The following is a 144179-nucleotide window of genomic DNA, read 5'->3' on the forward strand; positions in this document are numbered from 1 at the left end:
GTTCCCTCACTTCCAGACAGTCCTCTGAGCCCAGCAGGTTAAAACAATGCAATTTCTGGTTTCCCTGAAACTAGAAGTGATTTTTCATCTCTTGTAAGGCATTAGGAGGCCTGGGGAAGCTCTCCAGGGCTTATAATAATAAGGCACTAAAACAGTCACTTCCGGTTTCATGGAGAAACTGGAAGTTGCTTTTTTTTTAACTGCTGGGCTCAGAGGACCCTCCGGAGAAGGGGAGAGGAGCAGGTTACACCAAAGCAGCTAAAAGATTCCTGTTTGATCCTTTCCCCTGAGCGATTATTGGATGTGCAGAGATGGAGACCAGTCTCCTTGTTCACTTGAAACATGTCCCTGTCCTAAACCAGATAAACTGAGGATATTCCTGTCTTCAGAGATACTCTGGAAAAAAGAAGCTGGGATCTGGGAGAAGTATTCCCCTACTTCCAAAAGCAGATGCTTCTGTTGTCTTCCTTGTTCTGGCCCTACCTTGCACCTGTTTCAAAACACAGAGAGAGTGAGGAGAGAGGAGGTAAGCAGGGTCAAATGGGAAAGAAGTAAGGTGGCTGTGAGGATGACCAATGTCTGCCAACCAAGTCATCTCACCTCCCATCACCTCATGGATGGACAATGCAACTCCAAGGTAAGGGAATAAACATTCCCTTACAGGAAGCCCCTGTGACTGCCCTCAACTGCACAATGCAGCACGTGCCCCACTGGCGGAACTATGCCTGTGCTGGAAAGTTGTTTAGGATGGTGTTCTACATTGATTAACTGCAATATCCTAACTCCTGCCAAGTTACAGCATGCAGCCACACCAATGGAGACTGTGCTGCATGCTATGCTGGGGGAGGGATCAGACAGCCTGCGAAAGGTAAGTAAAAATATTAACGTACCCCTCAGTAGGTTTCCCGGTTTCCTATGGGTCTCCTTGGACATACAGCAACCATTTTGTTAGCATATGTCCAAGGAGAGCCTGGGATTGGAGCAGAAATGGGGGATAAGATCCAATACGCATATAGCCACCAGATCCACCCCTTCCTCCCTGACAAATCCCTGGTTCTTCTCCCAAAACAACCTGTTGCTCCTTTTACACTATTGTAAAAGGACCTTGTGCTGCCACAATGCTAGTTCTGGCAGCGCAAGTCTCCAAGAGGACTGAGGCTCAAGTTACAGTTGTTCTGACTGCAAAGCTGAGGTTGAGGAGCGTATTGGAACCAACATGTAAGAATGGCTAACAGTGTGTTGCTTGGACAGGATCTCCATGTTGACGTGTGGGTTTGGCCTTCTATTCAATGCTGATTCTACTGTACATTAATTCTCTGAGCATGTTAGTAGAGACCCCACTGTTACTGGACCTGATGAGTTATTACGCTTTATTACCCTGGCCTAATCACTTTGAATGGTAGATGTGTTTCAATGTAAGAGGGAGATGCTCTTTACACTCTCACATAACACCAGAACCAGGGGACATCCACTAAAACTGAGTGTTGGAGGGTTAGGACAGACAAAAGAAAATATTTCTTTACTCAGTGTGTGGTTGGTCTGTGGAACTCCTTGCTGCAGGATGCGGTGACGGCATCTGGCCTGGATGCCTTTAAAAGGGAATTGGACAAGTTTCTGGAGGAAAAATTCATTACGGGTTACAAGCCATGATGTGCATGTGCAACCTCCTGATTTTAGAAATGGGCTATGTCAGATGCAAGGGAGGGTACCAGGATGCAGGTCTCTTGTTATCAGGTGTGCTCCCTGGGGGAAATAGAAGTTTAATCCTGTAGTGGCACAAAAACATTTCGCAGCGAACAAACTGTACTATGAAAAGTTTGTTTGTTTAATTTTATAGGCCTTCCCTTTCCAATATAGAAAGCATCAGAGATCCACAGTTTAATAAGTGCTGTGCAGCAAACCTCCCAACACAATGAACGCTGCAGTTTCTTAATCTGTCAGTTTTGTGATTGATTTTTAAAGACTGATTAGTTACAGACCACAAGCACCTAGCTATATAACATTTAATACTCTCATAAAAATCCTATATGCTGCAAGTTTATTTAATCTAGTTAATCAACAGGGGACCGTGAGCCAATCTTGAAAATGGCCAAGGAGACAATGGCTTTATATCCTAAAATGACGTATAGAAAATCCTAACTGGGAATTAGAGTTCAAGTTACAAGCCCTTTTAAGTACTGTGGTGAACTAGATTTGAGAATGAAGGCTTACTCTGCAGTTCTATCTGGGGCGCACTGCACTGCAATATTTTTTCATTGTACATTAAAGAAACGTAACACTCTGTTCTGATCTACGAGGAGCAATGAACCAATTATGGGGGAGCAGCATACATGTTGACAGATCTCACTGCAAGTTGACTTGCCACTATTATGGCTGAACTTTTATGGCTGTATATCTTCTTGGACATAAGTAGCACCAGAAAGTAAGCATTGATCGTAGTGGCCTTATGATGTGTAAGATTTCATTCCTCTTCTCCTCAAAAGAACAGTTGAGAATGCTGAATTTGGAGGCTTTTGCACCAAGAGGGGCTTCACAAGTGCCCAAACCTGTGCCCAGTGAACCCCATGAGGCAAGAAGGGTGTGCAGGAGGTCTGGTCTAGAGGGTTGAGCCTCCAACTGCCTGAAGATAACATCTGAAGGTTGCCAGTTCGAGGCCACCGGCACCGTGAACGGCGAGACCTTGAAGCAGCTGACAAGCTGAGCCGAGTTATTCCACCTGCTCTTCGGAAGGAGCTGCTTGTCAGCCTGTGTGGGAGGAGGCCAGAAAGTGATAACAGACCGCAAAAGTTCCATCTGGAATGTTGTGTGGTTCTTGAAAGATAGAACCTTTCTTTAATTGTAAAAATCCCTACGGGGATTTAAACAGCCTGCCTATGTAAACTGCCTTGCATTAAAGTCTGAGGAGAAATCTGACGACCAAGAAAGGCGGTATATAAATACCTGTATTATTATTATTATTATTATTATTATTATTATTATTATTATTATTAAACTGTCACCCAGTATGCCAGGGCCCTTGAAGATACAGGTATTCCCCTCATATCTGCGGAGGATCATAACATCAAACTTAGGTGTATGTAGCCATGGCGGGGTGCAGGGAAGTTGTAGTAGAGCTTATCAGGAGACAGCCATATGAGTTTGCATCAGTGAGGTATCTTCTGTGATGCCCCCCCCCCCAAAAAAAAAAAAACTCTTCAGAAGCATCGCTGGCAATTTTACAATGACACCAGGAATGAAAAATATATAAATCTAATCCTTTGTGTCCAATTTTAAAAAATGAGATTACCCAGCAAAATGAAGCAAATCACGAGGGCTAATTCTTTCTATCTGATCTGTCATGTGCATCTCAGATAAGAAGCTTAAATATAGGATTATCCTTGTTGTATCTTTGAAATGGAGATTGTGACAAACCTTCCCATCCACTATGCACCACATTGAACTGGACCAAAGAGTAACCTCGACAAGTTTTGTGAGATAGATTTGCATCCTGATTCCTCTGCCGGGGTACTCAGAAGTACATACAGTATCATTGAGTTCAGTGTTGTTTACTCCCAAGGCGCTATGCATGGCTCACAACCTGCTCTGAAGTTGAAAAATGTTCTCATTTGAATACTAGGACAACATTCATCATTATAACCAGGGGCAAGAATGTGGAAATGGAGACCTTGGAAACGGAAACGATCACTGGTGGTGACGAAGGAGGTGTGGGTGTTTGTGAGAGTGTGTGCAGTGCACCTCCATGAGCCCTTTTTTGTTAAAAAGACACAAAATGTAGAACAAACATTTTCAATGTAATATAATGCAAAATTATACTACTACTGAAAAACAGAAATACACAAATGCAATGGATTAGATTCAGTGAAGATTGACCAGAAACTTTCTTACCTCTCTCCTTTCCACTGCAGCGTCCTGAAAACCCACTCTTGAGTGTTTCAGTTTCCAGAGGTAGAATCAGTGGAGTGGGAAGGACCTCATGTAAGCTGTAGTGCTATTCCACTCACACAAGACACTTTTGAATTGAAGCAGTTATACCAACACCATGAAGCCAAAGTCATTCAGAGTAAATTGGCAGCCCAGTCTTAACCAATGCTGGAAAAGGCTGGCCTGCGCTGTGTCCAGTGCAGGGTTGGAGATGGCTGTGGTGCAACTCGGGGCAAGGGGATATTTTCCCCCTTATGCTGAGAACTGCCCCAGCCACCACAATGGAGTTACTTGGATCTGTGCCAGCTAAATAGCTGGTGCAGATCCAATAGCCCGATGTTAGGCTGGGTTGCTTGGGAGGGGGGTTAGGATTTGGCCTAAGTGTCTGAGGTTGGTCTCACCCCCTTACAGGGCTTGCCCCACCTTGACCTCAAAGAGAGGCCCAACCAGAGGTCATACAGGTCATATAGGACAAAGCAAATGATTTCTGTTTATGATATTACATTTTCATACATTCAGCAACAACAAAACTGTAAGATTGAGGAACTGTTCTGCTCTGGGTCAAAACAGGACTCTGATCCTGTAAGCCAGGCACCCATTGGATATAAGACTTTGCACCTTGGCCTCAATTTCAGGACAAAAGAGAAATGAGGGAAAGCTGGGACAACACACAGAATCCAGGACTATCCCAGCCAAACTGGGATGTCACCCTATCTATTAGCCATGCCACCACTGATGTTGGTGAAGAGTGGAGGGCAGTGAAGAATAGGGCCTTCTCGGTGGTGACATCCTAAGGAATTCCCTTGCTTTGAAGAACTGCTCCCTCTTTGGAGACATCCTGGTGGGGCCTCAAGACATTTTTGTTTAGAATGGCCTTTAATGGAGAATGCTGTCGATGACCGACTCTCAGACACAATTTGAGTAGCACTTAACTGTTTTAACTGACCCATTTAGTGGTAATGGTGGTTTTATTGTTTAGTGCAGTGTTTCTCAAACTGTGGGTCGGGACCCACTAGGTGGGTTTCAAGCCAATTTCAGGTGGGTCCCCATTCATTTCAATATTTTATTTTTCATATATTAGACTTGATGCTACCATGGTATGTGACTGTGTTGGCATCCTTCAGTCTCGGAAGACCATGGTGTCAAGCTCTGAATGGTGGTTCTGGAACAGAGTGTCCTCTCCAGTGCGCAAAGCCTGGGTAAAGTAGGTATGGAGGATAGACTGTTACCCTTGCAGCAAATCCCCCCTCTCCACGTCGCTGAAATGGTCCAATGGAAAGGCAGAGGCCAATACAGTTGGTTCCAGCGGCGTTGCAGGAGTTGCCAGAACGTGACTGTGTTCAGCCATGAACTGCCTCAGGGACTCCGGCTCCGGATTTTGCCTCGAGGTTGACTCCTGAAGCCTTTTCCATAACTGGATGTAGCCACAAGGCAGTGGAGGTTTGGGATGAGAGTTTTCCTTCTCTCAGATGAGCTGCCTTCCCAAGCTGACGAGCCCCATCTACCCGGTGGCTGTTTAGTCGCCTCTTACGACAAGTACAGCCAAACTGAGGGCCTATTCTTATCCCCAGCCCCCAGGGGAAAGGTATGTGACTACATTTGGGGAAATGTTGGGTATGTGACATTTGGGTATGTGACATTTGGGTCACATGTGGGTCACATTTGGGTATGTGACATTTGGGTATGTGACTACATTTGGGGAAATGTTACAGACGTGTACTTTTAACAAGCTACTATGTATATTCTTTTAGCAATGACAGTTAATGGGACTTGCTCCTGGGTAAGCGTGGGTAGAATTGCAGCCTAGGATTGTTAAACATTTTCCTATTTGATGATGTCACTTCCGGTCATGACATCACTTGCTGTGGGTCCTGACAGATTCTCATTCTAAAAAGTGGGTCCTGCTGCTAAATGTGTGAGAACCACTGGTTTAGTGTTTTTAGATTATTGTAAGTTGCCTTCACACCGAGTGCCAGTAAATACATACATACATAAATGATTGTTTTTCCCAGAAAAATTTTATATTTTTCTATCTCTCTCACTCTCTCTCTCTCCCCCCCCCCCCGCATGATGGTAGGACCATATGGGGAGCCTTGTGAACATCCCAAAGTGGTCACAAACTACACTTCCGGTTTTCCAAGTGCAGTTTAAGAAAGTGGGGAAGCCTCACAATGCTTCTCCAGTCAGTCCTCTGGTCGCCAAGGCTCTGTTGCACTTAAAAGGTAGGAGGGCTGCTTTGCATGTGGGGGAGGGCATGCTTTGCATGTGGGGGAGGGCTGCTTTGCATGTGGGGGCTTTGCATGTGGGGGAGGGCAGCATCTCATGATGATGATCTCATCGCAGACCCTTGCCCCAGGAGCTAGGAGGGGTAAGTCCGCCACTGCTCCATGTACTGTGACACACCTGCTGCTCTCTCTTTTACATTGCTTGACTTTAGGGCCTTGCTATAAAAATGCCCCAAACAATCTCTCTGCACTTGGGCTGCATTTATACTTACTTTCTCAGACTGTAGCTGGTTCAAACGCTTTAAGTAAGAGCTTGAGCTTTCAGAAACAAGAATTGCATAACAGCCTTCACTGCACTGCAACATTATTAATCATTGATTTGTTTTGCTAGTGGGCAAAGATAATCCATAAATCACAGAGATCTTGGGCAGCAACGTTTGAGAGAGCAGGCTCCCTGTCATCGTCCCCCCTAAAGATATCCCAATTGTAGCTCATTTAGCATCTTTCATAGAAATCACTGGGAGTCACTAAGAACTGAGCCATTCCCTGTCTGCAAGTCATACTCCATAGCAACTGTTACCCTGCACATGCCCAATCTCATCTGATCTTGGAAGCTAAGCAGGGCCAGGCCTGGTTAGTACTTGGATGGGAGACCGCCTGGGAATACCGGGTACTGTAGGCTTATACCATGGTCTTTCGAGACTGAAGGTTGCCAACCATTTTTTTTTTTCAAGTCACACTCAGATGTGCCACTTTGTCTTTTTGGTAGTTTTTTTAAAAACTTCTCAGAATAGTGAAAATCAGATAAATCTCATAGTAATTTAACACAAAGTTACACTTGTCTGAATCATTGCTCAGAGCACATGCTTTGTATAAAAAGTCCCAGGGTTAATCCTGTTTCCCTCCATTGCTAACTCAGGTAGCAGAGTAGTTACCCAAGAGCTGCTGCCCACCAGGGTGGAGAGAACTTAGCTAGATAGGACAATGATCTGACATATGGAGTAGCAGATTGGCTAAGAGACTGCAAATCAAAACTTCCCTGTTTCAGTCTCGGCTCTGCCATGAACAGTCTCGGCTCTGCCATAAAAGGTGCAAAAGAAAGCAACCAAAATGATTACTGGGCTGGGGCACCTTCCCTATAAGGAAAGGCTACAATATTTGGGCCTCTTCAGTCTAGAATGTCTGCGTGACTTCCTCTTTGCCGACGATGCAGCTGTCACTACCCACTCTGCCAAAGATCTCCAGCAGCTCATGGATCGTTTTAGCAAGGCCTGCCAAGATTTTGGACTGACAATCAGCCTGAAGAAAACACAGGTCATGGTTCAGGATGTGGACTCACCTCCCTGCATTACAATCTCTGAGCATGAACTGGAGGTTGTCCATGACTTTGTGTACCTTGGCTCAACGATCTCCGACACTCATTCTCTCGATATCGAGCTAAACAAGCGCATCGGTAAAGCAGCTACCACGTTTTCCAGACTCACAAAGAGAGTCTGGTCCAACAAGAAGCTGACGGAACATACCAAGATCCAGGTCTACAGAGCTTGCGTCCTGAGTACACTTCTGTACTGCAGCGAGTCATGGACTCTTCACTCACAACAGGAGAGGAAACTGAGCGCTTTCCACATGCGCTGCCTCCGACGCATCCTCGGCATCACCTGGCAGGACAAAGTTCCAAACAACACAGTCCTGGAACGTGCTGGAATCCCTAGCATGTATTCACTGCTGAAACAGAGACGCCTGCGTTGGCTTGGTCATGTCGTGAGAATGGATGATGGCCGGATCCCAAAGGATCTCCTCTATGGAGAACTCGTGCAAGGAAAGCGCCCTACAGGCAGACCACAGCTGCGATACAAGGACATCTGCAAGAGGGATCTGAAGGCCTTAGGGATGGACCTCAACAAGTGGGAAACCCTGGCCTCTGAGCGGCCCGCTTGGAGGCAGGCTGTGCAGCATGGCCTTTCCCAGTTTGAAGAGACACTTTGCCAACAGTCTGAGGCTAAGAGGCAAAGAAGGAAGGCCCATAGTCAGGGAGACAGACCAGGGACAGACTGCACTTGCTCCCGGTGTGGAAGGGATTGTCACTCCCGGATTGGCCTTTTCAGCCACACTAGACGCTGTGCCAGAACCACCATTCAGAGCGCGATACCATAGTCTTTCGAGACTGAAGGTTGCCAATACATCAGTCTAGAAAAGAGGCGCCTGAGGGGGGACATGATTGCAACATACAAAATCATGCAGGGGATGGACAGAGTGGATAGAGAGAGACACTCTTTTCCCTCTCAGATAACATCAGAACCAGGGGACATCCACAAAAGTTGAGTGTTGGGAGAGTTAGGACAGACAGAAGAAAATATTTCTTTACGCAGCGTGTAATTAGTTTGTGGAACTCCTTGCCACAGGATGTAGTGATGGCATCTTTCCTGGATGCCTTTAAGAGAGGATTGGACAAATTTCTGGAGGAAAAGTTCATTACTGGTTAAAAGTCACGGTAGGTAAGTGTAAGCTCATGGTTTTAGAGGCAAGCTGCCTCTGATTGCCAGGTGCAGGGGAGGGGACCAGGACACAGGTTGTGTCTGTTGTCTTATGTGCTCCCCGGGACATTTGGTGGGCCACTGTGAGATACAGGAAGCTGGACTAGATGGGCCCTTGGCCTGATCCAGCAGGGCTCTTCTTTATGTTGTTATGTTCTTAACTCACTTGGTGGCCTTAGGCAAGCCAGTCCTTGCCTAAGGAATAATAATACATTGGGCCCCGCTTATTCGCAAGGTCAGCACCTGTGAATTTCAGTATCCGTGGATGCTGACCTGCTACTGAGGGGTCTCAGAGGACCTCCTGATCACAACCAGAAGTAACTTCCAGTTTGCACTGGTGACTTCCCGTCACGTCTAGAGGTGTTCTGAGGTGCAGGGAGGTCACGTGTGGTCTTCCTTTGCCTCAGAATATTTTCTGGGTGCAACCAGAAGGTCCTCTGATGTCCTTCAGCTGCAGATTTAATAATCAGCAGAATTCGGTATCTGCGAGGCATATAAATACTGTTGTTGTTAATAATAATAATAATAATAATAATAATAATAATAATAATAATAATAATAATAATAATATCCTAACCCCCTTCCTGGACTGGGAAACCCAACATGGGTCTCCTCAATTTGGCACGTGCTCAATAGTGGGCGCAGATCTGAGGAGACCCATTGGGGCTGCCTGGCTGCTACATGGCATAAGGAACATAAGTCTAAGGAGACTTCTTCCCTGCCCCACTGAATGCAGTGGTCGCCATTTTGGCACTGCTGCAGCCCTGAATGCTAGGAAAGCTTAGGACTGAGCTGTCAGTCGAGTTCTCTCGACTGGGCTAAGCCCTGATAAAGGTTTACTCCCTAAGTGGGAACTAGGCGTAAGATCCCAATGATGGATACCACATGGTTAAAAATGCAACAATTGATCATGACTTTAAAAGCAGCATAAGATCTTATGTCCACTGAGCTCAGGTAAATATCATCATAGAAGTCTCTGTTAGACTAATTTACACCATGGAAAGTGTTCTGAATGCTGCAATTTTACATAGAAATATGTTTCAATTTCGTGGGCTGTCTAATTGTAATTCTCCACCGGAGTTTGGTATGCAAGTGTAAGAAGTAAACAGAGAAATATTTAGATGAAAACTTACGGGTCCACCTACTCTTTACCATGCTTTGCAGAGAGGACTTTTGAAAAAAAATAAATAAATCTGAGAGGCTTAGCCAATTATATTTTTCACCACCCTTCACAATGGTGTGCATGTATATTGCACTGCCCTCTACTGCATGAAATGGTCATGATTTTTACTTTAATCAGTCAGCACTGTCTGGAAACAGACATTGGAGCATCACATAAGCCAATCTACTACTAACTTTCTGTGACCTTAAGACAGAGATGTTTGGAAGAGATCCCGAGTTTTGATAGCATCATTAATCCAAATGAAAGAACAATTGAATATTTTATGCATTCAACAGCAGCACCCAGCCTAGACACTTCATCATATGCATGTGCTATATTCCTCAAATCTAATATTTTATTTTATTTTAAAATTATAATGTATTTAAGGGGCAAGGGGGGAGAGGAGAGAGAGATTTGGTACTTTCAACAGCAACTTGCATTACAGTTAAATTTTATGAAACTATATTTTAGTGATTTAACAAGCCTCTGTAATTCTGCATTAGCAATACAATATTCAACTGTTAAGAGCTTCTGTGAATCTCAGACGCTACAATTTTTAGCTTTTTAAATAACTATGGGGGCCTCAGGAAAAGGGGACCTCAGTGCTTGTTGGTATTTCATAAGGGTGTTATAAAAACTCATATTGCTCATATTGATCGCTTTAGGGCTCATATTTTTAACTGTAATGATTCTACTTAAGTCTTAAGATGTTTAATGCATCTTTCCTAAATGGTATAACAAATTTCTTTAAAAGATGAGAATGGAGATTTTCAGTATATTTCCAGGGTTTCAGGTGAGTTATTTATATTCCTAGTATAAACTAGATATGATGGCACGTTTTGCATCATAATATACAAGGGCCAGGTTGTTTAAGGTTAAAAGGGGCTCAAGATAGTCATAATATTGGGAGTACTCTCAGAACTCACAGCAGTACCAGATTGTACTGAATGGAGTGCAAGGTATAATTAAAGGAATATAATATCGACTCCTTTCAACTTTTTATTAGTTTCCTCATTAATACATCACCCACAGTCACTATGTCACTGTGTCATAATTAGTCATTTCAAATTCGGAAGGCACCCAAGTCCCCCACGCTGTCCCCTGGTTCCTAAACTGGGCAAAGTCAAAAGAATCATCCTAACTTTATATGTGTTATAATGAATGTTGGGTCCAATCCTATCCCAGCTGCTGGTGTCATGGGACAACAACTCCGGAATGGCCACCGCTGCATCCTGTGGGGCCAGGGAGGCAGCTGGAGGTCTCCTTGGGGAAAGTAAGCATCGGCCACCCTACCCCACTCGGTTTTGCCCTTTCCCCACCTCCCCTTGCCCTCCCCCTGCCCTGGAATGCCTCCCTGTCACTTGGCAGCCTACTTACTGCTGCATTCTCCCACTGGTTGCCCTGCCAGTGTGGAGGCCCAGAGCCCACTGGTGTTTGCCTCTCCACTGGCGCCGTTCATTTCCTGGCCACTGCAAAGTGCCTTATGGTACTTTTGTGACTGCCATTGCCTGGGCAGCGTGCATAAGAGCAGTGTTGCCTAGGCATTGGATTGGGCCCTGAAATATATTGATTTATTTCCATTTGCTTGAAACCAACACAAATGGAATAGCTGCCTCATAACTTACTCATTTCATGCAGTGCGCCGAATAGCATTCATTATGGCTGCTGATGGCTGGAAGTGATGTCATTAAACAGGAAGGGATGTCATTAAGCAAGTCATGACGAGAAATAAGCACTTTTTTCTCATTTAGGAACATAGCTGCTATTTAAATACAAGAAAACACATCTATCTTGAGCATATTTTCAAGATATGGGAGAGCCCAATTATCATGCAGGCCACCCTTTCAGCAGTGACACCAGAGAGCAGCTGATGATGGTGCTGGGAGAAACTGAGGGCCAAATAAAGAGCTTCCAGGGGCTGCATTCAGCCCGCGGACCTTATGTTTGACACCCCTGACTTGGGGCCCAATCCTATCCAATTTTCCACTGCCAGTGCAGCTGTGTCAATGTGGCAAGCACTGCATCCTGTGTTGGGGATGCAGTCACAGAGGCAGTCTCAAGGTATGGGAACATTTGTTTCCTTACCTCGGGGTGCTTTGCTGGTGCTGGTTCTGGAAAGTTGGATAGGATTGGGCCCTTACTCAACTAGCTGCTTCAGCTGCACGTTTAGTGAGTATGGAAATAAGTCAATAAATTCCAGACGTTCGTTGTAACGTATATGAAGTTGCTTCCCCCCAGTAAGGAATGCTTAAGAAATACAGTAGGAGTAGAAACTGAATGGCAGAGCTAGTAGAGATCCCTAAAATTTGTGGTGATAGGAGGGCAGTTACTTAACTGAACTCTATGGCTAATCTATTCCTGGGAAAAAGAGTGGATGGAATCATAAATATAGATTAGGTCTGGATTTGCAAAGGCTGTGTAGGGAAACTTCTGAGGCCTCCTGTGTGCAGTCCCCCCCTCCCCTAGGGGGAGGAATGGGGTCGGAGAAACTGCAGTTGGAGAGAAAAGAAAGAGGTTGATGCTTCGGAACCCTTTAGCTCTTCAATACTGAGTACAATCTCCAGTTTTCTAAAGTAGTTGGCAACTTTCAGTCTCGAAAGACTATGGTATCGCATTCTGAATGGTGGTTCTGGAACAGCGTCTAGTGTAGCTGAAAAGGCCGATTCAGGAGAGACAATCCCTTCCACACTGGGAGCAAGTGCAGTCTGTCCCTGGTCTGTCTCCCTGGCTATTGGCCTTCCTTCTTTGCCTCAGTCTGTTGGCCAAGTGTCTCTTCAAACCGGGAGAAGCCAGGCTGCACAGCCTGCCTCCAAGCGGGATGCTCAGAGGCCAGGGTTTCCCACATGTTGAGGTCCACTCCTAAGGCCTTCAGATCCCTCTTGCAGAGGTCCTTGTATCACAGCTGTGGTCTACCTGTAGGGCGCTTTCCCTGCACAAGTTCTCCATAGAGGAGATCCTTTGGGATCCGGTCATCATCCATTCTCACGACATGACCGAGCCAATGCAGGCGTCTGTTTCAGCAGTGCATACATGCTGGGGATTCCAGCACGTTCCAGGACTGTGTTGTTTGGAACACAGTCCTGCCAGGTTATGCCAAGGATGCATTGGAGGCAGCACAAGCGGAAAGTGTTCAGTTTCCTCTCCTGTTTTGAGCGAAGAGTCCATGACTCACTGCAGTACAGAAGTGTATTCAGGACGCAAGCTGTGTAGACCTGGATCTTGGTATGTTTAGCTCAGTATCAAGAGAAAGTGTTGGAGATCATTGAGCCAAGGTACACAAAGTCATGGACAACCTCCAGTTCATGCGCAGAGATTGTAATGCAGGGAGGTGAGTCCACATCCTGAACCATGACCTGTGTTTTCTAAAACAAACTCCCATTCAAGTACATAAAATTGGATTGCACCAAAATGCCTCTAATCCTCAAAGTATTTACTTGGAAGTAAATATTTAGATTTCTATGGGGTTTACTTTCAGGTACAGTGTTTATTGCTGGGGTGCAAACCATTACAAATTGTTGCTCGTTGGTATTAGAAACTGGCCATAGCAGGCGTGAAAAATGTTAAGTGGGGATTATGTTTCAATTTCTGTCCTTAAAATTTTGTAAAAGAAAAGGCCCCCTTTTTTGTTGTTCTTTTAAGGCATCCGTAATGCCAGCTTAATTGTCATGTGTATATATAGCGGTTTAGTCAAGCTATTTGCCTGCATAGCCATTTCAATGCGCTTAGGCAAACAGTATTTGCACAATTCATTTAAATAGCGTAAGTACAACATGAAAGCAAAGTGTGCCATTTTGTTTCAAAATCTCCCCCCCCTCCCGAATCTCAGAGCAGGTCCCAGATCTGCATAGCATAGCATGGAACACTTGCTCATTCACTACATGAAAACAAAAGGTAATTGCCACTTTCTAATGATACTACAGCTAAAGGCTTTCTATTCATACATTTTTTATTCCACCTGATTTTTTTCGATCTCAGCTTGTTTTCCTAATATCAAAGTCACAGCAGTCGTCCTCCAGGAACTGTACATCATGTTCAACCATTCAGTTGTTTTCCCCCACCTTTCAGAAGCCCTTTTGGGCACATCTGTGACTACCCAGCACAGCCCCAAGGTGGATAGATGAAGGAACACACCCCATATGGGATGAAGGGAAGCCCTCAGGAGGGAGGTAAGTATGAAGCATTCCTTTAGGGCCAAATCCTATCCAACTTTCCTGCCCTTGTGTAGCTGTGCCAATGGGTTGCGCACTGCATCCTGTAGAGCAGGGGTGCCCAAACCCCGGCCCGGGGGCCACTTGCAGCCCTCGAGGCCTCTCAATGCGGCCCTCAGGGAGCCCCCAGTCTCCAATGAGCCTCTGGCCCTCCGGAAATTTGTTGAAGCCCGCACTGGCCCAACGCAAATTCTCTCAGCGTGAGGGCGACTGTTTGACCTCTTGTGTGAGCTGTGGGATAACAGCCCTTGAGCTGTTGCAAGACCTTCATTCATTCATATAAGTTCATCTTTAATATATTCATTATGTAAACTTATGTAAATTTATACAAATTTTAAATGTAAATTATTTCTTTCCCCCCCCCTGGCCCCCGACACAGTGTCAGAGAGCTGATGTGGCCCTCCTGCCAAAAACTTTGGACACCCCTGCTGTAGAGGGTAGTTATGGAGACCTCCACAAGGTAAGGGAGCATTTGTTCCCTTGCCTTGGGGCTGCATTGCAACTGCACAGGTACTGGAAAATTGGATAGGATTGGGCCCTTAATCTCCAGAGCTGACATTTGTCAGTCCTCCTGTGATAGTAGAGAATGTTCCCCTCACCTTCAGCCAATTTCCTAACTGAACTTCTGTCCCTCCATCACTTCAGTTCACCATTGCCCCCTCCTGCTTAATCCTTTGGTTCCAATTCCCAGGGGCACCTTTTTCTATCAGTTTTCTCTAAGTTCCAGCACTAGACCGTAAGGCAGTGATTTTCAACCCATGTGTTGTGGCACATTTGTGTGCTGCGAATGGTCTGCAGCTGTGCTGTGGGAGTTTGAGGGAGGGTTATTTATTTGCAGGGCCATAGGGGGATATGAGCCTCCTATTGGCAGCGCAGTGTGCATTGTCAATACCCAAAAAACTAATGACGATTGGTTTGCCTTGACCATTTTAGCACCTTGTCAGTGTGCTGTGAGATGAAAAAGGTTGAAAATCACCCCGCCACAAGGAATGCTTTAATTTAAACATCTCCTTCTCCCTTTCTCTTATAACTCTAGAAATTATCTTCCTCTTTCAGGGCCACAAAATGAAGCTAAATAGTTATTTGTTGAGGACAGTCAGAAGTACGTCATACACAGTTTAACAGCGCAATCCAACCTGGCCTTAAGCTGGCACAGTGGTCCTTGGGCCTACTGAGGGTGTTGCAAGCCTGCCACAAAGCACATAGAGAGTAAGCAGTGCCAGCAGGGAGCTTCTGCTACAGCTGCATCCTGAGAATCATTCACTGGTGGAGGTAAGAGTTATGCTGGGTGGTGGAGAGGCAGTGGGAGGGCGACACAGAGATGGAACATTTCTAGGTGGGGGAGAGCATAAAGGGGACTGATTAGGATCATGAGGGGGGCAGGACTGGCAGAGCATGCCTCTGCTGTAGCCTATCCTCCCTTCCAGACCTGAACATCCTGCAAGGGCTGCTTGGGCTTGAGCCAGCTAAATAGCTGGTGCAGGTCCAAGTAGTCCCATTCTGCAGGCTAGGGCATTACCCCGAGAAGACCTCTGGCCTGCTCCTAAGCTGCGCCAGATACAGCAAAAGTCATGTGGCCCCACTGCACCAGTGTAACTTAGAATTGGGCTATAACTTATGGAATTCAGGAGCGTAACATGTAGAGGTGATCAGTGGCTTTTTGAAAGGACATTACAATGTAACTTCATGGAGGATAGAGCTATTAGCCACTAATTAGCCACTAAACTACTATGTCCAGAGGTACCTCTGAGTAGCAAATGCTGGTGACCAACATGGGAGGATGGCCATCATGTTCATGCCCAGCTTGAGAGCATCTAGAGGCATGTGGCTGGCTTATGTTTGAGTTAACATGTTTAGTTGCCTGTATTCCAATTAGACTGTGCCAACAGGCATGTGGGGGAAGGAATATTAATGATCCTGGAGCAAAATGAAAGAGTGGGAACAGGCCAATTTTCAAATATGCATAAAGCAGACTCTCCCCCACTTCTGTCCCCCATCAGCCACGCGATGCATCAGTGCTAACAGAGCACACACTGCATTCTATGCTGGGGGAAGGGCAACCAGACAGCCTGAGAGATAAGTAAAAATATTTTACTTAATATTAATATTACTTAAAATATTTTTTATTTACCTCCCTTTAAGATACCTGGCTGCCAATGGGTCTCCTCGAACCTACGTCAGCTATTTAGCTGGCTTAAATCTGAGGAGTTTCAGTAGGTGTGTTGGGCCTGTAAAAAGGGGGATAGGGCATGTTTGTTTCCGAGTTCTAGCCCTTTCCACTCTCAAACCACCCCCTGCCCACCCCAACCCTTCCCCAAATTGCCTTCGCTAACACCTTGCCTGCTCTGGTATTTATGACCTTTCTCAGAAAGTACTTGGAAAGAAGAATCTGTCATCTGTTAGCAAGATTTGCTGCACACCTACATCTTATAACCCCCCCTCCCCAAATTGTAGATCTCAGGTTCAGCCATGTCTGAGAGTCAAGGGAAAATTCAACCATCCCTATCCTGCCCCCCCCCCCAAAAAAAAACCTGCCTCCCAACAGTACCTGGAACCACAGAGGGTTTTAGATCTGGATGGGGTCAGCAAACTTGTAAGAAGCAGTTGAGAGAAGTGACTTGAGAGAGAGAGAGAGAGAGAGAGAGAGAGAGAGAGAGAGAGAGAGAGGCTGGGCAGGAGGTCTGGTCTAGAGGGTAGAGCCTCCATCTGCCTGAAGATAACATCCACAAGGTCGTCAGTTCGAGGCCACCGGCACCGTGCGACCTTGGAGCAGCTGACAAGCTGAAGCCGAGCAATTCCATCTGCTCTGAGCGTGGGAGGATGGAGGCCAGAATGTGAAGCCAGATCGGAATGAAACACCTTGAATGTAGTTGTTCTTGAAAGAAAGAACTTTCTTTGAAATTGTAAAAATCCCTGTTTAATAGGGATTTAATAAAGCCTGCCTATGTAAACCGCCTTGAATAAAGTGTTGAATAAAGACCAAGAAAGGCGGTATATAAATACCTGTTGTTATTATTATTATTATTATTATTATTATTATTATTATTATACTAAACAAAAGACTGCTTGCTTAGGTGAGCTAGTTGCATGGTTCACAGCAATCAACAAGAGTATAACTGACAGTAAGGAGTTAGCATTCAACAACATCTGCACACCTTCCTATGGAGCAGCACAAGCTATCTCTAAACACTGACCACAGATGTGCAGAATCTCATTTTACATCCCAGTCCAGAGAAAAGGTTCTAAGGAAAATGACACTTGATTCATAGTATAGTCCAGTGTTAAGGGATGGACAGATTTTTATTCCAACCAGGGAATTATGCATTTCAGTAATATTTTGTATGTTCTTCCATGGGGCTGGGGGAATTAATCCATTTATTCCTAACTTTTGTTCCTTCATTAGACCCATCCTATTAAACAGCTTATTCAGGAATCTTTTGAGAATGACATCCTCAAAAGATTTTTGGAAACCCAGGGCCCAATCCTAACCAACTTTCCAGCCCCGGTGCAGCTGCAGTGCAACCCCTAGGCAAGGGAACAAATGTTCCCTTACCTTGTGGAGGCCTTCATAACTACCCTCCCACCACAGGATGCAGCAGAAACCCCATTGGGATGGCTACACCAGGGCTGGAAAGTTGGATAGGATTGGGCTCCCAGAATTACTGGATTCCCTCTAGCCACACATCTTTCAAGACTTGTAAAGGAATCCTGAAGCACTGCCTCCCTTTGAGGAACCCATGCTGATGCTTCTTCAGCAAGGCTTTTTCTTCTGGATGTTTTAACAATTGCAGCTATTATAAAACTTCTTTTAAAAACCAGTTTATCTGACACAGAGCTGGACTCATACCTTATGGCTCCTGCTGGATTTCTAGAGGAGAAGCCTGCACCCTTGCCACTTCCACCTACTCCTGCTTTTCAAGCTGAACTCCTCTTTCACACTGGTCTTCGAAAGAAGATACCAACAGGCACAACCCTCCCCTACAACACCTTTTCTATTGTAATAATTTTCTGTAAGCCACCCTGGGAACTTTGTTGGCTGTAGAGTGGGTTTACAAATGCTTTGAATAACAAACCAAACCATTTCACATTTGAGTTGTTGTAGGATGATTGGATGTGTGCTGTCAGGACCCAGTGATTTTGACATTATCTCAGCTCCTGAGTCACTGCTGTAACAGCATTCCAGACACCATGCAGAGGAAGGAGAGAAAGTTACACAGAGATACCAACCTCCTTCCCTGCTGCTGCTAGATCAGCTGCCACTCCCAATACAGCAGCAGCCAATTAACAAGATAGGTGGAAAAGTGGGAGTTTTTAGATGGCTCTGATAAAAATTCAAGCTGGAGAAGAACTCAGGGAATTGTGATACTCACCCTGTTCATAAGGTGAGCGCTATGACTTGCTAAGACTGCAATCCTTGGAGTAAGCCCTATTGAACAGAATAGGGCTTACTTCTGGTAAACATGCACTTTAAGGCTTATCCAAGCCATGGAATTATGAAACTTTCAACCCAATGCTAACTAAATTCTTCTCTACCGATACAGCTGTACCAATGGAGCATGTGCTATATTCTTGGGGGGGGGGGCAGTCTGGGAAACCACCTTGGAAGTAATGTTCATTCCCTGACCTCTGCTTCCCCCCACTCCAAGTGGACCCAGGGAGATGGATGAGATGGATCGAGGCCGGGAAGAGAGATAGGATATTGGTGAAGCTGATGCCACTGATAACCTTCTGGCCCTCAACACATTCCCTCTCTGCCCCAGACCCTGCCCCATTCTCCACCCTCCTTGCTGTGTTCTGCCCACTGCCTGCCTCCACCCACTCTGCACCAACTTACCAGCGCCAGGGCACCTTCGAAGGCTGCTGTTGTGCAGTTGCCACCACTGTCACTCACCATTTCCTGTGACAGCTTGGCTACATGCAGAGATGTCTCATTCCAAGTGTAGGTATCTATCCAACTGACTGCAGTGAAGAGTAATGACACTGATTTTCAGTTTTTCTTGCAGGCTTCTGATTCTTCTTTGGTAATCCTTTCACAGCTAATGGTCCAATATTGCCTCTCCGGTTGATTTCCTGCTTATGGTGAAAGTACCTGGAAAGTACTTGAATTCTGTGCATACATGTTTTTGACACTATGTTTCTCCAATTCTTGGTTTGTCATTTTTTGCATACCTTATTGTCAACCGACATTGGTTTTGCCTGAATTTATGCCACTTCTTATTGTCTTCATCTGGGCCTTTTATATAGCTTATTGTACTCTGTGTATTAGCCATGCTGGCATCCTCTTAGCTAACAGTGGATTTAAATAGCCCCCAATTGTCAAAGACATTTGGCCTCCTTGACTTTTCCCAATTTCTTTTTAACAAATCCTCTCCTTTTAAAGACTGCCCTCTTTGCAAACTCAATGTGACTGCATCAGAGTTATTGGGCAGTTATCGACTTATATGTAATGGTGAATCTGATGTGCCCATGGTCACTCTTTCCATGCTGTTCAACAACACATACATCTCTCACCACATCCTGGGCAACACTGAGGATCAAGCCTTCTGTCAAATCTTGCCTTCTGTCAAGTCAGCTGCATGAATGTTCTAAGGCAAGTCTGATGAATTTTGTTTCCTTGTCATGATCTGACCATACTGTACTTTATTGTACTTTATATACAAACAATATACTGTTTGTGCAGTTGAAGTTACCAACTATTCCTTCGGCTGTCTCCTTATTTCTTTCTCTTTCTCAAGGTCAGTGGTTTAAAAATCTGGCCAGAGATTCCACAGTGAAGGCTCCAGGCTATACAAAACATATTTTATTGAATGCAAGATTTTAGGATAACCCAACAGACTTTGTCAGTTGCATAGCTAGAGGGGGTGCAAAGTAGGGCCCTGTGCAAGCACTGTGCAAGCAGACCCTCCCCTTCCGAGCCATTCCCTGTTGTGGGTGCAAAACAGAGGCATATGTTCAGGGCCCTGCAAAACTTAGTGCTTTGCACCCCCTCTAGCTAAGCCATTGGTCATTGTGTACATCTGGGCTTTGTCTTTTCTCCAGCCCACTTCATTACATCCTACCATTGAAATGCATGATTCACCAAAGTTGTTGCTGTGATTACTTTTACCGGTTTGCATTTCACCTTTCCCAAATGCCACTCTTAGGGGCCTGACAGCCCAGTCCTCTGTCATGTCTACTCAGAAGGAGGTCCCATTGAGTTTAATGGGGCTTCTTCCCAGGAAAGGGTGCATAGGATTGCAGCCTTACAAAGTACACGTAATATACAAGAAAAATCAACATTAAAACAGCTGTATTCTTAGTTTGGCAGCCCCCCTGCTCCAGTTTTTAGTGCACATTGTTCCTGATGATTACACTTCTGTCTTTGTGCATTATGTACATGCAAAAGCACACCCACAGCATTGCCTCAAGGGGGTCCCAGTCGTCCCCCCCTTGCCTTTCATCACCTGGAATAAACACAAAGGAGAGAGATCAAAGGAAGGCAAGGCAGGAGAACAGGGTGGCAGAGAGAGAGAGAGAGAGGCTGGAAACAGCCTCTTCCGTGCACATGGATCTGACAAGTGAGCTAAATTAAGCAACAGCCCCAGCCTCCTCCTCCTCCTCCTCCCCCAGCCCATTTATTCTTTAGCATCTCGAGCTGCTGCTGCTGGGCTGGTGGTGCAGCAGGCAGGGAAAGTGGCGTTCGGGCAGCTCCTCCCTCCCTTGCTCCCCCCCCCCATCTCGTGCCAATGCAAACTTCTCTCGGAGCACGTTTCTTTGCTGTGTGTGTATGTGAGAGCGGGTGGCTGGCATTGCAGCAACCTGTCTGGATAGATCAGAGCCGGGGAAGGCTGGCACGGGGAGGCAGCCTTCGTCAAAGCAGCTGCAGCAGCCCAGGGGGAGAGAGAGAGAGGCAGCCAGCCAGCCAGCCACACAAACGCTCCCCAGTGCCACCAGTGTGGAGGTCAACCTGCTGCTTCTTGCACTCCGGGGGTGGTGGTGATCGGGATGCCAGCCTGCCAGTTCCAGCCTGCCTGCCTTCCCAAGGGAAAAAGGACGCGCCCTGAACCAAGGCGGCAGCCCTGGCCCATGTGGAAAGGACTGGATGGAGATCTGACTGGGGCACTGCCCTTTCTAAGGGGCCAGGGCTCAGCCACATGCCCCGTGTGGGATCTCATGCCCAGCCCCTTGCCTGGCAAGCAGCCACCCGCTCCAGTGGTGCCCGGTTGCTAGGCGAGGCAGAGAATGCCCCGCGCTAGGACCCGGCAGATCAGATGCTACCCACCCCATCCCCATCCCCACCACCACCGCTACTGCCAGCCCAGGGGCTGCGAGAGCCACGGGCCAGCCAGGCTGGACCAGGGATGGGCTGGTCCCCCGCCAGGCTCTGGGCGGCTCCGCCCCCGTGGCTCCTGCCCCCTCCCCGCCTCCTTCCAGGAGCCCCCGGGGCGTGTGCCAGCTGCAGCTGCTGCCTGTGCGCGCGCCGCCGCGCGCCCCTCTCCATCCTCCCGCTCGCGCTCTCTCTCCTCACACAGTCACACACAGACAGGCACACAAGGCCCCCCCCCGCGAAGAACTGCCGTCCTCCTCCCCCCGCCTCGCTCTGCTACTGCTCTCCGGCTTGCGCGCGCACACACAGCCCACTCTGGACCAGCTTCTCTGCACAGGGCTGCTGCTGCTGCTGTAGTCTCCCCCCCTCCAAGTTTCTGCTGCCCCCCCTCTCCACAGCTGCGCGAGGGAGGACTGTCTCCTCAGCCTCACCAAGTCTGGGCTTGTTTTTTCCTCCCCCCCCCCCGGGTGCTCCTTTGAGCGCCTTCTGGTGCTCCCAAGGTAGGCTCTCTCCAGTTATCCCCCCCCTCTTCCTCGCCCCCCCTCCTTGGAAAGTGTGAGTGGCTTTGAGGGGGGTGGGTGCTGGTGGCCAGGCATAGGGATTCAAATGAGGCGTGGGGGGGGGGAGATGCAATCCTGTGCACACTTTCCTGGGAGTATGCCCCATTGTACTCAGTGGGACTTGATTCTGAGTAGACATGCATTGGATTGGGATGTGTGTGTGGCTGAAATCCTATGGACACTTCCCTGGGAGAATGGCCCATTGTGCTCAGTAGGACTTGATTCTGAGTAGACATGTATAGAATTGGACTGTGTGTGTGTGTGTTGTGGGGGTTTGCCTGGCACATCTCCCTCTCAGCCAAGATGTGCTTTGAGTGAAGCCTCCCCCCCCCTCCCCAGAACACAAAATTGGGCAACTTTGCCCTGCACTGTGACTGTCTTGGTGGTGGTGAATAGATGCTTAGATCTGAAATTTGTCCTGGACTGTGGCAGTCCTTTTTTGAAAGAACTGTCAAACATGTTCAGTATTTAGAAGGAACCAAACCGCTGTGGTTCCCAGCAGTGTCACTGAAGCCTCTTGCAAATGTTCTCTCCTTCCCTTGTCTTCCTTAAATTGCATTTTCTTTTTAGATGGAGGAATAACTGATGAATTGACTGTATTTTTTTTTTAAAGGAGGAAAAGTCTTGGATCTTTTTATATTATATGATGGGGGAAGCAACATTTGATGCATCTGCTCGTATGTCATTTCTGATTATGCACTGCATGTAGAACAACGCAAGATCTGGGAGGATGACGGAGATCTAATAAGTTGCTAGTTGGGGAGAAAGTACTTCAGAAACCCCTGAATCTAAAGCCTCCATTAAAGTGACATTTATTTATTGGTTGGTTGGTTTACATTGAAATCATTGCCTGGTTGGAAACTGACTTGAGCCATGTGGGGTTTCCCCCCCTTTTGCATCTTTAGGTTTTTCAAGGAAGCAGCTATGAAGAAGAAATTGATGTCCTATATGATGCAGTTGGTTCTTCTTATTTTCTTGGTGTGTTCGTCTGCAAGGTGAGAGGAGGTGGTGCTTCTTGATAAATAGCAACAGAGATTGTGTTTTGCTTTTTGGTAGTCAGTTCTTGTAATGAGCTTCTATGTATATTGGTATAGGGACCCAAAATGTATTCTTTATATAAGATCTGTCAGTACCCCTGAGCAAGTAAAGCAAAGGAAGATATTCTGAGGTTGGTGAATGTTAGTAACTTGTCCTAAACAAGTCATTCTAAAAATTAGTAGGAAATTTCAGGTTTACCTCTGAAAGAAAAGGAAAAATAAACTATTGTATGATTTTCTGTGCAACCTTTAATGCTGTACAATGTTTTCTGGAGTCACTATGTCACTGTCTAGTTGATTTTATCCTTATCCTTAAAATAATATGGAATCGATTGTCCAGTAACAACCCCAAACATTGAAGATAATGGGGTGCTTTGCATATAGATGTGTGTTGGGATGGGGGATATTTTTGGTCAGCATAACAGAACCTTGAGACATTTAATCTTTAAACCTCTAGGTGGAGATAGTATACAATTCCACAATCCCATAAAATAAAACAATAACCTGCTTTATTAATCAACTTTTTATGTTGCTTAAAGAACTATATGTCAAAAATGTCATACTATAGTTTGTCAACTATATGTCAAACTATATGTCATCATAGAAGACCACTTAAAAATCTGTGTTTTGGTTAGGGATTAACCTGGCCTATGCATCCCACTAAAGGTGATTAGTAACTTCATTTTGTTGGTAGATTCACAATGTGAACTGCAATAGAGTATTCTGTTACTGTGTTTAATTTTATTCAAAATCGTATGAACCTCAAGACTTAGAGTAAAATGCAGCATAGCAAATCTTTGCTACCTTAACTGGTTACATTTCTCATTGGCCTGAATTAAATACTACTTTCCTTAAATGTATTTTTGGTTTTATCTAACCCTCCAAAGGAAGCTGCAGTACTACTTTAGCTACAGCGGGCCCTGTCCTGTCGATCTTACTCAAGTGAGTAAGTCGTTAGTGATGTCAATAAGACAATCCATGTTACTGAAGACTACACTTACTAGTATGATTTTCAGGATTAGTCTCAGATTGACTACTAATGGAAGCTGGCTAATATCTTGACTTGAAGTACAAGACTTTCTTTAATAGTTGTATAAATATCTGCCTTTATATATCCTGCAAGTATTAAAAACTGTATTTAAAAACTGAAAATGCTGAGAAAATGACAGGTTGCCTATAAAATACTGTTTAGGATACAAATCAAGTGATTATGGATTTTGTGAGAGAAGTGTCCTGGATAAACTACAGATTTCAAGAATTTACATCAACATGCTTTGTTCGTGCTGTTGAATAGGTAGACTAAAGTAACATTCTGGCTTTGTTAATTTGTCAAAAAAATTTCCTTTTGTCTATTTAAAAATAGTATTCTCTTAATTGATTATTTTGCTTTAGTTCATACTGTGCTCACATTACAGTAATTAATCTTGCAGAAGAATAGCTTTAATTGTTCACCTGGAGTTGGAGCTGTAGCATCTGCTTTTATGTTGTTTTTAAATGTGCATGGAAGGGATTCATGTAGTATCTTAAGTATCACGTCATTGTTATTGTTGTTATTATTATTTATTAGGCTATCTGTGCAAAACAAGATGGGAAAAGATATGTGCAGAAGAATTAATTCCCAAATACATTCTACAAGGCCTTGATTTGGATTTCACCAACTAAAGTGTATTAGCTTTTCAACACCAGTTAAAGCTGTACAGCAGACTAACATCATTGCAATAGTTGCAACATTTTGTATGTTTGTCATGAGTAATGAAGAACATAAACATTTTATAATATTTTGCAGAATTTCCATGTGCTATGCGCACCTCCCCCACAGAAAAGATCCAACTACCAGTTATTTAAACATCTTGATCAGCAAAATACCCCAATAGAATTGAATTTCCATGTTGTATCTTAACGTTTCTTAAATATGCATATTTAAAAGAGAGAGCTCACTTTTTTCAGGACTGTTATTTTTTGACTGCCAGGTCATTTCAAAATGTGAGACTGAAATTCATAAAATGGATGATGGTCAAGTTCCCTAGGCCAAGTATTTAACTCCTTTTTCTCTCCAAATATGTTGAAAAAAGTGTTTTCTTATAACTGAAAATTCCCTGAGAAATGTCAGAATATGGTCACATCCGAGAGAGCTCCATACTCTTCTTGCTAGCTGGTCCCCTACATCACAAACTTACAGCCCAATCTTATTCTTCCTTCCCTGCTGGTGCATTTGCACCAGAAGTAGGCGTGCTGTATCCATTGTGCGGGGGGGGGGGGTGGATTGGGAGGCTTCAGAGGTGAAAGGCGATTTAGGGACCAATCCTATGGCCTCTAGTGCTGGTGATGAGCTCCAGCAAAAGTCTCTTTCCCCTGAGGAGACCTTCGGCAGCCCCGGTGGCGCTGATGAATGCAGTGGTAGCCATTTTTGCACTGCTGCACCTGGCAGCAGTGCTGGGGATAGGATTTGGCTGTTAAATCCCCTTATACCTCTGTAAGCCTCCCAGCCCACAATGAGTGTCCTTGGACCTGCGCTAGCAATTTCAGTAGCACAACTCCAGGAAGAGAAAGGGGCAGGAAGGATGCAGAAAGCAGGATAGGATCCAGCGTTTGGCCGTTGCTGCTGGATCCACCACTCCTGCAGCCTCCCCCTCACCACCTGGTTTCATCCTCACTCCATTCCACCCTTACCCTGCCCCATCCGTCTCTCCCTCTGACGTACCTGCTTTGGCAGGTAGTGGGAGAGTCAACAACATGGACAGGAGGGCTCTGGCCTTCTCACCAACATCCTCAGCGGTGAGCTACTTTGCACACTGCCAGAGTATGGAAGAGGCAGTAGAATGTCAGTTGGCCTGGATAGGACTGGATTGTTGCTTTTGGAAAGGGGAGGCCTAACTGGCAATAGCAGAGAGTATGTAGGCTTCTTCTTTAGGAATGCATGCTAAGGAGCATCCTTTGCCACAGGGATGCATAGGAATTGTTGTTTCTAAGTTGTCCTAGCCCAACAGATGTATCTCAGCCTTATGGATGAAGTTTATAAGGCATCTAACAATGAGTTCTCTCTGCTGTTTACCTGGGAGGGTTTACCTGCTGTTTACCTCTGAAGTGTACCTTGGACATGATGGGAAGATGCTCTGCCTGGCAGTAATCCCTTTATTAGCTGGGCCTGAAATTCAGTGAGGTTGTGGGTGTAGTGGGCAAGGAGTTCACTGTTACAAGCCATGTGGTTCATCCTTAAGTAAAACTAAATATTGCTATTGATTACAACATTGATTTTCAAGTGTTGAATTGTAGTTCACATGTGGATTGCAAGTAACCTGGCCAAGTGCTACCATTTCCTTCCTTCCTTCCTTCCTTCCTTCCTTCCTTCCTTCCATGTTTAAGAACAGAAGTACTTAACTGGATCAGACCAGGATCCCTCAAGTCTAGTATTTTGTTGCCAACAGTGACTAGCTTCTTTCTTTTTTTCTGATTGTCTGAAAAGAATTGGGACTAAACAAAGAGGCACAATTGGACTGGAGGATAAAATTCAGCTGCTGCTGGGCAGTTACCTATCAGCAGGCAGTGGGAAAGCTTTGACTAGGCTCAGTTGAGGAGGGAAGCAGTAAGAAATCAAAAAATGAGAAGGGGAAAGAATAAAAGGAGAATGATAAACTTGAGAATTGAGTTATAAGTTGCAGGGCGGAATCAAAGAGTGAATTGACAAACTAAAGATGATAATTCAGTAAGAAACATGTGACATAGTTGAATAACATGTATTAAAGCTAAGCAACAGTATTAAACTGCATATTGAATGTACATAGATCATGCTTATCAGATTTTTAAAATATGTTTATTTAGATCAACATTGGCTGACTCCAATGAAGATGAAGCAACAAAAAACATCACAATCTTTACAAGAATTCTAGACAGACTTCTGGATGGTTATGATAATCGTCTGAGACCCGGATTAGGAGGTAATGAATAAAACTGGATTAAAATAAAAATTCAACCTTTAGTTGATTATAATCCCTTATAATTTTGACCCTTAGTTCAATCCCAGTGGCATTGCTTTGTGGAATGTGGTGGGGGATGCAGGCCACACCGGGTGACGCACATAGTTGGGTGATGTCGCTACTGGCTAAAAATTTTTAAATTTTGATATTTTTGAATTATACCATCATGTTATATAATTCAATGCGTAATTTCATGAAGAATGCAAAGAAACAGACCTCATTGAACTATCTCTGTTCTATCAAACTTTATAGCCAAAAAAACCAGTGGGGGAGGGGCAAAAGTGTATTGCCCGGCCACCACCTGGGGCACTGCCTTGCCCACTGCATGGGCAGAGGTCCATCATGGGGGTGACATGCTGGCTTCTTGCACAGGGTGATGCAAACCCTAGTGACGCCACTGTCAATCCATTCAGTAGTAATGCCTAAGATTTTGACAATAGGTCCAAGAAATTAGATGCTGGTTTCTAGAAATTTGAAATATATTTCTAGTCCTGTGAATGGGGAGAGGGGAGAGAAAGATATTTGTTATTTTATTCTTAGTCTACATTATTTTATTTTAATTGGGTAATTTGGAATTGGATTAATATTGTGTGCAAGACTCTCAGCTGAGTAATCCTATGCAAATATATAGTGCTATTGTAGGCATACTTTAGCTAATGCTGCTTTCTTCAGCATTGATTTGTTATAGTGCCTTCTTCCCAGCATGATTGACAGCCATTCTAACCAGTGAGAGCAGTGCATTGTGGGCCAGAGATCAGTGATGTCTCCAATAGTGCTATTTCATGCAGTATTTGACTTTCAGGGAAAGTATCATCAGCATACTCTAAAGTATTGCTGTATTTCAAGGGACCTGCTGTAGGACCTATTTATCCTAATGGGGTCAAGGTTCTGACCATTGAGCTACCATTGAAGCTAGTGGACTGATTCTCAATAGTAATCAGTGCAAACAGAAAGCATTCCTTTCTTTATAACTAGCATTTGTCAATAAGGTGTGTGTCACGTAACAACACACACAATAAGGTGTGTTCAATTTAATGACGGACCACATATATGACAGTAGTCAAAGCACAACAAAGAGGCTCTTAAAGAAGCAGGGCCCAGTCCTATCCAACTTTCCAGTGCTGGTGCAGCCACAATGCAGCCCCAAGGAAAGGAACAAACATTCCCTTACCTGGAGGAGGGATGCACTAGCACTGGAAAATTAGATAGGATATGGCCTGCAATGAGGTCTCCCATAGCCTACAGCAAAGTGTCTGTTTACACAACTGATAGGCTCTTAATGCAAAGAAGAGGCAATCAGTCTCCAGTAGCCTGTGCAGCCTGTGAATGTCTGTCAGGGAATGTCTGTTTCACAACAAAGGCACTAGATTGGGCTGAATGTTCGCTTAGACCTAATCGCATAACAACGGGGATCGGAGAATCCTGTCCCTGTATCCCTGTCGTTAAGTGATGCACACCTCTATCTATCACCTCTGTTGTGGATGGTCTTTGCTGGAGTTCAGAAAGAAAGGAGCTGGAAATGTCTCACGCATACTGCTGAAATGTCTGTCTTTCACCTAGGCTTTCCTAAATGGAAAATGCCCTCATTCCTTGAATTTAAGATTGCTAAACTGTCTCTAGTTTAATGATATTCTGCCCCCAAGCAAAGAAGTAGAGTGGCATAGCCTTGCCATCAGTAGGAAAAGCACTGTTGCTACATTAGGAAAAGAAATAATAAATGATCTACTGTAGTTGGCTTTGCTCTGTAATGTGAGATTCTTTAGCAAGGAAACACATTTTTACAAAGCGAAGAGAAACAAGGTCCAGAATGTGACTCTGCATTGTGACTGGTTGGTTGGTAACTTTCAGTCTCGAAAGACTATGGTTCTGTTACCCTGCACATGCCCAATCTTGTTTGATCTTGGAAGCTAAGCAGGGTCAGACCTGGTTAGTACTTGGATGGGAGACCGCCTGGAAATACCAGGTGCTGTAGGCTTATACCATAGTCTTTCGAGACTGAAGGTTGACAACCATTGTGACTGGGATGGGGTAACCTTGTTACTGGTTTTTACTATCTGGTTTGTTGTTTTAAGCTCTGCATGAACACTCCCTTGGTTTTAAGTGCTTTGGCAGGGCAGTGCTCAGCCTCTGAAAAAGTTTAAGCCATTAAAAAAAACCAACTAAGGGTACAATCCTAACAAACCTTCCAGCACCAAGGTAAGAGCAATGCAGCTCCAAGGTAAGGGAACAAACATTCCCTTACCTTGACAAGGCCTCCGTGACTGCCACCCAACTTTAGGATGCAGCACATACCTCATTGGCACAGCTATGTCAGTGCTGGAAAGTTGGTTAGGATATGTGCCTAAGAAAAATTCAGGTGATTGTGAGAACTTGTGGTTTGTAATGTCACATGTATTATCCAGCATGGTCCATAAAATTCATGCAACTGCATAATTCACCTTAGCACAACAGAAACATTAACTTGGGAGACAGAGAGGAACTTCACTTTTGCAGTGCTAATTTAGGGATGGATTGAGGAAGGAACTGCTTTTTATCAGTAACTGTCTCTATTATTTTATTACAATATTTGTAATCCACTTTCCCATTGAAATTATCCAAGATAGTTGTTGCATTTGAGCTTGGGAAGATGACTAACCATTTGGATACTCACAAATAAATAAGTTATGTGTTTATTTTGAAATACAGTCAAATGGTGGTCCAGAAAGGCCCTAACTGCTTCTTCTCTCTTCTTTGATTTAGGGCGCAATCCTAGAAATGATTTGGCTTGTGTCGGCCCAGCCAGGCCACAAACGTGCTGTAAGGCGTGTTTGTGCCTCCTCGAGAGGAAGCCAGGCCGGCGTACTGAGAAGCGCCGGCCTGTGGAGGCTGAGGCAAGCCTCTGCGCTGGCTTCCTCTCTGAGGCTTGTGGTGGCCTTGCTGGGCCGACGCAAGCCGCAAAGGTAGGCGGGGGGAGGCAAGGAGGAGGCAGGAGGAAGGCTTTTCTGAGCGGGGGAGGGTGGCAGTGGGCGGCCCCGGGGGCAGGTGGGTGGGAAGTGGGAGGCGGGGCTGGGATCTGGCAGTTATGCCGGATCCCAGCCGCCATTCTCAGGGAGAGGTGAGGTGGCACAAGTCCAAGGAGACCCACAGGAGCCAGCAGCCCTTACCAAGTTTTCCCTTGCCTCTGGCTAAGCTGCTTCTGGACACTATCCTACGCTGGATAGAGTGCTGTCCTGGTTACAAGATAAAGACAAAGAATTGGATTGAGACATATGGAGCCTTGACTTCCACCTCCTGCTCCGGAGGCTTCATGGTCGTGTTTTATTGACTTCAGCTATTACTACTCTGCTTTCTGGCTTTTGAAATGCATACTGTATGTCTCTCTTTGGAGCTCCTAAATGAGTTTGGCACTTGGTTTATCTGAAGATGTGGCATTTGTATTTTATCCCCCCCCCCCCAATAATTTGGTCACTTGTGGTGTAAACCACTGCACATGAATGATTATAAAAGTTTCTTTATTAGATTATGTTTAGGCTGCAATTGTATAGGCATTTACCTGGCAGCAAGTTTCATTGAAATAAATGGGCTGATCAGACATGCATGAGATTGTGCTTTTAGATTTTTACTAACTTGATGAGTTGAAGAAATAATGTTCCAGTGAGATTAATTTTTAAATGAATTTTATTTTTCCCACCTTTACTGCAAAATAATATGGGGAAAAAAGACATGCAATTCATGGTCTGCAATCTATTGTTCCATGGGTTGGTTGCCATGTTTCTCTGTAACAGAGAAAGTAGGAGACTTGCATGTCTGTTTTTCCTACTTATCTGAAATGGATGTACTGGCTGTATATCTGGCTGACAGTAATGTTTTTGATCTTTTTTAAACCTCTGTTTGATTTCTAAGATTTAGAATTATATCTGGTTTAGCAAGTTTCAGGGAGTAATGTATTTCTGTATTTAGAACTCAATCCTATTAACCTTCATGCCATAACGCATGTCCATGGCACCCGGAGAGGAGGTGCCACCAGCACTGGGCCATTGCGAGTTGGCACTGATTCTCAGTGTTGTGTGGAGGGCCGGCCGGCGCTCCTTGAACGCCAACCGGCAGTGAGTATTTTTGGGGTGGGAGAGGTGGGGAGTGGGTGGAACAGGGGGGAAGGGGAGGGCAGGGTGGACAAAGGAACTGGCCGGAAGTTGGGTGGGACTGTGGAGCTCTGCTCTAGCATTTCCTATCCTCCATGTCGGGTTGCGAAACCCGACATGGAGACCTGCAAGTCTGCACTGGCAAAATAGCTAGTGCAGATTTGAGAACCCCAATTTCGGGGTCTGGGGCCACCCCCGAGGAGACCTCTGGCAGTCCTGGCAGTGTCGCTGGACACAACAGTAGCCATTTTGGTACTGCTGCGCCTGGTGGAGCCACAAGGGATAGGCTTAGGCTGCCTGTTAATATAGGGAGAGACCTTGAAAATAAGGGGATTAAGAACTTTTTAATATTCTCAGATTATGGAATCATCTAATGCAAAATATGGTTGAAAATATGGTGAAAATATGTCATGTGTTTAATCAAATAATGTTTCATAACACCCATCAACCTGCATGAATCCTACACTAAAGGAATAACTTTTCTGTTAATACTATATTTTGATAACAACTTTTTAGTTTCTATTTATGCTTATATATGAACATATTCCATAGTGGCTTTGTTGGGTTCCCCCCTCCCAGGCGTCAGTTAAAATAATACATACATATATTCCCTACTAAAATCCTAATTTAAAGTATTTGCCATAAATACTGATAGTTCCTATATGGAAAGTTTGGGCATTTGCAAAAGGCATAAGCACTAAAAATTTTAGTTTCCATGGGCACTGCAAAAGATCAGGGGCAATATGAATGAGTTTTTGCTAAATGCATCCCATATCTTCTGAATTAAGAGGCTCCAGTGTGAGTGCCTGATCTCCTTGATTTAATTACTTCTCAGTCCTGGAGCCAACACTGAGATAGGTCCTCCTGAATCTTGGAGCCAACAAACACATCCTGTTCTAAACACAGGAGTAGAAGTAGGTTCACTCAGTGCCAATTATTCCTTCTTCTGAGTAATGTGCTTAGAAATATTGTCCATATGTGTCTTCAGGTCAATGGCTTGCAGAGTATAGTGCTGACAGAACTACCTTGAATTCTTCCTTGTTGGTGCATAGTCTCAGATCTCAATAATTTCTTATCACTCACCTCAGTAGTTTTCAAACAGTATCCTACAGAACCCTGAGATTGTTCAAATCAGAAATCCCTCAATGAGAAGATAATGGTGAAGGATTCCCTGAAAGACAGCTTGAGTGCTCTCAGTCTTTCCCTGGAATATGCAGTCATGGATGAATGTTGGTTATATTCTGTGGTATACTCTTACTTCTCACAAGAAAACCAAGAGGTCTGTTCGTCACTCCATTTGCACAAAGTATGAATGCTTCTCCAACACTCTTCTAAGTGCTCCACTGTAACATGCAAGGCTTCCTGCAACTCCTGGAAAGAGTTTCCTCAAAGTAGAAAGTCAGAAAATCCCTGCTCTTGCTATTGTGGCACAAGTAGAGATTTCTGCCACAAGAATTACTGTGACACCCTGTGTAAGGGAAACAAGGCAGCTTCAGATAGCTATTCCTCAATGCTTCTAAAGCAAAGGATAAGCTCTTTACTAAACCTATTAGCCAGCATGTGAAGACCCTGTGAAGCCATTCCAGGTGGTGGGAGCAAAACAGATGCATATGCAAGGGAAGGGGCCCCTTGCATTCTGTGGTGAGGCTCCCTGCAAGACTTAGTGCTTTGCACCCGCTCTAGCTACGCCACTGGCCAGGACAAGACTGACTTGGGGAGCTGTAGGTGTAGGGTTTCTTAGTGAACCTCCCTCCATCTCTCCACCCCATGCAGGAATTTCCTAATTTTTTTTTTAAACAGGAGCCTGTATAAGCATGCAGTGGCGTCACTAGGGTTCACGTCACCTGGTGCAGGATGCCAGCGCGTCACCCCCCCCCATGCAGTGGGTGGGGCAACACCCCAGGTGGTAGGTGAGGTGATGTACCATCACTCCGCTCCCACTAGTTTTTTGGCTGTACATTTTGATAGAACAAAGATAGAACACATTCTGCATGAAATTACACATTGATTGATATATAACATGATGGTATTATTCTTCCAAATTATGATTTTAGTGATTTTGATCACTAGTAGTGTCACACAAACCCCCACAGGTGTCAACTTACTAACACCTTATTGCAGCAGTTCTCAACTTTTAACATTGGGACCCACTTTTTAGAATGACAATTTGTCCAAGACCCACCAGAAATGATGTCATGGTAGAAGTGACATCATCAGGCAAATTAAAATAAATAAGTATAAATAATTAAAGTAAAACAAATAATTAAATAAGCAGAAACCAGCCCTGGTCCACCAAGTAAATTTCCTCTGTAGCAATAACACCCCCCCTCCAAAACCAGTAAGATTTTCAGCCCTATACAGTGCCCATTTCAATTTAAGAACTTCTGTTTAAACCAGATCACTGTCAGGATCCACCTGGCTTTGTAAGTCTCAAAAACGTTCACTTTATCAGCTTAAGCCTGTTTTGATCCCTTTTAGTGGGTGGGGGCTGCCTTCTGGAGCTCTTGTTTAACTGCAGGTGCATAGGATCAGGACCATTCTGGTAGCCTTGCACTCTCCTTCACCTGATCTTCTACACCAGCCAAGGCACATTTGCTTATTCGTGAGTAAACGCGACCGTGAGGCTTAGTTTCACTTTCCATAGGGTTCAATACATTCATCTGCTTGGAGGGAGGGACTTCCTTTTCAGGTGTTTTGAGGGGCTGCATTTACTGGATCAGGACCATTTTGGTGTCGTTGGATTCCTCTTAGCCTGCCCTTTCCGACGAACTAAGGCAAGTTCATCTACTCATGAGTAAATGCGCGATCCGGCTCACTTTCACTTTCCATAGGGATCCATGCATTTTTGTTCTCCAGTTTTTTGGCCATAACTTTTTCTAGAAAGGAGATATTTCACTCAGGTTTTTTGCATTACATTCCAACCAAAATTCCGCATCCAATGGTATATAAAATGATGGGGTTACTCCTAACCACCGTGATTTTAGCTTGTCACCCTCTCCAGTGCACGATACCCCCCCGTGCGTGTCACCCAGTGCGGCCCGCACCCCCCTAGCGATGCCACTGTAAGCATGGATCCAGCCTGTATAAGCAATGAAGCACTGAGAATGGTTTTCCTCATGATGCTTTCCTTTTCTTTAACCTCACAAACAGAAAAGGCAATGCGAGCAAAATGAGAGAACTTGGCATGACAATTTCATCTCTGGTGTGTTAGGAATCTGTAGTCGTTTTAGTTAGTGAGAGCAATGTTCCATTAATACGTGTTATATGACCGCTTTTCTTTTTTTAAGCTAAAAAGATAGAAGGAAGGGAAAGATGATTCTGAAATGTGGTGTCACTCTGAATGCTCTGCAGTGTGTTTATAGTTTTATTGTATCATCTCAGCAGCTTCCCACTCTTACTCGGTGGTAACATTGCTTGCCATCTTTGTTCTGCAGGAGCCTTTCTCCTCTTTATTATTCTGTTTTTGTTGCTGCTACAGCTGTATTACAGCACAGGACTAAACTGTTTTGGAAGAAATGCAAGTGCATCCTGTAAATATATTAGGTACATTTTAATGGCAGGATAACCAGGCTTTGCAATGAAATTGGAAATTTGCCTGCACAAATTGGAAATTTGCCTCCCCTGTAAGCACACGAGACAGTAACTTGAGTGAAAAATGGGCCACTTTTATTCACAGGTGGTTACATGGATGAAAAGACCTGTAGCAGGGAAAGGAAGTGTAGATGACTGACCTTGGGGGATAGCAGCTGGTTGCCATTCTCCAGGTTGGGCATTCCCACCTTGAATCCAAGCTGTGTTCCATCACAGGACTGTGCGTGCTTCTCAACATCAGCCCCTCAGGGTCTGAGGCAGCTGACACACATAAGCCTGCTCAAGCCAGGAAGCCATTGAGGTATCTGTGATTGGGGCCAGAGGGCTTCCCACCCAGTCCCTTGAGTCAGCCAACCAGCCGGCCTGTGAGGAATGGCACTGGGTTCCCTCCACCTTTGCTGACCTCTGGGTGCTCACTAAATTATCTGCTTCAGACTTCCTGGCTGACACTAATCTGCAGCACAAAGTAGCCAAGGTGAGTAAGAGGAGAAGACACTTCACCTCATGTTTGGTCTAAGGTAGGCGAAAAACTACCCACAAAGAGCCAATCAGACAAGCAGCAAAAATCCTACCTGACCCTATAAGGTGAACAATTAGTCCCAGGCTGTTATCAGTGGGAGAGTGGGCAGAGATCTGAAAGGAAAATGGACTGCTGCACAGTCCCTAGCACGCTGGCTGAAGGCCAACTAAGCCTGCCCCTTAGGTGTGAATGGCAGTGAGGGGTCAGGCTCCAAGTCTAACACAATGGCAAGGTTGAGAAAGAGAAATTGGCACCTCAGTGGCACTGCCCAGATTGGGATAATTTTCACTATTTCATAGTTGTATGAGAACAGAGATATGATTGAGAGTCTTGTGTTTCAAAAAGCAACAGTCTATTCTGGTCTTAAGAAGTATTGTAGTTCCATACCAATACTAATATTTCATAATAATTTCATTTATACAGAAGAAGGTGATTTTGTGTCATATAGGGGAAGTCTCTAATGGATCAAAGGAGGTATTACCCTCAGTTTAACCCTCCTCACTTACCTGCTGCAAGAGAGAAGGAAAAAAACAACAACACAGTAGCATAGTTTTCCAGTTATGAACACTGCATCTCTACTATGAGTTCCCATCCAGATTGGTAAATGGAAGAAACTGTGGGGTTGGACAGAAAATAATGGATCAAGCAATTAGGAGAATTCGTAGGAAACAATGAACTCTGGGGTGCCATTTAAGGAAAAGGAGTTGTTGTTGGCAACCTTCAGTCTCGAGAGACTATGGTATCGCGCTCTGAAAGGTGGTTTTGGAACATCGTCTAGTGTGGCTGAAAAGGCCAATTCGGGAGTGACAATCCCTTCCACAATGGGAGCAAGTGCAGTCTGTCCCTGGTCTGTCTCCCTGGCTATGGGCCTTCCTTCTTTGCCTCTTAACCTCAGACTGTTGGCCAGGTGTCTCTTCAAACTGGGAAAGGCCATGCTGCACAGCCTGCCTCCAAGCGGGCTGCTCAGAGGCCAGGGTTTCCCATTTGTTGAGGTCCCCTCCTAAGGCCTTCAGATCCCTCTTGCAGATGTCCTTGTATCGCAGCTGTGGTCTACCTGTAGGGCGCTTTCCTTGCACAAGTTCTCCATAGAGGAGATCCTTTGGGATCCGGCCATCATCCATTTTCACGACATGACCGAGCCAACGCAGGCGTCTCTGTTTCAGCAGTGCATACATGCTAGGGATTCCAGCACATTCCAGGACTGTGTTGTTAGGAACTTTGTCCTGCCAGGTGATGCCGAGAATGCGTCGGAGGCAGCGCATGTGGAAAGTGTTCAGTTTCCTCTCCTGTTGTGAGCGAAGAGTCCATGACTCGCTGCAGTACACTCAGCTGCAGTGTACTCAGGACGCAAGCTCTGTAGACCTGGATCTTGGTATGTTATGTCAGCTTCTTGTTGGACCAGACTCTCTTTGTGAGTCTGGAAAACGTGGTAGCTGCTTTACCGATGCGTTTGTTTAGTTCGGTATCAAGAGAAAGAGTGTCAGAGATCGTTGAGCCAGGGTACACAAAGTCATGGACAACCTCCAGTTCATGCGCAGAGATTGTAATGCAGGGAGGTGAGTCCACATCCTGAACCATGACGAGTGGGGCAGACTTATTCAAACTAATTATTTCTTAGGAGTGCCTAAATTTCTGATCTGGCTATTGGTTCTTCTCAACTTCCAGAGATTAAACAATCATCTGAATTAGAGTGTATAATGAGATTGGGCACCATTTTCACAAGCCTTAATGACACTATGGTTTTCTTCAAATCACATTACAGAGTTAATTAACTTAGCATTGCTGCCAAGTTGCTATCACAAATTGTGAACTTTCAGTATGCTTATCTTGTACACTTTTAAGCTTATCACAAGACCAGGTCACTTTCATTTCTTGCCATCTTACATTCCTGTTTTTATTTATTTATTTATTTATTTATTTATTTATTTAGCTGTATCCATGTATTTATACTTGTCTATTGAGGATTTCATTTCATGCATCTGTAAAGCACAAAAACTTATGTTATGATCAATATATTAGTCTTCAGTGTGCCATGGGCCTCTTTTTTGTTTTCTTGTTGTTTTCTACAGAGTGAGTAATTATTGTTATAAGCAAGAAAGGGCACAATCATAACCCCTTATGTCAGTGCTTTCCAGCACTGGCATAGCGGTGCCAATGGGAAATGTGCTGCATCCTGCAGTTGGGTGTCACTCACGGAGGCCTCCTCAAAGTAAGGGAATGTTTGTTCCCTTACCTCAGAGCTACATTGCCCTTATGTCAGTGCTGGAAAGCACTGACATAAGGGGTTAGGATTGTACCCCAAATCTCCACTACGTATCTTGTGTACATGCAAAAGAAGCAAACCCCTTAGGTTAGAGAGCATGTCGGTTTGTTACTAATCGTGTTGATAACATTGTTATAGTTTCTCTGAGGAATAGAAGAGTAACCATAAAACACTTTTACAACACTTTTACATTGCTTGCAATTTAATCTTGAGCAGATGTTTAAAATTTGATGAGAGGCTTACACTTTCCTCCAGATCAAAAAACTATGAGGGGTGCATCTTAAGTCCTTCCAAATACTGGGTTCACTAGCTTCCACTGACAGAAATCAGGGGTGGAAGCTTTTCTGGAAGTTCTTGATTTAGCAAAGAATGAGACTGTTAAGATAATGCTATGTAGGGAAGGCATAAATGATTATGATCATAAAATCACTTGCATGGTACTGAGTAACATTTAGATCAATTGCAGTTTATGGATTATTTCTGTTCCAATAATGGTAGACCGTGGGAATGCTGTGGATATGTACCTAGATTTCAGCAAATTATTTGACAATGAATGCCTTGTGGGAAAAAATTGTAAAATTTGGGTTGAATGGTATTACTATTAGATGGGTTCAAAGCTGGTTGAATCATCATTTCCAACAAGTGCTGTTAAATAGTTCCTCTTCAAAATGAAGGAAGACATTGAGTGAAGTGCCACAGGACTTTATCTTGTACTCTGTACTGTTCCAACACTTTTAGGAAAGCCCTGAATGAGATGATAGAGAGGATGTTTACCAAATTTGCAGGTGATATGAAACTGGAGGTGCGTTGACAGTTAACACCTTAGAAAAACTGAATAGGGATTCAAAATGATCTTAATAGGCTTGATCATTAGGCCCCTACCAACAATATGAAGTTCAACAAAGATAAATATAAAGTTCTGCACACAGGTGCCAAAAACTCAGAGGCACAGGTACAGGATTGGGGAGACCTGGCTTAGCAGCAGTACATGTGAACATGATAGGAGCCTTACAACACAATCCTAACCAACTCTCTATCACCAGTGCAGCCGCAATAAGTTCAAGGAGGCTCCGAGACTGCCTCCCACCACAGAATGCAGCAAGTACCCTGTTGCTGCAACTTCATTGGCGCTGGAAAATTGGTTAGGGTTGGGCTAATAGTGGACCACAAGTTAAACTAAGCCAACAGTGTGATGCAAATGCAAAAAAAGTTGTTGCAGTGCCATTAGTAGAGGCTTAGAGTCCAGACTGCATGAAGATCACATCTCCACCATACTACAGGTTTGAATTCACATTTTAAGGAGGACATGGGTTCGGAAGAGAGCAACAAGTAGCCCAATTCTAATGTGCTGGTGCAGCCAGGCTGCATAGCCTGCTCTGTATCGAATGCAGCTCAGGAGGCAGCTGGAAGTCTCCTCAGGGTAAGGGTATATATTTCCCCTTATCCTCAGCCATCCCTATGAGGCTTATCGAATCCACACCAGCTATATTGCTTTCCAGCTATATTGCTGGGAAACTTTGTGTAGGGCTACGAAGCCTGGGAAGGTGGTTTGGATCCTCCCCTTGTTCCATCCTGCCCCACCCAAAAATTCCCTTTCCCTGACTCCTACATGCCTCCTACCATCCTTGCCCAGCCCCTGCACCACCTAGTGCTGTAGCACCTGACCAGCACTGGGTTGGGATGTGGCATAGGCAGGCAGGTGCAGGCTGCTGGGCTGGTGCTGCCAGTTTGCAAGTAAACGCAAAGGTGCCTTATGGCACGTTTGCAACACTCTTAGCCAATGCAGGGATGACTGTTCTGGCTCAACCAAGGGGTAGGATTGTGCTGTAAGATTTCGCTGTAAGCAATTGAGAAACCAAGTCCTATGAAAAACAGTTAAAAGAGTTTGATATGTTTCATCTGGAGAAGAGAGAAGTGAGGGAAGATATTGTAGCTGTCTTCAAGTATCTGAAGGGCTGCCATGCAAAATAAGTGGTGGACTTACCTTTTGTGGGCAGGATTAGAACCAATGGATTGAAAATGCAAGGAAGCAGATTTAGACTGAACATAAGAGATACTTTCTTAACTGCAAAAACAGTCAGGCACAAAAATAGGCTGCTTTGTGCAGTTGTTGGTGTTCGCTCACAGGAGATTTTCAAGTACAGTCGAGAAGCCACCTGTCAGGGATGCTGTAGCAATTGTCTGTACTGTGCAAGGGTTGGGGTAGATAATCCCCAAGGTCCCTTCCAACTCTAAATTTGTATGATTTTGTGATAAATAGGAATGTTGGGAGAATCTGCCATCTTTATTAGAGTATGACAATCGTGCAATGTAAGCAGCGAGATCGGGGTTTTTTTTGGTCCAGCCTGGAACACGAGAGTCTCCTCCCATGTGGGAGAATTGGAGCAGGACTGGAGCTGGGCGGTCTCAGAGGGCTCTTAAGGCACCAGCACCCAGCCCTCTTCATCCTTTTGCACGTGGGCACAGTACTGATACCCACCCGCCCGCCCCAGAGCAGTCTGAGTTCTACTGGTCGCCGTTTGGGACCGGGTAGGAATTTTTTGCTGCCTGCCAGGATTGGCCAATGGCAGATAGTTTTTGAGCCTACCCCAGACTGTCAGGGGTTGGGTTTTTTTTTTTCCTCTGCTGACTGACATCAGTCACTTTATGATGGCAGGTGTTGAGGGTTGGAAGACGTGAGATGAACTTTGGCATGCACCTTCAGGCAGCATAGGCAGGGCAGAACCCACTTGCAGTCCTCAGGGGCTCAGCGGCATGAGGGCATAGACGGAGTCCTGCCCGGGACTGCGGGGTCTGCCTCAGAGGCTCAGTGGCTTGAGGTGGCACTGCCCGTGGTCCGGCTGCCTCCCCCTTATGGGATAGACCTGGATGAGCTGCGCTGCCTGAGAAAGGGGCAAGGCTTGGAGTCGAGTGCACTCCCAGCCTAGGGGACAGATGTGATTTTGGTGCCTTCCAGTGGTCCAGCCTCCGCACCACAGGTGTTTCACTGCCACAGCAATTGCAGGTCTGAGCCTCTCCTTCTGTACTGGCCCTTTCTCCCTCGCTGTCTTGAGTGTTCATTGGGGGGTGCACAAACAAAATGGACTTTTATCAGTTTTGAAATATTTCTTGGTCAAAATCTTTACAATGAAACCTAAACAGGAAAAGTTGGTCTATTTTATCCTTATGTAGATAGAGAGTTGCAGATTGTTTTGTCTGTATTGATTCCCTGATGCAGTTTGCACAGTCCCTGATGTAGTTGTTATTATTAAGCTTAACAGGGCTTAAACCATGAAGCGTTCCTCTTATGCAACTTGGAGCGGAAGCTTGTCTACATATACTGCAATAAATGCAATTAACTTCTAGCCCAGAAGAAAAAAAAGTAAACTAAACATAAAAGGAGTCAGTGTGAAAACCTGAGATTGCTTTCTGTTTTGTAAAACCTTGTGTGACTGATTTAGTGAGAATTCATGTATCTCTGGTGTGACATCATGTTGGCAACCTTCAGTCTCGAAAGACTATGGTATCGCGCTCTGAATGGTGGTTCTGGAACAGCGTCTAGTGTGGCTGAAAAGGCCGATTCGGGAGTGACAATCCCTTCCACACCAGGAGCAAGTGCAGTCTGTCCCTGGTCTGTCTCCCTGGCTATGGGCCTTCCTTCTTTGCCTCTTTGCCTCAGACTGTTGGCCAAGTGTCTCTTCAAACTGGGAAAGGCCATGCTGCACAGCCTGCCTCCAAGCGGGCCGCTCAGAGGCCAGGGTTTCCCACCTGTTGAGGTCCACCCCTAAGGCCTTCAGATCTCTCTTGCAGATGTCCTTGTATTGCAGCTGTGGTCTACCTGTAGGGTGCTTTCCTTGCACAAGTTCTCCATAGAAGAGATCCTTTGGGATCCGGCCATCATCCATTCTCACAACATGACCGAGCCAACGCAGGTGTCTCTGTTTCAGCAGTGCATACATGCTAGGGATTCCAGCACGTTCCAGGCTATGTTGTTTGGAACTTTGTCCTGCCAGGTGATGCCGAGAATGCGTCGGAGGCAGCGCATGTGGAAAGCGCTCAGTTTCCTCCCTCTCCTGTTGTGAGCAAAGAGTCCATGACTTGCTGCAGTACAGAAGTGTACTCAGGACGCAAGCTCTGTAGACCTGGATCTTGGTATGTTATGTCAGCTTCTTGTTGGACCAGACTCTCTTTGTGAGTCTGGAAAACGTAATGCACAAGGATCCCATCCCTGGGTTTTCATCCTGACCTTCCCCCTTCCTTTCCCTGGACCCAAGTCAGCTAAACAGGGAATTTTATGACATTTTGGCTGATTGGACCAAATCCCCCTTATGACATTTTGGCTGATTGGACCCCATGCTTGTGAGGGCCCTCCACTTCTGCTGCCCCCACCACCTTGCTCCAAAGCTGTTGCCCCAGCATGGAATTATCCATGCTGAGGCATGGCCCACATTTCCTAAAACTGGCCCTTTCTGGCACGGGTCTGAAGAGACCCTGGTGATGTGGTGGCCTACTGGAAGGTAAATAGAATATATTTTTACTTAACTTCTTCCCATCTATCTGATTGCCTGTCCACCATTGCATGCAGCATGGGGCTCTATCAGCATGGCTGATAGATGGTGGGGGATAGGATTGGGCCATTAGTCATGATTCATTATTGATTTCAATGGTGCTTAGTACCTTGGGATAGAAATCACTGATAGCATTGGCAGCCTCCCATCTTCGTTATTGTATGGTTCTGTCGCTTTAGGAGATACACATGTACATAATGATTACTGTAAGGCAAAAAGTAAGACAGATCTGAACCAGTGCTGGATAAATTATACCGTCACCAAGACAGGCTCCAATATGCAGACTTAATAATGTAAACTTTATGTGTGATTGTGATTAAAATGCAACAGTATTGAATATTATGAGTTAACTTTTTTGTTCATTTAAAAAGCATACGTAAAAATACGCCTGCAAAGCAGGCAATGTTCATCTTGTCTTGACTGCCATCTTGAGCCACCCCACCTTAAAAACACTTCTGAGGTCCCTGAATATGATCCTGGGTGCCTCTGTTGTAGTCAGCTAGCAATGGAACTCAAGCATTACAGCATCACTTTCATATATCAAACAAAGGACACCTGGGCAAAAAGCAACAGCATCCTATCTGGATTAGGATTGCATATAAACCGAAGAGTGCACCCTAATTTAGGTAAATGACTCCATAAAGGCAGCCACTATACTGATTATGTGTAGTCTTCCATGGTAGGTGGAAGAGGAGGAGGCCTGATGGTTCATGCTAGGGAAGCTGTTGTGGATGGAACTTCTACAAAACCATTCAATTTAAGTAGTAGCAGTGTCTGCCTTATACAGACCTTGCTGTCTGAATGATGATGCGACAGAACAGCAGTGCTTTGCTTGTGTAAGTGATACTGTAGATTTTTTTTAACAGATTGCTAATAGGGCATTAAATAAACAATTTGCATGAGATTAATTGTGTTTGTGATATTCCAAGTGCTTCACCAATGCAATAGTTATCTTTTTTGGGATAGCTGGTGTAGCATAGCACTTAAAAGATTGGCAGCACAATCCTAACAGCTCCATGAGCCATCATAGACCTCCCTGTGTTGGCTCCCCTTGCTTCTGGAGGGTGGGACGGCTTTCCTTCATATCCATAGTTTCACTTAACTGTTCCAGAAACACCCCCGTGGATACGGGGGCATGCCTGTATACACACAAACTACTATTTTTCTTGGATTTTCTTTGTAGCTGTAATCCTGCATGTAAGCTCCTCTGAACACATTGGGACTTACTTCTAAGTAAGAATACATAGGCTTTTACTGCATGGGTATTTAGAACAAGGAGACAAGTTTGATGTTCGCTACTTATTGCTCAGGCAAGGTGTGGAATGGCCACATAATGCTGGTTTAAAAATAGTTAAATGGGGGCACAGAACGCACATTGGGCAAAAACTCATTGCATAACGAATATAGGCTGGTGGGTACTGAAAATACTTGCTGTTATAGTGGAGAGGAGGCACCAGTGCTTGCCTTAAGGATTTGTGAGGCCATTTTTTCTAGTATTTCATGATCTGAAGTATAATAGGTGCTTGACAGCAGTAACATTTACCTAGTGCCACCCAAACTGGAAAGCTCATTAATGTCTCAAGTGACCTATGGTGTTTTCAGAAACAATCAGAATAAGGTCCTAAAACAGGACTGACATGTTTTAATGTCAGCGAATATAAAAAGGCACACTTTAGATCATTGTGTTTGTTGTTTTTGTGCACTTATATGCGTTTAAATACCTAGTGTGTGGCTGGCCCATCAATGAGACCAAAAGTGTGGCTTGCATTGAGTGTCAGGTGGCACTGCAAACAGACTTGGGATCCCCTTCACCATAAGTCTGTGCCATTTCCCTCCAACCTGCTGTATATGATCCAGTTCCCACAGCATTGAGCCAGTTCCTGCTTGCTTTTGAGCAGGATGTTGATCTCCACTTCTCTATTAACTCTTCTCACTCCTTCCTCAAGTGCTCCTTTTAAACATATTAAGAAGTGCACTTAAGAAGTTTAAAAGGACTTCATGAGGAAGGAAAGAGGCGAGTGGTTTGGGAAGCAGATTACTGCTGCCCGTGCCTGAAATAAACCACGCATAAGGTGGTGATCTGCTTCCCAACCCACTCACCTCACTCCATTCTTGCATGGTCTTGTTAAACAAATTGGAACATGTGCTTCTTGATTAGTATAAAGGACCATGAGAGGAGGAAGTGAGGTGAGTGGGTTGGGAAATGGATTGCTGCTAACCCTGCCTGCTAAATTGCTAAAACTGCATAGACTGTGCTGATTCACTTCCTTAACGTCTCACAACAACATGGTTACAGAATAATATAACCAAAAAGGGAAACAAAACTCTGTTTCTAAATAATTTAGAATCTAAATTTTAATGTTGGAGAAAGTGACAAAGGTAGGGTAGTAAAGGTAGTAAAGTAAATTACATTCAAATTCTGGCTCCGGCTCCATCTGTCCCTTCCATCTGACTCCCTCCTTAATGATCTGTTAAGAGACCCTTTTTTGTCTAGCTAGTTTTTAAAAATTGATTCCAAATTGAATTCTCTAGATCTTACTTTGGAATCTTTAGTGGGCCTTGATGTCAACAGTGCCTATAAGGTAATTCAAACTAGGCTCTGGAAAGCTGAATTTTCCTTTCTTTTTGCTGATCTTAACCCAGTTTGTTCCCCTCTTTCTTTTGTTTTTTGTCCTTTACCAGGTCAGCCTTCCAAATATTTCGTTACCCTAACTAACCCCTCTCTTAGAAGGGTTTTTATGCTCGTGCATTTCAATATTTTTCCCTCTTCGTATCATCTTGGCAGATTTTCCCGCATCGCTCAGAACTGCAGGTTATGCTCTTTCTGTCACCTCGAATCAGACACACTAGAGCATATCTTGATTCATTGCCCAGCGCACTGTTCACTTCGGAAGTTGTATTTGGACCCTTTTCTACAGCATCCTACTAGGCCATTTATTGATCCCCTTTTCGTTTTGTTAGGTGACAACCAGGCTAACATTACTATAGCAGTTGCTAGTTTTTTATTTCAAATTACCAAAATATCTCTTGCCTGATTGTTGTATTTTCGTTTATATGCCAATAAAGGTATTATTGAAAAAGGGTAGTAAAGGGAGAGGAAAGGACAAGGAGAACCAAATATAGGGAAGTGCAGTAGACAGTCAGCCAAACTACATGTTCTGCTAAACGTGTTATTAGAACTTTTTTGTGACAAGCATAGCTGTGTGCTTTTCCCCTGAAACAGGAGCTGTTGTGTGTGCATATGTGGGGGGAGATTGGAACCACAGTATGGAAGCTTTAGTCCTTTGCCCCCACCATTGTCCTGATTGGGATTGCCCCCTCCCCCTGTGATTGTCCCTAGAAGAAAACTCCCACTGATCTGCATTGGGACCTTGGCAGGGCCAAAGAGTTTAAAAAACCCTTTCCCATGCTATGGTGTAGATCAGGCCCCTGTAACTTTTATTTAGAACACATGCTCCCAACCATGTCAGTTTTAATGGCATGGCTAAAATAATGTGTAGTTTGACCTAAGGAGGAAGGTAGAGCATAATCTTCATGGAAAAAGCCTTTACCCAGTTTTGTGGATGGATTTGAAAAAAAGTTAGTGTTAGTACACGATTGGTGTTCTTGAATGAAGTTCCAAACTTATATAATATCTGTTTATATTAGCATGAAGTGAGTAAGAGCAGTAAGTGAATTTACTTTGATGGTCAGTCACCTTCCCTGGAATCCTTCGAAGACAATAAGGCTTGTTCTGATAGCTGTAATTGCAGCTTGTATCAGTCTATTGGTGTCATTTAAGCGTGCACATAGGCAGAATTAACAGTCGATAATTATTTTATTCTATAATTTACCTTATTTCAGCAGTTTGTGATGATTCTGATATTGGCACAAAGAGGGGCAGAGTCTGGCTGGATTTCTAAATTGTAAGCTGCATTTTTTTGACAGATATAAGTGTAAGGAATGTGACAGCATCCCTCTTTAGCTATATCACTAATTAAGTCTATGGCTTCAGTTCTTAAATCTGCCACACCGGAGGATGTTTTCATTGAAATAGACTGAACTAGCACACATGCCCAAGATGTGTTTCTTTGTATTAAAACTGCCCCTGTTTAAAGAAGAACAAATCAAGGAAATGATGAGGCTCAGTGAGCTTGAGAGAGTGATTTATCTGTATGAGAGAGCTGTGCAGTGTCAGATGACACACAACCAAGAAATGCCAAAGTACTTGCATATAAGCTAGTCTACAGTCGGTTTTCTTGGAGTGTACTTGATCTAAGTTGACCTTGCTTCTGCTTCAGCATGCAGAGAATCACAGCCTTTGGGTGCAATCCTAACTAGTAGTTAGGCCAGCCCAAGTCCCTTGGGCCAGCCTGGGAGGGTCACAAACAAGCCATATAGTACTTTTGCACCTCCTTGAGGGGAAGCTGGCCAGGCGCTCTGAGAAGCGCTGGTCTGCAGAGGCTGACATAAAACTCTGCGCCGGCTTCCCCTCAGATGCTTGCGTCGGCCCTGCTGAACCAACGCAAGCGGAAAAGGTAGGCAGGGTGTGGAAGAGGAGGACGGAGACGTTCCTGGGCAAGGGGAGGGCAGCTCCAGAGGCGGGCGGGAAGTGGGAGGCAGGGCTGGGATCTTGCATTTATATTGAATCCCAACCCCTGTTCCTGGGGAGAATGGAGCAACTCAGGCTGCTCTGCTCTCCTCGGACTTGTGCCACCTCCGGAGGTGGCGCAAGTTCGAGGAGACCCATTGGGACCAGCAGCCCTTACCCAGGGAAAAGAGGAAAAGTTTCCCCTTGCCTCTAGCTAAGCTGCTTATCGTCACTATCCTGCGCTGGATACAGTGCAAGCCTTCTGGCTTGCCTGTTGCAGCACAGGATAGGATTGTGCCCTTAATCTTATTCAGTGGGACTGAAATCCATGTTCTTCACTTTTGCTGTGTTGTAGAGTTGCCTGCAAGTTCATATTTGCATATAGGGGTAGGTTCACAGATGCCAAAGTTGGGTGACTCAGATGAACAACAAGCAGCAACAAAGACATGTAGTATTCATCTCTGAAACCTGGAAAGAGATAAACAACCCTTGTTGTTTTAGCCTTCCTTCTTCTTCCCATATTTAGCAAGTCAGTCCCCATCTACTGTCACATGTTCTACTACATGGGAATGAATGTGCAAACGTGGAAAACATAATAAACACAGGTAAATGACAGGTGGCCAACTTGGTCAACCTTGTCAGTTTAGTAAAATGTACATCTGTTCACCTGTTCGACTTCTGTATTTTTTCAAATTCTATACAGTACTTCAAATTCCAGAATATTATATGAACCAGCTGTTGTACCATTTTCAGGAAGGACTGAAAGCCTCTTTCAAAGGAAGCTGTATGCTAACCACTAAGTAAACATAATTCTTATCAACTGTTTTTTGCAGTCTGGACTGTCCCAAAGCAATGCTCCAAATTAAAACTGTTGTGAAATCTGCACGACAAGTTTCAGATAAAAGTAGTTCAAGAGGACCAATTTTGTTGAAAATGGTGTCGTCACTAATTGAAACTGCAACATTGAAACTGAAGAGAGCAGTTGAAACTGAAGAAAGTGTTCACACTTACCTGGGAGTAAGTCCCATTTAATTTAATGGGGCTTTCTTCTGAGTGCACATGTGTAGGGTTGCACTGAAAGGCATTTTACTGTAAAATTGGGTTTAAGAAAGGCAGGGTACTGCTCTCATATGGCACCACTTATAGAGCCAGCCCCTACCTGGGATGGGGCTGAGGAGGTGCAGTTACAGGAAAGATAGAAAGCTGCCTTACACTAAGCCAGACCACTGATTCTCCTAGCTCTGCATTGTCTGTACTGATTGGGAACAGTTCTCCAGAATTTCAGACTGGTCTTTCCAAACTGTTCTATAGATTAAACCTAGGATCGTCTTGCTGGCATAGCTGACCCCTCTGTCACCAGGGGGCTATAATTCCTGACGTAAGTCCCCCCCTTAGAAGTGCCTGATCCAGAAGTAATTGCAATGACATAATGACATCCCTGGCCAATCGTACAGACCTGGCCATGGTGATCCTTGCCACGGTGACATCGAGGTTAGATTATTTTAACACGCTTTATGTGGGGCTGCCCCTGAAGACGGTTCAGAAACTGCAGTTAGTGCAGAATGCGGCGGCCCGTATGGTCACTGGAGGTAGGTGGTTTGACCTTTAAAGCCTTATACTGCTCTGGGCCAGGGTATCTTAGAGATCGCCTACTTCCGTACAATCTGGCTCGTCCTCTTAGGTCATCAGAGAAGGCCTTTTTACAAGTGCCGCCGCCTAAGGAGGTACATGGGGCGGCGGCAAGAAATAGGGCCTTCTCAGTAGTGGCACCAACGTTATGGAACTCCCTTCCCTTTGACTTGAGAATGGCTCCCTCTCTTGAGACTTTTCGGCGAGGCCTGAAGACCCTTTTGTTTAAACAAGCCTTCTGAGTTCATGGTCTTTAACATCTCTTTTATATCTTTTAGTATTTTTACAGGCCTGATTCCTCTATGATTTGCTGTGTTTTGCTCTTTATATCTGACTTTTTATCTGACTACTGTTTTTATGGTATCTGTTAATGTGTTTTAATACATTTTTATTTGCTGTTAAATTATGTTTTTAATCTGTTTTTAACATGTTGTAAGCCGCCCTGGGTCCCTTTGGGGAGAAGGGTGAGATATAAATAGTTAGTTGGCAACCTTCAGTCATGAAAGACTACGGTATCACGCTCTGAAAGGTGGTTCTGGCACAGCGTCTAGTTTGACTGAAAAGGCCAATCCGGGAGTGACAATCCCTTCCATACAGGGAGCAAGTGCAGTCTGTCCCTGGTCTGTCTCCCTGGCTATGGGCCTTCCTTCTTTGCCTCTTTGCCTCAGACTGCTGGCAAAGTGTCTCTTCAAACTGGGAAAGGCCATGCTGCACAGCCTGCCTCCAAGTGGGCCGCTCAGAGGCCAGGGTTTCCCACTTGTTGAGGTCCACTCCTAAGGCCTTCAGATCGTTTATTACTCTTATTATTATTAACTACTACTACTACTACTACTACTACTACTAGCTTATGGCAATCCAAAGTGGTTGTGTGTTGTTCTGAGTGGCTGACTACTTTTTAAACTTTTTTTCTCAAAAAGGCAAAAAAAAGCAAAAAAAACGGTCAGCTGCTCAGAGTGGAGCACAGCCATTCCAAGTGCCCCTGAGCCCCCCGCTTGACCACCCCTTCAGACATGGTACCTAGATCCTTGTACCTCCCTGCCCCATCTTAGCTATGCTACTGGATCTTCATGCAAAATATGTACTCTGTTTGAACTACGTACTAAGCTATTCACTAAACTCTGCTTGAACTATGAACTAAAGTATGTATGTACTTGATCGACATCCCCTCTGAAACTGAACTCTGAACAGAAATTTTTATATACCGTATTTTTCGCTCCATAAGACGCACCTGACAATAAGACGCACCTAGTTTTTAGAGGAGGAAAACAAGGAAAAAAATATTCTGAACCAAATAGTGTAATAAAATATTTAATAAACTATAACAGAACATTTGAACCATGTAAAGTGAACATCAGTCAACAGTGGCATTAAGAACCATTATCACTGTCATTAACAAATGGAGAGACTTAAAGGTTTGAGTGCTCTAGTTTTCTGGAAACCCCAAAAACTCATCATCACTAGAGTCAGAATTTATGAAGCTCACAAAAGCAGGTGCACACAAATAGGGGATCACATTATCTTTCTGCTACAATGATGTTCTGCCAAATTCCAAACCACTGGGCCTCATGCCCGCTTAAGGCTGATCAGTCCCCCTTGTGCAACTCACCAGTGCAGCAAGCAAAAGTGAGTCCAGTTCCAGTCCACAGATGCCAAGTAAATCAGTCCCATCACTCAGAGTTACCAAATCAGAGTCCAGAGCCAATAAGCCAAATTACAGTCCAAGGTCAGGTTCCAGGTAGGTCAGTCAAATCCATCAGGGTATCCAAGTCCAGTCACAATCCACAGTCAGATTCCAAATTCAATAAACCCAGTCAGTCTCCTCTCCTACCTCCAACCTGCACTCCTTCAAAACCCACAAACCCTTTCTGCCTCTGGTACTCCTTATATCCCTGAGGGCCCTATTGCCTTCCAGTGGCTGCAGCTGTGCAGCACACTCTGCTGGATGCCCAGGCCTTACCCTTAAAGTGGCCACTGCTGACACCACATCTACCTCCTCACCAGATCTTCCTGGATTCCAATACAGGGGGGGGGGGAGCAGATCTCTATACAGACCAGTGCAGAAACAGGGGAAAGGTGTGGGGAAGGGAAGATCTCTGTATAGACATCACAGCAAGACCAGTGGAAAACCCCTTGCACACAGAACCAACAGATGGAAGTTGGGGGGGGGGCAGATCTCCATACATACCAGTGCAGAAACAGGGGAAAGGTGTGGGGGAGGGAAGATCTCTGTATAGACATCACAGCAAGACCAGTGCAAAACCCCTTGCACACAGAACCAACAGATGGAAGGGGGGGGGCGCAGATCTCCATACATACCAGTGCAAAAGCAGGGGAAAGGTGTGGGGGAGGGAAGATCTCTGTATAGACATCACAGCAAGACCAGTGCAAAACCCCTTGCACACAAACCACACAGAACCATCAAGTGCTCACTCCCTAGGCTCCCTGGACTCACTCCCTAGGCTCCCTCCCTGGGCTCACAAGCCTGCCAGGGCTCACTCCTAGGGATGCTTGGACGGAAGAGAAGCCTGCGATTGACTCATTTCGCCTGGAGATGGCCTGGTAGCTCGAGGATTGACATAATAAGCACCCCTGCTCTAGGGGCTTGCTCAGCAAGACTGCCACCCCACCCACGCTTTCCTGGGAGTGAGCCCCAGTGACGCTGAGACTTACTTCTGAGTAGACACGTGGGCTTGCTCAGCAAGACTGCCACCCCACCCACGCTTTCCTGGGAGTGAGCCCCAGTGACTCTGAGACTTACTTCTGAGTAGACAGGAGGGCTTGCTCAGCAAGACTGCCATCTCACCCACTCTTTCCTGGGAAGGCGAGCAGAGCAGAGCGGGCAGGGGGCGGGGCCGGGGGCGAAGTTTATTTATTTATTTATTTATTTATTTATTTATTTATTTATTTGCAGTATTCGCTCCATAAGACGCACACACTTTCCCCCCCCACTTTTTTGGGGGGGAAGTGCGTCTTAATGGAGCGAAAAATACGGTAAGTTTCTCTCAACCACACCCATTGATTTTATGATTCTTACTTCAAGTAGACAGCTTACTTCCACAGGGTGGATAGAAAGTATCCTTGTTACCAGTTTTAAAGAGCTGTGTACTGCAGCCAGGAATCTAGAATTACTTTCCAGCACTGACATAAGGGCAATGCAGCTCTGAGGTAAGGGAACAAACATTCTCTTACTTTGAGGAGGCCTCTGTGAGTGACCCCCAACTGCAGGATGCAGCACACAACCCATTGGCATTGCTATGCCTGTGCTGGAAAGTTCTGACATAAGGGGTTAGGATTGCGCCCATAGACACTTATCAGGTTATTGTAAGATCCACTCATGGGGGGTACATCATCAGAGGTCAGAGATTCTGTGATTTATGGTGCCTAAGAAAGCCCCCCACACATGCCATTTTGGCCAAATCATTTCATCTCAATTTTTCTTCATATTATTGTTTGACGAATCTGGAGGTCCTTCTAGAGAGCTTCACACTGACATTTACAGCATGTCTACCTAGGACTTAGTGTACAGGGATGTCCCATTGGCACTGCTATGCCAGTGCTGGAAAGCACTGACATAAGGGGTTAGGATTGTGCCCTTAGTTGCTTTTTAATGTTTCTGTCCATGTATGCCTATGATTTTGAGATGCTTTTTATGCAGCTTTGAGCCCCATCCTATCTACTTTGAAGCGCAGGTGCAGTTGTAATGCAACCCCAGGGTAAGAGAACAAACATTCTATTACCTTGAGGAGGCCTCCATGCCTCCCTTCTCCCCGCTACAGGATGCAGTGCATGCCCCATTGGCATAACTGCATCAGCACTGGAAAGTTGGATAGGGTTGGGGCCTTGCTCTCTTATGTTGTGCACCAGTGATTCTCTTGGCAGTCACCATGCATATCAATTTGTGTGCAAGATGGGTCCTAACTGATATGGAAAATGCCTGGTCTCATAATTTATGGCCTGTGGTTTAGGTTTACATACTATGCTGGGGGGAAAAATATTTCCTTTGTTAGGCAGTGGGGAAAACTTTTTAAATGGCATTGGCTGTGGTTTTTTAAATTTATTTTTCTCCCTAATCATAACTTGTCAGAAGAAAAGTCCAATATCTTCCCCAAACAACAAATCATTATCTTTTTCTCCTTATATGTACAAATTCTCTTATCCCTTTCTTTAGTTGGCTGCATCAACAAATTTGTCTTTGGCAGATGGGGGGTGATCACATTTTGAAGTGAACAGCTGAAAATGTCAGATTGGAGCAGTGTGGAGATTCTGTATCGTGTGTACTGAATATGCATTTATTTAAACATTTGCCATTAACTCTTTTTGATGAAGATTCTACAGTCTCCAAGCCTTTATGTAAGATACATTGGTTCAGTTGCTGGGCTGCTCTCCAGTATGCCATTCCTGTTCACTAATCTGTCAATTTAAACATTCTGCATTATATTTTGAAATTAAATTACTAAATGGTCTAATCATTTTTAATTATAGGAAGTTGAGAACTGCCATCTTGTCCTGTGTTGGCAATGTTCTTAATGCTTGTTTTTGTAAATCAGTTGTCAAAGTCTTATTTATTCCCAGCAATTCTTGGTTTACTTTCAAAATTTGTCAACGCCAGTTTTTTGAAATCTACGGATGGTGCTGCAAGGTCCCTCAATGATATATTTAAATGTGAGCAATATTGATTTTTTTTTTTTTAAAGGGGGTTAGACATATTCATTGAGGATCTTTGAAAGGGCATGAAAACTGAGCAACTTCCATTTTCTTCTTCTTCTTCAACATTATCATCATCAGTATTCAGACACTTCACCTCTAAAACCAGGTACTTGGAAAAGTAACAGGGAATGACAAACTTCGTCTTGGGAGCTTCCCAGGGGCATCTTGTTGGCTAGGTTGGAGACAGACTGCCTGATTCTTGGTCCAGAATGGTAATTTCATATATTCTTATGATCCCAAAATTCCAGCATAATAATAGCTGGTTGCACATATGCTACTGCATGTCAGGATTTCTCTGATCAGCACATAGTTGGTGCAGTCGACTTTGACACGCAAACACTTGTGAGAGGAACTAAGATCCAGTACTTGAGCTGGCACAGATCCAAGTAGACTCATAGCGGCTGCTGGGCTTCAACACGGTAAGGGAATGTTTCCTTACCTCAAGCTGCCTCCTTGCCCACTTGGGATTTAATGCCAGCCTTTTCTGCAACCTTGTATTGCTGCACAGGCAGGATTGGGTTGCCTAATATTTTTTGCACCATTATTAATTCCTTTGGTTAAAGCAATAACCAGATTTAAATATCCATTTTAATGTCCTGATAAACACAATATCCAATTTCTATAAGCATTTATTAAAACACTCTGGTTCAGAACTTGTCTCTGGAATAGGCTGTGCTACAATCCTGTCTAAAGATGGTATTAGTGCTGGCAAAGCTGTACATGCTGATCTAATGTTGTGCTCATGCTGACCTCTAGTGACAGGAAATCCTATACATGAATGGTTATATGATAAGGCAGACATGGGCTTGTTTCCTTGTAACCATACCAGGTTAAAATGCTGCAGCCACAGAGCAACTACATCCCCTGTTCAAACAGGCAATATTTCCTAGTCTGCTGACAATGCCCAAATTTATCAGGTGTTGTACATGCCCCAATAAATGTCCATCATTGAACCATCTAGTGTTTTAGATTGTGATCCCTTTGGGGACATGGAACCATTTATTGATTTATTTTGCTATGTAACTGCTTTGTGAACTACTTTGTTGTTGAAAAGCTTTATATAAATATTCTTACGACTATTACTACTACTACTAATAATAACTAGTTGCTGTTACTAGCCTCATGGCCTCAACTAAACTTGTTTCATCCTTGTTCCTGTCATGCATTCTCAGCCTCAAAATCCATTCTTCCCTTCATTCATTTGAAATATTGCTATCCTGCCTTTCCCCTTCCCATCAGGAAGTGGCCAAAACAGCTTACAGTATTTTTTTTAACATTCTGAGCCCAGCAGAGGTCACACACATCCGCCCATGTGATATAAAGTGCTGTTGCTCTTGGGACCACATATAGCTGCTGTGACTATATCTGAAAATTAGTAGTTGGAGCAAATATGGAGCACTACAATATTTTGAAAGTGAATGTTTGCATATTATAGCAGAATTGCTCTGTCGCCATGAGGACTTAGAGATGTGGCTCTTTTATAAACACTGTCCTGGGGGGTCAGCCTCCCCCACCAATGTCTTTTCCCACCTAACGTTATTCTTGCCCAAGCTACTATTGTCCACTTTACTGCAGTGGGACAGTCATGCACAAATAGCATCAGTGGACAACTATCAGCAGGAAAATGGCACAGGAGGAAGGGTCAGACTATTCTCCCCACACACCACAGCCCACACCTGGAACATCCCCTCCCCCAACTGAGGCTGTCTCTAAAGAAAGGACAAGAGTAGAAGAAACAGTTATGTTATTATTAGCTTCTAACTTGCTCTTGCTAGGGATCTTGCTTTCTAGTAAATATGCTTAGGGTTATAACCTTAAAACATATTTCTAAGGTATAAAATAATTTTTTAATTTATACTTATTATAAACTTTCAATTTGCTTACTTACTTATTTACTCACTTTAATTTTGTTGTATGGGGTGTTAAAAATTTTCCTGTTTGATGATATCACTTCTGGTCATGACATCACTTCCAGGTTAATGGCATCACTTCTGGTGGGTCCCAACAGATTGTCATTCCAAAAAGAGAAGCCTGGTGCTAAAACATTTGAGAACCACTGCCCTAGAAGGAGAACAATGTACCTTTTAGCATGCTCATGGTGACCACCCTGTGAACCCCCCTTTCCACTTCACGTAAAACAGATGCACTGATTTCTTTCTATTTTCAAATGTTAAGAGGTCATGTGATTCAAATTTTACTTTATTCTGGTTTTTGTTTTGATCCTTCAAATCATCTGACCTCTGCCCTGTCGTGTTCTCTAGTGGCTAATACTACACTCCCGAACTTATCAGATGAGAGGAGCACATAGTGAGCTAATGCAAGAGTAGGAACATTTTGTGGTTTGTATGGGGGTTTTTTGGGGGGGGAGGGGTGAATGGCTAAAGGCACAAACTGTTTCATCTATACCAGAGGTTCTCAAACTTTGAGGAGACTTTACTCACTCAATAAGTTCTTGCAGGGGAGGGGTTAGGGGCGAGGGGAGGCGCTTTGCACTTACTTCAAGAAGGCAGGGTTGCAGCAGGCTGCAGGAGGTGCAGGGAGCCCTGCACAGGCCTGCACAGCACTCCCTGAGGCTTGGAATGCTCGCTAAAAGCGGGTGCAAAGCACTTCCTGCGAAACGGAAGTGCTTTGCGCCCGCTTTTAGTGAACATTCCAAGCCTCGGGGAGCACTGTGCAGGCCTGCATAGGGCTCCCCGCACCTCCTGCAGTCTGCTTCAGCCCTGCCTTCTTGAAGTAAGTGTAAAGCACCCCTCCTTGCCCCCCCTTAGCGACACGATCCTGGGGATTGCGTCACTGCCTCCCTCCCCTTCCCCAGCCCCTTAAAGGGACAGGGGAGGCGTTACACTAACCGATGGGTTGTGACCCACCAGTTTGTGAACCACTGATCTATACAGTTCTGGGATTGAATTTTGAGTGACAATTTTCACTTCCTTTGGGCAAAATTGTGAAGCAGGTATCTGGAGATCACATGACAATGTCAGAACAATGTCAAAACAATTAAATAGTATTTGTTCTTTAAAAAAAAAAGACCCAAATAATTAAATTGTCAGTTTCTACAAAACCTTGGGAGTCTTTTGTTAAGGTTACCAAAGCAGTTATGACTTTTTCAATTTTTGTTCTGACAAAATTACAGTTGTGTGTCACTTAGTGACAGGGATGTGGACTGGCACCAGTTGTCAAGTCAGGCTTGACGCTATACGAAGCCTCCGAAGATGAGGGGAAGCTGCACTTCCTCACCTCCAGAGGCTTTTCTGAACCTTGCAGAGGCAGCGCGCGACTGTGCGCTGCCTCTGTAAGGCTCCGAATGCCCAAATCACGTGAGAGATGCAACTTCTGGTTTCCTAACGAAACCAGAAGTCACATGTCTCGCACAATTCGAGCATTCTGAACTTTGCAGAGGCAGTGTGCAGACATGCACTGCCTCTGTGAGGCTCAGAAAAGCCTCTGGAGGTGAGGGGAGCAGAGCTTCCCTTGGCTTCAGAGGCTTCGGGGTTTATGCACAGGGATCAGCGGTGGCGGCACATATGCAGCCCGTAGCTGGTCAGAGCATTGCAAAGTGGCACTCAGCTGTAATTCAATTATTTTGAGATTATTTTGTAGCTTTTTTTTTTTTTTTTTTAATAGCTTTACAATTGCAAATTCTGTTTTCTAGAGAAGGGGCCAAAATATCCATACTGTAATTTAGACTACCTGTTTGTACCTTGCTTTCCAAGAAAGAAGAGAGCAGAAGAGTCTTTATTTTTGCATCCATAGTTTGGAACCGTATGTCTAGGGTTACCAGGTACAAAGTGGGACAGAGTGCCTATACCTTTAACCATTGCATAGAAGAGAGGATTGTGGCAGGTGCAGCTCAACATGGAAGGATTTGAAGGAATGCACCTGCCAAAATTAGCTCTTCTATACAATGGTTAAGGGTATAGGCAATTTGTCCCACTTTGTACCTGGTAACCCTACATATGCCTTCAACTCAAGCCGATAAGTGGAATAATGAATACGTCTTTCTTCATGTGAAGCCTTGACAATAAACTTACACAAACTCACAACTAGGGCTTTCAGTTCATTACTGATTTTTCTTCCCCTGGCAACAGAGCATGAGTTACATGACACTTTTTGACATTGTCTGCTGCTGCCTCCTTCCTGCCTCCAGGCTGTCCCTACCCCTTAAGGGGGTAGAGGCCAGGGCTCACAGGACACCTCCCAGCCTTCGTGCCGACTTGGGGAGGGAGGGTTATGTTGGCTGAGCTCGAATGATGCAGGGGTCTGGGGAGGGTGGGGAGGAGGCGGGAGAGAGGTGTTCCGGGGTGGGGGAGGTCAGGTGGACCGGTGGAGGGCATTCCAGAGGGCAGGCAAGCAGGGAGCGGGAGGTGGGGCTGGGACCCTGCTGTTATGCCGGATCCCAACCCTGTTCCCCAAGCAGTGCGAAGCAGCTTGAAGCTGCTCTGTTGTCCTTGGACACGCTACCTCCTGAGGTGGAAAAGAGTAAGGGGAAGAGTTTCCCCTTGTCTCCGACTGAGCCACTTCTGGCCCCAGTCTTGCACTGGATACAGCTGAGGTCTCCTGGCTTGCCTGTTCCAGCATAAGGTAGAATTGTACTGCACTTTGCCTGGTATTTCAAAACATCAGTAACAGCTCGCAGGTTTTATCAGGTATTCAGAAATGATTTTTTTACTTTTTAAGAGACAGATTTTTGTAAGAAGAGGCAGAAAGATGAGAGGCAAAAGTGGGACAGAAAATACATCTGTGGAAAGAGGTTTTCAATACAACTGTGTCCAGATTGCATAACAGATTGTTAAAGGAATGAAAGTGGTGCAGAAAAGCTTTCAGGATTTAGGGTATAATTTGGAAAACACCTCTTCTTCAGATGTGAAAAGGCTTTCAGCCTGTATAGTTTCATTTACTAATTCAGCTTGAGGAAGACTCCCTCTAAAAGTTCATGAACTGTCTTTGTGATATGTACAAAATTATAATTTTGAGGCAAACACAAATTTTACATGTGCCACTTAAAACACTTGAGCTTGCTCAATCTTTGGAATATGAACTTGCTGTTGTGGTGTGTTTTGTGAGTGAAAGACAGATGCAATATAAAACCTGAACTTAATCAGGATATTGATATAGGAAGGTGAATATATAAACCTATTTTAACCATCTGACAGTTTCATATTTCCTATGAACAGCATTCTTTCTGGCATATGCTTTTAGTTCTTCACCCACCCTTTTTTTCTCATATACATTTGTAGCTAACTCACAGTTTAACCTTTCCTTATACAGAAGTGTCTCTATGGTCATTATCACTAAGCACAGTCTCCTTATACAATTAAGACTGTAGGCAAGTTCCCTTACTTTGACAAGGCCTCTGTGACTGCCCCCACCACAGTATGCAGTGCATACCCTATTGCAGCCATTTTCAACCAGTGTGCCGCAAGTGGTCCGCAGGTGTGCCACAGGAATTTGGGGGAAGGTCATTTACTAGTAGGGCCAATGGGGATGTGAGCCTCCCACTGGTAGCATGGTGTGCTTTGGCAATTATCAAAAACCTGATGGTGTGCCTTGACAATTTTAGTGCCTTGTCCATGTGGATCATCCCCTGAATCTCAGTATTGCTGTCATTATTTTTAACATCAGTAATGTCACAGCCCACCAGATGTTTGGATTGAGTTTTTTGGGTCCTAATTAGTTTGAACTCTACCCAAGAGTTTGAGAACTGGTGAGATATTGCTGTATAATGTTCCTAGTAGTCCAGTTCACTGCTGCTGTTCATCTGTTATCTTGGCAATGCCTATGTTGGCCAAATATTTCTTAAGGGTTTTGGGATTGCACCTAGTGCAACAATGACAAAATGATGGTGGTTGCTTTCTTTCTCCAAAGGCGCTATGTTTCAGTTTCCAGGTCTTTGTTTCTCCTCAATTCGATTATCTCTAGGAATGGCTACATCAATAAGCCTCACTACTTTCTTCTCAACCACAGTTATATCTGGCATGTTTTGTTCCATTTTTTTTAATCTGTCTGTATTTTGAAGTCCCACAGAATTATGACCAAAACATGATGATGATTCAGATGGTGATAGCAGTAGCACCTAATATATCATCAGGGATTACCATGAACTTGGCTTTTGCCTGTAAGTCTTCCTAGATCAGGGGTATCAAACTCATTTCATACAGCGGGCCAAATATCATTCATGATGCCTTCTGAGGGCTGGAAGTGATTATGTCATTTGGCAGGAAGTGATGTCATTAAACAGGTCTAAAGTAGAAATAAGCACTCTGTTCTTGTGTAGGAACTCATTAGCTTCAAATGAAAGAAGAGGAGATTCACAAATCTTGATCATATTTCAAGAAATGGGGGAGCCAATCATCATGCAGGCCACCTTTCAACAGTGAGACGTTAGCATTGCTCAGCAGCTGAGAGGCCGAGGGCCAGATGAAAAGCTTCCCTGGGCCGCATCTGGCCCCCAGGCCTTATGTTTGACACCCCTGTCCTAGATTGTTAGAAAATTTATGCCGACACTGAAAGGACTTATTTGAATCTGAGGCCAAACAAAGGGAAAGTTAGAGCTGACATTAAAATTTCAAAGTAAAATTCAGAGGAGATTCTTGGCTTCCTCCTAGGGGAAATATTGAAAATTTTTAAGGGAAGAATAGTTTCTATGAAACAATGACATTTCTATCACATTTTTCAGGCTCATTCTTTTCCTATGCAGCAGCTCTGATTCCAGTCAAGGACCACTGAAATTTCTATTAGATGCAGTTGTTGCGAGTGTAAGATTTCCCATTCATGGTTAAAAGCAGTTTTGGGGAGTAGCCAGACACAGTTGGAATTCCCAGCTTCCTACTTTCACATCACATCTACTTTGGTCTCTAGAGAGTCATGGAGTAGTAAAGGGCAGTAAGTGATACCTGGTAGCTGACTGGGAAAGAAGAAAATGCTTTCAGTGCTACTTCTTTCTGCTGTCCATGCTCTTTTTAAATTGCCCCTTTTTCCCCTTCTCCTGATTTCTGTTCTTTCTTTAACCTTTCCTTTATTTTAATCTTGATTATTTCTTCACTTTTTGCCATTCTTGTTTGCTTCCCTCTCTGTTTGCCACTGTCTGATATACACTGGGAGTGAAATGGAGGTGAGCAGTTGCAGGAGAGTCAGACTTCAAGCTGAGTTGGCAGGTTCTTACACTCATTAGGAGACAGTTGGATTGATAGGAAACTTTGCTGTTGCTCAGCGTTATTTTAACAGCATCAGTTGTCATGTTCTCAATCCCCATCTTCGTTTCTCTTATCTTCAAATTACTACAAAGTAAGTTAGCCCACAGAGAGCTGAAGAGAGGGTCAGCCTTGTCTTGTACCACTCTTCGGTGAAATAGCTCTAAATAGAATACCACTGACTAATAATATCATTTTCAGCTTTTTTTAAAGAAGAAATCTAAAGCAAAATCTGTTGCAGAACATAGAGAATGATTTAAAAAAACAATAATACAGGTATATCTTTGTAGTTATTTGTTTCTTGCTGCTTTTATTGATACACTGTGTTCCCTAGTTACATCCTGATTCTTTTCCAGAAGGTTGTCCAGAAGTTGGAATGTACAGAAGTTTGAACTGCCAGCTCTTGCCGGCTCAGCACAATTGTGCCTGCACAAAACTACCAGGACAGATGAACTGCGCCAATGTGGCCATCTGTAACTTGGACATCTGTAACTTGGGGACCCAGTGTATACAGCAGCTGTTACCCTGCACATGCCCAATCTCATCTGATCTTGGAAGCTAAGCAGGGTCAGGCCTGGTTAGTACTTGGATGGGAGACCGCCTGGGAATACCAGGTGCTGTAGGCTTATACCATAGTCTTTTGAGACTGAAGGTTGCCAACCAACCAAGTGTATAAGCTTTTCAACACTTATAGAATCAGATAGGGGTTCTCTCTCCATCAAAGAGAAGGACATAGTGCCAGTCCAACTCAAAACAAACGCTTGAGGCTTGCTGATCCTTATCTAGCTCCTTAGCATTTATATTTCTAAGGCAGTGATTTTCAACCTTTTTCATCTCATGACACACTGAAAAGGCACTAAAACTGTCAAGGCACACCATCAGTTTTTTGACAATTGACAAGGCACACTGTGCTGTCAATGGGGGGTTCACATCCCCAATGGTCCTATTGATAAATGATCCTCCCCCAAATTCCTGTTGCATACCTGCGGACCATTCACGGCACACTAGTGTATTGCGGCACAGTGGTTGAAAATGGCTGTTCTAAAGTATAATTAGTGTTTCTGCTGTTGTGGGGCAGGGAGGGGGAACAATGAAATGTGGTTGGGTGCTTTTTATAGTCTTTAAAAACACTTGCTCATAAAATACTTGTTGCCTTGTACGGTGCCCCTCAAAGTGGTGGTCCATGGAGCTGTGCCAGTCGGTGAGCAGGTCCCCAGAAAATTTCAGGAAAGCAAGAAACAATCTGTAATATGGTACAGTTAAGATACCGGTCCCTGACACATTAGAAAAAAAAATTGCCAGTCTGCCACATCAGATAGTTTCAATCAGTTGCCCTAGTGTTAATCTTCTGGGTCACGTTTGGATTTCAGTTTAGACTGAAACAAATGTTAAATTATTCCATTCCATTTTATGATATTGCCTGGGATTATTTTCTCAAGTATGGCAGAGGGCAAATAAAATCCAGCTGCTTTATAACCATTCCTTTGCATGCAATTGTTAAACCATGTTGTGAATTGTTCCTACAGAAGGGAAATTTCACAGTCCCAGGTGCTGGTTTTCTGCTCCTTTATGCCATTTGTTTATGTTCCCAGGCTCTTTGTGCAAGATGCCTGTTTTATAAAGGTTTGTTCTGTTGAGTCTTGCGTAGGTGATAGAAAGTCTGTATACTTACAGTATATATTTGTGTGGTTCCATATGATGTGCAGCAAATAATAATAAAATCTTTGCATTTTTGGAAATGGTTTTATATAGTTTGTGCAGAAAGGACTCTACTGTTGAACAGTTTGTGTTGTCCGTATCCATGTTAGGGAATTGTTCTACAATTGTTCTTTAATAAGGCAGTAGCACTTTTTTCATATTGCATAAACCCAGAGGCATCACTAGGTTTTTCGTCACCTGGTGCAATACCTCATTGTGTCATCCCCATGATGGACCACATCCCATACCAGATCATACAGAATAAATTACAATATCATATGCACAACCAAAATGCAGTAGCATCACTAGGGTTGGTGTCACCCAAATTAGCTTTGTTTGTTTGTTTGTTTGTTTGTTTGTTTGTTTGTTTGTTTGTTTGTTTGTTTGTTTATTTTAATATATAACACTACAGGTCACCCAACAACTCTGTAACCAACAAAAAAACCAGTGGCCAACTTTATGACACTCACACAACTGAATAAGAGTTCTAGCATTAGTTCTGATGCATGGAAATGAGAGCTAACTCATACTGATTGGTCCCCTGCTGTCTCATAATAATATTTCATTGGCTCTCAGAACGATCAGTCTCATTGGTCAGTTTTGAGTTAAAGAAAATCTACTTTTTGTTACATAAGGCAGTTGTGTTTTTTCTGGTTTATTGTCCATAATGTTTGATAGAATACAGATACTTCAACAAGGTTTGTTTCATTGCATTCTGCATGACATTACCTTTCCATTGATATACAACATGATGGTATGATTCATAAATACAAATTTTCCAAAATTTTGTCCACTAGTGGCATCGCCCCCTTGCACTAGTGGTGCATTGGACCCTTATGCTATCTGCCAAGATGCATTGATACAGCTCTTCAGCATGTGTGAATCTTCCACATCCAGGCTTTAGTCCCATGCTCTAACTCAGTTCAGTCCAAAGTACATCCTAAAATTTCCAGATATACCAATCCACAGCATTGGTTTAGTGCACTATTGTGAACTTTGTTAAATAAATACAGAAACAAAGTCCACGTTTTTAGAAAATGCAATCCTTTTAGTGTATCCATTTCCCTTTTTACTCCTATGCACATCCTCCCGTTCACAGCACTTTGAGGTGATTTATGTGTTACTCAGAATGAGGTGAGAGACCAGGATGGTAGAATTCTGGACTATGTCACTTCAGATTGCAATATGGGAAGGGATTTGCTGTGTTTTGTTATATGGAAAGGAAAAGTTGTTTTCCTTTTTTGGTTATTTGGCTGTATCTTTTGATAGATTACAGATATTTCACTGTGGTTTGTTTTGTTGCATTTTGCATTAAATTATACATCAAATGATATATAGTATGATGGCATTATTGAAAACTACGAAGATTTTCAAAATTTTGGTCAGTAGTGGTGTCACACACACCCTTGAGTGCTTCACCCAGTGTGGTCTGCACCCCTCATACTATCCTAGTGAAGCCACTGCATAATTCAGTGCTACCTAGGCTTAGGGTAGGACCAGAGGTCTCTTACAGCCTAATCCTGAGAAGGGTGCAGGGCTGCGGCGGCACTGAAAATGTCTGCCGCCGAATCCTTTGCACTTTGGGCAGCCGCCGGCAGCTTCTTGGGAGAAGGGGACTTTTGTCCCCTTCCCCCGGGTAAACAGAGTAGCCCTGCAATGGGGCTACTTGATTCACCGCCAATGAAAAGGTTGGTGGTAAATCAAGTGCCTCTGTGTCGGGTGGTGAGCCTGACATGGAGGCTTTGGATCCGGTGGATTGTCTTTCCACCAGTCCCGCCTGCCTGCCCCCGGGAAACCTCCCTCCGCCCTCTCCCCGCTCGCCTGGCACTCGCCTGGCAGTAGGGCCCAGCAGTCTGCAATCTCTCTGCAGTAGCGCACATGGCCTCTGGGACACCCAGTGCCTCTAGGAACAAAGTGCCAGGTAAGGCACCATGAGTTTAGCATCTGGGCGAGTTCAGCAGCAGAGCAGGGAAGCCAGGGCCCCAGCTACCGCCCTTCTCTTCCCTTGAGAAGAGGACAGCAAACCAGTGTAGGGTTTTTTAAGTACCCCTAAATAAAAACAACAAAAAAAGCTATGCAGTCAGATAGCCAGCAGCAGGGCGGGGGCTATCCAGTGTTTTGCATCGAGTGTAACATGTATGACTGTATGCCTCTGGGACATAAGTCATGGGTGTGTCCTCGGTGCAAGGAGCTCCAGGGTCTCAGGGAACGCGTCTGCTCCCTTGAAGCCTTGGTGGCCGACCTGGAGAAGCAGAGGCAGGCAGAGAAGGACTGAGGGGAGACTTCCGGGGACAATCAGGCTTCATCCCAACCTCAGGCATGCAGCTCCTCAGCTGCCCGGGTGGGAAGTCTCGGGGCTGGAGGACGTCATCCTGGAGAGGAGGGAAACAATCCCTTAGAGGGGACCCCTTCTCCAGGGGATGAGCCCCTATCCGAATGCACTCGGGATACTCCTCGGCGGGAGGGGAGTCGGGGGCTTCTTGTAGTGGGGGATTCGATTATTAGATAGAGAGGGGGGTTTGCGACGGATGTGAGGACCGCATGGAGACTTGCCTGCCTGGTGCGAAGGTTGTGGACATCACTTCTTGTCGAGACAGGCTGGTAGACATTGCTGGGGAGGAGGTAGCGGTTGTGGTGCATGTCGGCACCAACAACATGGGCAAGTTTAGCCAGGAGGTCCTGGAGGCCAAATTTAGGCTATTAAGTAGGAAGTTGAAAGCCAGGACCTCAAAGGTAGCGTTTTCTGAAGTGCTACCTGTTCCACGTGCAGGGCCAGCTAGGCAGGCAGAGATCAGGGGTCTCAATGCGTGGATGAGACGGTGGTGTAGGGAGGAGGGATTCGTTAGGCACTGGGGAACGTTTTGGGACAAGAGGGGCCTGTACAAGAGGGATGGGCATCACTTGAACCAGATTGGAACCAGACTGCTGGCGCATAACATTAAAAAGGTGGCAGAGCAACTTTTAAACTGATCCCTGGGGGAAGGTCGACATGAGCCAAGGAGCATCCGGTTTGGCATTCCTCATCCCTATGGAATGAGGATAGGGAGGTTAGAGAACAACAAGACAAAGGCAGAGTAGGAGAAGATATTGGGAATGGTAGCGTGATGGGATGTGATAGACGGTTTGGCACAATGAGAGGATGCAGAGACAAAGGAGCGAATAAGCAGCCCATCCTGGGGCATTCCATGTACAAATGCTTTTATGCAAATGCCCGAAGTCTCCGAGCAAAGATGGGAGAACTGGAAAGTTTGGTGACTAGGGAAAACATTGACATAGTGGGCATAACGGAAACCTGGTGGAATGCAGATAATCAGTGGGATACCGCAATCCCGGGCTATATACAGGAGGGACAGGGAGGGGCATGTTGGAGGTGGGGTAGCCATTTATGTTAAGGAAGGGATAGAATCCAGCAAAGTAGAGACTGAAGGTGGGTCCGACTCCACCGTAGAATCTCTATGGGTTAAATTACCAAGCCTGTGGAGCGATGTAATACTGGGGGCGTACTGTCGTCCTCCAGACCAGAAAACGGAAGGGGACCTTGAAATGAGGAGACAGATCAGGGAGGTGACAAGGAGGGACAGGGTTGTAATCATGGGGGACTTCAATTATCCTCATATTGTCTGGGTCAATTTGTGTTCTGGTCACGAAAAGGAGACCGGATTCCTTGACATGCTAAATGATTGTGCCTTAGAGCAGCTAGTCATGGAGCCCACCAGAGGACAAGTGACTCTGGATTTAATATTGTGCGGTACTCAGGACCTGGTTAGAGATGTCAGTGTTATGGAGCTGTTGGGGAACAGTGATCATGCTGTGATCCGTTTCGACATGCACGTTGGGGGAAGAATACCGGGCAGATCTCTCACAAAAACCCTTGACTTCCGGCGGGCGGACTTCCCTCAAATGAGGAGGCTGGTTAGAAGGAGGTTGAAAGGGAAGGTAAAAAGAGTCCAATCTCTCCAGATTGCATGGAGGCTGCTTAAAACAACAGCATGCACATTGGGGCAAAAAATCAAAACTTCACATATAGGCTAATGGGTTCTGAGCTGTCTGTGACAGATCAGGAGAGAGATCTTGGGGTGGTGGTGGACAGGTCGATGAAAGTGTCAACCCAATGTGCGGCGGCAGTAAAGAAGGCCAATTCTATGCTTGGGATCATTAGAAAAGATATTGAGAACAAAACGGCTAATATTATAATGCCATTGTACAAATTGATGGTAACGCCACACCTGGAGTATTGTGTCCAGTTCTGGTCACCACATCTCAAAAAGGACATAGTAGAAATGGAAAAGGTGCAAAAGAGAGCAACCAAGATGATTACTGGGCTGGGGCACCTTCCTTATGAGGAAAGGCTATGGCGTTTGGGCCTCTTCAGCCTAGAAAAGAGGCGCCTGAGGGGGGACATGATTGAGACATACAAAATTATGCATGGGAAGGATAAAGTGGATAGAGAGATGCTCTTTACACTCTCAATAACACCAGAACCAGGGGACATCCACTAAAATTGAGTGTTGGGAGGGTTAGGACAGACAAAAAAAAATATTTCTTTACTCAGCGTGTGGTCGGTCTGTGGAACTCCTTGCTGCAGGATGTGGTGACAGCATCTGGCCTGGATGCCTTTAGAAGGGGATTGGACAAATTTCTGGAGGAAAAATCCATTATGGGTTACAAGCCATGATGTGTATGTGCAACCTCCTGAGAAATGGGCTATGTCAGACTGCCAATGCAAGGGAGGGCACCAGGATGAGGTCTCTTGTTATCTGGTGTGCTCCCTGGGGCATTTGGTGGGCCGCTGTGAGATACAGGAAGCTGGACTAGATGGGCCTATGGCCTGATCCAGTGGGGCTGTTCTTATGTTCTTATTCTGAGTTGTGCGAGGTCCACTTCTGACTCTGTGCTGGATGCTGCCCAGCCAGCCTGCCTGTTTCAGCACATGTTAGGGTTGGATTGTATGAGATTTATATCCTGCCTTTCCAGAAGCTCAAGGCAGTGATCAAAATTCACAATAAAGAATGTTTATTATGTATTAATTTATTTATCATTATGTATTTTTATGCATTTATCAATAAAATCATAAGTACACAGCCATAAAATACATAACAATAAAATTCAAGTAGAAAACATTCAGCGTACAGAAAGTTTTAGTTAGAACTATGTTCAGAATGTGTTCCTATAAAGGCTATTGGTGATGAAGAAGTTGCTCACAGCTGTGAGCTCAAAGGCTGAACTGCAAGTAACAACTGCTATTGTATTTTCTGAAGAAAATGTTCTTTAGGATTCCTCTCAGCATATTTATAAGGAGCATACAAAATGGGGGGAAGCACTTCCTCACACTATTTTTCCTTTCTTATAACAGACAGTACAACTGAAGTCTTCACAAACATCTATGTGACCAGTTTTGGACCAGTTTCCGATACAGACATGGTGAGTCTCCTGAGTCAATAACTTTTTATATATGTTTAATGATATGTTGTACTATAAACTTTCACGTTTATTCGCATGTTTGTTCAGCTGGTATCTGGAATTGGAATTATATCACCATTAGCAATTGTGAGACAATTATTATTTAGTTTCTGATGGTTTTTGAGAATTCTGTGTCCCTTTCAATTTTTTAGAACAGCTGCAACTAGGAAGCCAAACTTTCTGCTTCTTTCTGTGTTTTGGAACATGACAACCTACTTTAAGATAAAAGCGTTTCTTTCTCATCAGAGATCTAGAAAATATATGCTTCCACCATTTTATTTCCTAAGGAATTCATTTTTGGATAGCAATGGAAAGAGTTGCCAGTTCATGGCCTTGGGATCTGGTCATCAGAATTCTCTGAATTTCAGGGACAGGTACCATGCCAAAAATAAAGTCAACTGGCACCTGGAGTATCCATGCTCTGCTCCTCATTGGCTGATCTAGTTTTCAGTTGTGGCCACTGAGACCTGGCAGAGCTTGGGAGCAAAGGGGTGCTTTAGGGGTGAAATTTGAAGGTATGCAGTGATGCCATTGTTGTAGACTGCCATACCCACTAGTCTTCCCTGTTTTGAGAAGCCATCTAGTTGACCCTAGGATACTAGTTTCCAAACTCCTCTGCGTGGCTGCACTGAGCTCCGAACTGCTATTGGAGCTGGTTTGTGATTGCTCAAACCAGAAGTGAGCTCCGATAGCAGACTGGAGCTCAATGCACCCATGCAGAGGGTTGCAGAGGAGGCTGCAAGCCTCCAATACTGTTCAGGAGGCTTCAGGATGCCCTTGGGTGCAGGAAAATGCCCCTGGGTCCCCACAGTGCCATGAACTATGTGGCACCACCAGAGACCCATTCCTGGACGACTTAAGGGGGCATGGCCCATTTTCAGGTTCCCTGGTGCATCACAACCCACCAGTATGGGAACCGCTGCCCTAGCATACTATGACTAGAAGTGTTTGAAAATAGCATTATTCACTTTACTCAGAAGTAAGCCTGTTGTGTTCAGTAAGATTTAGGTTGTAATCCTGCCTTATTCACAAGAAACAAACACCTCTAACTATGACATAACAATAGCATGGGTGTGGCAGAGAGGAATAAAGGGGGGGGGAGAGGGAGAGAGAGAGAAATGGCAGAGAAGATGGGGGGGAAAGAAAGGAATGAGTTAGAGACAGAGCTTGCCTCGGGAAGAGAGAGTCTGCTGCTTGGTTACCTAAACTGGTTGTGGTGGAGGTCTGGGTATGTTGGAATTTACCAGCCAGTGTGTAGATTGCAGCCTTCTAGTTCTGTGGAAATGGGACTCTTGAGCATGTAAATATTCCATTTTGAGAGGTGAGGGACTGTGGCCACCAAAATTTTGTACTAAATATCAATGCAGGTGAGCTGCTGAGGAAAGTTTTATGAGGCCTGGACCTCTGAGACTGTCCTAAATGTGAGAAGCCTAACTTCTGTATTTTGATGGCCATTCTCAAAATGCAGACAACTGTCTCTGATCCATGATACTGATTGCCAACCACAGTAGTAGCAAAGTTGGCATAACCCAGCATTAAAGATGCTTCAGAGGGATGGAACATGTGTTCTTGGTTGTGATCAATTCAGGGAGTGGGGGAAGAAGAACAAATGTACTTCCTGAAAAATTTCATGAAGTGTGAGAGTAACAGTGGCCTTCTACCTTACCAGAAAGCATACAACCTCATTGTTTCATTTCCTTACAAGTGAAACTGTAAGTAAAAATGTTTAGTGCAACAAGGGCCTGAAATCAATTCAGGACATGGTATGAGTTCATGGTACCACGGTAGCACTTATGGATTTTTTTCCAGTAGTAATTACTCTTTCAACCTCAGAGAAAAAAAAAACTCAAGTCTGACCCAGTGTCTGACTCACAGAATCCAATTACAGCAGCATAGTCTGTCAGGCGTAGCTGAAGGCTGAAGACCCTGCAGGCAGCTTAGGACATGCCTTTCAAGTAAACTGCAACCTGGCATTTGGAGGAGGATGTTATCATGGGGTCCATGATAACAGGCCAGTTGTAAAACTCTTCCCATGGGGATCATGCCCAAGCTAAAATTAATTTTGTACTTGGTTAAGGATTTAATTGAACATGCTGCTAGAACCATGAATGCTAGACAGTGCACCTCATCAATACACAAACAGACCATTATTAGCAAAAAGAATTAGATGTGCAGCATCTTATCTTGAAAGTCTTTGCTATAAGGACAGAATACTTTGCTTGGTTAACTAATGGCTAGAATTACCAAGAAGGGAAATGGCTTTACAAAGTAACTTTTCAGGATCAGAACAAAAGCACCAGTTGAATTGATACGTTGCTTGCTAGCAATTTGTTATCTTGGGAGCTTCATTGCATAAATAAAATTATCTTGTCAGTTGGTAAACTTGGCGTCTCACCATCTGTTGCAGATGTGTTATCTGAATTTGCTATTTGGCCACATATGGATGTTCAAGGGATCAAAAGGACATTTAGCTTCACATTTCTTTGTGTTTATATTGAAAGTATTTACACCTTAATTGCTCTTCAGTGTTTATTTTAAGTTGATCAAAGATCTAGCTATGAATAGACTTAACAGTCTGCATAAGAAACGTATTTTACCTCCTTCCCTGCTATAGTATGACTCATATCCCTTTTACTATGTTCCCCACACACTTTTTATTTTTCTTGTTCCACCTTTTTTGGTTGAATTTTGGAACATGTTGTATTTGTTATTGTACATTAAATCTGTGGCGGGATCCAGTTTTTCAGTCTATTGGGACCCATCAAGGTTTATGATGTTTTTTTAAAAGGAGCTCTAGAAAGAAATAATTTATTTATTTACCAGTAATAATAACCAGTCAAAACGTGCTCAAACATTTATCTCCCTATATTTACATACATGCTTGCAGGAACTCTATTCCTTGCACACTGAAGGAGCTCAGCTGATTGCAGGGCAATTAGCACCTACCTTGCAAATTGTGGGAGCTGAGCTCTTTGAGGGTATTTTTTAAAAACCAGAAGTGGCTTTTATCTCTATTTACAGCAGTTTAGAGTTGTGGTGAGGCCTGCAGAGGGGGTCACGGGCTCGCTGGACTCTCTGGAGAGCCATAGCATCCCGGGTATGTTAATTAAAAAAAACCTTTTCCTCCCCTGTGGCAGCAGCATCATGGCAATTGCAAAGTTGCCATCTCTGTCACCCCACTCTTAAGGGGTTAGCAACAGAGGTTTCCTGGCTGGGGCATCACAACACCTTAGTTTAGGAACCTCTGGCTGTAATGCCTTGGTTACAGTCAAAACGGGCTCTTCTTTAACAGAAATAAAAATAAGAAATGTCAGCATCATTATAACAGTTCCACATTTTTTGTCATCTGAGCAGCATTAAATGATACAGCATTTGAATTTGTCCAAGTCACTTTTTATTATTAGAAGGTTTCTTGCTTAATGCCCCAGTCTCTGCTGAAATAGCATATGCTGAATTTAATAAGACACTGCAAAAAGACAACTGGCTATAGAGCATACGTAAAGTTTAGCTGATGCAAAATGATTAAATATGGCAAATTGCTCAAGTGAATAGCAGGATTTCCCCCATGTGACACAAAGCATTACGGCTTACTTTAATAGACTCATTATTTTATTAACTGGGTATCATGGGCTCAATTTGCTACTGCAGGACATGCAAGTGTGAAATGCATTTTAGAAATCAGGAGAGGGAAGTGGAGAATTCACTTGGCAGCATTTCACACATGCTTTGCTTGGGTGTAAATGGGAACATAAGACCCACAGCAATGGAGAACGGAATCCTATTTAGCGTTTACAAAAACGATAGCTCTCTAGAGAGCCCTTATGGAAATGAAAAACTGTGCCCCAAAATGACAGCTTCAGCCATTAGCTGCAGGTCTGCTTTGCAGATAAGTAGTCAGCTATATAAAAGTGTTTACTAATGCCCAGAGTTCACATGAACTAGCACATGCTTTCTTTATTTTAAAGTGCATATTGCCAACTTCAAATGATTATGTACAAGGACAAATAAAATTACATATCCCATGCTTCTAAAAGAAAATCATTACTGAGAGGTTTCCTGAGTACTTCACAGGTAGATTGGCACACCAAAACAAATTTAAAAATAGGATGTACATGCCTTGTTTCATTTCTTAGCTGGAAAAATAAATATTTTGTGGTGTGAGGGAATGTTGTTTGGTTTTTCTTGGCAGTTTTTTTTTGGGGGGGGGGTATTTATTTTTTATTAGCAAGGAATTGTTATTTGGTAGTGTCTGAACTTCCTCCCTGCTTAGCTGACTATTCATTGCTTGTTTCATGCTTGGTGGTGAGAAATACAGATTCAAGTTCCCATTTACAAAGTTACCAAGGTGGCTTTGGGTAAACCTGCTGCCTGTCAGCTAAATCTACCTCACAAGTCCTGTTGTATACTGCTGTGAAGAAACCAACATACAAATGTTAACACAAAATAAAAAAGGAAATATAGTCTGACCTGCATTACTTCCCCCCCAGCTTTTTATTTATTTATTTATTTATTTAACTATAATAAACATAAAATACATAAACAAATATATAAACAATATTCTAATGGTGTAGCAAGAGCGAAGCCAAAAAATTCCTACTAGTTATATTTTAGATACATACAGTCCAAACATTAACAAATGGTAGTCTATACCACTATCTAATCCTTCAAAACCAATCTTCAAATCCATAATACATCAAATCATTGTTTTCTTTCTGTTTCAAAAAGTCAATAATTGGTTTCCAATTTTTCAAGAAGTTTTTTGTTGAGTTCTCCTTAAGTAAAGTTGTGAGTTTGTCCATCTCTGCAAAGTTCATAAGTTTTGTCCACCATTCTTCTATCGAGGGTATGTTTATAGTCTTCCAATTTTGAGCATTGCATTTGACCTGCATTACTGCATGACCAAATTTGACCTGCATTACTGAAGCTGAACACTCATATTATTTTTTGCCTTGTTTGAATTATTCCTATAACTCTTCAGAGTTTTCCGCAAAGAATATGCCTGTGGTAACAAGTGATGGGAACAGAAAAGGGTTGTTGTATTCCATAGCAAAGCACCTTCATACCTGTCATGGCTGGGTTCCCCCCCCCCTCAGTTATGTAGCAAATTGTGACTTGCTTACCAGGGCAGCTTTAAGCCAGTCAGACCAATTGCTCCCAATCGGGCACCGTGCCCAAGGGGGCAGCACATTAGGGTAATCTTGTATGCAGTTGCATATTAAAGTGTGCTTAGATCCATTTGGTCTATTAATTCACATGCATATTTTGATTACTTTCCGTTCTACCATAGTGATATTAAATCTGTAACAATTTTTTTTATAGCTCTAAGATTCTGCAGACCTTGGCTGTGAACCTGAAGCCCTGCAAAAATATTTCCAATTGGGCCCCACAAAAAAATGAAACATTGTTTCCACTTGGGCTCCCCCAGTTCCTAAGGCCACCACTGTCGCTTACTCTACTTTGTCCCATGGAACTTGGAGAGTACCAGTGAAGGCTGAGCCCAGTCCTATCTGTCTCTACTGCTTCATCTGCCTTTCCCACCCCTGGGTTTCTATTGCTTAGTTGCAGTAGAAAGTAGCAAAGCGATGGAAGAAACCCAGGATCTGCCTTTTATATGTAGGGTGAACATGCTGTTCAACATTTTATCGTGACACTGTTGTATGTGAATGGGTGAAGTGAGTTGGGTGGCTCAGTGGAATGGCCTGGTGGGTAATGGTGGTCAACACAATCCTCACTCAGATGTGCCACAAGTAGAAAGGGGGAAGTGAAAGTGCGTGTAAGTAGATGGTTCCAGATTTCATTTACTTGCATACTTTTATATTTTATAATTTATATTATTAAACATCATCTAGAGCAGTGTTTTTTTCAACGCTGCTCCCCTGACATATCACTTGCCATCGTGCTGTCCTCGGAGGTACCGCCAGAAGTAACTGGCAATGACGTCATCACCAGTTACTTCTGGGTTTGGTGATAGCGACATGAGCTTCCAAAGACATAAGAGGCTCAGGGTGGGCAGGAGAGCTTTTTCTTGCACTCGAATTGCAAGAATCTTGCACGCTAGAGCTCTGCCTGCCAGTTCTCGCCATTGGAAACTCCTGTCCCAATCTCACTGCTGGGCAGTGGGTGCTGTGCATACCACCCAACACTGCCCGGAGCACGACTGGTGGTACGAGTACAACTAGTTGAGGACCACTGACCTAGAGTGCCAGGCTTGTAGCCCAGGGAAAGATGGTGCAGAAATTTCCAAAAGAAATTAAAAATTTCAGAGTGTTTTTTCCAGGGTATACGCTACCTGGCAAATACATATACACATTTATTTGTACTGGAAGGCCCATAGCCAGGGAGACAGACCAGGGACAGACTGCACTTGCTCCCGGTGTGGAAGGGATTGTCACTCCCGGATTGGCCTTTTCAGCCACACTAGACGCTGTGCCAGAACCACCTTTCAGAGCGCGATACCATAGTCTTTCGAGACTGAAGGTTGCCAATACAATGTTGCATTTACACTTCTTGGTTGTGGGCTCTTTCTGCAATGGTACTGATCTCAGAGGCTCATGGAATCCTCTTCCCTGTTGAATCATAGTAGTTGGCAACCTTCAGTCCCGAAAGACTATGGTATCTGAATGGTGGTTCTGGAACAGCCTCTAGTGTGGCTGAAAAGGCCAATTCGGGAGTGACAATCCCTTCCACACTGGGAGCAAGTGCAGTCTGTCCCTGGTCTGTCTCCCTGGCTATGGGCCTTCCTTCTTTGCCTCTTTGCCTCAGACTGTTGGCCAAGTGTCTCTTCAAACTGGGAAAGGCCATGCTGCACAGCCTGCCTCCAAGTGGGCCGCTCAGAGGCCAGGGTTTCCCACTTGTTGAGGCCCACTCCTAAGGCCTTCAGATCCCTCTTGCAGATGTCCTTGTATCGCAAGAGTGTAAGAGTGTAAGATTCAGTGTATGTTGAATCATACACTGAGGGTTTCCTTAAGGAAAATAGTTGGTCGGGGCAGGAGGAAGCAAGAAGAGTTCAGTTATATTTGGCATGAGTTCTTTCCCTCGCCAGCAGCCAGAAAGGCATGTGCTGCATCCAGAGTGGGGGTGGTAGGACTTAAAGGTAAATGAGAGATAAGTATACAACTTTTATGCTTACCTCCGTGTGAGCCCTAGGGCCACCTATGGCTCTCTTCAGACATACTCCACCTCTTTTGCCTGAGAACAGAAAAGTGATGGGGAAGTTTGAAATGGATAGGATAAGATCTGGTGTGTGCCATTGCCACCAGATCCACCCCCTTCCACCTCCTCCTTGCCCCAGTTCCTCCCCCCCCTCAGTTACATACCCAATCCTCCCACTCACTTTCCCTCCCTGCCCACTCCAATCCCCACTGCTAACTTACTGAGTCGAATGAGTGTGAGGTCCAGTGGTGAAGCTGTAGTGCTGCTGCCTCTTGTGGCAGTGTTTGCAGAATGGCTACTATGCTCTCCTCCCAACAGACCAATCCTGGATAGCATTGGGCTTTAAGATAGCATTGTACCACTTTGCTTGATGCTTGACATCTTTGCTGGGCTTCATTTTTTAGCTGCTATAGGCATATATTGTACAAAGGAAAGAAGGGGCAAAACAAGGATAGCATTATCGAAGACTCAGATTAGTCCTCGAACAGACATGCTCCAGTAAGCTTAAGGGCACAATCCATAGGTCTGTGCAAGTCCCCTACATCAGTCTCCTGGTATTGCAAAAGTGCGCCACTGATGGAGTTGGTAGGCTGAATGTGACCTTCGCAGTGCTGGTGGTGGGTAAGTATGCATCGACAATGGGCTGCTGGCATGGGGTTTGGGGAGGGCAGGGGGAGGCATTGCGGGGGGGTTCTCAGGTGGGGGAGGGTGGGCGGCAGGAAGGCTTGTGGGCAACCCAGGAGAGGAGTGGAGCCAGGATCTGGCACTTAGGCCAAATCCTAACCCCCCTCCCAGATGGCCCAGCCTAGGGCCAAGCTATTTGGATCTGTGCCACCTCTTTAGGTTCGATTCAAGTAGCCCCATTCAGGCCACTCCTGTGTTACCTAGGGGAAGGAGAATTGATTCCCCTTGCCCTGGGTTGTGCCACAGCCAGTTCCAACCCTGCGCTGGATACAGTGCAGGCCAGGTGGCCTGCGTGTTCCAACACAAGATAGGACTGGGCTGTAAATCTATTTTAAATGAGATGCAGATTGGGCTCCATATTAGCTGACATACTCTCTTGCCTCATGCCTATAGTGAAGGCTGTTTTTATTAATCCACCAGCCTGAAGCCCTAAAGAGATCCTTTTCATCAAGGGCAGACTCCACTGAACACTGAAATGTTCAGGGAATGTAACAAAGCCCCATATGCCTCGGATAGTTTCACCTCCCCATCAGTATTCTAGTACCAACTTTGCTTTGCAAACACAGATCTGAAACCTTGCAGGTGTAAAAGGAGCTCGGTGAGTGTGGTGGAGTTTGGGGAAAAATGACTTGCAGGGGAAATGTCAAGGTCTCTTTTCCCTCCACTCCCTCACTTCAAAGTGCCCTCCTTTTGTAGGCATTCTGTACAGGAGAAGGGCACATCAGGCCTTTTTTACTTGGAGTTGCATGAAGTTTGACCTTCAGATGCTTTCAAAACAAATGAGGTCTTTTTCCACCCCACTTTAATAGCTACTTTACAAGTTTAGATAAGTGCTTTTGCAGTAATGTTTGGGTTCAGAGGTGAAGGTTGACAAGATTATTTTCATGTAAAATAATGGACACTAACAAAAGGAAGTCAGTGTGCAAGGATAAAGCAGATTGCACCTTTGGAATTTCAGCTGTCTCATGGCTGTTTTGATGAAATGTGTAAGCTCAGTGTTGTGATGAAAAGCCCTAAAGAATTACAAAGAGGCCGGTGATGTAAATTTATTGTGACATTAGCCTAAGAGGAAAAGCTGCGTTCACTTAAAAAAAAATTAAAAAGAAATCTACCCTCTCTGACAGAAATACAACACAACACAATAACTCTGAATGGTTAATCACCGTAATTAAAGAAAAAAAAATATAGCATTGAATTCTAATTTAAAGTAGCCGATTGCAGAATCTTCAGTAAGAAAAATGTATTGTAATTTTCTTAAAATATGGGCAAAGAAGAGTGAATTTAAGCAGTTTCCCCCAGTGTGTATTAAACACTGCATTTGCCATGTGTGATGCTGTCTAATGCGTTTTGACTGTGAAGTCCATCATACATTGAATTTTTTGAAACTCTAGTTCTAGTGTGTTTCCAGTCCCATGGTAACTGCGGATTCTTTGGATAAGCACCAGTCTATACATGATATAGAATGAATCAGTGTATCACACAGACCTCCACTGCTCCCTCCTGCTCAGCAGGCCACTCCACTCCTCTTTTGCCTTTCCCTACTACTCTTTTCCGTTTGCAAGAGTGGGGGTGGCAGAAGGCAATGGCAGATGTGCACATAGGGCAACAAAAGCAGCAGCAGCAGCAGATGAAACACTGCTGTTGCCACTATAAAGATAGGATAGGGCAGAGGGGGGCAAGTGAACAGCGTGAGCCAGCATTTTTTTAAAAAAACCTTGGTGAGGCAGCCCAGTACCCAGTTGGTTCTAGGTGGTAGGGCAGCTTTGGTCAAAACTGCTCCTCTTCCTTGAACGGAAGGTTCAGGGCATGCAAGGTAGGGTTTAGTATAGTTTGGGAATTTTCTAGGGCTTTGATAATCCTCCACACTACATTCCTGTGGGTAACCACTACCACTTTTCTGCAGATACCACAGGCATGGGATGTGGTTTCCTAGGGGACTCCCGCGTCACTCCTAGGGCATGCAAGGAGTCTGCATCCCATGCCCCAAAACCTCCAGCATAGCACTGTTAATGAAGATCCTGTCCTCTCATGGCATCAGATGCCTGTTGGAATGTGAGGTGGGAGTATACCTATCTTGCATCCTGATGGACCTCAGTCAATAGGAGGGTCAGTGTTGGTGCAGGCGCATTGCCAGTCCATGTTGAGCCCAGCGCCAGCCGCAAGCCTGCCGTACGCCGTCTGGAGCAAGAGAGCAAGGGATGAGCTCCAGGTGGCAGAGAGGTTTGTTGGGGCAGGGGGGAAGCGTTCTAGGGCAGGGGGGAGGAAGTGAGCAGGAGGGAGGGTGGCAGGATGTGCTCCACCGAATCCAGAACTCCTTCTGGCCTGAAGCAGAGTCTCTCAAGTCTGCACCAGCAAAATAGCCGACACAGACATGAGAAACTCCAATGTGGTGCTTGGGGCTTTACCCGGGGAAGCGGAAAAAGTCCCCTTCCTCCAAGAGACCTCCAACTGCTTCCTGGCACCCACTGGATGCAGAGGTAACCATTTTGGCAACACTGCTCCAGTAGGCACTGGGAAGCTTAGAACTGAGAGTAGATGATTCTCCTAAACCAGTGGTTTTCAAACTGGGGTGTCACGATGCCCCAGCCTGAGGGCCCTGGCCTCTCCCCCTTAAGGGGCAGGGACAGTGAGGAGGCAGGGAGGAGGCAGTGATGTAATCCCCAGGATCTTGTCACTCAGGGAGCTGCAGGGGCTTGGCTGGACTTACCAGAGCCTCCTGCAGCCTCCTGGGGGTGCGGGGAGCCCTGCGCGAGCGTCTGCAGGGCTCCCCAGGCTTCTAGAAGTGAAAGTGGAGCGATTGCGCTCCACCTCCGCAAAACCAGAAGTGGAGGGCGATTGCTGCACTTTCACTTTTGAAGACATGGGTAGCCCTGCAGATGCTTGCGCAGGGCTCCCCGCATCCCTGGGAGGCTGCAGGAGGCTCTGGTGAGTCCAGCCAAGCCCCTGCAGTCCCCTGAGCGATGCCTCTGCAAGCACCTGCCTCCCCCACCTCTGCAAGGACTTACAGGCTCTCAAACCCTCCCTGATACATTAGAGAACTGAACCACTGTCCTAAACAAAATTTATCAACAATTTATCTGCTCCTTCACAAGAATAAAATATAATGAATAAAGCATCAGAAAGAACCTTTTGCCTTTTAGGCAAGCATAAAAAAATCTGGGTTATAGTTGGTGTAAATACAGTATTTAATGTGGCCTCCTGGCAGTGGTCCCATCTTTGTACTTACACGTTTCACCCCTCATCCCATTGACCTTTATACTTCAGGTTGACAACTGAGGGCAGGCAGGTCACTCAGAAAGTCTTGTACTCTAAGGCAAAATGCAGGCACATCTCCTTTAACCAGAGTTTATTTCAGGAAAAACAAAAGAGGATAAAATTGATATTTATAAAAATAAGCACCTGGAGCAGTCATATTAGTCACCAAGTTGATTGTGAAGAGGTTTTGCTCCTCAAATATACCCATGATATACATTTAAGCAGTTGGTCTAAATAGCCACTTCTCCAGAAGCCAAGATCTGGTACACAAGGGTCCAAGTATTTGGCCGATAACCCCAAATTATTCTCAGGCACCTAAGAAGCACTTCTACTTAGCACTGGGCCAGGTAATATAATGCCAGCTCCCATCCTGCGAAGCTGATATGGTTAATGGCTCAATCCTATCATTGGCCGGCCCATAGTATACAGCAACACCAGTTTGGCTTCCGCTACATGCTGTAGACCACAATAGATCATGCCACAGTAGAGAAGTAACTAAAAGAATGTTATGTTAAGGAAAGTACTTTTGGGATCAGTTTATGACCCCAACTGGTATCAAGTTCAATTTTTTGAACAGCTTCCCTCTATCCTTGACCAGTTTTGAGAAGGTGAATTATTTTTAGCAAGGGATTGCAGTCCTTTACCCCTTTCTTAATAGAGTCTCCCAAAATTCTCCTCTAGGACATAAGCATAGTTTGACTTTGTAGTATTGTATGTCCCAACTGAGTTGCTTGATACCTGGAGGGGTTACTTAATGGAAATGTCACTGAATTTACCCTCATTTCTATTTCATTTCTGTTTCTCAGCTTTGTTATCACATTGATTTCCTTCTTATTTCAAATACTTACAGCCCTATCCTACTGAAATCTCCCCCACCAATTCTGCAACAATGGAGTGCATGCTGCATCCATGGGGGGGGGGGGGAGTTGGAAAGATCTCCTCAGGGCAATTGAACATCGCTGTCATGGGACTCCTCAGGTCTACACCTACTGTTTAGCAGGTGCAAGTCTGAGACGTGCAGTGGTGGCGTGGTGATAAGAGAGATGGATGATATTGATGCATGTGAATGCCACAGATACACCCCAGGTCTGCATCCTTTCTTGCCCTCTGCCCTGCCCCTCCGCAGTGCATCATATGGGTTGGGGAATGATAGCTGAACTCTGCTGACAGTAGATAGACTACCTACAAGCACAGACAAGAAGCCAATATGATACTGACAGTTTGTTTATTCTCTCTTGGTTACAGTCCAGTTGCTTGATATAAGGTCTCATCCTAGTCTTCTTGCCTCCATCTGACTTTGTGCACCCTCCAGTTTCCTCACTGGGACATGTATAGCAAATTCTTGCACCCTTTGATGTGGCCAGTTGAAGCAGGGATCGTGTGGATCCAATTGTACTGTTTTAAGGGTTTACAGGAGGTTTCTTGAGTCAGCTGATGGGGTAACCATAAGTTAAGTCCGCAGGGGGAAGGGGATGCACAATAGCCAATCACCAAGGATCAACCATATCCAGGCAGCAAGGACTGCCCCCTTGTTTCCCCAGGAGTCATATCACTTTCTTCTCCCCTTTCTACCTTCTCCCTCTTTCTACCAGCTTTTTCCACTTTTCCTGTTTCTCCTCCTCTTTGCTTATTCTCAATACTCATTATTATTATTATTATTATTATTATTATTATTATTATTATTATTATTATTATTATTATTATTATTATTAACAGTATTTATATACCGCTTTTCAACTAAAAGTTCACAAAGCAGTTTACAGAGAAAATCAAATAACGAAATGGCTCCCTGTCCCAAAAGGGCTCACAATCTAAAAAGATGCAAATGAATACCAGCAGACAGCCACTAGAACAGACAGTGCTGGGGTGAGGAGGGCCAGTTACTCTCCCCCTGTTAAAAAAAAAGGAGCACCCACTTGAAAAAGTGCCTCTTACCCAATTAGCAGGGGTAATTAATATGGCCGCATTCACCTTTGTGCTATCACTGGCTGCCTCCCCGCTGCCTTCTCCTCCCCATCTTGTTTCCTCTAGTCCCCTTTCTATCCTTTTATCTCCTTTCATCCTCCATGTGTGTTTTTTTCCTCTTTCTCCATCTCTGTCTCTGCTGTCCTTCCCCCCCCCATCTGAACTGCCCCCATCTCTGCCCTTAAATCACCTCTCCATGTCAAACCCCACCTTCTGTCAGAATAGAGTCCAGCTGGGTGCTTTTCCTGAGCTCTGTTTTCCCTGGGAGTTGGTGGTTACATCTTCACTGCATGAATGATACTGAAGCAGTCACTTGGGCTCACTTTGTCCTCCTGGGACACTGTGGAGCATCACTGGCCCTGGAAAAGAGCCAATGTAAATAAAACCACCTATTACTTCTGTAATTGTGATATATTCCTACTTAGTTCAGCTAGCTAAAACCTTAGCTACCTTTTTATCAATACTTACCGTTCCAGCATCTTTTAAACCAACAGCACATTGAGCTGTCCTTTTAAATAGGTTTTTAAAAATGGTAAAGTTTATTACAGTGAGTGTGAAGGGACTACTCTTTCAGCTATATCACAATTTACTTCTCATAAAAGTAAGATTTTCCCTCATATGTCAGCTTGAGAAATGGACTTGGAAGAAGAAATAAATAAAGCTGACTGGCAAAAGATTTGGCTAACAGTCTCCAATTTGTCCGTTTCTGCAACAGTCAGAGAAATTCAATTTAAAATAATCATTAGCATATGTGACATCTGTGTGTTTATACCTGATTCATGAAGGGCATACTCTCCTATGTTGGAAAACTGGGATCAGTTTGAATTAGAGATCTACAGATCACAAACAGTCCAAAACACCTTGGCTTGGAAATAAGCAGAGCCATTTCCCAAAACAAGGGAAACACAAGCTTGTCAGCTAAAGCAACAACCAAAAGAGTCCTGTTAGCTTACAAATGTGTATGATTTTTTGGAATATTGAGGGAATAGAGAGGTCAGAAAATGCCAAATTCATTTTACTAACTGGAGCGGAGGAATTCCCTGCTAACCTTTATTTGGGGGAGGTGGCATACATACTATTGCTGTTGAACCATAGTTGTGGTAAATTGCTAAATTTGGTAAATTGTTAAATTTGGTAAATTGCTGAATCTGATTTTGAGTTTTAGTTCCCCCTTCTGCCTTTTTTCTTTCTCCTGGGGCTGGAATGAAAATGGTTTCTAGAAAATAATAGATATAATAATTTTCTAGAGACAGTTCTCATTCCAGACCCTAGGAGAAGGAAGAAAGGCAGAAAGGGGGCACTAAAGAAACTCAGAGTCAGATTTGCATAACCTGCCTATTAGCGAAGAGTATGGTTGAGAGCAGCTGACACACAATGTTTGGATGTCATTAAAAAAACAAAAACACAGGAAAATGGCGATTGGACAAAAGAGAGATCATATCCAGCCCATCCCGTATCTGGGAATCCAGTGAACCATTTGTTGCAGGTTCCACTTGTATATACTAACTGCAAATTCACGTAAATACCTATTAATTTGGAAGCAGGACAGGGCCTTCCAAAAAGGGTGATAGTTTCTACATACTTGAGGAATTTCGTAGGTATATTCCTCTACATATGTTTTTAAATTAAATGAAAAAAAATTAAGAGTAAAAATCGTAAATAGCGCCTTGCTGATTGAGCACACTCAGTGGCCTCAAGCACCACAGAATGCTGAAATGTTATCTGGAAAAATCAGCAGTAGAATTGAAATGGGGAGGAAATTAGCCTTCTGGAGCCTTTAACTGCTTATTGTATCCTGGAGTTGGATATTACGGTTAGAGACAAATGCATTATTTTGTTGCTGGTCCTGCTTGCTACTACTGTTGTAGAGCTTTTAACAGCTCTACATGTTAAACGTACATAGCTTTATGTATAGCATATATAGCTATACATAAAAGCTATAACAGCTTTTATGTGGCTGTCTGGCACTAACAGCATTTATTCCACAAGAGAAGTGAGGAATCAGTGAAATGAACTGTGGCAGCCCCACCATTTCTTCCAAGTGTATCTCACTCAGGCATATATCTCATTACAAGAGTGAGATGTGCATCCCAAAGGCTCAGATACTAGACACAAGAGCCTGCTTTGAATAATTTTTTTTTTTTGAAAGCAGTTCTTGTGTAAAGCAACTTCACAGATGTGTTTTTGACACCTAGCTTCATAGTAACGTTATTAATAGTTATGGAGCTAAAGCAAGGCACAGCTAAATTAGGCTTATTACTAAATTGCCTCATGATTAAGATAAGCATAAAGCAAAGCCATTGTGTTTTTAAGAATGCGTGTCAATCAGCCACGTTTGTAAGTAAATATTTACAAAATGGACAGGATCACTTCTTCAGTAAACAAAGTCCATTAATGCCAGTTTAGAAAATGACAAATAATTAAGGGAGTGAGAATATTTTCTATGAATTATAACTACAGATCACTCACTTGTTGCTTTTCAGTCTCTAGTCTATACTAGTAACTCCACAATCTCCATATCATTGTATGATGTTAAAGATAACCAATGAGGGCCACAAGGGCCTAAGGCAGTGTTTCTCAAACTTTTTCAATTGGCGGGTCCCTTGACCTACTGGGCCATTGGCCATGACTCCCCGTTAGGGTCTTCAATCCTATACATTGTACAGGGATGTGGGGTTTTTTTTGTGAAGATTCCACTGCTTCCCTGGTTGGTCTCCATGGCTCCTAGGGGACCCAGGTTTACAGTTTGGGAACCACTGGCCTAAGGGGTACTATATGGGTGGTTTACTTCATTTTACAGTAGTATATTCTGGAACTAACCTGCAACAAATAGCATTACAGCTCAGTCCTATCATTGGGCTGCACTGCCAGAATCCACATTCTGGCAACACAGCCCGACTTACGGCATCACAAAATGTGACTCGCAGTTGTGTGCTACTTGGCTGCTGCCGGAAACAGTGAGTGGCGCTGGTCATATGGCAGCGGTTCATCCCAATCAGCAGCAGAGGTGGGCTGTAGGCAGAGAGAGGGAAGAATGGGGCATTTGGGGGAGAGGAACCTGGGATGGGATGGTGGAGAGAAGGGTGGATCCGGCAGCAGTCATGCTTGCCATATTTTATCCCCCTTTTTAAAACATTCCCATCCCTTTTCTCTCTTGGATGGCATATTTCTGAGAAGACAGGCGGTCTGAGAGCTTACATGGAGGTAAGTAAAAAATTTCTTTTTCTTACCTTCTGTTTGCCTTCAGATTGCACCCCCCCCCCCAGTCAGGATGTAGCGCATACCTTTCTGGCATGGCTCATGGTATAGCTTGATGGGGAATAGGATTTGGCTTCTAATTTATCAATTCAACAACACTATATAGTTGGGCCTCCTAAACAGATATTAAAATGGAAATCTCAGATACAAGCCATGTTTCGGCTGTCAATCATAGCTTGTAAACAGAATCTATTATCTGTCTTGACTGAAGAATGCCAAAGATCATCTGAAGCTGGTCTGACTCCTTTTTCTCTGCCAAAACAAGAACCAGAAGCGGAACATTCATAAATTAAATTCGGATTTCCAGGGAACAAGTTCCCCCTCACCATGGATATGCATGTTCAGATTTAAGTTATTTTAGAGCAGTAACTCATAGATAGGCAGAGTATCTGTTGTCAAGAGAACTCCAACACAGAATGATGAGTATCTGGATGGCCATATGGCCCAGGAGAGGTAAGGCAAAAGTCTGAGGAGTCTCAGGGGCCATGTTGGGCAGGGGAAAGGGGTATAGGATCTTGGTGTGTGCCATTGCCACTGAGATCTCCTCTCCCACCCTTAATTTGGCCTGCTTTCTACCCTAATACTCCCACGATCTGCCTCCCCCTGCCACTTTATCTTCTGGGAGCCACTGGTGTGTGTGCATGCAACTTCCAGCTGTTTGTGTTGGCAGATCCAAAACGCTTGACAAGAGTGTGACTTTGTTACCTTCAGAACACAGCTTATGCTGACAGATCACACAACCATCATTGTAAGACCATGATGTGGTTGGGCTGCCCATCAGTGTGTGTATATGTTGATTAAGGAGGAGGAGAAATAAGATATGCAGTACTCTGACTTAGTTTTGCAGAATTTAATAATTTTTCTAATTGTTTTGGAGTGTGGGCTATTAGTGCTTAAATCAACCTTTCACAAAAATATTCTTAAAAATTGTATAATTGAACAGGTAGTTATGATAGAATGAATTAACTAAATAGCTATCTGAAAATGTGACAGTAAATGTATAGGTTACTTTTTAAAAAATTCTTTTTCATGAAATAGAGCAGCAACTGTTACCCTGCACATGCCTGATCTCGTCTGATCTCGGAAGCTAAGCAAAGCCAGGCCTGGTTAGTACATAGATGGGAGACCACCTGGGAATACTGGGTGCTGTAGGCTTATACCAGAGTCTTTCGAGACTGAAGGTTGCCAACCATTTTTCATGAATGCAGCAAAATTAAAAACACAATATTACAAACATGTGAGTTCCATTACAATCACAGAGATCTTCTTTAATTTTTATTAATTTTTTTCATTTTTGTGAAACAAAATACATTGAAGAACACAATAACACTGGGGATGCCTTCTTAATGAGGTCATCTGGTTCATGAAGAGAAAGTTCTTTCAATAGCTGTCTCCCAGTTATGAAATGTTGTCCACTTAGGGTTAAATTAGATGTGCAGGTAAATGCATGCTAGAGAAGTCAGTGGTAGTTCTGGCCACTGTACTGCCCTTAGGCGTAAATGCCACCCTCCCCCCCCAGAAGTAATTGCACTGACATGATGACTTAACTGCAATTACTTCTGCTATCATTGGAATGTTTGCATGCTGCTCCAAGGGTCATCTGCCTTCTCCAGGAGGAGGCAGGAGGTCCTTGGAGTGGTGCAGAACAGTTCCAATGGTGGCTGCAGCCTTCGCACTTCAAGGGCTACCCACTGCTTCCGCTTTTTAAATCATAAGCAGCGAGTGGCCCACAGAGCAATGTGGAACTGGACTGTGCAACTAGGGGGGCACCGGCATGCCCAGCCATGCTGCCCAGGAACACTGACACCGATGGATCTCCTCCCCCGCCCACCTACGCCAGTGATAGAAGTGTGCTTCCAATTAGAAATGAAAGAGATGCTGCCATGTGCATGTCATTCTAGTTGGTAGTGAGGGGCCTGGAGAGGGGATTTTCCACTCTTTCCTCTTGTTGCTTCCAAAGCAACAGGAAAACAGCACAAATTGAAAAAAGTGAACCTCCCTATGCACTCTAGTCCTGATCAGGATCACTCCCCCCCCCCACCCAAACATACACAGTTGCTTTTTGCAAGGGAGATATTTTTTCTGGTTTGAAGCACACCTCTATAGCTTGAACTCGTATGCAGGTCTAGTGTGACTGGGAGTGTAGCTGGGAGGTCCTGGAGGCCAAATTTAGGCTTTTAGGCAGGAAGCTGAAAGCCAGGACCTCAAAGGTAGCGTTCTCTGAAGTGCTACCTGTTCCACGCGCAGGGCCAGCTAGGCAGGCGGAGATCAGGGGTCTCAATGCGTGGATGAGACGGTGGTGTAGGGAGGAGGGGTTTAGATTCGTTAGGCACTGGGGAACGTTTTGGGACAAGCGGGGCCTGTACAAGAGGGACGGGCTCCATTTGAACCAGAATGGAACCAGACTGCTGGCGCATAACATTAAAAAGGTGGCAGAGCAGCTTTTAAACTGATCCCTGGGGGAAGGCCGACAGGAGCCGAGGGGCATCCGGTTCAGGACTCCTCATCCCTATGGGATGAGGATGGGGAGGTTAGAGAACAACAAGACAAAGGCAGGGTAGGAGAAGAAATTGGGAAAGGTAGGGTGATGGGATGTGATAGACGGTTTGGCACAATGAGAGGATGCGGGGACAAAGGAGCAAATAAGCAGCCCATCCTGGGGCATTCCGTGTATAAATGCTTTTATGCAAATGCCCGAAGTCTACGAGCAAAGGTGGGAGAACTGGAATGTCTGGTGACAAGGGAAAATATTGACATAGTGGGCATAACGGAAACCTGGTGGAATGCGGAGAATCAGTGGGATACCGCAATCCCGGGCTATAAACTCTACAGGAGGGACAGGCAGGGGCGTGTTGGAGGTGGGGTGGCCCTTTATGTTAAGGAAGGGATAGAATCCAGCAAAGTAGAGATTGAAGGTGGGTCCGACTCCACCGTAGAATCTCTGTGGGTTAAATTACCAGGCTTGTGCAGCAATGTAATACTGGGGGCGTGCTATCGTCCTCCAGACCAGAAATCTGATGGGGACCTTGAAATGAGGAAACAGATCAGGGAGGTGACAAGGAAGGACAGGGTTGTAATCATGGGGGACTTCAATTATCCTCATATTGACTGGGTCAATTTGTGTTCTGGTCACGATAAGGAAACCGGATTTCTTGACGTGCTAAATGACTGTGGCTTAGATCAGCTAGTCAAGGAGCCCACCAGAGGACAGGTGACTCTGGATTTAATTTTGTGTGGTACGCAGGACCTGGTTAGAGATGTAAACGTTACTGAGCCATTGGGGAACAGTGATCATGCTGCGATCCGTTTTGACGTGCACGTTGGGGGAAGAATACCAGGCAAATCTCTAACAAAAACCCTTGACTTCCGACGGGCGGACTTCCCTCAAATGAGGAGGCTGGTTAGAAGGAGGTTGAAAGGGAGGGTAAAAAGAGTCCAGTCTCTCCAGAGTGCATGGAGGCTGCTTAAAACAACAGTAATAGAGGCCCAGCAGAGGTGTATACCGCAAAGAAAGAAGGGTTCCACTAAATCCAGGAGAGTGCCCGCATGGCTAACCAGCCAAGTTAGAGAGGCTGTGAAGGGCAAGGAAGCTTCCTTCCGTAAATGGAAGTCTTGCCCTAATGAAGAGAATAAAAAGGAACATAAACTGTGGCAAAAGAAATGTAAGAAGGTGATAGGGGAGGCCAAGCGAGACTATGAGGAACGCATGGCCAGCAACATTAAGGGGAATAATAAAAGCTTCTTCAAATATGTTAGAAGCAGGAAACCCGCCAGAGAAGCGGTTGGCCCTCTGGATGGTGAGGGAGGGAAAGGGGAGATAAAAGGAGACTTAGAGATGGCAGAGAAATTAAATGAGTTCTTTGCATCTGTCTTCACGGCAGAAGACCTCCGGCAGATACCGCTGCCCGAACGGTCCCTCCTGACCGAGGAGTTAAGTCAGATAGAGGTTAAAAGAGAAGATGTTTCAGACCTCATTGATAAATTAAAGATCAATAAGTCACCGGGCCCTGATGGCATACACCCAAGGGTTATTAAGGAATTGAAGAATGAAGTTGCAGATCTCTTGACTAAGGTATGCAACTTGTCCCTCAAAACAGCCACGGTACCAGAAGATTGGAGGATAGCAAATGTCACGCCTATTTTTAAAAAGGGAAAGAGGGGGGACCCGGGAAACTATAGGCCGGTCAGCCTAACATCCATACCGGGTAAGATGGTGGAATGCCTCATCAAAGATAGGATCTCAAAACACATAGACGAACAGGCCTTGCTGAGGGAGAGTCAGCATGGCTTCTGTAAGGGTAAGTCTTGCCTCACAAACCTTATAGAATTCTTTGAAAAGGTCAACAGGCATGTGGATGCGGGAGAACCCGTGGACATTATATATCTGGACTTTCAGAAGGCATTTGACACGGTCCCTCACCAAAGGCTACTGAAAAAACTCCACAGTCAGGGAATTAGAGGACAGGTCCTCTCGTGGATTGAGAACTGGTTGGAGGCCAGGAAGCAGAGAGTGGGTGTCAATGGGCAATTTTCACAATGGAGAGAGGTGAAAAGCGGTGTGCCCCAAGGATCTGTCCTGGGACCGGTGCTTTTCAACCTCTTCATAAATGACCTGGAGACAGGGTTGAGCAGTGAAGTGGCTAAGTTTGCAGACGACACCAAACTTTTCCGAGTGGTAAAGACCAGAAGTGATTGTGAGGAGCTCCAGAAGGATCTCTCCAGACTGGCAGAATGGGCAGCAAAATGGCAGATGCGCTTCAATGTCAGTAAGTGTAAAGTCATGCACATTGGGGCAAAAAATCAAAACTTTAGATATAGGCTGATGGGTTCTGAGCTGTCTGTGACAGATCAGGAGAGAGATCTTGGGGTGGTGGTGGACAGGTCGATGAAAGTGTCGACCCAATGTGCGGTGGCAGTGAAGAAGGCCAATTCTATGCTTGGGATCATTAGGAAGGGTATTGAGAACAAAACGGTTAGTATTATAATGCCATTGTACAAATCTATGGTAAGGCCACACCTGGAGTATTGTGTCCAGTTCTGGTCGCCGCATCTCAAAAAAGACATAGTGGAAATGGAAAAGGTGCAAAAGAGAGCGACTAAGCTGATTACGGGGCTGGGGCACCTTCCTTATGAGGAAAGGCTACGGCGTTTGGGCCTCTTCAGCCTAGAAAAGAGACGCTTGAGGGGGGACATGATTGAGACATACAAAATTATGCAGGGGATGGACAGAGTGGATAGGGAGATGCTCTTTACACTCTCACATAATACCAGAACCAGGGGACATCCACTAAAATTGAGTGTTGGGCGGGTTAGGACAGACAAAAGAAAATATTTCTTTACTCAGCGCGTGGTCAGTCTGTGGAACTCCTTGCCACAGGATGTGGTGCTGGCGTCTAGCCTAGATGCCTTTAAAAGGGGATTGGACGAGTTTCTGGAGGAAAAATCCATTATGGGGTACAAGCCATGATGTGTATGCGCAACCTCCTGATTTTAGGAATGGGTTAAGTCAGAATGCCAGATGTAGGGGAGAGCACCAGGACGAGGTCTCTTGTTATCTGGTGTGCTCCCTGGGGCATTTGGTGGGCCGCTGTGAGATACAGGAAGCTGGACTAGATGGGCCTATGGCCTGATCCAGTGGGGCTGTTCTTATGTTCTTATGACCTTAGAAGCTTATCAAAGTTTAGATGACAACATCTTTGGGAAGCATTATAACCAGTAAGCTCTTTGCAATGTAATATAACCCTGAGACTGTTGTTTTGTACTATATTTAATTAAAGATTTTTCCTCTCCTTATCTTTCTCAGGTTGCAATCATACGTACTCTTATATTTGCATAAACTTCATCGAACACAGTGGAATTTATTTCCAAGTAAAAATGCATAGGATTGGGTTGTTCTAATAGTGGGCGAGGTGTTACTGTTTCTGTATTTAAATAGACAGATGATTAAACATGTTTAATCACTTTTATTTTTTCTGCTGCAGGAGTACACTATAGATGTGTTTTTCCGCCAAAAATGGAAAGATGAAAGGTTAAAGTTTAAAGGTCCAATGAATATTCTCCGATTGAACAATTTAATGGCCAGCAAAATCTGGACTCCGGATACGTTCTTCCACAATGGAAAGAAGTCAGTAGCTCATAACATGACAATGCCAAATAAACTACTACGAATCCAAGATGATGGAACGCTCTTATATACCATGAGGTACACACTTTTCTCTTTTTGTATCACTGTCATAATGGCCTGCTTAGCTCTTTAGTTTCAAGCTATTATGAGCCCTCTTGCTCCCTCTCTTACCATAGCAATGCTACGTTTTTCTGAAGCTTTGTATGGTAAACAGGCTCCCAGAGCACAAAACAACCCAATTTTTCCTCAGCGGTATTGAACTGTGCCCCTTCTAGGATCGCAGCAATGTAAAGCCCTTCCCTTTAGACCACTGGTTCCAAACCTGTGGCCCATGGACCACAGGTGGTCCATGAGACCCTGAGAAGTGGTCCATGAGGTTTCAGGAAAAAAAATCACCTTTGATCACTTCCAATGCCTTAAGAACATAAGAAGAGCCCCGCTGGATCAGGCCGAAGGCCCATCTAGTCCAGCTTCCTGTATCTCACAGTGGCCCACCAAATGCCCCAGGGAACACATAAGACAACAGGCACAACCTACGTCCTGGTGCCCTTCCCTGCATCTGGCAATCAGAGGCAGCTTACCTCTAAAACCAAGAGCTTGCACATACCTACTATGCCAAGCAAGTAATCTCCTATGGACTACCCAAGAGGGAGAGAACAAACTACCCACAGCCACTAAAGTGTCAGCTGTGGATGGTTCATTCTCCATCCTTTTTGATAGTTCATGGGGAGTGCTTGGGAGATGGACCACCAGTGAGGGTGGCGATCTGACAACCCAGCCTGCGGTCCACAACAGTTCCAGGTAATGCCTTAGTGGTCCGTGAGCTCCAAAACATTGGGGACCACTGCTTTAGACTCATATATCCAAGTCATTGTAATTGAGTGATATTTTACTAGTACACAATATAAGCTATAGATTCATATATTACAGAGTCCTGTTAGAAATGGCCAGAAGTTTGTTACACTTGAAATGGTATAAGCTCAGCAGTTGGTAAATGTAGTATGTTGCTATTTTGAAAGGATGATTAATCTAAAACAAATGACAGTGCTTTTCACAACATTATTCAAGATTTGTTTCTGCCTTGATTCACTTATTGCTTATTTTTGGTTCAAGCACTAATACCAAATTGATTATTGGTTTTCCCAGAGTATGAAAACAAGTGCTTTATATACTTCCTCTAGAAACACTCCAAGTTTATGTGGCATATACAGTCAGTTCTCGTTATCCCCTAGGGTTATGTTCCTGGAAACCCCTTCGGATAGTGAACCCTTGAGCCCATTAGGTCAATGGCGTTAGGTACAAAGGGTACCCTAGGGAGGGAAGATGTACCTTCCCTGCCATCAGAAGAATTCAGCAGAGACCCTCAGGAAGCCAGCAGAGAGCAGGAGGAAGTGCCAAAATTTCTTGGAATGCTGCAGAGACCTTCCAGAGGCTGCTGAAACCTTCAGAATGGCACCCACAACCAGTGCAGACCCCTTTAAAATGACTGGCAGAAATTTCCATGGGCCATTTTAAAGGGGTCTGGGCTGGTCACAGGAACCTTTCTGAAGGTCCCTGCAGCCTCTGGAAGGTCTCTACATAGTGGATAATGAGAGAAGAGGCATGGATAAAGAGAGAAGGTAGCAATTCCGCCCCTCTCAGATAAGCAAATCAGCAGATAGCAATTCGTATATAAAGTGAACTGACTGTACTTCTGAATGTTACTAGCAGCCCAATCCTATGTTTTCTCTCTGCTGGTGCAGCTGCACTAAAAATGGCCCCACTGTATCCTGCAGATGGAGCAGATCAAGAGTCTTCAGAAGGGAAAGGGGCTCCGCAGTGGGTCTTCTTGGACATGCACCAACTATTTTGCTGGCACAAATCGAAGGAGAGAAAGGGAGCAAGGAGGCTGTCCACAGAGGATCCGGCATGCACCTTCACTGCTGGATCCACCCCTCCTCAGCCTCCCTGCCCCCATTCCCACCCTTGTTCATCCTCCACTACGCCCTGACTCCCACACTGGTTTACCTGCTCTGGCGGGTGGTCAGCAGTTCCTTGATGCACACAGGAAGGCTCTGGCCTTCTTGCTGATGCTCAGGCAGTGTGCTACTCTGCACACTGCCAGAGCATGCTTTACAGGTGCTTTGCACCGTTTACCACTAGCAGAACACATGCTCTGCTGGTGCCAAGGCCCACTGGGCCATAGATAACCTCCAGCTTCACAATCAATAGTTTCACTCAATGGCTTCGCCATATCGTGTATTGTACAGAATCAAATATAACAAATATAGTTTGTAATTAGTTTACTTTAATTGCAGTTATTTTCTTAGGTAATCATGAACTTAGGCTCAATCCTATGCGTGTCTACTCGGGAAAGTTCTATTGTTTTCAGTGGGGCTTACTCTCAAGAAAGCATGTATAAGATTGCAGCCTAAGTTAATTTTTTGTAGAACTGACTTTCGTGCCCTCTCAGTAGCAGACTTAAGTATATAGTGGTCTTTTGCCTTCTAGGCTTACAGTCCAGGCAGAGTGTCCGATGCACTTAGAAGACTTCCCTATGGATGCTCATTCATGCCCATTGAAATTTGGCAGCTGTAAGTAACATGGCTAAAAGTGCAGCCTCTAGCTAGTAAATATCTTATGTAGTTCAACATCTCATTGTTTCACTTGAACTTGCTCAGATTTATGTATGCTTCAGCAATATTGTGCTGCATTATATATTCTGAGCTTTTTCATTTTCTTTTTCCAGTGCTTCTGTTTTTGAACATATTAGCTAACTCCCTGGGTTCATTTTTCTGATGATATTATGGCCTAATTCATCACAAACTTACTTGCAGCTTTCCCCCAGTGTAATACCATTTATTAACCAATAAGTTTATTAAACAGTTATGGTAGGAGAGCAACACACAGTCATTAATCCAGCACCAGAATAAGTATAGTGCATGATATAGTGTACACAGAGTGAAATGAAATATAGAAGAAAATATATTTTTAAAATCATATGGGTGTAGTTCCTAGATAGGCTAACATGAAGTTTCTTTTAATGTTCTATCCCAGGTAAAGGAAAGCTGTAAACTTAACAGCCTCAGTAAAAAATTTTCGGTGTTATATTTGTACATACAAGTAAGATGCCCTGAGAACAATAGGCCTGTCAGAATTGCACCTAAAATCAACAGATAGGCTGATCTGAGGAGTGGGGTGGCTCACGATAATGAAATACATATGGGATACATCATCTGTCTGTCTGTCTGTCTGTCTGTCTAATTTTTACTTTGCACAAAGTATTATTATTCATGCAATGTTAACATGGTTGCTTGTTTCAAGCTATAAAATCTTGTAGTTCTGCAGGATTCTAGACAAGATTTTAAATAATGTTAATAAATTTGCTTCTTTAGTAGCATCACCAGATATTGCTCTGATTTCTTTTATTATCAAAGAAAAGATAGAAAAATAGAAATACATTTGCACAAAGTGGTATGAGAGAAGACTGGTGTGATTCCATGCTTAATTTTAATTGATCTGGTGGAAATGTGAATGTACAGGTGCAGCTTCAGTATCTGGCATTCATGGTGAGTTAAATCCTCACCAGGGTCACCATTTAAATGCATTGAAAAAGGAAAAAAGAAAAGCACCAAAATTGCATTTTTTTTTACCTTTGCTGGGTGAAACCTAGAATCTCAAGGCTAACAATAGCTTAAAAGTAGTACTTCTGGGTCTCCTCGCATACTGCATTCAGCCACTAGAGGTACTGAATGTAATGCAGTGTAATGGAAAAAATTCATTCCACTACATTGCATTACATTCAGCACCTCAGTGCTGGGAGCCCCAGAATAAAGGGGAGGCCTCATATCCGCAGATCCCATATCCACAGTTTCACTTATCTGCAGATCAAGTCTCTGGCCACTCCATGCACCCCCTCTGGAGGGTCTTTTGAGCCCAGCAGAGGCTGTATTCATCTGCCTGCAACCTTTGCCAAGCTCAGACTGAGAGCGCAAAAAAAAAAAAAAAAAAGGTGACTTCTGTTTTTTTCAGAAGGCATTAATGCCTTGTAAGGCATTATAAGGCATTAAAAAGTCACTTCCAGTTTTACAAAAAAAAAGCGTAAGTCTTTTTTTTCCTAAAAAAGTCTTTTTTTCCTAAAAGACTTAGGGCGCAATCCTATCCTACGCTGGAACAGGCAAGGATAGGGGCCATAAGTGGCTCAGTCAGATGTAAGGGGAAACATTTCCTCTTACCTCCGGGTAAGGACTGCTGGCCTCTATGGGTCTCCTCAGACTTGTGCCACCTCTTGAGCTGCCACAAGTCCTAGGAGGGCATTCTCCCCTAGGAGATTTGGCATTCTTCCCAGGAACAGGGGTTGGGATCCACATCAATAATTAGATGTGAAATAAGCAAATGGCCCATGCCTGCTCCAAAAAGCAAGCCCAAGGTATCTTTCTGGGTGATTCAGTATCTTTTTTACAAGTCCTCCCCCTTTCTACTATTTGTCCTGTGACAGGGGTTTCTGCAGCTACTTAGCTTTACTATTGTCCAACAAAGGCTATATCGTAACATGTAATGGCAGAGACATCTTTTGTTGCTACGTCACTCCTTTCCACCCAGATCTCCTGAGTATGCTGAAAATCCAAAACAGGAATTGACATTAAGAAAGGGTTTTTATAGTCCTGTGAGAGAGCAGTCACCCCCAGGAAGGTCTTCAGTCTGGAAATGAGATCATTTACCATTGACTGTCCCTGGAGAGGTCATAAGCACAGGCTTCAAAACCTCTGCAAAGTGTGAGAAAAAGGTAAATCTCCTTAGGAAGCATTTTAAGAAGGGCACATAGTTATTTGGGTTTGAAAGAAATATGATGTAGTTTTGTGAGAAGCTGGCTCCATTTGTACGGAACACATGATCAGTACCGTAGCTACGGGACAGTGGTGCAGTAAGTATTGCAGATGCTGCAACATGCTGTGTAACCTGCCCCTCTCTCACACTGTCACTGCCCAGAATTGCTTCGATTACGAGGAGGAGGGCCAGTTACATGGTGCACTGCAGCGCCTGCAATACTTACCACCATCAGTGGTAAGCTATGCCACTGGGTTAAATGTTCTCCCTGGCGCTACTGTGTGCAGCAGAATACTGCAGCTGCTGTAAAGCCTAAGAGCCAGCAGGATGAATTTTCAACCCTCTCCACCTGCAGCCTCCCACCAGGCGACACTGAGACCTCAATGTTGAAAGCATTTCAGAAGGCGTAATCTGATGTCTTTCAGGAACCATCATGCCCTACAATGAAGCCACAGGAACATAAATTGCAGTAGTCTGTCAGGCTACATGACCTGATGTCAAGCAGCAAAGGCTGGAGGCTACTCAAGAGCAACAAATGGGCACTGGACAACAGAGGCAGACTTAGATTGAACACAGTGGTTCTCAACCTGGGGGTCATGACCCCCCAAGACAGGCATGCACATTTTTGGTCAGGGTGCTACTCCCTTAAGGGGACCTGTAGTTCTGTTAGTACAGCACTTCTGGGTTTCGCTGCTGCCAAACATGGGTAAGTAAAAAAATGGATTTTTTTCCCCTAAGTTTTTCACTTACTCTTGTTTGCCAGCAGTGGCAGTGAAACCCAGAAATGCCGTATTACCTATATAATGGGTCAAGCATTAGTAACATGCACAAGTGGGGATTTAGACACGACATGCATCACTTTGGTAAGGGCTCTTCAGGGTTCTGCTGGCCGAGCACTGCAGTTCATCCATGGAAACAACTCTATACCCCATTATTTGGAACAGTGAGATACTCCAGAGTTGACACTGCTTGAAGAGCCTGAGCTAGTTAAAGTGGATCAACAGTTCTTAGTTCTTCAAAGTTGACAGTTGAACAAGTCTTCCAAGCATCGCATACGCACACACAAGGCTAGCACTCACTTGGAGATTAATTCTCAACCTTCCAGGGCTCCTCCCCTGCAGTCTCTGCTGATAGCATCCCCTGTCAGTTTCATCCTGTTCCTGCAGAGCTGCTCCTATCTTCAAGCTATGCTGAGCTCCAAGGCAAGTTCTGTTTTATTTTCCTACTCCCCGTATTCAGTAATGCACTCCCCCACTGCTTATTCTTGTTCTGCATGTGAACTCTGCATGTGAGCCACTTTGAGTGCCCAGGGAAATAAAGCACGGGACAGTAAAGTAAAATAAATAAACTTTAAGAACCTGGAACGTGGTGATGCTTGAGTGCATCTTGCACTTCCCCATGCATGCTCTTTCCCAAAGTTGGGAAATTTATAATTTTCAACGCACATTATCTAGTACATATTCCCTGAAGTAGAGAAGAATTTAATTTTAAAAGAACTCTAATTGGTTACATGCCATTCTCTCTTATCTTCATCAAAACACCACAATATTGTCTCATAGTAGGAGACTGGAAGAACATGCTTTGGGGCCCAATGCAATCCAACTTTCCAGTGCCAGTGTAGCCACAATGCAGCCCTGATGTAAGGGAACAAATGTTTCCTTACTTTGAAGAGGCCTCTGTGGCCTCCTCACCACTGACATGGCTGCATCAGCACTGGAAAATTGGATATAATTTGCCCCTAAGTCAGCATAGAGAACCTTCTATGTTATTTTGATGAATTTCCTCTTATGCTTACCAAAACCACCTTGAAGGCAACTAACAATAACTTTCACAGTGTTCCTGTACTAGCATTAGTGAACATTCAAGCTACAGCCCTCAGACAGAACTGAGCCTCCTACTGCCTTGTCTTTCATTTCATGTGTAGGAGTAGAAGTGGATCTTCCATGCTGTAAAAGGAGACGGGAACATCTCAGACAGGAAACTGCTTCTGACACTTCATACTGTGCTTGAGGTGTCTGGAGAAGACGATGGCCTGTCACCCAGGGTACAGAAGTAGAACAAGACACAGAAGTAGAACAAGACACAGAAGTAGAACAAGTTCCACTTCTTTCTGGCACTTGCCAGGAGGGGACGCTCAGTAATGCACAATATAAAAAATCTGTATATTTTCACAATGCTATATTAAATGAGCATGTCTGTAACCTTTTACCTCTTGCTTAAAAACAAAGTTATAATAAATAGCTGTTTCGCTGGACAGCCGTTTTGTTTTTGCAGCCTTTGTGTGTCATAAAATATATATTCTCTTTTTTTTATGCTATCTGAAACTATGCTATTATGCAGTCTGATCAAGGCTGTTCAGTCCAAACTCACCTTGTTCTTTTGTTTTTATTTTTGCTTTTATTCTATTCCTGATTATGTTTACAGGTTGAGTGTCAGTATCCCTGAAGGTTCCGTTCCCAGAACCCCAGCAGATGCCAAAAATCACTTTAAAGGAAAACCATTTAAAAAACAATGTCCCTTTGCTCAGCAATTTAAAAATAGCCTTGCTTACCTTTGTAATGCAAGACAGAGGCAGCATGAAGACAATCATCAGACTCTCACCAGGTGCTTAGAAAAGCTTCGCCCTGAAGCAGCGACCCTTCCCTTCACCCTGGGAAAGAATGCAAAGCAGAGGTGATAATCACTTCCACTTTGCATTCTTTCATGTGCTCATAGGGAAGGGAGGGCACACTTGCCTTGGAGTGAAGCGGTTCTAAGCACCTGGAGAGAGGGAGAGAGAGTGATTGTCTACTGCTGTTGGTAATGGTAAGTGAAGCTATTGTTAAAGGACATTTGTCCTTTAATTTAAAGGCCCTTCTAACCATGTTGAGATAAAACCACAGGTGAAAAATCCGTGGATAATTAGGTTATACCTGTAATATTTTACTTGCCTTTTGAACGGTTTCAGGAAAGTAAGACAGCAATTTCATTCAGCTTTCGATTGTGATCTGAAAACTGATTCATCTCCTTAAATGGTTATGGCCAATTCAAAATACATGTTTTATTTTTTCAAAGAAATTTTCAGGTTTAATATATGCAAAAAACAACGTAGTTCCAGGAGGCAAAACTAAGTATAGACTGTTTAGGGTTGTGGAATCTACCATTCTTCATGTTACTATCTTTTTGCAACATCTGTATATTAGATTGTATATTAGGTCTGTATATTATACTCATCCGTATATTCGGTTGTGGAAAAATACAAATACCATAGAAGGATAATGTTGTCCTCCATGTTTCATATTCAATGGATATTTTGCTATATTGCAGAGGTCAGTGATTTCATTAGTACAGTTTGATTGCTCTAATCCTAAATTTGTAACACTTGAAATAACTAGCTAGTTATTTGTTTTTGTGCTAGGTATATTTTTGTCATATCTGTCACCATATGGTTGTCTAAGAAAGAAAAAGGCTATGTCTCCAAGATCTACAAATGTGATCATTTTTTTCTTTCACAATTTAAATAAGAGCATGTAATGAGATGTTTAAAATTACATAAATATTGTTGTGGTTCCAGTAAACAAGGCCAGGGTAGTATATAGCATTAAACAACAGGGTTGTCACCTCTTCTGGAATTGTCAAAAATCCATGGCAATTGGACAGGGACTAGGTGTAGAAACCTTGGGGTCAGGAGATGAAATTCACAGTGGGTCAGGGAGTAGAGTCAGTGGAGTCTTTTTGTTTTGGTAAAGTGGAGTCTGTTTTGGCAAAGTCAGCCCACGGGTTTTTGGTGGGTCAAGGGCTGTATCCCACCAGTTTTTGTCAGATCCAGACTGGAGACCAATGGGCTTTGCTGTAACTGGGGGTGGAGTGGAGCACAAAAGTTTATTCTCCCATAAAGTGTATAACTTTAAAAAATGGCTGAAGAGGACGTTTTCCTGCAAAGAGGCCACAAAGCAGAACACAAACAAACAAAGAAAAACTGTGGTCAGGATGTACATGTTGATTTTTTTCTGCTTGGTAGGTATCCCTCTTGAAGAGCCAAGTGAAAATTAAAGTACAAAAAGTAATAGAGTGTAGGAAAGAACTGTGTCAGAGCCCAATCCTGAGCTGCCCAGAGCTGCGGGACCCAGCGGCTCCCTGGTGGGCTCCCGCTGCATCCCCTTTCCCCGGGTAAGGGAAGCAGCCCCGCAATGGGGCTACTCACTTTAGCAGTGACTGTTTGGTCACTACTAAATTGAAGGCGCTCGTGTAGGGCGCGCAGCCCTCCACGAGCGCCTAGGATCCTGTGGAGCTTGGCTCCGCGGATCCGCCTCTCCCCCACCACCCCAGAACACCCCTGACCACGCCTCCCCCCTCCCCAGAACGCCTCCCCCACACCCCCAACCACGCCCCCATTCCCCATTCCGCAGCCCGGCAGTCACAGGCACTGCCAAGCTGCGGAACACGGGCGCCCGCTGGGCGGTGGCTCAGCACTGGGCCCTCAGTTCTTGTATGATTTACAAACAGGGATGCCTGCATTTCATCTCTGTTATTCCACAGTTGCATTACATCTTGAGTTCCGCTCCAGTTGCCTTCTAGAAAGTAAAGAGAACTTTGGAATGCTGATAGCTGCTTTTGCACAATGAAAAAAAATCAATTCATTTCAAATTTATAAAAGTATAAAAAAATAATCTAAAGAATCAACTTCCAGTAGTAAATACTATTGTGGTGAAAAACTTACTGCTGTAATATTTTGTTTATTTTTATTTTTTCTTCCTTCAAAAAACTCATTCCTCTGCCACATTTAAAAAGAGAACTCGTTCAAAAATAACACCTTGAGCTAAAAAACATTTTTTACTATTTTAATTAAAATAAACAAAAATATTTCAGTTTTTTTGTTCTGCACACAATAAAACAATAATAATATTTATTCTTTAATGTAAATGTCGGGCAGCCCAATCTTAAGCTGTGCACGGCTTGTGCTGCATCCAGTACAGCTCAGAAGGCACTTGGGGATCTCCTCAGGGTAAGAATATGTATTTACCCTTACCCTGGGTAAAGCCCCAGCCACACCTATGTGGTTCCTCAGATCTGCACCAGCACTCAGGCACAAATCTGAAAGCCCCAGCTAGGGCTGCCCAACCCAGGAAAAGAGTTTGGATGCAGCTGCACTGACTCCCCTGAATTGTGTATAGCAGGGGTGCTCAAACCTCAGCCCAGGGGCCACTTGCGACCCTTGGGGACTCCCAATCTGACCTGCAGGGAGACCCTAGCCTCTAATGAATCTCTGGAGATTTGCTAGAGCCTGCACTGGCCTGACACAGCTGTTTTCAGCTTGAGGGCAACTGTTTGACGTCGCGTGAGCTGTGGGAAGAGGGCTCCCTCCACTGCTTGCTGTTTCACGTCTGTGATGCAGCGAAGGAATGGCCAGCCTTGGTTTATGCAAGGCCTTTTATAGGCCTTGTGCTGATGCAAGACCTTCTTTCATTCAAGTACGTTCCTTCTCTAATATATTAATTGATGTAAATTTATGTAAATTTATTCAAGTTTGAAATGTAAGTTCTCTTTTTTTCCTGTCCCCCGGCACAGTGTCAGAGAGATGATGTGGCCGGCCTAAAGGTTTGGACACCCCTGATGTATATGAACCATTTAGTATTAGGCAGTCTTCTAAGATTGATTTAAGATGAATATGCACACCCAACCCTTGCTCCTTTTTGCCAGTTTCCATGCTTAGTATTTGTACACTCATAAAGCAAAGGACTTTGGATGCAATTCCATGCTCCATGTGTAGGGGTCAGTCTATTCTGCTCTTCTTCCTCTCACTTGCTGCTAAGCAATGGTGACTGGATGGTGAAGTACGCTCATGCACGTGCTGCTACTGCTACTGCTGAATGGCAGGTGTTGAACAGTGGTTAGGGGGGGAATGGGCCGCACTGTGGGGTGATACCACTACTGGCCAAAACTTTTAAAATCTTGGTAGTTTCAAATAATACCATCATGTTATATGTCATTCAATGTGTAATTTCATGCAGAATGCAGTGAAACAAACCACACTGAAATATCTCTATTCTATCAAGCGTTATAGCCAAAAAACCAGTGGGTGTGGGGCAGTGGTGCATCACCACTCCCATTGCCTGGAGTGTTGTCTCAACCACTGCATGGGAGAAGGTCCATCATGGAAGTGATGTGGTGGCCTCCTTGTATCAGGTGATGCAAACTTGAGTGATGCCACTGGATGGGAAGAAGCAAGGAAGAGAGAAGATCAGACCAGCTCAGCCTGCATCTGTCTTTCTTCTTCAGTCCAGCTCACTGGGATCATAGCTTCTTTCTTCCACTTCCTTTAGGTAACAAGTACAGGTTGTTGGGGACACTGCAGCCCCAGAGTTGCTGTATCATGTCCTGATGCATTGGTATATACACAGGAGAAGCCTTCAGACCATCCCTTCTGCATATGGAGAGCAAGATATGCTTTGTGTATTCTTTCTCATCGTCATATCACTTCACAGTGTTCTCTGTTTAAGTAGCCAATCTGACTATTACTCCAGAGTTTTTCCTAATTATGCCAAGAGGCTAATAACAAACCTTTTCTGTCTTTCAATTTGTCTGTGGCAAAATGTCATCTTCCATTATTTCCCCCACTATAGATGCATATACAACTTCAGAAGTGACCTACAAGTGGACTTTCAATGCATCTAATTCAGTAGAAGTGGCACCAGATGGTTCAAGGTTGAATCAATATGATCTCTTGGGTCAAACTATTGGACAAGAAACAGCTAAATCAAGTACAGGTTTGTAAGATTTAACCACAGTTATGCAACAACAACACTATTAGGTCATGCATGGATATTAGTGCTTGAATATAATCTCTGATATTTGTGTGTATTGTATTACCATGCAAAAGTCCTTTCTGTTTTTTTCCTCTCTCTTGTGACTTTAGTTTCTGAGATGTGAAATCCATAGTGATGTCATAAGTTTGACTGGTGAGAAAAGAACATTGTAGCTAGTAGAACTTTAAATAAATAGATGTGCAATATTATAGTGCAGCCTTTCCCAGGTGGGTTGTGAGCTGATTTTTGATAGGTCATGAAAAAGTTTTAGAAACGTTAAAAAAAAACAAAAAAACTTTGCAAGCACCCTTGCCCAGTTGGCAAAAGAAAATTTTCATATCCCCAAATTAAAATGTCATGTTTTCTAGTTACTAACTGACATGCCATAGAGTATGTGTGAATCCCATTTCAGTCTGTTGTCTGGCCTGAAAGTCCTGAACTGCACATCTTGCTCTCCAGTTCAGCCTTCTGGTTACCCTGGAATGACTGTAAAGGTTTGAGGGAACTGTCCTTAGGGAGTTTCTAGGGACTTCATTTCTAGGGAGAATCTAACAAATGTCTATATGTATGGTCTCTAGCAGCCTCGGGAGCACAGGGCCCTGATTATTAATTAATAATTGGTTATAATTATTAATAAATATTTATTTCTATATCTCTTTTATAATCTAGTGCGTCATGGTGCTAAAATGTTCGAGAAGCACTATTATAGTGTATTACATCATAGAGTGTTTTAAAGCAATTACAGAGTATAAGGTGCCTCCTGTATCCGCAGATCCAATATCCATGGATTCTATTATCTGTGGATCTCCCCGCTCCCACAAAGCACCTCCTACATGCCTGTTAATGTAGTTTAGACCCTTACCAGGGCAGCTTGAATGCTTGAAAAGACTTTATCGACATTAACAGGAAGCAATTAACTTGCAATTAACTTGGTAAGGATCTAAACTATGTCAATGAGCGCATGGGGGCTACAGAGACAAGGTTCTCCCATATCCACTGTTTCCATATCCATGGGGAAGGGCCCTGGAACAGATCCCCCATAGATATGGAACCCCGCCTGCACTACATTCACTATTTCAGAGTCAAGGTAAGTGTTGAGGCCATGTGCCTTAAGTGTACCATATTTAACATTTTGTTGTAGAATTGTTCATAATGGATTCTAATATTATTCTTTATTTGTTCTATTTCTTTTCCAGGTGAATACACAGTAATGACAGCACATTTTCATTTGAAGAGGAAGATTGGTTATTTTGTGATTCAGACCTACCTCCCCTGTATTATGACAGTAATCCTATCCCAGGTATCATTCTGGCTGAACAGAGAATCCGTCCCTGCAAGGACAGTCTTTGGTGGGTACTGTGATGGACACTTGGATGATGTGTTAGTTAGCACTGAAAGTAGCCTAGCATTTCAGGTGCCAGCTACAGCACATCTAGTTCAATATTTGCAGGTTTTTTCCCCCCTTTTATTTTGTTTTAAGAATCTTTTTTCTTTCTTTCTTTTTTCTTTTTTCTGTTAATGATAGAAATTCATTATGCAATGTGACACAATTGTTATTTCTCACAAATAATTCTTGCAGGCTTAGGCTATAGCACTCCAGGTAGTTGGGAGGAAAATTAACATATTAAAGAGAAACATGTAGATTCAGTATTCTGCTCATTTCTGGCTGGAGGAAAGCTAAGTGTGCCTCAGTTTTCAGGTTTTAATTGTGAGCGTTTGCAGAAAGTCCAACTTTCTATTTTCAATTCTAATCTACTATTATTATGTATACAGATGGGAACCACAATAAAAGGATGTGGTGGTCCCCAGTTCATAGGAGAAATGCCCCTGTAATTAAAAGCATGCTCAAATCCTAACAGTAAAGCTAGAACTATAGGGAAATTGCCCTATAGCTCTGAGGTTGGGTTGAACCTCTGCTTTGAAAGCCTGTCCAATACTGGGCACTAGAATAGACATTTCTTTTCCTTGTCCCAAGCCATGAGGAGAATTAACTGGTCTGCTGGATCTTGCATAAGGAAACATGCTTAGTCAAACTGTGTGAAGCAAACATATTGCATAAGGGGTCCTGTGAAGCTCCATTCCACCCTGTGGAGCTGCGCAGCCCATACAAGCTTGTCATTGCTATCTGCCTGGTCCTATGGTGGCCAAGATGACATCATTGCTGGGTGATGGGAAATCGATAGGATCAAAAGCAGCGGACCAGGAGAGCTTATTGGAAGGGGGGTGAATTGAGGCAGCAAGCCTCAAAAGTAGCAGTGGCGAGGAAGATGGAGGTAGAGCCGAGGGAGAAAACAGATGTAAGTAAAGGACAGAGACAGGAAGGAAGGTGAGATGGAGGATAGAAAGTAGACTGGAGAGAGGTACAAAAGGGGGAGGGGCAGAGGGAAGTAGGGAAGGAAAAAGGTGACTACAGAGGGTTGGATGGGGTAAAGAGGAAGAAGATGAGGAAGAAGGGCAAGGGCAGAAGAACTAACATCTGGAAGAGTGGCCAGAGAATTGAAAAACAAGCAAGTGGGAACATGCTGGGCCTAGTAAGAGCCAGGAGCTGAAATACAAGGTCAGGGTCTGAAGGGGCTCCATATAGTATGGAACTCCAGTGTATGGAACATGTTGGTGGGGAAAAAAGGGAATTAGGACTGGCAAATACTGAATTATATGAATTATTATATTCAATCAATTTCAGCAACCTTTAATGGCATAGCAAAAAGAGAAAAGAGCTACAACATACACACAACATACATAATTAGTCAAATAAATAAATAAACTGCACCAATACAAACCATCAGTTAATTATAAATAACCACAGGAAGATTACGCCCACATGCGCCAATCAGGGCTGCTTGGAACTATTAGCAATAAGGACCTTTGTGAGAAATTCAGCGAGAAGATGCAATATCTTGCGATGTAATATCGTGCGAGAAGTCGTGTAGAAGAAACGCTGCGAGAAGATGAGGGGGGCCAGAATAATTAGAGATAACAGGGCCCAAAATGGAGCAGCGGAGTTTGTTGAATGTTGGGCAAATACAAAGAAAATGGATAACAGAATCAGGCTCAATACCACACCAATTACAGCGTCTTTGATCAAAGGGAACCCGAGAGTAACAGCCATTCAACATCACAGAGGGAAATATGTTAAGCCGAGCTAACATAAAAGCCCTCCTCTCAAGTGGGTTCACAAGAAGTTGAAAATAGGAATGGCTATTAGCTAAGGCGGGAGAGATTCCATTATATTCAATAAACTCTTCCTGCAGTATTCTGGGTTCAGTGTGTTCCCTTGTAGTAGGATGAGCCCTGTCTTGCCTTTCTGTACCCCACTCAGTGTCACACTACCCCAGTTGGAAGAGGTAGAAGGGGCAGGGGCCGTGGACTCCACATTTCCCCACAAATGAGGGAAAAGATGAGATTTTAGCCCTCTTATACCATTTGGAGGTTGCAGAATAGTGATCATCTAACAGTTCCAAACACCTTCTCATATTTCTGGTTTAGATTATCTCACTTTTGATTAGTTCTTTTTCAGGGGGGAGGGGAGGAATCCCACATTTCTCCTGAGAATGAGCTCTTTCCTCCTGCAGTCAGGGTTCCATAACAGCATGAAGGTAGTAACATGCACAGTCTTCTTCCTCCTGACTTTTGAGGGTCAGTGGATAAAGCTGCTGTGTTCCTTGGGCTTCCTTCTGGTATACAGAAGCTTCCCTTTGGTTTGTGTTTTGCTGCCAAACTGAGTGGCACAGGAGCACCCACTTTGCTGTTAGAACAGCTGTTCCCAAAATTTTCAGCACCACAACCCACCTCGTCCTCTGGTGGGTCGAAATGCTCCTGGGTGGTGCCAGAGGTAGCCCAAGGAAGGGCTTCCTCCAGGTCATACTGGGCTGCAGACCCACTCCATCAACCACCGCAGAATGGCCCACAGAAGCCTCTGGAAGCCACTTCTGGTTTTTAGAAGCAAACCTGAATTGGCTGGAGACTTCTGCGGGCCATTCTGAGGCCTGTGGAGGCCAATAGAGTGGATCTGCAGTCCAGTGTGAACTAGAGGAGCCCTCTTAAGGCTTCTAGTAAGTCGTTCAGCTTCCAGAATGGCTCAAGTTTGGACCCATTTGGGAGCAAGCTCAAGTGGAAAGGCCCAACCCATGACCTGCTTCACTCACAACCCACCAATGGGCCACAACCCACAGTACTTTATGAGGGAAGTTGTGTGCTGCCCATTCAAACTCTTCAAACTCTTGTGCAATTGTGCTTGCAGAATAGAACAAAGACCAAGTGTGAACTAGTGAAACTTGGGCTTTTCTGTGGCAACAAAATAATAATACTTTGTCCTACATTATGTGTGTGTGGGTGAGCTTGCTTTTTATTTTGGAACACATCTAAAGCAGATTGAAAACAAAGCATCTATTTTTCATACTGAAATGTTGAATATTTCTTGTCTGAAATCTGCTCTTTCCCCTCTCTATTTAATAACTCTGCTCACAGAATGTACTTTTAAGCAGTAGGTTACATTTAAGGGCTTGGGATAATGAGGCAGTTTTAATAACCAAGCTCTTCAATTCCTTTCATTTATGACATCTGTTTAATGTGGTTGACCTAAAGTGTCCATGGTGAATTACGACCAAATGATTTGTTGTCTTTGCCTTGCTTCAAATTCGCTTATGTAGAAAGTTGTGGTGCTGCTAATTGGATAAATCTTGACTATGTCCCTCACAGAAAATGCATTTGAAAAGCATTTGATTGTGCCTACAGGGACAATGCACAGAACTGGCACACAATTGTTTGGTTCAAGATAGCAACCTGTTTTGATTTGTTAAGGTGGCCATACTATTTGCCACACTCGACAGTGTAAGTAAATGAAGTTGTGCAGCCATTTAAATGCCAACTTTTTATTTTAAAAAAGATTGTAATATGCAGCCAGATTACATGGCTATGTAACATTGCTGCTGCTGCTGCATCCTCCTTCCCCCCCAGTGGTCAGTGGAGGGAAGTCTGGGAAACAAGCATTCCCTCTGCAGCCATTAGAGGAAGCAGTGGCAGCAGAAACAAAGGAAACCAAGGGAGGGTGGTAAATGAAGGGAGGTGTTGGTAGGCTTATCTGTCCCTATCAGGACCAGTGCAGCCTTCACCACTTCCTATGATGGCTAAAGAGGGGCTGCCAGGATTCCTTTCAATGGCTATTAGAGGAGGAGATAATGGCAGTAGTTATGCAAGAAACCAAGGAAGAGTGGTAAGCCCTTCCTCTCCTCTTGTATCAGTACAGCTACCTGCTCCTCCTGTAATGGTCCATGGAAGGAATTCTGGCAGCCTAGCATTCCCTCTGCAACCATCAGAGGAAGTGGTGGCAGTGGCATGATTAGATGTCAAGGATGAAAGATAAGACCCCCTGGCATCTTCCTTAGAGTTAACTCCTTAGAGTTAAATGGCTGCTGCTGTATCCAGCAGGGCCAGGAAGGCTGCTGGATGTCTGCTGTTGTGATATTTGTCCCTTTATCCCGGGTAAAGAGAAGGCCTCTGCTGGCCCCACCCCTCAACCTGGACCCACTCCTCCCCTGTTCCACCCTCCCCCTGCCCCACAATGTCTCCCACTGTCCTGAAAAGTCACACCACCACTCGGCAGCGCTACTTACAGTTGGCGGCTTCACGGCATCCTCCTCCTGGCACTGACGTCCAGCGCCAGGTGCTGCAAACATGCCTTACGGTATGTCTGCAACACCCAGCATCAGCAGAATGCTTGTACTGCTGGCACTCAAACCCATAGGATTGGGCTCTCAGTGTTTCAAATGGAATATCAGCTCTGTACAACGTTTTTCGGTTTGTACTAATTATGCCCTCTTTCTCAGTACTTCTAATTTTTATACAGTGGCCAGTCAGACATCAAACCATAGGTTAGTTGTGTTTGTTTAGGGTTCTGTCCTGAGGGAGGATTTAGAATGTAGACATTTTCTTATTTTAATTACTCCTAATTAAAATATGTGCTTTTATTTATTTATTTTTTTTAAAGAAAATTTGTAACTCTAAAAACCAAAGCAGAATTTAATATTGGACCTTCGTGGTTTGCAAGTTAATATTTTCTTCATTCAGAGGCAGCTAGACTACTTAGAATCAGCAACTTCATTAAATGAAGCCCTGACACCCTGCCAGAAAGTCATCTGATAAATTTCAGTTTATGACCAAACAAGACATTGTGGTGCCAGCCTTATTGGTTGAAACTTGTCCCAATCAAATACGAAGCAGAGCATGCAGGCCTAATTTTTTTTTTAATGTAAAACAGGTGAACAGATTATTTTCCTGTTCTCCCAGCAAACTACTATTCTGCAGGTGAGGTCAGTTAGAAAAAAATGTGGTGGGGAAGGAGGCGGACAGCCCAATCCTAAAATTGCACTGCACAGCTAGGCCACATGACCTGCGTTGCATCTAGTCCAGCTTAGCTGGAGGTCTCCTTGGGGTAAGGGAATATATTTCCCCTTACCCAGGCAAAACCTTAGCCATCTCTGTGTGGCTTCTATGATCCGTGCCAGCTAAATAGCTGGCGCAAATCTCAGAAGCCTGGGTAGGACTGCCTGACCCAGTAGTGGGGATTAGGATATGACAGAGGAGGCTTCCGCTGACCCCATTCCCCTCTCAGGCCCAATCCTCCCCATTCCATCCTCCTCCTCCCAAAAACACCCCCTCCCTGCCTCCGAACCTCCCTCCTACCACCCTCCCCAGGCCTCCACACTGTATTGGTTGTTTGTTTCTTTCCACCGAATTCTAGTTTAAGCCCCACTAGTAGCATTATGTTAATAATTTTTAATCAAACCTATTAAGGCTCCTGTGGCTGGGTGAGTTTAAAACATAATTTAGCATGTTGCTCGAATCTTAAGCCACTGCTTAAAACACACTGTAGGATCTAGACCCAAAGTTTCACTTTCAACTGTGTAATCAAGAATTTGCAATGAATTTCAATTTTGTAATCAGTTTTGAGTTTCCAGTGGTAAGTTTTTGTGTTTTTGTTTTTGGGGGGGGGGGGGGGAGACGACATTTTGAATTCCCTGACCAATACATTTTTCTTCTCTTCCCCACCTCCTGTTTTCCCTGCAGGAGTAACAACAGTACTCACTATGACCACTTTAAGCATCAGTGCTCGAAATTCTCTGCCCAAAGTAGCCTATGCCACAGCCATGGACTGGTTTATTGCTGTTTGCTATGCATTTGTATTCTCCGCCTTGATAGAATTTGCCACTGTAAATTACTTCACAAAAAGAGGATGGGCATGGGATGGAAAAAGCGTAGTCAATGATAAGGTGAGTGATAACGAAACATGTTTAAAGTTCCTTCCGGTTCTCAGAAATCAATTTAGCTGCATCTACGTTTGATCGTTTTCTATTACTGAAAAATAATTGAAGTCTTAAACCAATATAAAGACAGAATAGATTAAACCCAAGGTGGATAGGAAGAGGAGCTGACAGTTTGGGCACACACTTCAGCAGAAATTAAATTGTACATATGGAGTCTTTCTCCATCTGTTTCATCCTGAAGAAACAAATATTGTCCCAAGGCTGTCTACAAATTAAACAGTGGTGCATTTATGCCTGTTAAACATCCAAAATAATCTTGGGCAGCATTTCATTATCCTCAGCAGTTCTTTATGTGAAAATGAATGAAGCCAAAGCTACTTCCCTGTAAAGAATCTTAATCAGGTTAATAAAACCCAACATCTCATATTCCAGTCCTATGTTTTTGCTGGCAATAAAAACCTATGGGCCCTCGATATCCGCAAGGCAATCTGTTCCCAGATCTACCGTGGATATTGATTTCTGCGGATAATTAAATCCATGGAAAATCCCTCAGAGGACCTCCCGTACATGACAGGAATCGCTTTCCGGTCATGTCTGTCAGGTGTTCTGAGGTGCAGGGAGGCCATCACATCACAGTTTCGTAGGACTTCTGAGGCCCTTCAAATGTGAGGTCAGCACCCACATTGAGTCAAATCCATGGGTGCCAAACCCACAGATAAGAAGGGCCTGTACAGTGCAATTTGTATGTACAATGCATTACAAAGAAAAGGTATATCGATGATGATGATGATGATAATAATAATAATAATAATAATAAATAGATACCTGGCTTACCTGGCAGATAAGAGAGAGGCAGAATGGATGTAATCTTACTCTTATATCAAAAGTCAACTGTAAATCTGTATTAAATCCTACTTAAGAGTCCTCCAGTTTCTCTTCTGGAATGTTGCATTCCACAACAGCAACACCAGCACCAGTGGTCACACTAGCACCATACCGCTGGCACTGAACCCCATAGGACTGGGCTCTTAGAAGGAGAAGAATATGTATAATCTTCAGCCGGATGAAGGTAGATTCTTAATGAACTATGTGGGTGCCGGTTTCTTAGTTATGTAAGCATTCAGGTTAAAAAAAATATAAACTGTTCCCACACTTTGTCCTCATGGATCACAAAGGGAGTAAACTGGACATCTTCAATGGTATTTCAAAAGATGTATTCATCTACTGCTATAGTGCTGTTAGTGATAAATAGAGAAGACGATAGATATATTTGGGATTTGTTGTTTTCCTAACTGGGCTTTTGATATGCGAGAATAAGCACCAGCCCATAAAAGTTTTTCAAGGAGAAATTCTGAAACTCTCAAAAGGACCCTTAAACATCATGCCAAGACAAGTTGCTCACTGTGCTACTAGATTTATGGCAACGTGTATCACTTGTTGAAACCACACTGTGGGGATCCTGGTGCCCAGTGGGGCTAGGGCATAGGGCATTCCGCAAGGATCCCTGGGCCAGAAGGCCCAACCGCCAGTCCGGCTTCTCTCTCTCTCTCTCTCTCTCTCTCTCTCTCGTGTTCAGCGGTCTTGGTCGGGCTGGCCTGAGACTGTCATGGGGGGGGTTGACAGTACCCTGGTCCCCCACTCAGGCTTGAGGCAGGCCTCTTGGGTCGCTGGCAGGAAGGCTGGAGCTCCAGCCTCCTACCTCCCTTCAACCTGCTCTCTCCAGACTGACTATCATCATGGGCTGATCTGACCTTAAGAAGCCCCAGGGCTCCTCCTAACCCCGCCTCTTCCTGACTTGGCAGGTCTAAAAGGACGAGCTTCATTGCCCACTGACATCATCAGACGGGAATGTCTGAGTTCACCCCATTGCTGCGGGGACGCGCCTCCACCGCGGTTGGTTCGGGATGGTGGCGGCCCGCCTGCCCACCCGCTGGCCTGAGCAGAGGGTTGCCCGTGTCCCGTCTGCAGGGCAAGCCGGTGCAGGCTTGCCCGGTCTTACCTGTCCTGGGGGGAAAGGGGGATCCGTGACTGGGGGCTGCTCCCTTCTAGAGGTAAGTCAGAGGCCCCGGGGAAGGTCACCCCCTGACACACACATTATTCTGATCAGTGAGGTTCCTTTGGGTGATGCATTCAACAGAGACATCCTCCAGGCCAGCAAAACTTTCAGCAAGGCAGACAGCAACATTATCAGCAGGACTCGGTTGCTTTTGGAATACAGCCGTTCCTGTTCCAACCAGGACGTAAGCAGGATTTAAAAGCCAAGACAAAAATCACACCCTGCTCATCATTGCAAGGGACCAAAATGATTCACAGAAATAGTTTTTTTGTTTTGTTTTAATCCTTCCTGGACCTGACCAGCTGTGGCACAGGTCTGCAGTTCATGGTTTGCATAGCCTTCTCCTATTTGGATGTTTGATTGCTGGTAGAAGGTTAATGATTTCATATTTTTCTCCTGACAGCTCTTTTGCTGTGCGCATGTGGCAAAGTTGTACAATGAATTGTTAATGTTTGTTTAAAGAGGCAGTCTTTACAATGATGCAAACCTTCCTGGAATAAGAAATAACTAAATCTCCAAGGCCAGAACTTGAAGTCTTCAAGCATCCAGCATTTGTTTTTTTCACCAAAATTCTATCCTTAGTTTTTCTATGCTTAAAAGATGATAGGCTCTTTTAAAAAGCTGACCTCTGGCTCTAAGTACCAAATTCTTCCATGTACGCGTAGAACCTGAAGCCAAAATTCGTCTTCTCATCAGATTTGATATTGAATATTACAGAGTAAGATTTAACCATTTGATCCACAAAGCTCTCAAGTGGATGTGCTCCTATTTAAACTGACATTAAGGTCAAGGGCAATTAAGCCAACATTGGGCAAGTATAGAATCCCCTCCTGTCTCATACCAGCACTTTTCAGTTGCAGCCAGCAGACCCTTCTGTGCAGTTGGAGAGAGAGTACTCAGGCAGTCACCAAGGATAGTTCTGTGACTACAAGCAGGGAAGCATCCCCTTCTAGCCTTGGCTTGTGAACATGGGGAACCACCAGAGCCTTCTTGGATATGGGAAGATGAAATTGGATGAAAAGAATGAGGGCCCAATCCTATGGATCTACAGCATCGGCGCTGAGCTCAGCACTGGTACGAGGAGTCACAAAGGCACATCTGCAACACTCAGAGAATCAATAAGCTGTTTGAAATAAAATAAGCCTTAAAACTGAGTTGACCAAACTGGTATAGCTATGGCTGATATTCTCTACAGTTCCAATTGGGCAAATTTTGCCTTTTCCCTCTTATTACTGAGCTGCATTACCAGTTGAACTAATTCAACTAATTGTTTATCTTTGGCAAAGAAATAAATAAATTTTTTATTTGGTACATTTCTCATTTGTCAAAGAGTGCCTTACTACAGTTATCATGTTTAAGGCCGTATCTAATCAAATGCCATCTTTTGACAGAAAAAAGAAAAAGCATCGGTCATTAAGAAGAACAATGCCTATGCAGTGGCAGTTGCTAATTATGCACCAAATATCACCAAGGACTCCGTTCTCCCAACAATTTCCAAGAGTGCTACCACTACCACTTCAGAACCCAACAAGGCCAAGCCAGAGGCCAAGCCGCAAGAAGCAAAGAAAACCTTCAACAGCGTTAGTAAAATTGACCGGATGTCAAGAATAGTCTTTCCAGTCTTATTTGGTACTTTCAACTTAGTGTACTGGGCAACATATCTCAACAGGGAACCTGTCTTACATGGGTTTGCTCCATCACACTAAAACCTTAATTTTGTGTCACAGCTGTGTAACATCATTATAATCAGATTTTTTTTCCTATGTATAGTACGACTAATAACTGCTAATCTGTGAACCAATGTGTACAGACTGTATATAGATATCTTGTCCGTTTTATCTCCAAAGGAGGTGCACAGAGTTTATTCATGGGATCTGTAAACAGATGGCACCCATGGCAAATATAGTCTGCTCTCCTATCCATGCAAGTTCTTCTCCTAAAGTGGGATTCAAATACACTGAATTATATCCATACAACCATATATGGTCCTACATAACTATTTAATAACACTATTTTTTTAATTTAAAGTTTAAGATATTTTTCTATAAAAATGACTGATTCTACTTTAATGCAAAGAAGCTATCATTTAAAAGAGAGGGATTTTTTAAAAAGAAGTAATCTAAATAATTTCTTACGGTAGCAGTGCCCGTGTAAATATTATAGATGTGTGGGGAGCTCAAGTAATCTCTCATCTGCAACCATTACGAATGCTAGTCATGTTTAAAAGCTCTTGGAATGTCAGGCGTAATCATTTCTTACTTTTAGTATGAAGTTGCTGTTGAACAACTAATTCCTGTGGTGTGGTCAGTGCTGTGCTGCTGGAGCAAAAAGCATTGGTCTGGAAAGTCTTTCTGTCAAAAAAAGGAAAGAATAGGTCCCATGAAGGACTAAAGTTGCAATCCTATGCACACTTACCTTGGAGTAAGCCCCCTTGAATATAATAGGACTTACTTCTGAGTAGACATGCATAGGATTAGGCTGTAAGTGCATAACCAGGCTAACTACTGTTGCTCCAGCAAGGGCTCTTTTCTCTCTGCCCAGTGCAGAAGTGTTGTATAAAAGCATTGGTACAATGCCTTGGGAGCAACAAGCAAGGGAGATGGAACCGAACCACATTGCACTGCAGTAGAAAACCAACAGTGTTCATAGACATCATTACATGTTATAGGTGTGGTACATCAAAGTAAACAATGTGCAGTACCCAATCCCTGGCACTCTTTGATCAACCATATTCATGGAGTCTTTAAAATAGAATAAATGTTCTTCTGCCTGTCTCAAATGCCCAACATGTTTTGAATCACGTGTTCCTTTCTCAAAGTTAATTTAAAAACTGTAAAATGTATTAGTACAGGTTGTAAAAACATTTTAAAAGAATAGTGTTCATGAATGATGAAGACCTCATGCATAATTTACTTGGTGTATCGCAGAGGTTTTCTACAGAGAGCCTCACATGAATTCCCATACGTGGCATTCTAAGGGTTCTTTTAGCTCTGAAAAAGTTCCAAGTAGGTGCAAAGAGAAAGAAGTACTTGTTCGGCAAATGAGACAGAACCCACCAAGGTAGGATGTCTCCTTTTTGTTGCAGTGGTACAAATCAGAACTTGCTTCTATGTGAATATTCAGGATCAGGGATGTAAATAGTGAATAGAAGGAGTCAAATCAGTTGTTGCTTTAATTAGTAAATATGCAGTAGGGGAAGTCTCTTCAAGTACAGGTAGGTCATCCCTTATCCAGACATCCAACATCCAGACTATTCAGAAATCAGACATCTATGTCCAAGACTTGTTTTCTGTCATGTGAACACTAGAAGGTCTCGTGCTCATTCCTAGATACAGTGCAGGTACAGGCTGTTAAGTTCTGTTCTCTGCTCTGTGGTGTGTACCTGTACAGACATATTGAAAAATGTGAAAGAGGCCAGCAGACACCTGTATGGGTAACAGTGAAAAGAGTAAGAGGAAGCAGTTCTCATTATATTTATGCAGTTATTCTGAAATCCAGGCACCTTCCCACCCTAAGCAGTCTGGATAAGGGATACTCAACCTGTATAATAAATGCTGAATTTATTTCCAAGAGGGCAGCCTTAGGGGCAGCCTGTTTACATGTGCATGTTCATCTTTGCACTTGATTAGTGTGTACTGGATGTCGTGCAGCTGAATGTACAAAGTGATTTTACTGAAGAGAATAGGGTTAGATCCAAAGGTGCCTTTTTACATGTGGAAGGTGTCTTCCACTCATGGAAAATCTGTTTTACATCTTGTGCTAGAGCATTGTGCAAGAAAAGTAAAATGAAGTCCAAAGATGTTTTTTATTTTTTTTGTGCAGCTCTTTTGTGCAAGCACTTGTATGAACAGAAGCACAAAAGCCACTATAGAATCTACTGTGCAAATACTTCTGCTCACAGTTCTTTGGAGATAATTGATAGTGTGTGAGGTGATACAAGGAAAACTTTACCTATGGCAATATTGTGCTATGGTATATTCGCCGAATGCAAGTCATGCATCTTTCAGGTGGCAAGCTAGTTCCTTAGAGCTGATTCATAAAATATAATTTTCAGGCATTGGGTGACTCCTCTGAGAAATTCCAGAGACTGGATACAATAGAAATTTAGGCAATTGGACCTCAGTGATGGAGTACATGTTTTGCATGCGGAAAGTACAATGTTCAATCCTTGACATCTCCAGGTAGGGTTGGAAAAGACCCCTGTCTGAAACCTGCAGAGCTCCTATCTGTCACTGTAGAGAGTACTGACCTAGAAAGACTAGAAGGCAGCTTCATATTTGCATATCAAAATGTGATTTGTGCATGGCCCATATGGACAATTTGCTTCTTGAAAGCCCATGAACAGCAAGATTCCTGGTTGCAGTTTGACAAGGCTTATTTAGGAGCAAATTGGACTGTAGCCTTTCACTAGACAATTTTTAATATCCAGTCTTGTGGATTGACACTTTTCTAAATTTAAAAAAATTTTTGAATATTGTTCAGGATTAAGTGTATGGCAATATACTTACATATATTAACCCATTTTTGCCCAGCCCTCAGGTGCACACATTTGGTCCCTGTTGCGTATATGCAACGTTGGGCAGAAATGGCTTAAGTATGATAACTTCCATATACGCAAATTATAGTTTTGGTGAAATCTGCCTTAAAAGGCCTCCTTCATACTACTCGTGTCCACAGTAGCCATTGGAAATAGAGTTTTGCAATTTCAGTTTTATGAGGTTGTCCTCATGATTAAGGATTTTTGCTGCTTTTGTAAATTGCAACTTTACATTTTGCTGGCATAAATTTACAACTTTATATATTAGAAATGATTTTGCTAAGAGGTAGCCATTTTTTTAAAAAATTCTTCCGTGCATCATCTGTATTCAAATGCAAATGGAAACAAAACTGGAGCCTCTGTTTGCAATTTTTGTATATTTACTACTGATTAACTGTTTCTCACGGAACATTTGCAAATGTTCCTTATGTCCCTGAAGGTCCCCTGTAAATCATAATTCTGCAAATAATTGTGTACTGTATTTAGATTTTAATAATACTTGGCCAATCAAAAGTATTTTGATTCACGTACATATTAGCAGTTATTAGTTGACCTTTTAAAAAAGAGATACACCTTTACAGTGGTGTCTTTATAGTAGAAACATATGTAGTCGTATAGTGTCATTTATTGCAGTTTTGTACAGTACTTGAGTATAGTGCATAAACTAGATATTGCAAAAGTTTAACAACACTGTATAAATATTTCTAAAACAAATTTTAAAATTACCTTAAGATGTGAAAACTCTCACATACGCAAAATCAAACAATATTTTCATTTGCTGTTTTATTTTTCTGTATTTTCTTTGTTCCATTCAATGTGATTTTTGGTCTTTGCTTTGCATGACAAATATTGATGGCAAGGTCACACATGCATTCTGTTGGTTAGAACACAAGAGATGAAAACATATCTTCTGATATGAGAATCAAGTAAGGTATTTCATACAGTGGGAAAAGGCTGGAAGGATGAGACATTACTGCCCCATGGTGTATTTCTTTAATCCCCTTTAATAAATCAATCCTTATTCATAAACAGGAGTTGACAAATGAGCACTTTATTTGAAACATTGCTATAGAAAATCCTTATTTTCATATCTCTTTATATATAATATAGATCTTCTGTGTGATAACAGAAATGCGTGTGCAGTAGAGTGATAAAACTGTATAAGGTTTGAAGGTGAGCAATAAAAAAAGTTCTATATGATATAGATATACATATCAAAAAATGTTTTATTTGTAAATTATAAATTTTCCCCTTAATGCTACACTGTCCAAGTACAGATATATAAATATGTATATATGTAAAGCACTTGTAAATACCAGTAATGTAGAAAGTTTCCTTCACTTTTATCTTTGTTTTTTGGCAAAGGGCTCAGACAGCATCATTTTAATGCAGGGCCCACTTCATTGACTCTGTCTTATCCTATTCAAGTATTACCTTTTGGGGAGAATTCTCAACCTGGTATTAGTATACACCCTCATAGCTACTATTCATGGGGTGAAAACAATTAAGACTGGGGCTATACCACATTTTATTGGTAATGAAGTACAGTTGGTGCTGCAGTATCCATGAGGGATCCATTCTCGGACCCACCTGTGGATACTGAAAACCAGGGATAATGAAATCTGCAGTTTTGGCACCATTAAACCATCCAAAGGCAACTGGAACTATGCTCCTGTCACCTCTGGAGGGTTTTCTGAAGCCCACAGAGGATGTGCAGGTCCACCAGTGGCCTCTATGGGCTTCAGAATGGCCCTGGAGTGCAAAAAATGTGACTTTTGGTTTCCTTCCTGGAAACTGGAAGAGCCTTTTTTTCCCCTCAAAGTGCCTTTGAGGCCCGGGAAAGCTCTCCAGGGGATGCGCGCAGCCTTTGCGGGCTTCAAAAAACCTTCCAGCAACAACCAGAGTGCAGCTCTGGTTGCCTTTGGAAGGTTCAAGTTGGGCCAAGTCAGGCTCAGCATGGCTCCAGGGGACCCACATTGAGTCAGATCCATGGATAGAAAGTCTGTGGATAAATAGGCTCAACCTGTATCTCTCTTTCTACCTGATTTGAAGGCCTCATTCTTTCCAGGGACAGATCAGGTGATTAGGGTGTTATCATATTCAAACAATGTGATACAGTCAAACCATTTGTTACTTTTTCCCCATTATGAAGGGCACATGTGACTTATGAAGGGCGCACGTGACAAGCCAGAGATGAGTAAAAGTTGAGGCATCTCCCAAGGACGTATTATTTGAAACTTTGCTGTTGATCTGCAATGTATAGCTCTCTTCTGCAAACTGCCATGTGCGCTTATGTCTCGTTAATTTCCATGGGAATTGACTGCTCTCAGTATTGCAACAATTGGATCCTTAAATAAGGAGAAGGGTTATATTTTGCGTCCTAGGTGTTTTCTCAAAGCCTTCCTGAAATTGAGGCAAACAGCTGAGAAGTTTCTTCCTTAAACAACATCAATCAGAATTTTTTTCTTCTAGAAATTGGAGAAGTGGGTAAGTTTAAAACTGTATATTTGGTTATACAGACCTATAAAGTAGACATAACTTTAAAGACATTTCTGTTCTTCCAATCAATGTAATATATGTGCATACTTTAATTCCTGCTCATGGATAACCGTATTTAGTAAACCGAGGGCCTGTTCTGGCCTCAGAAAGTTATTGGGTCTTTTGGGCGCAAGGCATAAGCAAAGCCAATAATATTGACTCTAAAGCAACCATTTAGTACCTTCTCTCCTTCATTTAGACTTGTGTAATGCTTAGGCTGCAATTCTACACATGCTTGCCTTGGAGTAAGACCCTTTGAATTTACTGGAACATTTCCAGGGAAGCATGCTTAAGATCAGGCTGCATGCCTACATCACATGAGCTTCTAATACAAGTTTTGCAGTAGTTTGCTTCACTTAGAGCGCAAATCTAACCAATGTTCCAACACTGACCTAAGGGCAATGCAGCTCCAAGATAAGGGAACAAACATCCCCTTACGTCGAGAAGGCCTCCATGACTCTGACCCAACTGCAGGATGCAGCCCAATGGCAGAACTATGTCAGAGCTGGAACATTGGTTAGGATTTGGGCCTTAGATTCCACCCCCTTCCTGTTTAAAAAAAATGAGGTGGCCATTGTTTGTTTGTTTGTTTGTTTGTTTGTTTGTTTGTTTGTTTGTTTGGCAAAAGCATACCTCAAGAAAAATTCCTGCCTCAAAAACTGTACATTAATGCATGAATTCAGAAGATGTGGGTAGCTGCAGTGGTTGCACAAGGATGGCTGCAGTAGTTACTATGCCCTGCAGAAAGCAACTAAACCCAGTCTGTTCTGCTGCCGCCTATGAACTGTGATGGCATTTTTACTGGTTATTGCTTGATATCAGGTGTGGACAGTTGCACTGATATTGCTGACGATACTAGTGTCTAGCAAATAGGTTAATTAGTAATTTTACTACTCATTTCTTGATAAAGGATGATTCTTAACTGATTTGTCCCTTGCTGTTTTCACTTTGCACCCATTTGCATGCCATAAAAGCAGGAGAGGGGTAATAGAGATGGTACTAGAGAGCCATAGTTGCCCAAAGAGTACAGTACACACTTACAGGTGGTCCTCTGTATCTGTGTGTCCCATATCCGCCATTCTCAAAATCCACACATTGTGTTCATGACTTGCCTCTCTTTGTTTGCAAACACTTTGCAAAAGGAGGCTTTGCCCCCTTTTTGCTTTGAAACTCTTTGGAAAAGGAAGCAGACAGTGGGAAAACTAGACTTGTAGCTGCGAAAGGAACGCTAGAGGAGGCAACTGTGAGAATGTTGCATTCTCAAAGCATTTGCAGTCGTCCCCCCTTTCGCTTTGAAACGCTATGGAAAAGGAAGAAAACAAGAATCTAGACTTGTAGCTGCTAGAGGAACATAAGAGGAAGCAATTATGAAAATGATAGCAGAAAGTGGACAGCAGAGGAAGCAGACAGACTGTGGGAATGTAGACCCTTAGCTGCTACCAGTGATTTTCAACCTTTTTCATCTCATGGCAGTTTTTTCACAATTGACAAGGCACACTGTGCTGTCAATGGGGGGCTCACATCCCCAATGGCCCTATTAATAAATGCCCCTCTCCCAAATTCCCATGGCACACCTGGGGACCATTCGTGCCACGGCACAGTGGTTGAAAATGGCTGTGCTAGAGGAATACTAGAGGAAGCGTTGTCTAGTGTTCTCCCTGTCTGTCTGCTCCCTCTGGTGTTCACTTCCTGTTAGCGTTCTTGCTATTGCTTCCACTAGTGTTCCTCTAGTAGCTACAAGTCTAGGTTCTCGTTTACTTCCTTTTTCATAGTGTTCCAAAGCAAAATGGGGGAAAAAGCAACAATTGCTTTGCAAAAGAAAATACGTAGGTCATAAGTGCAGTGGGGGGGGGGATTTGAGTAGGGTTTGCTGCTATCTGCAGTTTTGGGTATACACCATAGCAGGAGAAACATATGCCCCTATGGATACCAGGAGATGACTGTATTCGTTTCCTGATACTCTTATTTCTGGTCGGATAAAGTTTTTCGAATATTTGAAATGCTACCAAAATCTGAAAACAGAAGCAATCGTAAGGTGAGCATGCATGCTGTGTGCACTGAAGGCTATATCATGTCACCTTCAAATCTGGGGAATGCTGGAGAAACCTTATCCTCTGTTTCAGACAGAACAGCTTTCTGTGATGCAACTCTGCTGTATCTGGCAAAGATAGTTGTTGCAATGCAACAAGAGCCTCCATTCACCTGTTCTGATAGTACAGAATGATAGGTCAGGCCCCATGTTGCTATTCTGGCAGAGATATCATCATAATGACCTTTTCTAACTGCTTCATTGTAAGTGTGGCATCATATAGGATCCAGCTTTCACTTCTTTAAACTAGCAGTGAATGAACTGAAGCCTTTTCTACCCATTGTCCTGATATTCTGATTGATTTACATTTTTACAAACAAAAATAAAATTGAAAATGGACCAATTTTAAGTGATCTCTGTATAAGTGGGCATGAAATTAAAGATTTAAATAAATGCACTATTAAAGAGGCATATTTTTCATTTTGCTTGTCAGCCTTTTTCGGCATTTGAGCATGACATCTGTCGTTTCGGACATTAATAGATAAATGTAAGAACTTCAGTCGTAAAATGGGTAATATGTCACTAATAGTCATTCCATAGGCGTTGTTCGCCATTCATTATTTTTGTTGGATTTGGGGGCTGAACCTAGTAACCCAAAGAATACAATATGGGTATTGTATGGCCATATCTCTGCCAAACAGACAAACAGGGTGCCATGGAGCAATATTGGTGGTGGTTGTATAGCTGTTGAACCATGGGTGTCTTGAATTCACTGGTCTCAACTGCCTCCAGTGGAAAGGGATTATGTTAGCAAAGTACAGTAGGGTTGTGGGTCACTGTAAATTAACTACAGTTTGCTATAAAATGATGCAGTGTTGCCATTTTGCTTACGATTATTCCTCCAAGAAGGGAATTAAGAATAGTTTTCAGTGTGTTTATTTCATGGTATAATACTAAGTGCACAAAGACTGGCAAGAATAAGATGGGCAGTTGATAGGTTTATTAGCCATAGAACCTTCTGTGTTATTTTCAGTCTTCAAAGAATTCTTGTCCAGGTGCTCAGTGTGGTATTTATCTTCCCATGCAACATCCTTTTGCATGTGTAGGGTGCATCCAGAAGGACAATCCAAAAAAGGTAACTTGTTCCTGCACAGAAGTCATCCTTGTTGTTTTAGGATATAAGTGCACATTGAATCAGAGTGTAATGGGGAAAAGGAGAAATGTGGAAGTTATATGTAGGATGCAGCCCAAACCTGTGGTGCCTGGCTGCTGGCCGCAACTGTCTTATGGCTGTCATAAAACAGCTGCTGACGGCATGTGCTGCCAGGCCGCCAACAGACAGGCCAGAGCAGCCTCTTGGGCATCAGCGGATGGCTGAATATCCACTACGTAAGGTAGGCTGGTGGGGGATGTGGGATGTAATAGGGGAGAGTGAAACTGGGTTGGGCAGAACAGGGCAGTGATGGACAGGAGAGTAGATGAGGCCCAGGAAGTGGGTAGGTTTGGAGGTGGCAGCTCCTGCTGAATCCTTATTCCCCTTCCAAGGCCAGCTAAGCCGTAATGACTGCTGGGTCTTACCCAAATGTTCCTTTGCCCTGAGGAGCCTCCAGAGGCCAAAACCCTCCCGCAGGATACAGTAGTAGCTGCGCTGGCACAAATGCATCACCACCCAGGGAGTTAGTTAAGATTGGGCTGTGAGTCTACTGGGGAACATTAAAGAGAGAATTTATAAATAACTGTGAATCCAAGTAGGGGTGTTACTGGAGATGTTTGCTGGTATGCACACCATAGAAGAAAATGGTGTGTGTGTGTTTTCTGTACTTAAATGATGGAATTGGGCTCCAGCAGTTACTGAAAGTAAAAAGTATGTGTTTTTAAGCTGTGACTCAGGAAATTTTAGCTTTCAGGACTGTTAATGGCACTTGATTTAATTTCCTAATGAAATTAAGGTACACATTATGATATACATTTTTACTGAGAAAAAGAGCTGTATTGTTTTGCTCTTGTAACTGAAAAACAAATGGAAAATACCCTAGTTGTTATAAATTTAACTTGTATGCAGTTAAATGTTCTCCCCTGGCAGTGCAATCCTACGCATGTCTATTCAGAAGTAAGCTCCATTTAATTTAATGGGATTTACCACCAGGTAAGTGTGTATAGGATGGCAGCCTCAGGACCCAATCCTATCCAACTTTCCAGCTCTGGTGTAGCCAAAATGTAGTCCCATGGTAAGGGAACACATGTTCCCATACCTTGAGAAGGCCCCTGTGACCACCCCTCCGCCACAGAATGCAGTGCTCACCCCACTGGCACAACTACACCAGCACTGGAAAATTGGATAGGATTGGGCCCTTAATCTTTCATTTCATTTTTCCAAAACAGGATATTTAGTCAGAAATCTAGAGAAATGAAATTTAGCACATAGTTATAAGATGTGGTAGTGCAAAATTACATTGCAAGATAATGTTTCATTTCAGTAGAATCCTGCTGACTTCCCTCAGGTTGCATGAAATATTGCCTTGTGCAGAGAACATTTTAGTGCTAAACTTTGGGACAAGGGTTGTCCTCCTAAAGTTGAAGTAACAGCTACTCAGCGGATTTGTGGTGCTCCAATGCACATAAAAAAGTGGCACCTCTTGTGGACAAAAGAATAGCACCAGTGTTGCACTTTTTGAAGTTTGTGCCTGTGTCGAAGTGACTGCTAGGAGTGACTTTTGGGTGTGATATTTTGGTATTGTTTTGTGCATGAAAATGGTAGTCAGTGCAAATTTTAATAGGCAGTCAAGGACCAGGTTTTTGTGCCCAATTCTAACCTGTGCTGGAACAGGCAGGCTGACTGTATCCAGTACAGGTTAAGAAGTGGCTGTGGTGCAACTTGGAGTAAGGGGATATTTATTCCCTTACCCCATGTTGTGCACCAGCCACTTCTATGGGACTACTTGAATCTGAACAAGTGTAATCACCGGCACAAATCCAAGCAGCCTGCTATAATGCCAGGCTAGCTATAGCTAGGAGGGGCGTTAGGATTCAGCCTAAGTTGCCCAGGCCAGTCCCAACCCCCCCCCCCAACCTGGTCTGATGTTTTAGGTGCATATCTTGTAACAGAAACAGTTAATGGGTCAAAGAGGTTTTAGAAAACATGTATTTTATAGATGTTCACTTAGAGAGTTAGAATTGGCTGCATTTCTCTACTGAGTACACTCAATGACAAACCCAGGTTCATTTTTGTGTAGCGTATGACATCAGGGCCAGCTCCAGGTTTTAGGTGGCACTTGGCAGACTTGTCTTGTGGAGCACCCCTCAACCTAGATCACGGTGGGTCTTACGTTGGTAGGTGGGATGGGGGAGAGGAGACAGTGACAGACTGACAGCCCAGTCCTATTTTTTCCCTCTGCCAATGAAGTAATGCCAAAATGACAACCACTGCATCTTGTGTGGGGGAGGGTTGCCTAGGTCTCCTCTGGATAAGGGATCATTCATCTGGGAAGGGAGGTCAGAGTCAGCAGCCAGCAGTGCTGCCAGTGCCCTTCACCTTCCTGGACTCAATCCACTTGCCCCTGTCACTGCCTCGTTCTGCCCTCTTTCAACCCCATTCTGCCCTACCCCACCCCATCCTGCCTCCTGTGCCAGCTTACCTGCCTCTGCACATCCAGGAGAATCCTCTAACAGGCCCAGGAAAGCTCTGGCATTCTTGCTTCAGTCTTCTGCTGGTGCTAGGGCCTAATAGGTTTGGGCTGTGACTCTCTCATCTGAGTACAAGGGCTATGGGTACAGAGGTGATCTCAGGGATTTGTTAATGGGCCCTCCTTCTCAGGGCCCTGGGCCACCAGCAACTTCCCAACAATGCCAACACTTATATGACACTTGGCCTTCAAGATACAGGACAATATTTGGGAAAACACATCTGCTGTGAGGAAGAGTTTAGAGTTCTACTTTAAAGCGGTTAACAATGTAAATATCTTATTGATATTATTCTGGGCTGAGAGATGTAAAGGTTGTGGCTTTTATAAAGGGGTAGAGGAACACTTCTAATGTGAATTTGAGCAGGAAATTTTGAATTTTTCAATAGAATCCAAAAGGCTGAAATGCTTTAACGTAAGAAAAGTTCTGAATAAATAAATGATTATTTTTATTTGCAAAAATAGTTGTTGGGAGTTTACATGAGAAAAGAATGTACTTGAGAGAAACTGTTGTCAGAGTCTTCAAATAAGGGAACCTGTTGAAACATGTAGAGCATTTTCTCTCAGAAGCCTTATAATAGCAAACCAGACCACATTTACTTCAAAGTAATCATGTTGAAATGAATAAGGTTTCACCACTGTAGGTGAGCTGTAGATGTGGTCAACCGGTCTTCCATTGGAACACTATTAATTTGCCATTAATAATGTTCCAGTTGCTTTCAGTATGCTTTTAATTTACCTTATTTTTCTGTATGTCTGAGAGTATTGAATCTAAACTCATACTAGAACACCAGATTTATAACTGGATTTTTAAGAACCTGGAGCTGACATTTATGGTTATATGAAGTTCACTGACAGTAAGTGTCACCTGAAAATGAAAATTAGTATTGGCAAGGTTAAAAATCCAGACAACAGTATAGAAAGCTACTATGCCAATGAATTGCAACATTTGTGTGACTAGGTTGGGTTACGAACACCATTGTGTATGAATGGTTGCTCATATGCTTGACTACATATATGCAGAGGGCCCAATAATGAAATGCTATTTTCTTGAAAGCAAAACCTATTGAAGAAAGTAGGACATTTCCAAGTAAATATACACAGGACTATAACATTAGTCTTGTTGAGTTCTGTGGAATTTAGAGCTGATTCACACATGCAGCTACGGTAACTTAGTTGAATGTGTGAACCAATTCCATTGATGTACAATTTTAACAGTATGTTGACACTGTGGGTGGCATTTTTCCAGTACATTGACACTGTGATTGGTTCAACGCAGGGTGCTTGTCATGTTTAAAGGCCTGCAGTGATGTGGGCAGGGTCAGGTACATGAATCTTTCCCCATGGAATCAGTATCCTGTTAGAAAAAAAATATCTCCCACTGTGCTCCTGTAACATATAAAGGGCCCCTGATAAACCTTGTGTTAAATGTGTAGAGGTGTTTGTTTCCAGTGAGTAAGATAACAGCCTGTGGTCCCAATCCTATCCAACTTTCCAGCTCCAGTGTAGCCACAATGCAACCCCTTGGTAAGAGAACATATTCTCTCATATCTTGAGAAGGCCCCAGTGACTGCCTCTCCACCGCAGGATACAGTGCACACCCCACTGGCACAATGGCACCAGCACTGTAAAACTGGTTAGGATTGGGCCTGAAATCTTTCTGAACACAATGGGCTTGCTTCTGAGTAAGGTAAATAAGACAGTTTTCAAACACCTCTATAGATGTGGTATGAAAGTTCCATTTTGTGGTGTCGCCTCTGCAATGGCTCATTCACACAAGCAAGGCTTCACTTGATATTGTGGTAATCAAGTGATGTACACGTGTTTGTGAACCTTCCCAGAGGTACATCTTTCTTTGGATTATATGCATTTTTTCAGTAGTGGGATCTTCTAAGTGCTTTTAGGATTTATTTCTGCTGAGATTTTGTTGTTCAACTATTCATGAAATGTGATTCTCCATGAACAGCCACCCAGGCAGAGTCTCCTGTAAGGCCAGTTAGAGCTTATGACCACTTTGTTTCTGTTCTCTAGCTGGGTACATGGACAAGATTCCTATCTATTCAATGGGCTTCATTACTGGATGCTTCGCAAGCCCCTGCCATTCTCAGAGATAGTAATATATGTTGACACTTCCCATGTGACTTTTATGTGATTGGCAAAAGCAGTGTTGTGCCATAACAACGTAACACGGAAAGAGCCTTCAAATAGGATTTTCCCGTTGACTGTAACTGAAGAAACAGATCGTGTCTTTTTAGCTAGGCCACTTGCATTCTTGCAGTTAAATAAATTATCACAAAATGGGCCTTGCTTACATCTGTTTTTGTTATGTTTTATGGTACAGATGTCAGTTTAGAGATGCCAAGACATTGCTGTGTATTGTAGTTTGATATGGTACTTCTGAAAAGTATTATAAAAATGCATTTTTGAAAATATGCAAGATGGTTTGTAGCATTTTTCCTGGTGCACAGGCATATTACGTTTATAGATACATCTGGCTCTGTAACTGAGTTTTCTCATATATGTCAAAATGTTTATTGCTCTATATTGCGTAACTCTGAAGCTTCCAGTTGGACTGCAGCTCATGCAATTTATGGTCAAAGTGTTTAGGATTGCATTAAATTAAGTTTTGTTGATGCTTTTTTTTTTAAAAGAGCTTCCATAAACTCCAAGATAACTTCTACTGTGTTATGTTTCTTTCTCTCCATCCCCCTATTTAACAAGAGAAATGGAAAAAGGAATTGCTTTTGTCCTTTGCTTCTGGCAATTCTCCTTTAGAAGATCATGTTAGTTGCATCTAGTGGTAATGTATTTGCAGTATTTAGCTTTTTAGCTCAGAATGCAATGTAGTTCTTTACATTTATTCATCAAACTATACATGTACAGTGTGCACATCCTCTACACCAATAGCTGAGAAAAAGAAAATCAACTGCTAAAGAAAATTTACTGTAGTCACTTTATGGAAAATAGTTTGATGGCACTACTGTTCAACAGATTGCACTGATTACTAATTCACTTGCCTTCACTGAAAACAAGATGAGATCTGACATAAAGAAATTATTACTAGTCAGTGCATATTTAAGTCAGGCAAACAGTAAAAGGGATCTAAAGTGTTCACAGCCAGTCTCTGCAACTTGTGACTCACCAAGCAAATATAATGCACCAACCACATAATTCCTGGGGTGCCAGATGTTGACAACCCCATTGTATTTTGCAGTCCCTCATAATAAGCTAAAATGGGTTTACTGAGACCCTTGGGATCGAGTGCATGGCTATGTTTGGTTTGATGCACCACAAGTTACTCAAGCTAGGTTCGCAGCCAAATGTTTTGTGGTATGTCATCTGAATTTGGAAACACACAGGTCCCCATCCATTGAGATCTTTCAAGGTCAAAGCCAATACCCTGAGCTGGACTTGGAAGCAAATTGAAACCTATGAAGATGATACCATATCGGCATTACATGTTCCATGTAACAGGCTCCACTGAATACTCTAGCAGCTGCAAGGAGTTGAAGTTTCCAGAAATTTTTCAAAGGGAGTCCCAAGTAGAGTGCGTTAGAGTAACCTCATCTGGCTGTCACCAATGCCAATGCAATGGTAGTACAGTCTGATTTTCTAACACCTAATGCAGCTGGCCTACCAGTCTAAGTAGGGCACAAGCACTATAGACCATCACTGCCACCTGGACATCCAGGAGCAGTGATAGATCTATGGGAACTCCCAAGCTGTGAACAAGAATTGGAACAAGAATAAGGAACAAAGAATTGTTTGCTTTACTAGAGAAGGGGAACCCCATTAAACACTTGCACAATAAAAATCTGCATGATAAATGTAGTCTATGTAATTTGAACATCAATATCATTAAACACATCTCTGGGTGGCAGTTCACTTTTTAAGTGTTCTATAGTCATGGAGAAAGCAAAAATCAAAGGGGGATTATAATATTCTGTCAGTTGTGACCTTGTTTAGCTGGAGAAAATAAAAGTTACTGCTTTCATGAAAGTGTCAGAGAAATAACTTGACCAATGTTTGAATGTGTCACTTTGCTTGCTGTTAGAGAATATTTATTAACCCCCATGCAAAATATTGCTTACCATTATCTTTTTTGGTACTTATTAAAATTTAATTTAAATATACTCTGTTTGTTTTGTTTTGGTTTGGTGATAGACCTTTGCAACATCTGTCTGTGTTCCATAAAACAGAAGGAATGAAACCACTGTAATGGAAGTGTTCACATACAAACATGTGTGGGATGGAAGAAAACAGTTTCTGTTGTCTTGTACCATTTAGTTTTCGTTCTACACTTTTGTTCTCATATTCAGTACAAAGCAGTACTTGTATGGTACAAATTAACTATCAGCCCAATCCTACCTAACTCCCCACAGTAATGCTAACATGGTGCCAACATGGCATCTACTCTATCCTGCAGGGGAGTTTTGGCCTCCGGAGACCTCCCCAGGGAAAGGAGCGTATGTTCCCTTCCCCCAGGATAAAAAAACAACAACTTTAATTTCATTATGTTTATGAAATACATTATGTTCAGCTTTGGGTTAAGCTGAATTTCCATCCAACAGGTAATTAGTCAGTTTCTTAAAACTAGTTTCAAGGCAGTCTTCAATAATTAATTAAAAGTAATGTGCTAATATTTGTACCAGTAAAAATATCAGGTTGTTTGAACTTAAAAAATAATGGCCCAATCCTGTACTTACCATTATGCCTTTTCTGCTGGCACTGAGTGCCATAAAGCAGTCAGCACCAGTCATAAAAGGCACTCAACAGTGAACATCTTGGAGCACCAGCAGGAAGTCCTGTTCCTTTCCACCCATGTAATTGGCTCTCCTGCTGACTTACCTGCTCCAACGGGTGGCAGGTGGGGTGGAATGGGGTGGGAATGGGGTGAAACCTGTGGGAAGGGGAAAGGGATGAACTGATCAAGTGTGGAAAGGGGGTGGTTTTGCAGTGGCAGTGGTCACCAAATCCTACCCCTCCCTGAACCCGATCCTATTTAGCTAGTGCAGTAGCCAAACCCCCTGCGCTGTAACAGGTGTAGACCCCCATGTGCTGCAGGGGCTTACCCCCAGAGGAGACCTCCGCAACTGCCACCCCCCGCCCCCGCAGGGTGCAATGGTAGACATTTTGGTGCTGCTTTTGACTTTGTAAACTTTTGGCTACATGGAGATCTTGAACACCTGACACTTCACGCTTAGAGTGATTTGTGGACAGGGGCCTTGACCTGCTATGCAATTAGTCCATGAAATCTCCCCTGCTCTAAGGAGATAATTGAATTCTACTGCTCTATCACAGGTAGAGAAGCAACCAAATTTCACCTGAAGCAAAATTTCAAGGCAATTTGGAAGTTCCTCTTCAGACAAAACTCTAGGGAGTTTTTGAGGGAAGCAACAGCAGTTTTCATAAATGAGAAAATGTTGACAGAAGAGGCTCACAATATCAGCAGCAAAAACACGTTGGTTAAACTGCTAGTCATAATGAAAGTCCACTCGTTTTCCAAGCACTTCCACAGACTTCACAAGAGGAAGGAGCACACGCATAACATTTGTGTCTATTGGGCTAAACTGAAAGGGAGTTGCTTTCCACAGACATTTCTGGCAGTATCTAAAACTTCCCTTTTGATGACTACCTTCCATGGACTACCTCAAAGGAGAGCAAAAGGTTTTCATCCATGCAGAGTGAGGACAATCAGTTATCCAGCTGTGACAAGAACAGAAACCTATCCTCACTCACAGTTGACGACATTTTCCCTATGCAATATCCCCATATCTAAATCTGATTGCTTTCATAGCTCTGTGACATCGCTATTTTCTTGGCATGATCTCTGATTGGCTGGAATCATTCTAGAAAAGATGAAAAAAAATGGTACTAATATGGAGTAAATACAAACAAAGAAAAAGGTACTATGCAGGGTTTCAGGAAATAGTTCACCCTCTCAAAAGCTATATTTTTTTGACCAGACGTTCAGAGAAGTTTTATATTTGTTATACGTTTCACCCCTAATTAGCAGCTTCATCTTATATATAATTGTATTTGAATAAACAGTGATAATTCTCTCATCAGTGGCACAACAAGCAACTCACAGCCCAATCCTAATGGGCAGCCCAATCCTGAGCTGCCCAGGGCGCCCCCGCTCGGCGACACCACGAGGGCTACCTCCAAATCCAGTGCCTCCCACGCTACCTTGGGAGGCACCTCGGGAGTAGGGGTTGTTTGTCCCCTTCCCCTGGAGAAGGGAGGCAGCCCCGCAATGGGGCTACTTTCTTTAGCGGCGTCCAAAGGGCACCGCTAAAGTAAAGGCGCTCATGTAAGGCACGCAGCCTCCATGAGTGCCTAGGATCCTGTAGAGCAGAGCTCCGCAGATCCATCTCCCGCCTGCCCCCAGGCAGGCCCCCCCACATCACGCTGGCCTCCCCCCTCCCCAGAACGCCCCCATCCCTGTCCCGTTTGCTGTTCCGCAGACTGGCAGTCGCAGGCACCACCGAGCTGCGGAACACGGGCGCCTGCCGGGCGGTGGCTCAGTGCCAGCCGGAGCTGAGCCACCTCCGGTGGGAGCCCGGCGGTAAGCCCACAAACATGCCTTATGGTATGTTTGCAACTGTGGTCCATGCCGCGGAGGCTCGGTGCGGACCATAGGATTGGGCCCTCACCTAGCCCTAAGTCTCACCTGCCCTAAGTCTCACCTGCTCTAAGTCATTGCGGGGGGAGGCAGCGGGGGGAGGCAGCGGGGGAAAGGCAGCAACGTGATCCCCAGGATCGCGCTGCTCAGGGGCCTGCAGGGGCTTGGCTGTACTTATCAGAGCCTCCTGCAGCCTCCCGGGCTTAGGAGGAGTTTCTGGTGTGTATCTAGCGTAGGATAGGGGCCCAAAGCGGCTCAACCAGAAGCAAGGGGAAACTTTTCCCCTTACCTCCAGGTAAGGCGCCTTTGCCCCTATGGCTCTCCTCAAACTTGCACCACCCCCTGAGGTAGCACAAGTCTGAGGAGAGCAGATTGGGTTGAAGTCACTCAGAACTGCCCACGAACAGGGGTTGGGATCCAGCATAAGCAGCCCCACCTCCTACTCCCCACCTGCCCACCCCCAAGGCCACCCACCACCCAGGAATGCCTCCCTCCCACCTCCTCCCTGCCCACCCCAGAGTCTTGTGTCTGCCCAGGTGGGCTGACACAAGGCTCGCCAAGGAAGCCGGCGCCAAGGCTTGTGTCAGCCTCCTCAGGTCAGTGCACCTCAGGGCAGGAGGTCTGGTCTAGAGGGTAGAGACTCAGCCTGAAGATAAACATCAGATGGTCACCAGTTCAAGGACACCGGCAGCTCCCTGAACGGCTGAGAATGGCGAGACCTTGAAGCAGCTGACAAGCCCAGCTGAGTGATTCCACCTGCTCTTGGTGTGACCAAGAAGCGTCTTGGCTGCCCTCCATGTGGGAGATGGAGCTGCTTGTCAGCCTGCGTGGGAGAACTGGAGGCCAGAAGTGAGACCAAACCAGGAAGATCCATTCTGAAATGTTGTTGGTTCTTGAAAGAAAGAACCTCTATAATTGTAAAAATCCACTTAAGGGATGTAGATATGCCTGTCTATGTAAACCGCCTTGAATAAAATCAGAGGAGTAATCCGATGACCAGAAAGGCAGTATATAAATACCGAGTTGTTGTTATTATTATTATTATTATTATTATTATTATTATTATTATTATTATTATTATCTCAATGCGCTGACCCGGCTTACTCCTGAGGAGGTGCAAGCGTGCTTTATGGCACGTTTGCGACTCTCCTGGGCTGGCACAAGGGACTTGCGCTGGCCCAAGTGAAGGACAGGATTGCGCCCTTAGTCACACAAGGAGGATGCTTACTAAGTAGTTGAAGGGCAAAGAGAAAAAGCATTGAATTCTACAATCTCAGAAGAGGGGCACAAGTCAAGATAAGCATTTGCTGTATTTAAACAGAGATTATTCCTTCTAAGAAGAACTCCCCGTAGACAGGCTCAAGGCATTCTGCTCCCAAACTAATCTCCCATTTCCGTTTAAGGTGGCAATCCTCAAACCACCTGCTCTACTTTGCTTCTGCTGACGTCTTGTGTAAGCAGTCTGAAGACTGAAGGCAAAGATTATTGAGGACTTTTCTGAATTGCAACATGCGTCCAAACTTTTCACAATTTCTATAGGCAGACCTCATCTCCTCCTCATTTAACAATACTTTTTTATTTTTAAAAATATGTATATCCTGCCTTACACCCTCATTATTGGCACCTTAATATTTGTATGGCTCATTCTGAGTGTTCAAAGCATTTTATATACATTGCCTTAGAGTCCTTACAACAGTGGTACTCAAACTTTTCTGGCCAGTGGCTCCCTTGACCCCCGTGGCTGTTGACCATGATTCCCCATCATGTTCCTGAGGGCTGGAAGTGACATCATTAAACAGGAAGTGGCCAGAAATATTAAATATATTATATTATATATAATTATATTATAATAAATATAAATATTTATTATAATATAATATTAAATATTATATATATATATATATTAACTATATTAATATTAATCATATCATTAATTAAATGCAGATCTTAAAAATATATTATTAATACACAGCAATATACATGCTTTATAAATGATCAACTTCTGATCACTATTGGAGACAGGATGCTGGAGTAGGTAGATTTTGTCTGGTCCAGGAGGACTCATTTTTTAAAACTTTGTAAGCATACCAATAGAATTATTTTATCAAATGAACTTTGTGAACAACCAGTCTGACCAACATTACACACACACACACCCCTGTGGACCCCAATCCAACTAGTCATTTCTCCCATTCTCCTTGGATAGGATTGAACCATTTATTAATTTAATGAAATTAAATTTTTCCAGCAGCTGGTGGGGAAAACAAAAATAGACCATGAAAATATATCATAGCTGATAAGGGTTTGGTTAGGAAGCTGATTTGTCTCCTATACTAGGAGATGCACAGTTCAAGCCTATGCATGTCTACTCAGACGTAAGTCTCATTAGAGTCAATAGGGCTTACTCCCAGGAAAGTGTGGATAGGATTGGGCTGGCAATCACTTCATCAATGGCTGGTAAGTATTCCCTTCAAATAGCAAAATTCATCACTTTAAAAATACAGCCTTTCCTCTTCAGTCAAACAACAAGATTAAGAAATCACTTTCAAAACAGTACCCTTTTTCTGCTCCTGGCCAAGTAAAGTGTGTGCTTGTCTCTCCCCTCCCCCTTTGCCAACTGCATGGAAGCAACTTTAAGAGTCCTGGTGACTGGTAAAATAGGAAGCGTTTTATTTGGGGAGGGGGAGGAAAGTAGGAAGGTTTGGAGATTGAAAGGGGGGAGTGGAAGGGGGGGCTGAAAAGAGAGATTTCACTTTGATGAGAAGTGATCCCAAGCTGGGAACTAGGCACCAACCAGACAAGGATCAGCGAGGCTTAAGGACTGCAAGCTGAGCATACTCGGTACTTGCCAGATGGGGGTTGGAGTCGAAGAGCGAACACAGAAGGCGGCAGCCTCGGAGTGGAGGGAGAAGAGGACGGGGCGGCAGCAGCCACTCTCACAGCTGAGTAACTCCCGTTTCTTCTGCTTTAAAAAAAGAAAAAAGAAAAAAAAGAAACTCCCGTTTCTTCTGCTTTAAAAAAAAGCGCAAAAAAGCGCAAAAAAGAAACTCCCGTTTCTTCTGCTTTAAAAAAAAAGCGCAGACCACAGAAGCAGAAGGGAGCAGAAGACAGGCTCATATTCTGCCCAGGGGTGTGACTATCACTGCGAGAGGACATCCTGCGCCTCCCCTTTGAGTTCCTGGCGCCGCCCTAAAGAGCTGCGCCGCACAGTTTGAATAACACTGCCTTACAACAACCCAGTATGCTCCCCACACTGCAGTTGGAGCTGAGAGGGAGTAGCTTGCCTAAGACTATCTAGGCTACAGTTCTGTATGCAGTTACCTGGGAATAAATCCCATTTAATTCAATGGGTTTGCTCCTAAGTAGACATGCACAGGCTTGTGCTGCTAGTGAGTTCATGAAAGAGATGAGATGCGCTGCAGCCGCTAATCCCACCTCCTCCTGGGCCTGATCCTCCCCCACACCAGAAACTCCTTCTCCCTGCCCCCAGAATGCCCTCCCAACACCTTCTCTCACCCACTATGCCACCCTGGTGGAGCCTGTGAGAAATTGGATATGACTGAATGAATGAATGAATGAATGAGCCCTGATGCAAATAGGCAATGCTGAGAGGGGGTGGGATTTTTATCAGGAATAGTTATGTACACCAGTTAATCAATGCTGCCATAACTGAGGAGATTTGGGTTGTCTTCTGGACCATCTACTACCACATCACAAACATACAGCTTTAATTGGTCAACAGGTGACCATTTCCAACTGATTGTTTGAAATTCCTCCCAAGAGTCTTCATTCATTTCTAACAATAGAGCAATGGTCAGTAGCTTTGAAAAAGCAGACTTCTCAGAGGCCCAATCCTACAGGGCCCTACCACTACAGGAACTAGTGTTTTGATGGTGGTAGATGCTTTATTGCATCACAAAATGCCTTCTATAATCTTGCAGAACTGAGTGCATTCAGGCCAAGATTTCAGGTGACAGGGAAGACCACGTGCATGGTGGTGGCACGAAGGAGGCCCCATGAAATTAATAAGTCAGTTGGGTGGGTGGAATGGGGGAGACAGGGAATGGACCACGGCAGAAAAGGAAGAGGACTGGGGGTGTGTTGGAGGTTGCGAATTTTACCCTGCATACGTGACTTGCATTGAATGCTATCCCTTCCAGAGCCAGCTGACAGGCTCTCTCTGCCTCCTTGGTCTTGCACCAGCTAAGGAGCTGGTGCGGGTCCGAGACCCATTGATGGCTAAGGTGCTTATGGAGGGGTAAGGAAAAATGTTTTCCTTTCCCCTCCCAAGGCTTGTAATCATTTTCCCCCCCGCCTCATAGCATGCAGCCCAGCCTGTTTGGGCATGGCTGCATGCTGTGGCAGAGAAAAGCATAGGATTGGGCTGTGAGAGCAAGGCCAGTGAGAGATATTGTTTGATTGTGGTTGCTGGAATTCAAGAGGCAGTGTTGCCAGGATGAAGAGGCAGAATGCATGAAGCCCGGGTCAGAAATCTGTGGCAGAAAATCACTAAAAATACGGGGGGGGGGGGGGGGGGAGAGAAGAATTTAAGGAAGCCTTCCCAGGAGGTGAGTACTTGGGGCCATCTTTTTTTTGGTGACTGAAGCATCCTGAGGTCTGTGATGTGAGGACCTCAGGGAAGATTTCATGAAGGGGCTTCCACAGTCCTCGGTCTTCCTAATATGTGGAGCTTACCTGTTTTCCAGGGAAGCCTTCCTGTGTGAGAGACAGAAGGGGGTCATTGGCTATCTAAGGGCCCAATCCTATCCAACTTTCCAGCACCAATTCAAACCAATGAAGAGGCCTCTATGACTGCCCCACCACCACCACAGGATGCAGCACACATCCTGTTGGCACAGCTGCATGAGTGCTGGAAAGTTGAACAGGACTGAACCCTTAAATACATAGGAATTTGAATTTGTCACAGGATTTTTCTTGTAACATATCAATGCAAATCAAGCAAACTATTTCTTATTTGTATAAGTAATGGTCTTTCTTGTTGGTTCAGTTTAATAGTGGGTGATGTCACCATTCCTGTGCCTAAACCCTAATAAGTTCGATGCCATAGGAGATTGCTATGAAGGGTCAGAGCATGATTCAAATGCAAAGTAGCTTTAGTTGAGGCCACCAGCTGTGAAGTGGCCCTTTAAGATTTCATTATATGTAAAATTTGCATCCTGCCCTTCAGTAAAAGTACTCTCAGGAGAGCATGACATTAATTAAAAAAACCAAACACTTTAAAACAAAACAAAAATAACTACAAGATAAAAAAAAAAGTCAAGCAGCACTTTCCATTGAGTCCTCTTTATACTGGAGATATCTATGGGAACATAAGAAGAGTTCCACTAGATCAGGCCAAAGGCCCATCGAGTCCAGCTTCCTTTGTCTCACAATGGCCCACCAGATGCCTCAGGGAGCATGCAGGACAACAAGAGACCTGCTTCCTGGTGCCACTCACTTGCACCTGGCATTCTAGGGGCTCAATCCTATCCAGTTTTCCAATGCCAGTGCAGCTGTGCCAACAGGGCCTGCACTGTACCCTGTGGTGGAGGGGCAGTCATAGAGGCCTCCTCAAGGTAAGGGAACATTTGTTCCCTTACCTTGGGGCTGCATGATGGCAGCACTAATGCTGGAAAATTGGATGGGATTGGGCCCTAAGTGGCTAGCACTCAGTGGCTAGCAGAAAACAATCTACCTTTGGGACAGTCATTCTGGTAACCATCACAATTATGAAGTTCACACCAAAAGGCACCATAAAGATAATTTTTAAAGGGGTCCTTTTGCAAGGCTGGTTCCGCAAAGGAACTTTAAGGTGTCAAAACTCTTAAGGTCTCCAGTGAGGATAATGTCCCAAGTCCCGTTATTGTCATTGACTCATATGGGGGAAAAAACATTGGGGTAGGAAGTGAGAACTAGAAGGGTTTGTTCTACTATGGCCTGCAAATCCCCAAGGTACTGTAAAACAGCAGTAGCTATACCACAGGAGCATCTAAGAAGCTACGGCCTGCACAGTGGAGTGTGGTTAGGATGATTGTGCTAATGTAGAAGTGTGGTTGCTTAAATAATTTAATTTGTGAAATCAATTTGGATTTCGTTTAGACCTTAGTTGCTTGTTAAGTTTTACTTTTCTGCAGCCGTGTTCTTTTCCTTGGCGGTATTGGGCTTTAATGACCCCATTTCTGTCTTCCTCCTGAAAGGTTTTGACTCTTCTGTGTACTGATATCCTGTACAAGAGAGTAAGGATAACTCTTCAATTCCTGGTTTATCTACAAGGAAAGCTATGAATGCAGCATATTAACTCAAATTAATTGAGCAGTGGTAGTACCAGAAAAAGAAAAAGAAAAAAAGGCAGGCACTGAATGGGCAAAGTGCATTTCTGGGAGGGGCGTGATTTTGTTACAGATTTCCGAAACAAAAATAACAGTATATTCCATATTCATGCTCTTAGGGTATCCTAGCCAAAAAAAATCCACAACTCAGGCTGTAATCCTCTACATACATTCCTAGGAGTGTGCCCAATGGAACTTACTTCAGAGTAGACATGCTTAGGACTGTGTTGTCAAAAAGGTGGTGTCTTCTTACTGAATCCTTCAGGAAAGCAAAACTGAAGAGAGTTCATCTCATACAGCAAGTTTCATTTCATTCACACTCATTAAAGAATAGAACAGAGTGTGGCATTCTCACCTGGATTTTTTTCTTATGCTTTGATACCAGGGTGATGATTATTTATATAGATGTCTTGATAAATAATGGAACCATTTGGAACTGAAGGACAGAGAAGATGGAGAACTAACTTCAAGGGATGAACATTTTTACCATGTCAGATAAAAGTTCCTGGGAAAATGTGTTATAATTCAGAAAGCACTCATGCTGTCCAATAAATCACCACAAGAAACTCAGTTTTGAATTATGTGTATGTTGAGCAATCAAGAGTTGAGGGAGTGCGGTGTGTTGATATTGTACCTATACTGCAGAAGTTATAACTTCTTGCATCCCATCAGTAAAACAGATGGAGATCCCCAATTTTACATCCATCTGTCTTTCTTTACATGGTTTTCTTAATATAGGCTGTGGGCTGGCTCACCCATGAATGGCCTTCATGATGACTGCTACATCAATCCATTATTCACATGTTTGAATGGGCAAACAAGGACAGGAGATTCTTATTGTGTCAGATAAATAACGCTTTTTTCACTTGAGTCAGTTCACACTATCACCTGTAAGTGCCGAGTCATCAAGTGGTAAGATGACATATGTATTTGTATGTATGAACTGGTCTTATGTCTCGTAGTTTTTTTTTGTTTTTTGTTTTTTGGCTTCTCCTTTATTAGTGAATGCAATCCAAAACCTTCCTAGCCATCAGTCAGATCTGTGTAGGAGATAGCCTGGGGTGGAGTAGAACTGTCTCCTGTTTAGTATGGGTCTGATGCACAGATTGTTTTGATGTATATTTGAAAGTGTAAGGGAACTGAACCATGAGTCCACCTTCCCCCTACTCTAGACTGGTCATCAGTGCTGTCAAAGCAGACCACATCCACCATCTGTTTGGTGGGCTAAAACATAAAATCTTCATGCGCTGCAGCAGGCACGCAGCCCACAGCTCTGAGCAAAGGTCTGTGGATCAGGGCCAACATGTGGACTGGCTGATTCAACACCTGCATCCCATCTGGCACTCTAGTCTTCCGGTCAAGATGTCAAAAATCCTGGCTAAAAGGAGTTATTGTACTTGTCAAAGTGAGTTAGGCTCTTCTTGCTTTGTCCCCTTGAATTTGTTGACTAAAACCTTCTCTTCCACTGTGTCGTGATTATTTAGGTGCTGCTTCTGCTAAGCATGGAGAGGGAGAGACTTTGAAAACTCTGAACTCATTGTAAACCTGATGAAACCCCACAGGAATTCAATTTTTTTAAACAGTTAAAAAATGGCTCTTGATTCAAAGTTAGTAGGCTTAACCTGCAATCCTCTGCACACTTTCTTAGGAGTAAGCCTTGCTGGACAGAATGGGACTTTTATATATGAGTAAACATGCATAGGATTGCATTCTAAGAAGTTAACATTTAATTTTCACGTATAAAAGATATACTGCAATGAACTCTAAAAATGAACAACTAACAGCCCAATCCTGAGTTGCCCAGAGCGCGGGGCCGAAAATGGCAGCTGCTGCATCCTGCATACTCCAGATAGCTATCGCCTCCTCCTCGGGAGAAGGGGACTTGTGTCCCCTACCCCGGATAAACCGAGTAGCCCCGCAATGGGGCTACTCAATTCTAAAACAACCTGAATGTCAGCGTAGAATTCAGAGCCACAATCTGATATGGAAGCTCTAGATCCAGTGCAGCAACACTCCACTGGTCCCGCCTCCATTCCGCCCTGCTCCCTCCCTCGGTATGCCTGCTCCTTGCCCCCTCCCTGCTCTCCGTCCACCTCCCCCCCTCTGGAACACTTCCTCCCCACACCCCACCTACCTCTCCGCTGCTCGGCGGTCCATGCGACCACCAAGTGTCAGAGCTCAGGCGCTCCACCACTCCAGATCACTGGTGCTAGGGCCTGCAAACATGACTTACGGCATGTTTGTAACAATGTGTGCCGATGGTGAGCTGGTGCACAAAGACTAGGGTTGGGCCCTCAGTCCTATGCATAACTACTCAGAACAGGGGTGCTCACACTTTTTTGGCTCAAGAGCTACTTTGAAACCCAGCAAGGCCCGGAGATCTACCAGAGTTTTTTTTACAATGTTCGCGCCATCATAACATATAACATTTATGTGTACAATGTATGTTGGTGTACCTTGAGCCCCACTGAGTATAACAGGACTTACTCCTGAGTAGACATGCCTAGGATTAGGCTGTGAGGCTGCAATCCTAGCCACACTTACCTGGGAGTAAGCCCCATTGAGTACAATGGACCTTACTCCTGGCGTTTCCTCCCAGAGGCACCTGAAGGGGGGGGTCGGCACTCCGAGATCTACTCATTTTGCCTCGCAATCTACCGGTAGATCATGATCCACCTATTGAGCTCCCCTGACTCAGAATAAGTCCCAGTGAGTTCAATGGCATTTACTCCCAGGTAACTTAAGAACATATGAACAGCCCCACTGGATCAGGCCATAGGCCCATCTAGTCCAGCTTCCTGTATCTCATAGCGGCCCACCAAATGCCCCAGGGAGCACACCAGATAACAAGAAACCTTATCCTGGTGCCCTCCCTTGCATCTGGCATTCTGACATAACCCATTTCTAAAATCAGGAGGTTGCACATACACATCATGGCTTGTAACCTGTAATGGATTTTTCCTCCAGAAACTTGTTCAATCACAGAATCTTCCCTGTATTATTTTGGTGCCCCCCCCCCCGACTTCATTGTCATTCAACTGGCCAGTCTGACACCTGACACAACAGCTACTGTGTGCTCACCTTTAAAAAAAAATAATAAAGCTTTCTGTTTGGTACTAATATGCAACTTGTAAGATTGCAGCCTATTGCAGCTCCTAACATCAAAGCTAGAAATGGATTCTTGATATGAATTTTTTACTGGTACATTGATAAAACATACCATATATTGGCACAGGTTTTTTGTTACATTGATGGATCATACTTCAAAGATACAGGTTTTTGGTCTAGAACAAGCAACTGTTACATGTCGTATAGCTCTGTATAGCTCCTGGAAAACAAGTACAATAAGTCTACTTAGCATCAAGCAGGTCTCTGTCCTCTTCAATATGCAGTCACTGAATATCATGCACCGTGTTGTACCCATAGAAATCTTCTAAAATATCTAGCAGAAATGTATGAAAATATAGTTGTTTTTTTTCAAAGATTACATTGCAGACTCTGCTTCTTCAGTGACTGTGTGCTATAGGATGTTCTCAGTGGTGGGATTCAGCAGGTTCTCACCTATTCTATAGAACCCCTATCTAATCCAGCTGTTGGTTCTAAGAACCATTTGCTGGCCAGGGAGCTTGCGCCTTGAAATTTCAGGGCTAACCCTCCTGGGAGCAGCAGCCGTGCGGGGCCAACCCGTCCCGGAGGAAAGGGGGTCACTCCCAGTGGGTGCTGAGGCTGCTGGGGCTGAAGGGGTGAGCCGGACGCGGCCAACTGGAGTCTCCCGCGACGCAGCTGTCGCTCATCAGCCCTTGCGAGCTCGCTTTCGCAGCTCCTGCGAAAGGGTGCGAATGGCCGGCGCGCCTGCAGATGCAGCCTGCTGACGAGGGCGAGAGAAGCAGCCCATCTGCCTGCCCCGCACCTCCCCGGCCAAGCTGGCCGACTGGCGAGTAGACTGCTCCTGTGCCTGGAGGCTCCTTGGGCTCAGCTCTCCCTGTAGGTCGGGGGTGCAGGCGGGATGAAGAGGAGGGCGCCGGAGCAGCTCCTGCCCAAAGAGCCCCCGCCCCCCCCGAGGGTGAGCCCCCCTGCCCCCCGCCGCACGTCCATGGACACACAATGGAACTTACCTCTGGGTAGGCACTGAGCACAATCCTAACCAGGTCTACTCAGAAGTAACTCCTATTTTGTTCAGTGGGGCTTACTCTCAGGAAAGTGTGGTTAGGATTGCAGCCACTGTCAATCAGAAGGCGAAGGAAGGAAGCATCTCATCCTCGTCACTGAGGCGTTAAAAGCAATAGAGCAGCATTTCTCAACCAGTAGTACTCATACCACCAGTGGTACTTGAGGTGGTGCCCAGTGGTACTCATGGCAGGACCCCCCCCCCAGACCTCCACTGCCTGGCAGTGAGACCTGCAATACGATGCAACAAACAGTGGTAGGAGGCTCAGTTCTGCTTTTCTTGCACTCAAAAAAGCCTTCCCATCTACCCTGGGAGCCCAATCCTATGCATGTCTACTCAGAAGTAAGTTCCATTATAGTCAATGGGACTTACTACCAGGAAAAAGTGGATAGGATTGTAGCCTGAGCCTCTTACCGTGGTTTGTTGCATCATGTCTGGCCTCTTAGTATGGAAATAACTGGTGATAAAGTCATTCCAGTTACTTCCAGTTGTACTTCCCAGAGGTGGGCCATGCAAAATGGCGAGAGGCAGATGCTGAGGAATGCTGTAATAGAACAAAAAAAGAAGGGGAGATGTAAAGATGTTGCTATGCTGTGGTTGCTTTTGGTTGATGATGAGGTGTCAGACTATGTGCTCAGTGCACTTTTGCTGACCAGATGTTCACCACTAAAAGTGAACCAGATCCTTGAGAGGATTGACTGCTCTGGTAAAAATCACCAAGTTCCCACTGAGGTGGCCCAGCTCAAAGCCCAGTGCAGCAAGTTGGTCTGTGCAGATGTGAAGGTGCTAATGCTGCTGTGGTGTCTGCAGAGGTTGGTAACCTGGAGCCCTGGCAGTTCCCACCTCCTCTTCTTGGTGCCTTCCTGATTTCATTATACAACTGCCTTGAGAATTCAAGAAAAAATGTCCATTTGAAGTGTGCATTTCAGCTGCATGTTTATCTTCCTTGGAAACTAGTGGCCAGAGGCCTGTAAGTATGACTATAGAGGACAGAATTGCAGCCTTGCAATTTGGATTTAGACATTAGGTTAAAGTTACAGTAACTTGGTTAAAGTTACAGTGCAATCCTATGACTGTCTACTCAGAAGTAAGTCCCATTATGTTCAATGGGGCTTACTTCCAGGAAAGTGTGTACTGTACAGTATAGGAGTGCAGCCCTAGTCTTTCAACTTCCTTTGCGGCAGACAATTGAAGCTGAGTTGCTCATTGCTCATTAGGACATAGAACCTGTTGTTAATTTATTTGAATCCCACCACTGGATGTTCTCCTGATATACTGCGGCAAAAAAGAAAGCAGTGCACAATCCTAAATTATGACTTTTAAAATTATGACCTGTTGAGAGATTTGTCCACCTTTCAATCCCATGCGCTGACATATAGAATAGAAAGCCCAATACAAACCATTTTTATTGAAAGAATTGACTCTTGATTTATTTGTCAACAGTATAAATCTGGTGAATAGGTGACATGAGAGTGATAATTTTAGGAAGGGAAATAACAGAGACACCTGAAGGCCAATTCTATACATTTTACACAAAAGTTCAATGGAACTTTCTTCTATGAGTATGCTTAGCATTGCTGCCCAAAGTACTAGTTGGTCTAACTTCAGTTGTATATATAATTAAACATATGGAAGAAAACAACACATTGGATGTGGAATGTGCTTAGTAAAGAAAGTTTATGCCTGACAAATCCAATATAGTTTTTTAGGAGGAGATCAACCAGATGGAGATGCAGCTGAGCTACCCTGTCTAGTTCCTGGAAAAATGTTTGAGGAAGCAAGAGAGAGAGACTTTGTTTGCCATCAAGGAGTGTGGCTATTTCCATCTGTCACCTCACCCTTCCACTGTCACCTCACCCTTGTCAAACTGAATAGAAAGGTCATTAAGCACTAAGACCAGCTTCTTTCTTGGAACTTCTCAGTTAAGGGGATAAAAGAGGTGGAAACACTTGCTTTTTATGTATAAGAGAAATCTCAACCTGTGATGAGCTTATTTCTCTCTCTGCCTCACTGCAAGGAGCAAATAATGAATAAACTGGACTGTATTTCATGTATTTGCATGTGGTATGTCTCTAACCACTCACCAAGGAAGAATGGAAGCTTTTAATCATATGGGCAGGTAGAGACAGAGGTCGAATAAATAGATGCAGAAGTCAACTAAATGTGTAAATTGAGTAGTTTGCATGAAAGTGAATAGGAATCTGACAGGTAGTAAGGTGGAAATTCAAGCAAAGAGAGCCCTATGACAGTCTACAAAGTAATGATAATGGGTTTCGCTTTCTTTATAAATATTTAGCATACAGGACCAACTTCCAGCTTCAATGGGGCTTTGGCAGATGACCTTCCATGGTAGGCTTTCTTCCTACCTGTGTGGACCCTGAGAGAGGCACTCCACCAACACCACAATAAGGATGCAGGCCCAGAGATTATCTCAGGGCCAATGGGGAATGTGAGCCCCCCACCAACAGCATGGTGTGCCTTGACAATTTTAGTGCCTTGTCAGTGTGCCATGAGATGAAAAAGGTTGAAAATCACTGCTCTAAGCCCTCAGCAGCTGTCCACTGATGCTGACACTTTGCCCTGAACTTATATCTGGTTCTAGGAATAAATTATAACGTAGTCTGAAAGACTACTAGTGATCCTTGGGAAGTGGTTTTGCCTTTAATGTAATGTTTTCCTTTATCTTTTGTTTGAACTAGATGGAGTTCTTGTTCCTTGTAAATCCATTTGTTGCCTTCCTAGTTCTGGCTCTGATGAGATGCACTTTGATATCCTTTACCACTGGTGTAGTGGGTGGGTGGGTCAAATGGGGCTAAAGCCCCAAGGCACCATGTCTCCAGGGGTGGCACCAGTGCCCACAGATCCCTTGCCATGGCTGCCATTCGTGCCCGCCGCTGCCACCACCTTCCTTGGTCAGCCTCTAGAGGTCTTCTGCAACCTCCGGAGGGCCTTTAAACATCACTTCTGGTTTTCCAACAAAAACCAGAAGTGATATTTAAAGCTCCTCTGGAGGTTTCAGGCATCCGGAGGGCCAGAGGAGATATTGTGCAGCCCAGACAAGTAAGGGGGGGCAACTGGTGTGGGGGGCATTCTATGGTCCTGGCTGTGGGTGGCACAGGGGTCAGGATCTCCAGTAGCCTTGACCTCTCTGCTTGGGATCACAATCTGTTTGACAGAAAAGCTTGCCCGATTGCAGAGACTTGAACTAGACATCCCAACAGTTCACATCCTAACTATATCATGGCTCCAGTTTTCTTAAAAATATTGTATAACAACCACCAGTAAATGAAGCACAGTTTAGGTGGATATTTAAAAACATGTATACGTACTTTCAAATTCAACCTTGAGGAAATTAGTAAGTGTCACATATTAATAGCAATACAAAATATCTAAATAGTAACGGATGGTTTTCTAATAGCACTCAAACATTTCTCTGACCTTTTTCAGTGTTCTTGAACAAATGAAAAGGAAGAAGAGGGCACCATTCATTTAAAAGGGCACAGAAAAGAGACTATGAACACACAAAACTTTTCATTGCTGCTTTTATATCTGCACACAAAAAGAAAATACGTGAAACAATTACATTCTACCGAACAGTCAATAAGTCCGCTATAAAAGAAATTATATAATGCTCTTATTTCCTACCGTTAAATACCATTTTAATTAAGATTTCATCCCTGATACATTGATTAGCTGCCTCAAT

The 144179-nt window shown here is 43.9% G+C and overlaps 1 protein-coding gene and 3 pseudogenes across 1 annotated transcript; all 4 read left to right on the plus strand.

The window, feature by feature from the left end:
- The first annotated feature begins 6708 nt into the window (after positions 1-6708).
- Positions 6709-6828, plus strand: LOC136656420 (5S ribosomal RNA; annotated as a pseudogene).
- Positions 6829-22840: 16012 nt separating this feature from the next.
- GABRA2 (gamma-aminobutyric acid type A receptor subunit alpha2) lies at positions 22841-112276 on the plus strand. Its single transcript, XM_066631750.1, has 9 exons — positions 22841-22911; positions 26773-26888; positions 67117-67184; positions 89519-89739; positions 92152-92234; positions 101070-101213; positions 102449-102601; positions 108318-108520; positions 111962-112276. The coding sequence occupies exons 1-9, from the start codon at positions 22841-22843 to the stop codon at positions 112274-112276; spliced, it is 1374 nt and encodes a 457-aa protein (XP_066487847.1).
- LOC136656310 (5S ribosomal RNA) lies at positions 28784-28902 on the plus strand (annotated as a pseudogene).
- LOC136656265 (5S ribosomal RNA) lies at positions 60572-60691 on the plus strand (annotated as a pseudogene).
- Positions 112277-144179: the final 31903 nt, after the last annotated feature.

Source organism: Tiliqua scincoides, chromosome 6 (genome assembly GCF_035046505.1).
Source record: "Tiliqua scincoides isolate rTilSci1 chromosome 6, rTilSci1.hap2, whole genome shotgun sequence".
Lineage (NCBI taxonomy): Eukaryota > Metazoa > Chordata > Lepidosauria > Squamata > Scincidae > Tiliqua > Tiliqua scincoides.

Coding starts and splice junctions, on each gene's coding strand:
- GABRA2 (XM_066631750.1), top strand. CDS start 22,841: ATGAAGAAGAAATTGATGTCCTATATGATGCAGTTGGTTCTTCTTATT. Junction 101,214..102,448: donor AACAGCTAAATCAAGTACAG/GTTTGTAAGATT, acceptor TTTCTTTTCCAG/GTGAATACACAGTAATGACA. Junction 108,521..111,961: donor AAAGCGTAGTCAATGATAAG/GTGAGTGATAAC, acceptor ATCTTTTGACAG/AAAAAAGAAAAAGCATCGGT.